This window comes from Lacerta agilis, chromosome Z, assembly GCF_009819535.1.
Source record: "Lacerta agilis isolate rLacAgi1 chromosome Z, rLacAgi1.pri, whole genome shotgun sequence".
Lineage (NCBI taxonomy): Eukaryota > Metazoa > Chordata > Lepidosauria > Squamata > Lacertidae > Lacerta > Lacerta agilis.
In genome coordinates this window covers 17,535,789-17,677,754 of record NC_046331.1, presented here as the reverse complement: position 1 = coordinate 17,677,754, position 141,966 = coordinate 17,535,789, and the positions used below count along the sequence as shown (strand labels likewise).

Genomic DNA, 141,966 nt, shown 5'->3' with positions numbered 1-141,966 from the left:
GAGCGAGCCGGCCGGCCAGGCCCCGTCGGAGCTGAGCGGGGATGGGGGGGAGGGGGAGAAGGAGGAGGGCCGAGCGGTGACGGACGGACGGAGCCGGAGCCGGGGGATGCCGACGCGCCGGGGCCGGCCATGGTGAGGGGCCTCCCGTCGGCGGCGACGCAGCACCATGCCCTGCCCGGCGGCAGCCCTTAGCAGCAGCAGCAGCCCCGCGGCGGCAGCGGCAGGAAGAGGCTGGGGGCGCCCTCGGGGCGGGGATCGGCGGCGGAGGGCGCGGCGGCGGACGGGGGGCGCCGCCGCCGCGCGTCGCCTCGTGGCCGGGGATGCTTCTGCCGCCGCCGCCCGTCGTCGCCGAGCCACCATGCCGCGGAGGAGGAGGAGGAGGAGGCCGGTGACATTACCGGGGAGGGGGTGCGGAGAGGAGCCCCGAGAAGGAAGAGGAGCCGGAGCCCCGCCGCCGCCCCCTCCAAAAATATGACCGGCGGCGCCGCCTCCCAGAACCGCCGCCGTTGCATCCGAACCCCGCCGAATCCCCCCGAGAAACCGTGTGCCGACTCGGAACGGGCCCAGAAATGGCGCCTGTCGCTGGCCTCTCTCCTCTTCTTCACCGTCCTTCTCTCCGACCGCCTCTGGCTTTGCGCCGCCGCCGGGGCCCAGCTTAGAGCCCAGGATAGGAGCGTCACCCGGCCGGAGGCCGCGGTGAGGAGCGGTGGAGGCGCAGCCCCGACTGCGGAGGCGCGGCTCTGCCCCAACCAAGACTTGAGCTCAGCTTGTGGCCAACCGGCCGCGCCTCCCAGACCAGAAGCCGCGGCAGCGAGCAGCCCCGACGGCGCGGCCCCGACGGAGCAGCCCTGCCCGGACTTAAGCTCTGCCTGCAGCCACCGCCGCCTCTTGCAAGGGCCGCCCGGGTCCGCCTTCCCGGCTGCCGCGCCTGGTGAGGCGTCCCCGCCGCAGCTAGCCTTCCTGGAGCGGCACTTCCGCGGCCTGCGGCTCCCGTTCTGCCAAGCCTACACCGTCTGGGACCTGCTGCTGGGCATGGCCGCCGCGGAGAGCCTGGACTGCAGCCTCCGGAGCCTGTTGGCCGACGTGGCAGCGGCGGCAGGAGGGGCGCAGCGCGGGGAGGCCTGCAGCAGCTGTCTCGAGGCCTACCAGAGGCTGGACCAACATGCTCAGGAAAAGTACGAGGAGTTCGAGGAGCTGCTGGAGAAGTACCTGCAGGCCGAGGACTATTCCGTGCGCTCCTGCCTGAGAGACTGCAAGGTAGGGTTGTCGTAGTCATCTTGGCTTCTGTTGTTGTTAATTGCATTTATAGACTGCCCTGTTTTCTCTAAGGAACTAAGTGTGGCACACATACCATATTTCTCCGTTTTATCCTCACAAGAACCCTGCAAGGTAGGCTGAGAGGCAAAGACTGGCTCCCAAGGTCACACTCAATGAGATTCATGGCCAAGTGGGGATTTGAACCCTGGTATCACCCAGCTCATAATTCAGCCCTTTAACCTCTACACCATTATGTGACCCCTGAGTGGAAGTCTTGAATGTTTAACAGACTATTGAATTTTAATATTTTGTTGGGAAGCCGCCCAGAGTGGCGGGGGAAACCCAGCCAGATGGGTGGGGTATAAATAAGAAATTATATTATTATTATTATTATTATTATTATTATTATTATACACCACTTGCTCTCAGTTGTGAGCATTTGTAGAAGGGGGGGGGGTGTCATTCCAGGAGCCGAGACTGCCTTCCAGGCCCCCTGCTCTGGCACAGAAGGAATCTGGGCTTTCTCTTATTTCATTACATTTATTTGTTGCACTTATTTCCACTTTAGGGGTCAGCCCCATCTCATTTAATCCCCACAACCACCCTGCAAAGTAGGTTAGCTTCAGAGAAGACAGTGCTGGACCCCAAGGTTGCACCCAGTGAGCTATAGGGCTGAGCAGCGATTTGAACCCTGGTCCCTCAGGTCCTCACCCTCATTTATCCCAACAACCCTGAGAGGTGGGTTAGGCTGACAGGCAGATACTGTGTCTCCCCCTCCCTGCGAGTTTCCTGGAGTCTGACAGGGGGTTTGACCCTGGGCTCTCACAGGTCCGTATTCCAACCTTCTAACCATTATACCACACTGGCTCTCAGGGAGTAAGTTACTTGTTTTGCTTCTGGGATGGCTAGCAGACCCTATTTTGAGCTCAAGGGTGACTAATATAACCCCATTTGTTTGCCCACACCTGCCTACCTTACTCTTTTGAAGTACCATGTGGGGCTCCTGTGTGGGTCAGAAAAGGAGGGGCTGCTGGTCTTGTATCCCTGCTTGAGGGGTAAGTCCAGGTTGTGGGGGAGGTAACATGGCTCGGATCTAGGTGCAGAATCATGGAATTGTAGTAAAAGCACAGCAGGAAAATGTGGTGTTATAAAGCAGGGAAAACAGAGGGGTCAGTGAATTTGGGGAGGTTTGCCATCAGTGGCTGCTAGCCATGATGGTTATGCTCTGCCTCCCCAGTGAGACAGGAATGCTTCTGAATACCAGTTGCTGGAAACCAACTCTCAGAAGTTCATGTGTCTTCCATAGCACCCAGTTACATCATGGGACTCAGGCAGGAGGCAGTGGTAGGTGGCTGTAAAAGACGACTGAACAAATTTTTGAAGAGGAGAAAGCTATTGATGGCTGCTGGCCAGAATGGCTGTGCTCTGCCTCTTGTATCTGAGACAGCACTGCTTCTGAGTACCAGTTGCTGGAAGCCACCAGAGGGGAGAGTTGCTCTTGTGCTCAGGTCCTCCATGCAAATCTCCCTTTGGGGTATCCAGTTGGTCACTATGAGAATTCTGGACTAGATGGGCCTTTGGCCTGACCTAGCAGGCTTTTCTTATGCTCTTGTGCTCATGTTCTGCATGCTGGTTTCCCGCAGGCATATGTGCCTGTTGCAAGATTCTGCTGGACTCCAACTCCCATCAGCCCCAGTTGTCAGCATGTCTAGAGGTCAGGGAGGAGGATGGGAGTTGTAGTTCAGCAGCAAGTGAACAGCTCTGTCCTGTGGCAACATTACTGTCATAATTATTAGTTAAATATACAAGTCTCAAAGTGACACACACACACTAGATTAAAACTTATCATGTGTGCAAAAAAAAGGTCATAGTTAAAAGCCAAAGACCTGGCAAAAGAGGATTTTATTTATTTATTTTTGCCTGGGAGCTAAAGCTATAGAATCATAGAATTATCATTGATGTAAGGTTACCAGATTTTTTTCAATGAATCCAAGAACACTTTAAATAAATATAAATAAATAAAGTTCAGGACATTGATGCTGCAGCAATGGTGGTGGCAGAGGGGCGGCCGCTGCCTTGACCTCAACTGCCACGTTTCCCCTTCCTCCGAGGTTTCCATCTCCTTTCTCCATGAGCCTGGGCAGCCCCTGAGTTGTTGTATTCTTTGGTGGTGGTGGTGGTGAGGAAGCAGTGTGCAGTGGGTCAGGCATGTAAGGCGGAGGAGGGTGGAGAGCGGCAGCGACCCCAATCCCATTCCTACTTGCATGTAAGCAGGAGGGGGCGGGGATCCCTCAGCTGGGAAGGGAGGCTTCACACTGCCTTTCGGAGCAGCCCCATCCCAACTCCTACTTGCGTGCACCACCATCATAGGAGAACTTCCGAGCAGCTCCTGAAGCCAGCCAGACCCAACTGTTCCGGGCTGCTGAGATTGTCGCTCTTGTGTTTACCGGGGACATTAGATGAAATCCGGGGACATCCCTGGGATGGAATTTGTCTAGGGACTTATTTGCAAATCCAGGGACTGTCCTCAGGAAACGGGGATGTCTGGTAACACTAAACTAAGGTGGCTCAATTGGAGGTTTCCAAACAGAGGTTGGATGGCCACTTGTTAGGGGTGTTTTCACTGAGATTCCTGCATTGCAAGGGTTGCACTAGATGAGCCCAGGAATGCTTCCAACCCTACAATTCTATTATTAATTAAAAGCCACAAAGGTCTGGTAGAAAAGAAATGTTTTTGCCAGGCACTTAAAGATATGCAGTGATGGTGCCAGGAGAGCTCTCATTGGGGAGAGCATTCCACAAGCTAGGAGCTACTACTGAAAAGGCCCCAGTCACACATGGCCTACCTGCAGACCTCCCATGGAGGAGGAGCACAAAAAAAGGCTTCAAATGATGGTTATGGGGTCCGGGGTGGTTCCAATTGGGATGTATTGGGGTCCTAAGGCACATAAGGCTTTTTAGGTCAAAACCAGCACTTTGAATTGGGCTTGAGCTTGAGATATTTTAGCTGCAGAGAAGTACCAAGGACTTGTTGTTGTTAGTCGTTCAGTCGTGTCCGACTCTTCGTGACCCCATGGACCAGAGCACACCAGGCACGCCTATCCTTCACTGCCTCTCACAGTTTGGCCAAACTCATGTTAGTAGCTTCAAGAACACTGTCCAACCATCTCATCCTCTGTCGTCCCCTTCTCCTTGTGCCCTCCATCTTTCCCAACATCAGGGTCTTTTCTAGGGAGTCTTCTCTTCTCATGAGGTGGCCAAAGTACTGGAGCCTCAACTTCAGGATCTGTCCTTCCAGTGACCACTCAGGGCCGATTTCCTTAAGAATGGATAGGTTTGATCTTCTTGCAGTCCATGGGACTCTCAAGAGTCTCCTCCAGCACCATAATTCAAAAGCATCAATTCTTCGGCGATCAGCCTTCTTGATGGTCCAGCTCTCACTTCCGTACATTACTACTGGGAAAACCATAGCTTTAACTATACGGACCTTTGTCGGCAAGGTGATGTCTTTGCTTTTTAAGATCCTGTCTAGGTTTGTCATTTCTTTTCTCCCAAGAAGCAGGCGTCTTCTAATTTCGTGACTGCTGTCACCATCTGCAGTGATCATGGAACCCAAGAAAGTGAAATCTCTCACTGCCTCCATTTCTTCCCCTTCTATTTGCCAGGAGGTGATGGGACCAGTGGCCATGATCTTAGTCTTTTTGATGTTGAGCTTCAGACTATATTTTGCACTTTCCTCTTTCACCCTCATTAAAAGGTTCTTCAATTCCTCCTCACTTTCTGCCAACAAGGTTGTATCATCAGCATATCTGAGGTTGTTGATATTTTTTCCGGCAATCTTAATTCCGGTTTGGGATTCATCCAGTCCAGCCTTTCGCATGATGAATTCTGCATATAAGTTAAATAAGCAGGGAGACAATATACAGCCTTGTCGTACTCCTTTCCCAATTTTGAACCAATCAGTTATTCCATATCCAGTTCCAGAAACCAAGGACTAGGAAGCCCATTTTTGTGGTGGTTGTGGGGCGAATTCTTGCAAATTCTTCATCCAAATGAGGTGGCCTAGTGTTCGGTGGCTGTGAAAAAGGCAAGCTCAATGCTAAGGGTCATAAGCAAAGGAACTGAAAATTGAAAACTGCTGGTATCATAATGCCCCATTATGCAAATCTACAGTCTGCATTTGTGTAGAGTTCTGGCCACCTCACCTCAGGAAGGATATTGTGGAGTTGGGATAGGTTCAGAAAAGGGCAAACAAAGCAGTCAAGGCAATTGGATCGGTTCCCCAAGGAGAAAACGTTGCAACATTTGGGACAATTTGGAGAAGGGGGGGGGGGCGACGATATGACATGATAGAAATTTATAAAATGATGCATGGCATCTAGAAAGTGGATGGGAAAAAGCTCTCCTCTCTCACTCATAACATTAGAACTCGTCAGCACCCAATGTCAGAAGATTTGCAAAAGATGAAAGAAATTCCCACAGAAGGCAGTGATGCCCACTATAGTGGAGAGGGCTTTCAATGGTTACTAGCCACAATGGCTCTGCTCTGCTTCCACAGCTGGAGGTAGCAATGCTTCTGAATACCAGCTGCTGGGAACCACAAGTGGAAATAGTCGCTCTGGTGCTGGGATCCTACTTGTGGGTTTCCCATTGAAGCATCTGTTTGGCTCCTGTGTAAGCAGGATGTTGGACTAGATGGGGCATTGGCTCTTCTTATGTTCTTATGAGTGGGAACCCTAGCCTCATTTTCCTTTTGAAGGAAGGAAGGAGTCGCACCACTCTCCTTGGCTTCCAGCCTCCAGAAGTGCAGATTACCGGTACATCTTACCATGATTTATTTACTCACTTCATTTACACCCCAGCTTTCCTCCAAAGAGCTGGAGGTGGTGCTTTAATTGTCCCCCCCCCCTCATTTAATCCTTGACAACACCACTGTGAGGTGAGTTAGGCTGAGAGAAGGCGGCAACAGGCCCCTGAGATCACACCCAGCAAACTTGGTGGCCAAGTGGTAATTTCAACCCTGGTCTCCAGGTCCTAGGCTTCATTTAATCCCCCCAATAACCCTGTTAGGTAAAGGTAAAGATACCCCTGACCATTAGGTCCAGTCGCGGAAGACTCTGAGGTTGCAGCGCTCATCTCGCTCTATAGGCCGAGGGAGCCGGCGTTTGTCTGCAGACAGCTTCTGGGTCATGTGGCCAGCATGACAAAGCCGCTTCTGGCGAACCAGAGCAGCGCACGGAAATGCCGTTCACCTTCCCGCCGGAGTGGTACCTGGCACTTGATTTGCTTTCGAACTGCCAGGTGGGCAGGAGCAGGGACCAAGCAACGGGACCTCACCCCATTGCGGGGATTTGAACCGTCAACCTTCCGATCAGCAAGCCCTAGGCTCTATGGTTTAGACCACAGCACCACCCCCGGTCATGCCAAAAGGCAGTGGCTGGCTCCCAAGGTCACTCCCAGTGGGCTTCATGGTTGGAAGAAAATTTGAACCCCAGTCTCTCCCTGGTCCTTAGTCTGACACTCTAACCACTACACCTCGCTGATGCCAGGGAGGGGGCATTGACTTAGTCTTGGGGGAAATGTCTTCTTCCTGAACCAGTTCATCCCAAGTATCCATGTTGTGATGTCAGGGCAGCAGCACAAAGCATTCCCCCACAACTTCATCCTTTTCCCAGAGGCAGGTGTTTGCCTTATAAAGTTGGAAGGACCCCAAGGGTCATGTAGCCCCGCAGTGCAGGAATCACAGCTTTCTTGTGTGTTAAAAATGGGTGGGGACCACATCTCTCTCTCTACCCCCATTGTCTGATTCCAGCCTTTGCAAAGATGTGATTCAGAGAGAAGGAAGTCCTTCATGTGGCACATAGTTAATCTGTGGAACTCCCTCCTACAGGATGGTTTTAAAAGAGGATTAGGGAAATCCTCTTATGATTCCTCAGTGCTGCTCTGGCTGCCTGCTCCTCCCTTGAAAAGCAGAGCCGCCTCCTTCATTTCTTCCTCACATATTTGCATTGCAGCATTTCAGTTTATTCGATGCTTGCTCTTCAAATACTCCTGAGTATAGAAACGCAACTATAAAATATACATGGGTTAAAATGGAACAATAAAAACAACAACATAATTCTGAGAAGCAAAGCAACCCTCTCTTCCCCCACCCCCACCCACAAAAAAGAAAATTATACTTTAAAGGCAGCAATTATTGGGAATTGCAATTTTATTGCGGTCAGAGCATCTGGATTGGGTCTGTCTCATAAATCATGAATGCAGGGAAATGAGCACTGCTAATGAGATGTTTGAGCATCTGTTCAAGCTCGGCACACACGGTAGCCCTTCAAGGCAGGCTAGAGAAGAGTTCACTCTCTTAGGCAGGACAACCTGTGGGTGGGGCATGTCCACACCTCACATTTCCATGGGTTTTATAGCATCTTTCAGGGATGCTTTAGTTGTGATTCCTGCATTACAGGGGGTTGGACTGGATGACTGTTGGGGGCCCCTTCCTTACAACTCTACATTGGCTGTTTTCAAGCAGAGTTTGGATGGCAACCTGTCAGGGATCTTTTAGTGGCGATTCCTGCATTTCAAGGGGTTGGTCTCAATTACCCCTCTGGGGGTCCCTTCCAGCTCTACAATTCTATGAATTGCATAGGAAGAATGATTGTCCGTCATTTCCCTTCAAAAGCCACCAGTTTCCTTCTCCTGCTGGGAAATCCTGGTCCAGCCGCAACACTCAGCTCATGGCTGCCATGGCAACCACATCTGCTTCCCAGAGAAATGTGCAGGATGCATGTGGGGGTGGGCACGTCAGGGCAGCGCAACCAAGTTTGGGGGAGTAAGCGAGTTGTAGCCACAAGCAAAGGACGGGAAGGGAGGAAACAGCCCCTCTCAAAACTTCCCCTTCTCTCGCGTCACCAAAGAAGAGGCAAGAAGGATATCCCCACCACCACAAACATTTGGAGCCTGATGCTCCTTATTGATGGTGTCATTGCTAAATGAAGCCCTTTATTGATGATGGTGTTAGCATTATTCTTTACTGCATTTGTTTACATAATGTGGAACCACAGAACTGCCTTGTTGGAAGGGCACAAATTGCAACTAAGGAATCCCTGACAGACAGCCATCCAGCCCCTAGTTAGAAACCTCCAGTGAAGGAGAGTTGGTGTTCTTAGATGATAGAACTGGAAAGGGACAGTGAGGGTCATCTAGTCTAAACCCCTTGCAACGCAGGAATCACAGCTGTGCTGTATTACTGTGCTACTCCATTGTAACATGACTCCATTTCTTGATGAAGACGTTATCTTGCTGTCCACCAACTCTGGTTCTCACAATATATGGAAGCTTAACCATGCATAACTACCGGTACACCCCAGATTTTAGCTATCCATTCTCTCCTGAATGGAGTTATCACACGCAAACACACATTTTGACAGATAATGAAATCAAACATGAAACGAAGCAGGATGATGGTGCAGAAAGGAGTGTAGACGAAGCTAGACAAAGGAGAAGTGGGGAGGGGGAGAGAAAGAGGCTGCCGGTGGTGGGGAGGGTAGCATTTGGAAGCAAATAACTGTAGTAGAGCATCATTATTTGTAAAGCCAGGGGCAATATTTTGAGAGATAAAGGAGCTGCTCTGGTGCCAACTTGAACTGTGTCATGCAGAGGAAAGTTTAAAAGGCAGGTTTTATTTACCCTCTGTGGGATCTGTGCACACTGACTAACTACTAAGAGGAGATACCAAGGAGCTTTTTCTCTTGTTTCTAACATCTATGCTTATACTTTGAACTGGTAGCAAAAATGAGTGAGTTCTGGTTAGGTTTCAACTGCTCAGCCTAGTGTTCAAACATAGGAGCGAGAGGCAGCAGTGCCACCTGCTAGATCCTGGACCCCCACAATCAGCGAAGACTGAAATACTACAGGAAGAAGTCCAGCAGGTAAAGCTCTCGTGACTATGACTTGTAAACAGGGCATTTAGCAGAAGTGTTTGAGATGGATGCCTGGAATGCTGTCTCACAGGGTTCGTGGGACCAAGAGACATGGATGGTGAGGGAGCTGCTGCAGCGATCTGCAGCACCTGTTCTGTGTTTGTCCAGAGGCATTCCTTTATTTCTCAATGGTTAGAGGCATTTGGACACTGTGAGAACAAGATGCTAGGCTGGCTGGGCCATTGGCCTCATCCAGCAGAGCTCCTCTGACATTTATTCCAAATCCAATTGCAGGGGTACTGGGTTTACATTCATTCTGTACAGTGTTTCTCTTTATTCCTACCTTCAGAGCATGCAAGGCTGCTCCCTGTTGAGTCCACACCTGTGTCAACCTTGTGGATCCCATTTTTCTAATGCCCCTTACTCCTTCCTTCCTTCCTGAAGGCTGTCTACAAGGCATGGCTGTGCTCTGAGTACTTCAATGTGACCCAACTGCAGTGCCAACACCGGATCCCATGCAAGCAATACTGCCTGGAGGTGCAAACAAGATGTCCCTTCGTCTTGCCTGACAATGATGAGCTGATCTATGGAGGGTTGCCTGGCTTCATCTGCACAGGTGAGGCTTAGAATCAGAGAACTGTAGAGTGGGGAGGTGCCCCCAGGTGTCATCTAGTCTAACCTCCTTCAAAGTAGGAATCTCAGCTCAGAAATCCCTGACAGACAGCCATCCAACCTCTGCTTATGAACCTCTACTGATGGAGAGCCAACCACTTTCATTAGTCATAGAATCATAGAATTGTAGAGTTGGAACCCAAGAGTCATCTATTCCAGCCCCCTATAATGCAGGAGTTGCAGCTGGATAATCTTTGGCAGACACCATCCAACTTCTGCTTAAGAACTTCCAATGAAAGACAGCACACCACCTTCCGAGGGAGTCTGTCCTACTGTCAAACAGCTAGTATTCCCTGATCATTGGGATTGTTAGATTTGTATATTTGGACAAGATATATTCTGCTTGTCCAAGATACTATCCACAGGGAGTTAGCCTTGGACTTGTCCAAAGCCTGCCTAGTGTTTTGTTTTGGTTTTTTTAAAATAGATATTAACACAATTACCAACCCAAAAGTGAAGTAGCAGGGTATTGCATCATCCCATATCCAAAGCAAGCAAGCAAACAATAAATGAAAAGAAAAAAATGGTGAGACACACCGATAAAAATTGATACATTCCTACTTCCCAAGTTGGCATGGATGGTAAATGTTGAGCATCTTTGTCTAAAGCACTGGAAATGAAAGTCCCACCAGGTGGCATAGAAGCCTCCTGGATCCCCCACCCTGGAAACACACAGCTTATGTGTCATTTTTTCCACAAAAGCCAAAGTCCTTAAGTTCTTATACCACCCAGCCAAATGCATATTTTTCAAGCTTTTCCATTGCTGGCCCATTGAAACCCTAGCATGACAGGGGGTAGCAGCAGATGACCATGGGGTCCCTTCCAACTCTTCAGTTCTATGATTAAGGGCTCAAATTCACCTTGTTGATTCCCCATGCCTTGTGCATTAGTATAGAGACAAAGGAAGCAACAAGCCATTCCCTCCAAATGCTTGCTTCTTGCTTTTTTTACTGCCTATTTGAGGGTTCCTGTAGCGCAACCCTGGTTTCCTGTACGCCAGTGAGCTCTCCTGAAGGTAGCGTTTAGCAGACCTGTGCCATTTCTGATGCCACCTCTTCCTTCTCCTCCTTTGTTTCTGTTCTCATTCTGCCAGGGTTGCTGGAGAAGGAGCTGCCTGACCAGGAAGCCAAGTGCTGTGATGTGCGGTGGGACTCCTGTGACCGGCACCTGGAAGGCAATCGCAATGCATCTGCCAAATCGGAGCCATTCCATGACCAACACCACAACACCCCCCATCACCACCAGCAACGGCAGCAGCAGCACTACAACCTGTACTATCACCACACCCAGTACCACCACCACCACCCGTCCCTGCTGCCAGTGTCTGCAGGGTCCCGCCTCAGCAACAGCAAGATCCGGTTCTGCGTCCTGGTCCTGATGCTCCTCCACACCATGGTGTCCTTCTCGAGTGTGCACAGCAGTGGGGGACTGAGCTTGGGGGCCTTCCCCACCATGGATGAGACCCTCGCAAGGGACGAGTGAAGCTCCTCTGCAAGGCAAGGGAAAAGGAAACCTCCGGCTCTTTTCTCACCTGGAGGAAAGAAGGGGTTTGGGTGGGCACAATGAAGCTCTCCCTACAGTGGCGGGGGCGGCGGCACAGGACTGGGGGTGACACTGACAAAGCCACCCCAACGCAGAGCCCCCTCCCACCCCCCAGAGCAGATCGTCGCAGGGCCCGCACTGCAGCGGGTGAGTCTCTGAAGCATTTGGGGGGCAGTGGGAACAACCTCTGAAGAAGGGATTGTTCAGCAGCAGGCTTCAGACTGGGCCTCTGGGGGGGAAATGGCTCAGTGAGCAGCAGGCCTTAGGCTAGATTTCGGCGGGGGGGGGGGGTGGTTCAGTTAGCAGCAGGCCTTAGGCTGGACCTCTGGAGAATACAGTTATGTCAGCAGGAGGCCTCAGGCCCGGCCTCTGGAGAAAAGGGTTTGATCAGCTGCAGACCTCAGGCCGGGTCTCAGGGGGGGGGATGTTTCTGTCGGCAACAGGCCTCAAGCTGTTGGCCTTCAGCTTCATAGAGGCTCAGAGGCCGAGGGAACGCCCACAGTGGGGCTTGAAAAGAACTGCCTTCTGAGGAAAGGCAACCCCCTCCCCTGGGCCCACCAAGGGCCACTTCTCTGGCCACCGCCACACATAACTTGTCTCGTTTATGGGGCCACAGTGATCTCTTCCCCATACTGGGTAACTTGCCCTAGGGGCAAAAGAAACGGCTTGGCAGAGATCCGTTGTGTTTTTCCTCCCCTCCCCCATCATCCTCTCAGCCCAATCCAAACTATAATTGTGATGGTGCAGACTGCCCTGCTGCCCCCTGCCCCCAGCTGTAGGAGCCTCCATCAGTCACTAATAACTCCCAAGCAACCTTTTCAGTGCTCTCGGTCGAGCCATGTTATGTGATGGGTTGGCCCTTCAGCATTGCAGTGGGTTGGACTAGACGGCGCTTGGGTTTCTTCCAGTTCTACTATGATATGGTTTTTCAAGTTGGATTCTCTTGCTCCTTAAAGAGCTTAAATTTAGGGCATGCCTGCATCACGCTTGTCCTCTGGGAGATGTCCTAGGACATGCCACCAACAGCAGGTCCACTCCTGCTCCTCCCCCCACCCCCAGTGGTGTGGTCCAATTTTTCCATTTTTGGAATTGGTTTGGCAATCACTGGGAGTTCCCTCATATTTGAAATAAGAGTTTTATTGGCACAACTGCAGCTTGGAAGGGAAAGGGTTAAATTCATAGAATGGTATAATTGGAAAGGGTCCCAAGGGTCTTCTAGTAAAATCCCTGCAATGCAGGAATCCAATACAGTAAATCACTCCTGCCTTCCCACTTTCTGTGATCCTGATAATGATAAAAAAAAACCCCACACCCTTTCCATTGCTGCTAGTCAGGCTTTTAAAAGAAACCATTTTTTAAATGAAGCCTTTAAAGTAAGGTCTCGTTTGGCCCAGAACGGTCAAGAGACATATTCCCCTTTTGAACTTAGAGTTTCTCCTTCTAATTTGAACTGTCCCTGCTCTGCTAAAGAGAATTTTCCCCAACGTTCATCCAGTAATCACAGTATCATCATCATCATCATTAAGAATCCCCAACAGACATCCATCTATCTATCTCATGTTTAGAAACCTCCAGTAAAGGAGAGTCCATCCACCACCTTCCAACAGTTCTTACCCATTGAAAGTTCTTCCTGATGTTTAGTTGGAACCTTCTTTCTTGCAATTTGAATCCTTTGGTTCTAGTCCTCACCTCTGGAGCAGCTGAAAACAAGCTGGCTCCATCTTCCCTGTGACAGCCCTTCAGATATTTGAGGGGCTCTTATGTGGCCTCTCAGTCTCCCCTTCTCCAACTCCCTCAGCTGCTTCTCACAAGGTTTGGTTTCAAGACCCTTGATCATCTTGGTCGCTCTCTGCAAACCTTCCAGCTTGCCAATTTCCTTAAACCTGGGTGCCCAGAACCAGACACAGGATTCCAGGTGGGGTCTGATCAAGGAGGCAGAATAGAATGTTACCATTATTTCCCTTGTTCTGGACTCCATAGACTTCTGTTGATGCAGCCTAGAATTGCATTAGCCTTTTTTGCTGCTGCATCACACTGTTGACTCATGTTAAGTTAGTGGTCTGCTAAGACCTCATTTTTTTTTACATGTACAGTCGTACCTCAGTTTAAGAACACTCCGGTTTAAGAATGATTCAGTTCACAAACTCCGCAAAACTGAAAGTAGTGTCCCAGTTTGCGAACTTTACCTTGGTCTAAGAACGGAATCCAAACGGTGGAAGGGCACCGGCGGTGGGAGGCCTCATTAGGGAAAGCGCACATCGGTTTAAGAACGGTTTTGGTTTAAGAACAGGCTTCCGGAACGGATTAAGTTCATAAACCGAGGAACCACTGTATATGCACAGTTTTGTGTTTCTTTTAAGGAACTCACCTGACTTCACGGTGTATCCCTCAACCCCTTCCCTTTCCCCCAGGCCAGTAGTCAAGGCAGCTCACACAGATGAGATACAAAAAGCTAAAAACATATTAACAATAATTGCTAAAAAGTAATTAAACTCTTAGAAGAATTAAGGCAGTATGAAAAACCCAAATCTATTTTAAAAAGTCAGTCCCCAAAAGCCTACCAGAATAAAACAGTCTTTACCTTATGGCAGAAGGACAGCAAGGAGGGAGCCAGACTATCTTCTCTAGTAAGGGAGTTCCAAAGTTGTTTAAGAGCAGCCACTACTGAGAAAGCTCTCTTTCGTGTCTCCGTCAAGCATACTTGGGAGGGTGGCAGGACCGACAGAAGGGCCTCTCCCAAAGATCTCCAAGCTTGGTCAGGTTTTTATGGGAGGATACAGTTCTTCAGAGATTCTGGTCCTATGCTTGATCCAAGATGCTGGGGATGGACTCCCAGACTCTGGATATAAAAGCAGGTTCACTGTTACCCCTTCCCTAAAGGGGCTTTGGTAAGTGATAGGAGAGAGAGAAAGAAGGCCTTTAAGAACTGCTGATGCAAACAAAGTTCGCCCCGCAAGTAGAAGTTATTTTGGGTATTTTTTGTCTTTCACATCAAGGTGAGAGGTTGGGGTGCAATGGGTCATCTGTCAGGGCTTTAGCTAAGATTCCTGCATTGCAGGGAGTTGGATGAGATGGCCTTTGGAGGATACCTTCCAACTATGATTCTATGAAATCCGACTTTCTCCCATCATTTGTGACGCACAGAAAATGCTTCTGCCTCTATTTTCCAGTTCCTTTGAACTGTTTACTACAGCCTGAATGAGACAAGGCAGGATGCACAGGGCCCCGATTCCAAGGTCTGTGATTCTGTTATCACCACCTCACCTCCTGGCTGATGGTGTTTGCATTTTTGTTTAAAACCTGCCCATTCAGTGCAAAAATGTGTTTAGCGCCCTATCTTTCTCTGCCCCAAGTTGTACCTGTTCATTTGATGGTTGGCAATACAAACACTGTCACCTTCTGAGGAGGACAAGGCTTTGCCATGATACTCTCCAGTCCAAGAATGCAGCAGTACCCACCCACCCACCCCCAATTTTTAGTCACCCTAAAAAGGCATTTCTAACTTTTCCTTCATGTCCAAGAGGACATTTCTGGAGGAAACATTCCCCAGGAAGCATTGCAGTGGGTTGGACTGGATGACCCTTGGGGCACCTTCCAGCTCTACAATTCTATGATTCAAAGTTCTAGTCCTTAAACCAAATAAGCTGGAGGTGGGAGGTGGCCAGGCAGCCAATGGAACTGGCAAGGGCAATCGGGTGGGTGGGGGTGCTCTGATCTAGTATTCAAAATGTGTTGTGTGGGTTCATTTTAAATGTTGCTTTACGATGCTTGTTTTATATATATATATATTTTTAATGATCTCATTTGAAAATACTTCAAGGGCCTTTGTTGTGGACTAGAGCCCCAGCACATTGAAACAATGCCTGCCTTTTCTTGTCACTCCACTGAGTGAGAACTGGTGAGCTAAGAGAGGTTGGGGGGATGTGATTCAGAGACCCGGGGCCTGGTTGCTGCTGAAACCTTCTCAAGTGCTTGTAGGCACCAAGGCCAGGCCTGCCACTGGGGGGGGAGGGACACAAGTCATTTTTTACGGTACATAGTGGTGAGGTTTAAAAGATTAAAGTCATGTTGCTGAAGTTAACATTTTAAAACCTCCTTTCTACTCTCTCCCTGCCTTGTTTCTGTCCTACTTTCTCCTTTCTGGGCTCGTCCACACTTTTGCTTGCCCCATGTTTAGATTGTATCATGTGCCAATTAATTTCCTCCAGGTCCGAGAGCTTTTCTCATTTTTTCCACTGCCGTGCCTTGCAAAAAGTCTGATCTTACCTGCTGAATTGGATCTCACTGGATGTACAGAAGTGTTGCTTAACAGAGGGCTTGTCTACCCTTTTGCTGGCCTCATATTTCAGTCATATTGTGCTGCTATTTGTTCCGATTCTGAGACTTCTTGTTGTTGATCCACCACTGTGCCTTGTGAAAATCTGATCTTACCCACTGAATTGAAGATCATAGAAAAAAAATTATAGAATTGTATAGTTGGAAGGGATCCCAGAGGTCATCTAATCCTATCCCCTGCAATGCAGGAATCACAACTAAAGCATCCCTGACAGGTGGCCATTCAACCTCTGCTTAAAAACCTCCAATGAAGGAGAGTCCACCACCTCCTGAGGGAGTCTGTTCCACTGTCAAACAGCTCTTACCCTCAGAAAGTTATTTGCTTGGTTAAGCAAAATCTCTGGATTTTCTACGTCTGATAAAGCTCTGATTAAGAGGTAAGATTGGATTTATGCAAGGCATGGCCACAGAACAAGAAACTAGGAATTAATTGATACACAATACAATCCAAATATGGGTCAAGTGGAAGTGAGGAGGAGCCCTTAAGCAAAATTTCTCTTTGGACTTTCTGCATAGCTGACAAAATATGATTTGGCAGGTGGTACTGGATTTTCGCAAGGAGCAACCGTGGAAGAATGAGAAAAGCCCTCAGACCCAGAGGAATTAATTGGGGCACAATATAATCCAAATAAGGGTCTAGTGAAAGTGCAGACGAGCCAACTGTCATAATAAAGCGACTGTGTCTTTGGAAGGGGGTGGGACGGTTTTCTTACGCCACTTGACACACTGTGCTTCATCTTTAGAACTTTTTTGCACTAGTTCCTATTACATTTATTTTCCAAAAACAGTTTGGGAGTTGAGGGAGGGGGGAAGGGGGGGAAAACCCAACCCAAACAACAAAACCATGCTATAATTCAGTTGTATTAAAACTATTATCCTACTCTGTGTTTTCAGTAGTCTCTGTACCTGTAACGCTTTCAGTTCCATTGTATTTTGGATCAGGGGTTTTCTCTGCTCCTTGTTTAACCCAGTAAAGAAATAAAATGTTAAGAATTGATGATAACTTTCCCTCCTGGTGCATTATTTCAGCTTTACAGGTTGAGTTTCCACTTCCACATAGTAAAATATCAACCATTAAAACTTTTCCTAGACAAGGCTGCCTTCAGATTCTTCTAAAAGTTGTGTAGTTCTTTATCTCCTTAACATCTGTTGGGAGGGTGCTCCACAGGGAAGGCGCCACCACCAAGAAAGCCCTCTGCCTGGTTTCTGTAACCTCACTTCTTACAATGAGGGAACTGCCAGAAGGCCCTTGGAGCTGGACCTTGGTGTCTGGGCTGAGCATTGGGGTGCAGATGCTCCTTCAGGTATACAGGACTGAAGCCATTTAGGGCTTTAGGTCAGCACCAACACTTTGAATTGCACTCGGAAACATACAATAAAAACAAAGTCATATAATTAAATACATATACCGGTAAAAATGTTAAAAACAGGTATTGATTAACCATTGTGGAAGAATATCTTCTTCCTTGCCTGGCAGAATAGAAAATTTTCAGCAGCAGTTTAGAAGTCAGCACAAAAGGCAAGTGGCAGGGAGTTCTATGTGCAGAGGCTTTGTTTCTTGTTATCAAATGAACCTTACCAATTGGGGAAATGTCCAATAATGCTCCTGCAGATGATCTTGTTGGGGATTATTAAGATGTGAATCCTGCACTGCAGCTGGCTGAGTTAGATGGCCCTTGGAGCTTCCTTGCGATGCTACAAAACTATGATAAAGGCAACCGAGATGGGAAAACCAAGTTGTTCCCCATACCGACCTGGCAGGCTGAGCCAGGTGTATGGTGCTGCATTTCCCCTGAAAGCTGGGCGCCTGCCAATCAGCTGCTTTACTGGAGAGGGGTGGGGCCAGGGTTTGCAGAGGAAGGCCCCAGCATGCCTCCTGGCGGGCTCCTAGCCAACTCCATACACAGACATGCACCCGCCCTCACCTGATCCATATCATCTGTCACCTGCTCGATGTTTTGTCCCCTGGGGGGACGTCCTCCGCTGCTTTGCCGCTGATGCATGCTCACACACACACACCTCCTTCTTTCAAAAGAAGCCAATTTGTCTTAATATCAGCTGTCTGGGTGCATCTCCTTTGCAGAAGCATGAAGAGTCGAGGGGGGGGGGCACATGGAGAAGCAGGCTCTGTTATGCTTTAATTGCCACCTGTTGAAGTTTACGCAAGGCCAGGTTGTCTCGGCAAAACGGGGGCTGTAAGGGCTGATCATAGAAAGGTAGAATTGGAGGGCACCCCAGGGGTCATCTAGCCCATCCCACTCCGCAATGCAGGAATATCAGCTAAGGAGCCCTTGGCATATGTTCATCCAACCTCTGTTAAGACACCTCCAGGAGAGTCCGCCACCTTCCAACCACCGTTCAGCTTTGGTTCATTTATTTATTGTATTTATAATCTGCCTTTTTATCCAAGGACCTCAAGGTGACATGTGATTCTCTCCTTCCTCATATGATAATCTCTACAACAACCCTCTTGAGTGAGTCAGTTCTGATTGGAGATGAGCCACCAGACCAGCAGTTTACTGCGCCTCCGAAATCACATCATAAGCACGTAAAAAAATACTTCGGTTTTGGGGAGCAAGATACCCAAATGACACTTAAAACAACCAGTCCCAATTTGAGAGCCAGTGCGGTGTAGTGGTCAGACCAAGGTTCAAATCCCCACTCAGCCATGAAGCTCACAGTTAATGACCTTGGGAGCCGGTTACTGCCTCTCGGCCTAACCTACCACACAGGGTTGTTGTGGGGATTAAACATGGAGGTAGAGAACCATGCAAGCCACCTTGAGGTTCTTGGAGGAAAAGATTTATTGCTGCAAATGCAATGAATAAATCAATAAAATAAGTTTCCATTGAAAAATGCTATGATGTAGGATTAAAATTTCCCCCCAAAAGAGAGGAGAAAATAAGTTTCTAGACAAGGGCCAGGTAGAATCTGGCCATAATAATAAGTTCTAGTTCCAATTTAGAAATCTTGTTGTGGATTAATTACAAAAGTCTATGACCAGTGCAGAATATCCTAAGAATTGTAGGGTTGGAAGGTCCTCTACTTTAACCCCCTGCAATGCAAGATACATGGCTCAAGAATCCATGGCAATAATGTCCCTTTATAGGAAAGAACAATAAATTAGCAATGTTTTGTTTTGTTCGAGGCTTCTGTTTATGTTTTCCCTCTGAATGAGCCCGGAGGAACATTGTAAAATCCTAATTACTTAATTAATTAGGGAGGATGATGGAAGGAGCTGCGCCCAGTCTGACTGGAGCCTTAATTGTGTAGCCTTTCATGGAGCTTGTTAAGAAAGGAAGAGCACCTGAGCAAGACCAGGCAGGACCTTTTTGGAATTTCACTGGGAACAGGTACATCCTGGTGAGGAGCAGCAGCAGGAGGAGATGGGCGGAAAGAGCCCAGCAAAAGTCTTAACTCTGTGGAAAATTTCTCCACGGAAAGTTGGAGAGCTCTAAATCAACCCTCTTTGGATTTGTATCAAATCCATAAGATTTGCCTGGAGACCAAAAGAAGCCTAGAAATGGACTGAGATATTTTTAGAGGAGGTGGAGAGGACTAGCTATTATAGCTATGCTCTGCCTCTACAGGAAAGCTTCTGAAGAGCAGTCGCTGGAGACCACAGGAGGGCAGAGGGCTCTTGTGCTCAAATCCTGCATGCCGGTTTCACATTGAGGCACCTGGGTGGCCACTGTGAAAAGAGAATGACAGACTAGATCGAGCACCTTCTGATGCTCTTATGAAACCTCCAGGCCCAGAGGCAGTCTATCTAGTTTCCTCGGCTCTTGGGAGCATTTGGCCACTGTGAGAACAGGATGCTGGGCTAGGTGAGCCCCCTTCGGCCTGATCCAGCAGAGTCATGAATTCTGTCTTCTGTTCTAGAGGCCTTCTGTTATGCAGGCAACACCCCATTTACATGGGGGTTGTGTTCCAAGGCATCACACATTTAAGTGAAATTGCATATATTAGGAACACCACTGAAAAAGCTTGCAAACGTTTGGAAACCACGGGAAAAACCCTTTAAAAAACCAAAAATCCACCAAACTCCACCACAATTGCTCCCTCCAAACCTCCTTGCTTAAATCCCAACTCTCCAAAGAACTGAAAGGTCGGTGCAAAGGCTCCTGGGATTACACTAGCAAAGGCTTGTGATGGTATTGCCAGACGGTATTTTTGTACTCTTTTAGGGCCGTTTTTGCCCCTTTGTGCCACATCTGGGTTTGCGGCAATACACGGCCACATGTGCCTTGATAGCGTGTAAATTGGGAGTTGCCGGTACAAATCAAATGTGAAACAAAGTGGAGGTACTTAGCACCACTACTAGACCAGTTTCTTTGCTAAGAGAGAAAGAGAGAGAGAGAGAGGCAGGCCAGATTTCATCAGCATCCTTTTCTCGTATGGCCCACAAGTGAAGTGGGCTTCTGTCAAAGAGAAAACGGTGTGATCTGAGAGCTGCCTCAAAGAGGAAAAAAGAAATTAAAATATGTCCTAGGCTTCCCTTGCTGTCCTTCCAGCTATGAGTCCCAAGTCCCCCCTACACACACCCTTACAGGGACAGGAATGGGGCCCCTTCTGATTCTCTTTGCACCTGCCACTTCTTCTCATGGTAAAGGTGAAATGTTCTGTAGGACTTAATAGAATCACAGAATGGTAGGATTGGAAGGGACCCTAAAGTGCCATGTAACCCAACCCCCTGCAATGCAAGATTCACAGATAAAAGCTATTGTCATCTTGTCAGCTTCTGGGACTGCCACAGGTAGGCAATGGACAGGGCCTGTGGCCTTGATCATGCTAAGGCCCACTTCCTTCATTTGCAGAAAGGGGGCTTGTGCTCACTTCAGGGCAAAGTAAGAAGTCATTGAATCGTATATTTGAAGAGTTGGAAGGGATCCCAAGAGTCATCTAGCCCAACTCCTTGCAATGCAATCAAAAGAGCATCAGCAAAGCCTGCTAGATCAGGCCAATGGCCCATCTAGTCCAACATCCATAGTGACTGCCAAACAGTTGCCTGTGGGAAACCAGCAAGCAGGATTCGGGCACAAGAGCCTTCTCCCCTCCTGCAGTTTTCAACAACTGGTATTCAAAAGCATTGCTACCTCCAACTGTGGTGACAGAGCACAGCCATCCTGGTAAGTAGCCATTGATAGCCCCCTTTTCCATGAAGAGGAGTTCCTGGCTGTCAGGGATCATTGGGACTTTACCTGGATATTATGCCAAGGTGAAACAGAGGCTGGGCCGACACTTGACATTCTAACTTCCTCCATCTGGAAGCCTCCCTAGTTGTTGGTCTCACCACAATCCACTGGGTGGCAATGATGTCTCTCCCATTCTTTTGAGAAACAGACATTTAACCAAGCAAACATTTCACTCTACAGCTGTTAAGAATAACCCTAGTCATGCTGAATATGTGAAACTGTTCTGATCTCCTGCAGTTAAGAAGACTGGGAATCTCATTCTATGATGGGGGGAAATTTCATTTTAAAATTAAACTATGATGTCATCTAATGCACCATAAATCATAAATTATCAGTGTTTAGTAACATATACCGGTATTCTTATCTAGTTGGGGGTGTTTAGCCTTAAGAAAAGAATATGGAGACTATGGAATATCAGACCCATCGTCAAATATCTGCTCATATGGAAGATGCAGCAAGCTCGTTTTCTGCCGCTCCAGAGTGGAGGACTTGAACCATCAGATTCCAGGAAATCGGATTCCAACTAAACATTAGGAAGAACTTTCTGAGGATAAAAGCTGTTTTACAGTGGAACAGAAGACTTCAGAAGGTGGTGACCTCTCCTTCCTTGAAGGTTTTAAAACAGAGGTGGGATAACCATATGTCAGGGATTATTCAGCTGTGACTCTTGCATTGCAGGGGGCTGGACTAGGCGACCCTGTGCTGGAATCACAGCTCAAGAATACCTGCCAGGTGGGCCATTGGTTTGGGTACTCCATTTGGAGTGGCAGAAAACAACCTTCCTCCATGTGACAACCATTTATATGAGGTTGCTCCTGCCACCACCATCACCGCAGTCAGATGCATGGAGTGGTACTGGCTGGTGAAGGAGCACAGTGGCAGCAGCTGGTGCACCTTCCCCTCCCTGTGGGTCTCGCTGTGCCACCATGAGAGGCTGGGCTTCTTCCTCCCCCACTGACCATGCTCTTCCCTGCTCCCTTTCCCCGCTTGCAGAATTCAGGTCTCTGCATACCAGGAACAAACTCAGTTGGTCTCTAAGGTGCTACTAGAAAGAATTTTCGATTTTGTTAGGTCTCTGCATGACATAGTGAGAAGCCGTGACGGCTTAAGGTTTCCATGACACTCCTGACATTTTCAGAGCAGCTGGAGACTATGCCATTGGGGTGTCCAGAACTGGACACAGCACTCCAGGTGCAGTCTGACCAAGGCAGACTTGACTTCCCTTCAGCTCAACACTTGACATCCTTTGATGCACTCTGGAATTGCATTAGCCTTTTTTTGCAGATGCATCACACTTTTACTTCACATTAAGTTTGTGGCCTACAAAGACTCCCAGTTCTTTTTCATATGTACTACTGGCAAGCCAGGTGCCCCCCCCCCATCCTATACTTGTACATCTGGCTATTCCTGTCTAAGTACAGAAACTGAATTTTGTCCCTACTGGATTTCATGTTTTTAGTTTGGGCCCGAATCTCCAATTCATTAAGACCATATTGAATCCTGGTTCTGTTCTAGCCTAGAACTTACTCTGAGCTGTTAATGGCTCAAGCTAGCCAGTTGCACCCCCCCCCCTCTGCCTGCGCCTCCTGAAACTGTATAATAAACTGTTTGGTAACTGAGAAAGAGCCAGGCTGGAATCAGTGTCTCCTTTCCAGTAAAGCTTTTTTTTCAAACCCCCCTCCTAATCAAGGAAAAGTGATGACATTATATTGCACTGACTCACCCTGGCAAGGAAGAGCTTGGGAAGGGAATCTTGTTTGCTTTCACAATACGTTAGCGCCACAGAACTGATTTGATTAAAGACGAAATGTCAAGTTTGTGTCCATGAATAAAAGCAATGAGATCCAAGAGGGTTGTTTTCTTTTGCAAAATGTTCCCAGAGCATTCCTGCCTGGGGCCTGCTTCAGAAGAGTGGCATGCTGGATGAGGCTGACTTGAGCCATTTGTGCTTGAAACTGTCATATGGCTTGGAGGCACACATTGCAAAAAACACTGATGAGCCCTGATCCTATCAGAAATGGCAAATGGTTATCTACAATGAGACTTCCATGATGGCACTTTAAAATTTTCTTTCAGTTTCACTGAAACCTCCTTTTGAATAGCGGTTGGATGACCAGCTGTCAGGGATTCTTTACCTGTGTTCCTGTATTGCAGGGGGTTGGACTATATGATCCTTCGGGTCATTTCCAACCCTACAGTTCTATGATTCGTTCCCCAAGCTTTCACCAGGAGGATGGATATATCTGATGCTTTTGAGAATGGCTGCTATGGGGTTTTGTAATGTTTTAGCGGTTTATAAATATTCCAAATAACCGATTTCGAAACCGGAACTTGCTTCCAAGGAATGTGCCTTGGATCCTGCAATCGACTTGCAAGCCTAGACACAGTTCCTTGGAAGGTAGTTCCAGATAAATAAACAGGAACTGCCTGGTAAATAAGGGTTTGTGGTGTCAGCCAGATTCAGCTTTAAGTAAATGATCTTGTATTCTCCTTCATTCATCCTAGTTTCCAGCTGTACTGGTCCATTTACAGAGGCTAGCAAGACTGAGCATTTGCCAGTGCTCCAGATCAATCAAAGGGGCCCTGTTCTGTTGCCCTCACAGTACTGGCATCTCCACATTACACAGATCCTGTGAAATGCAAAATCTTCACTTTGTACCCAGCTGCCTCGTACTGTGGTTCTGTTCTGCCTTGGTCAGGCCGCACCTGGAGCTCTGCATCCAGGAATCAATAGGACCTTAATAGATTGGAGAACTGGGCCAAAACTAGCCAGAGGAATTTCAACAGGGTCAAATGTCCTGCACAGGCAGGAATAAATCAGATGCACAACTCTGGGATGGGGGATACCTGGCTTGACAGCAGGACATGTGAAAATGGATCTAGGAGGTCTTAGTAGACCACAAGTTTATCAGGAGTCAACAGTGTGATGCAGCAGCAAAAACAGCTAATGCAATTCTAGGCTGCATCAAGAGAAGTGGAACGTCCAGATAAGGGGAAGTCATAGTATCACTCTTATTCTGCATTGGTCAGACCATACCGGGACAGGGAATCCAGCGTCCAGTTCTGGGCACCTCAATTGAAGAAGGATATTAACAAGCTGGAAAGTGGGCAGAGGAGAAAAACCAGGGTGGTGAAGGATCTGGAAACCAAGCCTTGTGTGGAACAGTTGATGGAGTTGGTGATGCTCAGCCTGAAGATGAGGAGACTGAGAGGTGACATGAGAGTAATCTTCAAATATCTAAAGGACTGCCACATGTCACATGGAAGATAGAACAAACCTGTGTTTTGCTGCTCCAGCGGGAACGATCCAAACCAATGGATTCAAATGACAAGGAATGAGATTCCAACTGAACATTAGGAAGAATTTTCTGATAGTAAGACCTGTTCAACAGTGGAATGGACTTTTGTCGGAATACGCTGCGTGGATCCGTTAAAAGATCCGCGGTTGTTTCATTTGCTTTAATGGGTTTTTGAGAACTACTTTTAGTATCTTTACGCGTGAAAGCAAAAGTGAAAGTAAGAATGAACAGTTGGTTTACCAATAAGATTAATCCACCTTTTATTTGTAGTTCCGGCAATATTTGAAGTTATCAATGAACGTTAAACCTGCTTCCCGCCTTTTTGGAGGGCAGCAACAGTGGTTTTATTGGTTGAAGTATCAATCGTGATGTCACATCTGTTCCCTAATAAAAGGCTGAGGCTCCCCGCTTGGGCACGTTTTTGTTTTAGTTGGGTTTCAGTTCAGGTCAAGTTTAGTTTAAGGGATTTTGGGAGCGGGCTGGTTGGGTTGGATGGGTTTTGCTTTTAGTTAGGTTTAGTTCGCGGAAGATATTCGGTTTAGCCTTAGTTAGGTTTCTTAGGTTTAGCCTAGGGCTAGAATTGCGGAAGATATTCGGTTTAGATTTAGATTAATTTAGTATCGCGGAAGAATTGGCGCGCAGGGACTTAGAGCTCAGGGAAACCTAGCTTAGGGCCACAAGACGAGCCTACGCGGGTTTTGCCAAAGCCATGAAAGAAAGATCTGGTGTCTGTCGTCATTTGGGGTAAAGGGGGTAAAGGTTTTAAGAATTTTAATTTCAATGCAATGTCCTTGGTTTGGTCTACATGGTTCAGATTCAGGGCGTCCTTTGGTTTTCGAGGCATCCTTTAGTTTCCGAGGCGTTATTTTAGTTAGATGGCATTCAAGAACTCACACACCTTCGGAGTCATTTTCCGTCTTACTCAGCTTCCTTCAGATTATGAGACTTGGCCGGCGCCCATGCTCATAAGCACGTGGAACGCTGGCCGCTTTTCCCCGCTACTGGTACCTCGTGCATGGGCAGCCTAAGTTTGTGCACGAGGAGCTCCAGCACCCGAACCCCAACAGACTTTATCTGTAGTGGTGGACTAGCCTTCGTTTTTAGGTGGCTACCTGTCAGGGATTCTTTAGCTGTGATTCCTGCACTGCAGGGGTTTCGACTAGATGACCCTTGGGGATCCTTTCCAACTCTACAGTTCTATGATCACAGGCTTGGAAGGGATCCAGGGGTATCAACCAAACTGAGGCCCTCAAACTCATCACAATCTTCTTAAGCTGAGCCAGAAGAAACTCAACCAGACCATTGCCCAGGTAATAAACCTCATGCTTGAAAGGCCAGTGGAAGAAAGATGGGTTTTCAGGGCCTTCCAAAAGCCTTTATCAGTGGAAAACTGGCATAGGTCCAGTGGAGAAGAATGTGATATTTATTCATTATTCATTATCCACAGTGAGATATGAAAATGAAATTATGAGATGATATGTTTTCTGCCTGTAGGGTATTGCTTTTTCAAACCACACTGGTGCTCTTTAAAGGTGAAGGAAGCCCTTTGCCACATGGTAGTGACATCTCAAAGTCCTGAGTGGCTCATGGCCCTCAACCTGAATTAGCTCCCGAATCGGAGGATTGCTCTTTTTGCAGGGGGTTGAGGTCCCTTCCAACCCTACAATTCTGTGATTCTATTGTTATTTCACAGCACAAATACATTATCTGAGGTGCCCTGTTTAATGCTCCCTCAGCTGTATAGGTAAAATTCACAAGGGCACATATCATTTGTTGTGGCAATGTACCGGTAAATTGATTTAAGGTTCTTGGGATTAAATTTTGTCAGAAATGACAAACACTACTAAACTCTTTTTGTTGTCCAAGATTAACGTTGCTGAATATTTTTGATGATACCAGTAAATATATATGTTAAAAAGAATTGGTCTTATATAATCCTGGTGACTCAGTATGGAAAACAGCTCAAAATCTTACATGGATGGTATCACTCACTCTGGAACAGAGCTATAATGAAGGAAATTTGCACATATTTTGATATTTCAAAAAGGACTAGAACTTCCAGATGTTTTTTATATGATTTGGCGTTCCCTTATTACAACGGAACCATCATTTTCAAGACAAGCCTGATCACAATCCTGGCAAATCTGGAACTAAATTTGATAGATAATGCTGATGTTCTTTACTCAGACTTTGTTATTTTAACCCCTGTGCAACTGTACTCATTCTATGTGCCTCTTTTATAGGTTTTTCATCTTTTGATTTTCATCTGCTGTTAGAACTGTTTCCTCTGTTTTACACGCATTGTAAAATGAATTTAAAACAACAAAAACTACAAAAATAAATCTACAAGGGCATAACCAAGGACATATTCCCAGAAACTGTGGGGTCCCCAGGATGATGTCCCCTTTGATGATGTCTCTTTATAGTTTTACGGAGGGCAGTAAATTCCAAACAATTCCACAAGACATTTGCCAACAGTTCATTGGTCCTCGGGCAGGTGCTGCTTTCTTTTCAATTGCTGTTTTATGTTTTTATGTTTTAAAAGCAGAAGTGGGGGGGGGGCATACTTAAAATAAATAAAGGCTGGGTTCCCAGACTTGTGAATAATGCTGGTACCATAAGAACAGAGGAAGAGGCCTGCAGCAACAGGATCAGACCAAAGGGCTTTCTAAGAACATAAGACTAGGCCAATGGCCCATCTAGTCCAGCATCCTTGAGATCAGTAGCAGGAAACTAACAGAACACCTGCATGTACTCAGCCCCTGATTCCAGGATACCTCTCCCAGCAGTTTCATGCACATGTTGAAAAGAATGGGAGGCCAATAAAACCGTGAGGTAACAGCCAAACGAATTGGCTGTCCATACACAACAAATTCCTGCACTGCAGAGGTTTGGACCAGTTGACATTTGGCAGTCCCTTCCAACTCCACAGGTCTATGAATCTACTTTTCACAGCCTGAACACAGTACTGCTGTTGATGCAACCTAGAACCACATTTGTCTTTTTAGCGTTGCTGATTCATGTTTTGCTCGCAATCTAGTAAACCCCCTAGAATCTTCTTTAAAAAAACAACACATACCACTGGCTCAATTACTAGTTTTCTGTGAGGTGCTCTCAAATGCATACTTCCCCACAGCATTTTGCATGCTTTCTTTGGGGGGGGGGGGGGAATTGGCAGGCCTTGTTAGGAAGGGTCTGCAGAGTTTGACTTTTTGTAGAGGAGTGATTTAATTCTGAACTAACTGATTTATTATTATTTTTATTTGCCCAAAAGCAAGGGTTAGAAAGCCTGTGGGTTTCCATTGCAACATCTGGGCTATTTATGTAACTGGGGGCTTGGGGCGCAGAAGCAGCTACCAGACAGGATGCCTCCAGGCTGCCTAACCCCAGGAACATGTGTCAATACAAGTCACAGGTGGGGCAAGTCAAAACAGGTGTACGAGACTGAGTAAGGGCAGGGTGTGAGCAAAGGAGGGGCAAGCAGAATGGGATCTATTGGAAGCAATTTATTCTACTCCTGTGCTCTTAAAAAAAAAAAGAGAGGCAATGACACTAGATCTAGAAGGTTCTGAGCTGATTCAAAAATTAAAAGGGAAGGTGGATGCATGGAATAGCTGAATGCTAAATAGCCTGCAATCCTATACATATTTACCCACAGACTCAATAAGACTTACCAAGTGGCTAGTAGCCATTGAAGCCTTCCCTCCTCCATTAATTTGTTGAATCTTCATTCAAGTTAGTGGCCATCACTGCCTTCTGCAGCAGCGAGTTCCATAGCTGCACTATGCACTATGGGGGAACAAGTGAATCATGAGAACTGGCATTTCTAAAAAGAGACATATCATCTATCATATAAATTTAAAAAAAAAATCCTGAAGCAAGAAAAAACCACACAGTTTCTCACCTTGTTTTGCTATTTATTAACTTTTTCATTTACACTTCCTACTTTTAAAACAAAATAAGAGCACTTTCCCTTCCTGCAGTTTCCAGCAATTGGTATTAAGCAGCATTGCTGCCTTGCAAAACCACATGCAACATAAATGTTAAAACAGCTGAACAAACATGTGTATAAGCAGCCAAAGATTTAAAACAGGGCCACAAAAAGATGAATAAGATGAACAGAAAAAGATGAATAAAAAGTGAAGAAGGAATAAAGGCTAGAAATAAAGAAGGCTAGAGGAATAAGTAAGTCCCCATGTAAAAGCCAGAAGAGAAGCATGAAGGGTGGTTGTCAGGGAACGGAATTCCACAACTGTGGAGCCATTCCTTAAAAGGCCCTGTCCCCCCAGTCTGATTGGCCTCAGTGGTGGGCCAGAGAACAGATTTCCTAGGAGCCTATACAGGTTTACAGGGTTGTAGGTAGTCCCAATCCATGCGACACTTTAAGTGTCAGTACCAACACATTAAGTTGAGCCCAGACAAGAACGGGTAACCAGTTCAACTGACGTAAAGCCAGTGCGGTATGTATCAAAGCACCTACCCCACGCCACTGCATTCAGGAAGCTGAATGTTGCAGCAGCTGAAATTTCTGGTCTGCCGTTAAAGGCAACCTGATATAGACAGACACAAGTGCTATCTAGTATTGACAGAATCATGGATTTGTAGCATTGGAAGGATCATCTAGTCCAACCCCTTGCAATGTAAGAATCGCAGCTCAATAATCCTTGACAGATGACCATCTGACCTCTACTTAAAAACCTCCAGTGAAGAAGAGCCCACCACCTTCCAAGGGGGTTGTTCCACAGTCAAACAGCTCTTACCAACAGAAAGCCAGTGTGGTGTAGTGGTTAAGAGCAGTGAACTCGTAATCTGGTGAACCAGGTTCGTGTCCCCACTCCTCCACATGCAGCTGGTGGGTGACCTTGAGCTGGTCACACTTCTTTGAAGTCTCTCAGCCCCACTCACCTCACAGAGTGTTTGTTGTGGGGGAGGAAGGGAAAGGAGAATGTTAGCCGCTTTGAGACTCCTTCGGGTAGTGATAAAGCGGGATATCAAATCCAAACTCCTCTTCTTCTAATGCTTCATTGGAATCTCCTTGTTATTTGAACCCATTGGTTTGCATTCTCCCCTTCAGAGCAGGAGAGAACAAGTTCGCTCCATCTTCCATTGACAGTCCTTTAGATATTTGAAGATGGCTATCCTATCACCTCTCAGTCTCCTCCTTTCCAGGCTAAACCTACCCTAAACATGATAGTAAATGAGTGCAGGTCTGCTTTCTCCTTTTTGGGTTGCAGTTGGGGAAGCTGTCACAGCTGCTAAATTTACCCTTACCTCCAAATGATAATGTTAATCACAGGTGGACTCCCCAAACGGTGCATCTGATGTGTTAGGTTGCAAATCTCTATGTAAGTTAGAGCTCTGGCCAAACAACAGGTCTTCACCCTGATCCATTTTAGAACTCCTTCAGGGTGCCTCTTTAAGGCTTCCACTGCCTCCCTGAGTAGCAGAAAATGAGAGGAAGACCTGTGTGTACTGGTGACAACTCAGCCCAAGGACCCAGATGACCTCTCTCAGCAGTTTCATGCAGACAATGAAAAGAATGGGAGGCAACTGCCAAACAAATTGGTTGTCCATACATCTAAAGTCCTGCATTTCAGGTGGTTAGACTAGATGGACCTTGGTGTTCTCTTCCAACCCTACAGATCTAAAAAACCTTTGGCTGCATGTGCCCAGTGTAATACCAATGAAGACCTTGTTTGGGTTGGTGTTGGCACCAGTCCGATTCAGGGGTCTCTGCAGAACAGATCTCAATTTCCAGGATATTTAACTTTCCCTGCATTTTTAAAGGTAGGGGGAGGTTTAGGTGTGTGGGTTATTTGTTAAATGATCCAGATTTTCTTCAAGTGGCTGGGAAGGTGGTGGACCTTCCTTTATTGGAGCTTTTAAGCAGAGGTTGGGTCTCCATCCACCAGGGATTCTTTAGCCACAATTCCTGCATTGCAGGGGATAGAACTAGATGACTATTTGGGTCCCTTCCAACACCACAATTATATGGTTCTATTCTTCTGCAGTATTCTTCCTTTTCACCTACAACTGTTTGCCTCAGTGCAATACTGTATTGTCAAAGCCTTTCCACTTTGATTATGCGACATCCTTAGCCTGGAACCAGGTAGAAGGGCCTCCCCCAAAAGGCCTAAGCCTGAGCTACTCCAGATTAGAAATGTAAGCAATGGTGGCCAGCAAGAAACAGAACTAGGCAAGCTGTTGGGACAACCCAGCAATTGGCAGTGGATGAATGATGACAATCTCTATCAGAGAAGCCTTCAAATAATGTAGAGACCATCTTAAACTGATTTTCTCGTTGAAGAAGCCAGCAGCGCAAGAGAATGCAAGAAGTGGAATCATGTGGCAAGCAGGCGGCTGGAATTTCAGGCGTATGACTCAACAGGTGTTGACATGGAGTTTCTTGGCTTCGGAGAAGGACAGAGCTGCAATCCCTCAAATGTGGGAGTTGGCAAGCCCAGCTGTGGCAGGTGCCAAATTGCATTTTAATTAGGTGCTGAAAGTCGGCTGAGTAATTGTAATATTTATGAAACCTTCTTCCCTCGAGTTTAATTTTTTTTTGCTTCAAATCCCTGTACCGAATTTGACTCTGGGATTATGTTGGAGGTGAATCCTCTCATTCTCCTACCACGTGCATGGATATGCATTTGAATGAGTGATCAGATTTTTTGATATCTGGATTATGACAGTCTTAGTGCTCTTCTGAGGCTACACTACTATCAAAGAAAAAAGAGAGAGGGAAAAGGAAAATTCCATACTAGGGATCATTAGGAAAGGGATTGAAAATAAAAGTATCATAATGTTGTTATACAAACATATGGTGTGACTGTGTTTGGAATTCTGTGGACAGTTCTGGTCATCTCACCTCAAAAAGCACATTACAGGGTTGGAAATGATTCAGAAAGGCTGCAGCATTTGGGACTTTTTAGTTTGGAGAAAAAGCAAGTAATAGATGATATGATAGAAGTGTGGAAAATTATGCATGGCATAGAGAAGGCAGAGACAGAAAAGCTCTTTCTCTCCCCCCCCCCCCATCTCATAACAGAAGAACCTATGCCTATGGGCATCCCATGAAGTCGTATGTTGGGAGATTCGGGGCACAAAAAAGGAAGTCCTTCTTGATACAGTGCAAAGTTAACCTATGGAACTCCCTACCACAGGAGGCAGTGATGGTGTTGTAAGAATTTTAAGGTATTTTATTTATATATAATTGTTATTAATATACCAAAACAAATAAGGCCACATGTCTGAAAAACAGCACAGGAAGACAGGCCTCACTCCATTTTGACTCCCAAAGTATTTCTTTGTCTCAGGAACAAAGGGGGGGGTTGCCCCTCCAGCTACCCAGCAGCCCTCTGCCTGAGTGATAATCTCTGGCATCCTGATATCTGAGTGTCAGACAAAAGGGTGTGATTAACTTGGCTGGGATATAGGGAAATGTAAATATCTTTTGTTTCACTTGATGGGTTTTTGGTGAAGGGCAAGAGGAGACATGGGGGCAGGGTCCAAGATGCTCAGATCACTGCTACCAGACCCTCCCAATTTGTGATGTAATTCTAATGTATGGAGGGGTGGTCTTGAGCTGGAGGGGGGCAATTTCAAAAGTCTATATAGGAGCTTGCGCGCCTTTGTTGGAGGTCTTTTGCTTGCAAAACACCCTGCTGCAGCAGTAACAAATAAAGGGCTATCACCTTGCTTTGGGAGATTTTGTATTGTCTCTATTTATTCATAAGTGCTCCTGAGAGGAGGGGAGCCCTACTAAGGCTCTCCCCTGGGTTCGTGGACTCCCTTCTGGGGTTGAACCTAATTTTTATAACAATGGCAACCAACTTAGATGACTGAGGATGAGACCAGTTTGTGGAAGAGGAGGCTATCAATGGCTGCTCCCCACAATCACTATTGTTACAAAAGTTGGATGCCTCCCCCCGCCTCTCTGCCAAGTGGTGGCAAAAACCTGTGGTGTTCTAGGCACCCACCCATGGTCTGTGGTCCTTTGGAGAATTGAGGCACAGTGGAGACTGTCATCGGTGTAAGAAATATGTTGTATTCACCTATTTACAGTTTCATTCTGCAGGGAGAGAGTCCAGATCTTAGGGCATGGTCGTTTCAGGAGGGGCTTGTCCCCCACACAGTAGTGAAGCTATGGAGCCCAAGGCATCTCTCCCAGTCAGTTCTGCAGCCAGGCTGCCCAAAGATGGATCCCAGTCTCTCTTCCTCCTTCTCTTTCCCAGAACCCCTTGCTTCCAGACTCCCTTTTCCTGTCACCTCAAAGACACAGTTACCCTGGCAATCTTCCAAACCCCTGTCTCTGTTCACACCTCAGGGCAGGGGGAAGGACAATTCTCTAGCATTGCCAATGGCCCTCTATTGTTTCTTAATGGCTCTAGCTTGGCCAAGTCATTTTGTAGGCTAGCCCAGGAATTCCTCCACGTCCCAAATCATAAAAATCCTACCATTTATTATTAGACCCAAATCTATAACGCTATGCTTTGCCTACATGGTCAGATGCAACAATGCTCTGAATCCCAATTGCTGGAAACTGCAGGAGGAGGGGAAAGTGCTCACGTGCCCGAATTATGCTTGCTAGTTTTCCATAAAGGGCACTGGGAGGACAAGGATGCTGGACTAGCCGGTCCCCTTTGGCCTGATCCAGCAGGCTCTACTTATGTTCCTAAGCCGGAAAAACGGGAGAGGCTGCACCTCCGCTCTTATTCTGCCCGAGGAGATGATTCTATTCTGCTCTCCCATTGTTGGAAGAGTTCGTCTCTGTCTCACTCCTGAAGAGGGCATCGGATCAGAGGGAGGAGGGGATGAGCCCCAAGGAGGCGCTGCCATCCCTCAAAAGGCGCCTGGGTTCACCCCGTCATCGCAACTTCCCGCACGCCTGGCAGCAAGAGGTGCGGGAGCGAAGGGGGTCGCGGGCCCCCGCATGATGCTGGCGCAGGCAGACTCCAGCTCGGGGGCGGTCTGGCGGCAGCCCTCCAACCGCTGAGGGGGCGGCCCTTGAGGCTGAGCAGCCGCCTCGTAAGGAGGTTTCATTAGGGCTCAGTACGCGAAGGCAGCTGCAGGCAAGGGCTAGAGGAGTCCTCTCGCCTGGAAACCCGGAGCGCCGCTGCCGCCAGCCCGTGTAGGCAGCAGTAGGCAGGGCCATCTGGCTGCATCGCCTCCAGCAGACTGCCCGCTCAGAAGGCTCCGGCGAAGGGGAGCCCAGCGGGAGCTGCGGCCCCTGGGCCCCTCACAAAGCGGCCCCTCGGGCCCCCCTCCGGCGCAGAGGAGGCTCCACCTACCGGCTCCGCCCCCGCCCCCGCCTCTGGAGCCCGGACGCCCCGAGCGGCCGTCGAGGGAGGCGGAGACAGCCGCGCTCAGCCCCTGCCGGCCGCTCAGCCAGGCACCCAGCCACGGAGGAGCAGGAGGGCCGCAGCCGAGATGGGCAGGCCGCAGTAGCGCCCCCAGGGGCCGGCGCCATGGGCTCGGAGCCGCAAGCCGGAGGAGGAGGAGGAGGCCGAGGTGGCGGCGGGAGCGGCTGCGGCTCCTGCGGCGGGGCCCGGAGGGGCGTGGGACGGGCGCTGTCGGGCTTCTTCGCGCTCTCGCTGGCGCTGCACCTCCTCACGCTCGGCTGCTATCTTGAGCTGCGCTCCGAGCTGCGCCGCCGGGAGGCGGAGGCCGCCTGGCCGCCAAGGCAGAGCAGCGCTGCGCGGACCGCAGACGACGAGGAGGGGGCGGCGGGCGAGGTCTCCGGTCCCGGCCGGCCCAAGCAGCGCTTCGCCCAAGAGTCCGGCAGGCAGCGGCAGCAGCAGCAGCAGGTGGGTCCGGCGGTTGGTTGGTGGGGCGCAGGTGGCGCTGGAGGGGTTGCACAGGGGCCCTGCGGCGCGCTCTCGCCCGCTGCAAAGGGGCTGCCGGACTCCAGCTCCCAGCGTCCCTGGTCCCTGGCCGCCACGGCGGGGACTGACGGGAGTTGGAGTCCGAGGGCGGGAGGGTCGCAGGTCCAGAGCTGAAGAGGGATGGGGAAGCGGGAGGCCCCTGTTGGCCCCAACAACCCTCAGGGAGATCGTGGTTTGGCAGCCCGCCTTGTGGCGGCGGCGATGGCGGGGCTGCGGCTTCGTAGAGCAGGCAGTAACTTTTGTGGAGTTGCAGGGAGCCCCTCGGGATCATCTAGTCCAGCACCCTTGCAATGCAGGAATCACAACTAAAAGATCCCGGACAGACGCTGTCCGATCTCTGTTTAAAAGCTTCCAGTGAAGGAGGAGACGATGCCACCTTCTCCCGAGGAGAGCGCTCGTTTACTGAGTTTAGCACAGGGGTCAGCAAACTTTTTCAGCAGGGGGCCGGTCCACTGTCCCTCACACCTTGTGGGGGGTAGGACTATATTTTGAAAAAAAAATATGAACGAATTCCTATGCCCCACAAATAACCCAGAGATGCATTTTAAATAAAAGCACACATTCTACTCATGTAAAAACACCAGGCAGGCCCCACAAATAACCCAGAGATGCATTTTAAATAAAAGGACACATTCTACTCATGTAAAAACACGCTGATTCCCGGACCGTCCGCGGGCCGGATTGAGAAGGCGATTGGGCCGCATCCGACCCCCCGGGCTTAGTTTGGGGACCCCTGGTTTAGCACATAAGCAAGTGAGAGTCTGTGATTCATTACATTGAGATTACAAGAAAGGAAATTCCAACTAAACACTACTTTCTGACAAAGGAGCCAACTCCTAGGGGCCAGGGTCAATTTGCTCCCCCCATAAAATATTTGAGGGGTCTAGACTTCTCCCCACAAGCTGTAGGGCATTGCCATTCAAATGATGTGATGGATTATGTGGGACGGGGCTTACCTGTCCCCCAGATTTTATTCAAATTAGCACCCTTGCCATCTGATGGTAACAACCATCAATAGTGGAACTATTCCCCCTCTGAAGAAGTTGGCAGACTCTCTTTTGCTGGAGGTTTTTAAGCAGAGGTCAGATGGTCATAGGACATAGGTCATGGATGCTTCAGTTGAGATTCCTGCACTGTAGGGGATTGGATTAGATTAGTTCACTTCCAGCTCTACAATTCTATGGTTCTACAAGTAATAGTGTCACCCATATGAATGAACCATTGTGGTGTTGGTGGTGGTGAGGCATTCTCTCCACACCACCCCCAATAATTATACCAATATGAGACATTGCAATTTATGGTTTCCAGTTGCAAAACACCACCAACTTCCAGGCTGTGCTAATTAATTGTGTGCTTGGCAAACACTGGCCATGAAATAGATGCCTATTTTCAGCTTTTGAGGAGGACCCTGTTCTCTATGCCCAAATGAACTAACCGGGTCAGTTTCTTTCTTCTATACTCCATGAACTTTTTGTTGTTCTTTAAAAATGCCTTAAGTCTGCCCAAATGTGAGCAGTAACTTTGGGTTCCTGGTAAAGACCAAATGAATAATTATGGGCAGCTGCTGTTCTTTCAGGCTGTTGCTCTGATTTCTTCTGATCTGATCTGGAGAAGTTGTTGCATTTCAGGACAAGCAGCCCCATCTAACACTTATTTTTAAAATTATTGTTCTTGTGCTGGAATCCTGCTTGTGGATTTCCCATTGAGGTGTCTGTTTGGACACTATGAAAACAGGATGCTGGACCAGATGGGACCCCTTTGGCCTCATCCAGGAGGGCTCTGCTAATGCTTTTATGGAAACTTCAGGCTCAGAGGCAGTTTATTTAGATCCCTAGGTTCTTATGACATTTTGCCACTGTGAGAACAGGATGCTGGATTAGATGGGCCACTGGCCTGATCAAACAGCCAGATTCTTTGAATGTTCTTATATTATCTATCTAATCTCTCCCCCCCCCATTTAAAGTAACATGTTTTAGCCTAGATCTGAAGGGGGCTCCTTTGTTTGTTGTAATAAACTGTAACTGTAGGTATGCTTTGATACTTAAAAAGAGCTACCCATCTTTTAAAAATGGGTGAACGAATTTACTGTACCACTATGGTCAGCAGAGTTTTATACAGTCATTTGGCAGTATCTTCAACCTTTTCAAAACCAGGGCCCACTTTTAATCCAAACATGCATTTGGGGATCGATTTCTAGACCTCCTTTTTTACTCTATGTCCGCAAGGTGGTAGGGCTCCTGTTGCGAACCACCTTGCATCAGGCCACAAACTGCAAGTGTCTCCTAACCTCCCAGCTGAAGATTGATGCTTTGAAACAAAAGTTTTCAACCTTTTTGAGTTCGTGGCTCCCTTGACCAACTGCATTGTTTCTGTGGCTCCCCTATGGGGCTCAGAAGCCCATTTATTTCACCCCTTGCCTGCAGAGCTGGCAGCCTCTCACCCTTTTTCGAACACCCTCCCTTGTGGCGTGTTCCCTCAGCCCCCTCTCCTTGGGAGTCCTCGCTGCCCCCTGATCTCTGAGCTGCCCCCCTGCCCCAAAGAGAGGTCTCACGGTGTCCCCCAGGGGCTGGGAAGAGGATGCCTCCAGCCTTAGCAGCCCAACAGAGACTGGCCAAAGGTGAACATGAGGCCTGCACCTCACCTTGGGTGCCACCAGGCCTGGATGGTGGAAGGTCCTCCCCCCTTGGGTGCCGGGCGCCCCTTGCCTGTAGAGCGGGCAGCCCCACACCCTTTAAAACACCCTCCCTTGTGGAGCATTCCCTCAGCCTCCTCTCCTCTCTCATTGGGAGTCCTCTGGGTAGCACCCCCACCCCGCAAAAAAGATGTGCATCCTTATGTCGCCCCATAGGGGCCTGGAAAGAGGATGCCCCCAGACTTAGCGGCCTGACAGAGACTGGCCAAAGGTGAGCGTGAGACTTGCACCTTAGTCACCTTGGGAGGCAACAGTGGGCGCTGTCGGGCCTGCATGTTGGAAGGACTCCCCTTCAATGCTGGACACTCAGCTCTTAGGCAGGCATTGCATACAGCCAGCACAAGAAAAGCCAGTGTGCTGCTTGCTTGCCTGCCTGCCCAGCCTCCCACTTGTCCGCCCATTCCCAATAGCCAGGGCTGACAGACTGGTTGGCTGGGCTCCCTCACCCACCCACCCACTCACTTGTTTACTCCGAGGCAGCCTCAACTCCTGGCAGCCAGCACCACTTGGCCAGCCCCAGAGGCACCATTCACCTGTGGAGCTTATAGCCAGGGCTGCGGCAGCAAACCGCCACACAAGCCTTTGGGAGGCAGAGGTGCAAGAGGGCATCAGAGGAGGGAGGGGAGGAAAGAGGGACAGAGGCCAGTGTTGCCCATGGCACCCCTGAGCATTATTCAAGGAACCCAAGGGTGCTATGACACACTGGTTGAAAACCACTGCTCTGGAATATCAAGAAGCTATGTTTTTTAATGGCATGATTTATTTGTTGCATTTATATCCTGACTTTTTCTCCAAGAGGCTCAAGGTGGCAAATATGGTTATCCCCCATCTCATTTAATCTCCACAACAACTTTGTGAGGTAGGTCACGCTGAGAGAGTCATTGACTGGCCCCCAAGGTTACTCCCAGTGAGTTTCATGGTTGGGTGCAGATCTGAACTCTGGTCTTTCCCAGGTTCTTGTCCAACACTCTAACCACCACGCCACACTAGCTCTAACCCAGTGGTTCCCAACTTTTTTTGACCATGCCCCACGTAAGCATCACTAAAATCCTGATGTCTTCCCCCTGTGACATATAATTATTATTCAAAAAATGAACTCCTATTCACGTGGAGGAAGCCTAAAAGGTCATTCACTGTTAATAACTCATTCTTGAATTGCCCCCCTTAAAAATCAGATTGCCCCCTGTGGGGCATGTTGGGAACCACAGCTCTTTCCCCTTGTTCATGATTTGACATAAGCACAGCAATTCCTGTAGAAGCTGAAATGACAAGGAGTCTCATGGCAAGGCTGACCGGCCCTTGACAAATTCTCCTGGGCCTGCCCTGATCCATGAAATAAGTTTGCATTCTGCATATCACTCTGCAAGTAGACAGTGGATATATAAGCACTGCTTTATTTTGGAAACTGAAGCTCCCTGTGTCTGTGTTCCCCTGGCTTCCACTCATAATCCATTATCTTTATTTTATTTATTTGCATTTACATGCCATCTTTTTTCCTCAAAGGAGCTCAAGGTAGGGAGCATTATTCTCCCCTCCCCATCCAATCCTCAAAACAACCCTGTGAGGTAGGTTAGGCTCAACTATGAAGCCTACTAAGGTGAGCTTGGGGGTAGTCACTGCCTCTAAGCCTAACCTGCCTCACAGCCAGTGTTTGAAATTCGCCAGGCGCATTTTGCACCTGGCTTTCAACCATTTGCGACCACACGAAGTTGCCTGGGTGCCAGGATGGCGCCTGACATCTTCACCCTCTGGGAATCATTGGATCTTCACTGTTTTCACACACTAATACCCCATCCTGTAGAACGCTTATCAGTTATATTTCATCTGCACAATCAGAATGAATTTCTGGAACCAAATGGCTTTTTCTGTGCAGCCTGAACAGGAGCAGTCACCATTAAGAAAAAAAGAGTCCAGAATAGGCCAAAGTATATGTGGACTATCCCTGTTTCAGAAGACTTTTCTTGTTTAAGTTTTCAAAGCTCTTCACCTAGCTCTTCTGAACTAGCCAGATATTTAACTGAGAATCAATCACAGTCATTATTCGGGGGGGGGGGGGGATAAGACCGTAGAGCTGTAATGCCTACAAATGGCAACTAAAAAACACACACACACCAAGAACTCTGGCCAGAAATTTCAATACTAGGAATAAATCCTACTCATGAGTTGCAGTCAAATAAAGGTATATATTCTGGTAAGAGTTACAGGCTTGTAAATTCTAACAGAAAAACAGCTTTAAAGTCACATACGTATAATTCGTTACAATGTAGAACATAAGAGGTTTGACTCAACAACAAATGATGTATAAGTCCGTATCCAAAAGTATTCAAAAAGTCGTTTTGTATGTGGAGCCGAAGTCGAGAGTAGATTCAAAGAAAGAACCCAGGACAGAGCCCTGTTTCAGTATGAACGCCTTCGTCAGCTGGGAATATCAATAATGCATACAAATATATCAACATTCTATAGCAATGCATCAAAATTCTAAATTATCAGAATTATGTGGTGTTTGGTTCCTTATCTAATGTGTGAGTTCATGTTAGTTAGTAAAGAACCAAGTGGTTCTATGTTTTTCAAATGTAGCGTCTGGAAATAATAAGTGCCAGCAATGATTATATGTTTTAAGTCAAAGTAAACATTATTAATTATGAATTGTAAAACATCATATAATTGTGTGTTTCCTCACCTACGTATGAAGCGATCAACTAGACCAGGCATGTCCAACAAGTAGATCGTGATCTACTGGTAGATCGTGGGGTGTTCCTGGTAGATCCTGGTTGACCTCTGGCCCCTCAGCGATCTCCTTACAAAGAAGCACAAAAACAAAAACCAACTTTGGCTTCCTAAAGAAAGCTCAAGCTCCACAACTTTGGCTTCCTAACAAAAGCTCCACAACATTGGGTAGTTGACTGCCAGTCTTTTTATGATAATGGGTAGATCACTGCCAGTTTTCTTATACTGTGAGTAGATCACAGTCTATTGGGAGTTGGATGTCCCTGAACTAGACATTCCGTTTTGGCGACTGCAACCATGGTTTAACGAGCCATTTAGCACCTACAGGTAGCTTCTATATCTGAGTTTCTAACACCCCTCACAGCATGGTTGTTGTGGGGATCAAATGAGGAGGAAGAGAGAACCCTGGATGCCACCTTGAGCTCTTTGGAGAGGAAAGGATGGGATAGAAATGCAAATAAATAAATAAACGCCAAGCAAATTTCAAGCTAATAAGAACTTGTGGGTTTATCATGCAGGGATATAATGTTCTTAAGCACCTTCATAAGCAAAAGGATAAAACCCATCCAATTTGCCACTTAAGAGCTTCCCCTGGTGTATTCCTCTGTTTGCTTATAGTATATGGACCATTGCCAAGTTTTGTAAGAAATACCCACAGGCTAAGTTGCATATATCATGTCTATTAAAACTGACAGTAAATCTGTAAACAGTTCTTCCAGAGCACTTCTTGCATCTTTTCAGAGAGCAGAGCACCCCGTGCATCTTTTCAGAATTTGTACACTACCTAATTGTAAAAAGCTCTAAGCAGTTTATGCAAAACATACATTAAAATAATCAATAAAAAAGAAGTTAAACACAAGTAGTCCTAAAAAAAATCAAAATGTGAATAAAACCAGCAGTTTAAAATATACATTATTTTAAAATTTATATTAACGTGCATGTCTGCTTTACATAACTGGGTGTGTCAGGAGTGGCTCAGGACTTCATGTCTGCCATGGCAACCATGGGTCTGTCCCAAATAATTTCTGGCCCGGTCCATGCTGCAGGGCACAGTCTGGATTTGGTCTTCTGTCCTGGATTGGTTGATGGTGACCTTAAGAGTGGAGGAACTTTCTATAGTTCCATTGTCATGGTCAAATCACTACCTGGTGGGGTTTAGACTCACTGGAACTCAGAACCTCTGCAGTGGTCAGGGACCGACTACGATAGTGGCTCTTGGGGAGTTTCCTATTTCCTTGGCAGGCAATTTTTTTTTAAGTAGGGTTGCCATATTTTGACAAGCAAAAAAAGAGGACACATTTGCCTTATGACCACACGCTCTGGCACACATCACGATGGCCTGTTGCGCCAGAAGCAGTTTAGTCATGCTGGCCACATGACCTGGAAAGCTGTCTGTGGACACACACTGGCTCCCTTGGCCTAAAGTGAGATGAGCACCGCACTCCTTGGTCACTTTAGCTTTACCTTTTACTGGGGAATTAGCTCTCAACATATTAATAACCCCTGCCAGGCCAATCAGCCTGCAGAACAAGCACCGCCTCAGTGCAGTGGTTAAGAATCACTAATATAGCCCACTCAGTTCAGTGGCAGCCATTAATATGTTAAGTCTGCCTATAAAAAAATAATGTTCAGGCAGGTTTTAATCAGTTCCCAGAAACAGAAAAAAGCATTACAAACAAATTACATGACAAATATTTTTAAAGCCGAAAGCTCATTAAGGGGGATGTGCACATTAAATGTGCCTTAAAACGGTAAACATTTTGCTCATAAAACTCAAGCTTAACCATTCTTCCGATGAGATTGAGACCTCTTCCCCCTCCGGCTAGCAGGTAGCAAAAGAAATACATGAGCGTGTGCTTGTGGGGTGAGGGGTAGGGGGCTGGCGAACAGAAGAGAAGGGCAGGCAGGGCAGAGGGGGCAAGCTGACATTGGTGGGACACAGTTTCCGATCCCCATGTTTACAGGCGGTTGTCAGGTTGCAAGTGCAGATGGGGGGGGGAACAGGGGTGTGCCTGCCATTAAGCCACTGTGCAAGGAGAGAGGCACTTGAGGCGAACAGAGCCAAGGAGATCCAGAGCCGCTGCAGGAGAGGGCGAGTGGCAGACTTGTCTCACATGCCACATTTGGCTGGGTTGGGGGGGGGAGAAAAAGTGATTTTTTTCGGAAATGAAAGCAAAATTTGGCAAGAGTCGTGATTAAAAACAAAGGCACATTTGCACTGGGGCCTAGAGCGGGGCAAGGACTCTTCTGAAACGCACCACCTCCCTCCCCTCTCACCGCACTGCTGCATGATGCACCACCTGGGCACGGCAGGCATTTGGGGCCTTACCTTTCCGCCTATTTGCATACACCATGCTCTCCTCAGGCCCCCCACTGTCTCCCGGCTGCCTTCCATTCTCGCCCCCCCCCCAAGACAAATAAACATTAGACAGGTTTAACCAACAACAGCCAACCTACATTTTTAATCCTCTTCAGCCGATTTGAAAGGTATAGCTTTGTTTTGGTACACACACCCTGCCACACACTCCAAATATGTCGGGCTTTCCTGCCGACTTTCGACTAAGCCTCTCCACCTTAGTCTTCCAGCCAACCACCACACCATTTTAAAGGCAAGAATATTTGGGGAAAGGAAGCAGCGTGGGGAAATTGCTGATTAAACGTTCACAATCCGATCACTGTTGTAACTGCAGGGGTGCTTTTCGCACCCGTGTGCCGCATTAGGTGCAGCGAGGTTAGTATAAGACTTACTCACTTCAGCTTACTCACTTGGGTGTCTCACGCTCGATTTTGAAAGCCCCATCCCACCATGCTTGCTTGCTTGCTCTCTACTCTGCTGCTGCTTGCAAGCCGCTGCCTCGGCTGCCAGAGTTTCCCCTGCAACTTCAGCACCTGCCTATGATAAAGCTGCAGAGCTCTCCAAAGCAGCAGCAGCACTGCCAATGGACGCTGCATGCCCCTTCTTAGTCCCAGAGCAATCACCGCCGTCAGCGGCCTCATGGAGAGCATAGATCAGATGTACTTAGGCAGCAGGGAAAAAATCTGGGCATTTTGCATTATTTTTAAAATCCACCTGGGCAGAAATTTTAAAACTTAAAAAGAGGACGTATCTGGGGGAAATCCGGACATATGCTCACCCTATTTCAAGCTCTGGTAGACCTTTAGGATGGAGAAATGACCTGGGTGGCAACCGGGTCCATGGTTCTCTAGGGAGCTGGTGATCATGTAGTATGTGAGATGGGGACTAGTGATTTTGGCGGGAACTCTGAATGAGTCCGAACAAACACATGTGATTTGAAGGCCCATTTTGTATGGCATTGTGGCAGCAAATAAATCTTTTTCTCTGCCACCATTGCATCAGTGAGGAGCCATCCAGTAAAACTGTTTTGGATGGTCAGGGGTATTTTATACTCTGGTCTACATGAGGAGAATTTAGACCACTCGATGGCTCGCTGTGAACAATTTGCTCTGCAGTTCACTGAGAAGATTGTTCTGACTTGGATGCTAGAGTAGATATGCATGTAACCTTTGCCCCTGCTTGACGAGTGTTAATAGATACTTTTCGATTTGTGGATGTGGGCAGGATCCTGGAAGTGTGAGAGCAAACACACCTGGGTCAGCACCTTGCCTTTCTTGGCTCATCAAAAGTGGGTGAGGGGAGTGGTCACAGCCTCCTTACAACTAGGCAAGGTTGCAGTTTTCCTAAAGCAGGCAGCTATAAGACATCTATTGAAAAAGCCCTCCCTGAATCCCACTGCATTGGATACATACTGGCCAGTCTCTGATATCCCACTTGTGGGCAACTTACTGGAGCATATCATCCCAACTCGGGGGGTTTCTGGAGGAGACGGATTATCTAGAATAGATCCATTTCAATTTGGTTTCAGACCTGGTTATGGGACAGAGATGGTTTTGGTCATCTTGAGAACTGTACATGGGAAGTGTGTCCCTGTTGGTTCTGCTGGACCTCTTGGTAACTTTCAATACCAACAACCATGGTATCCTACTGGGCCACCTTTCTGGGATGGGACTTGGAAGCACTATAAATTGTATGAAATCATCATCATCATCATCATCATCACAGCCAGTCAGGCCTCAGCGCAGAGGGTATGCTCTGTTGACAGTATCAGTCTGCAGCATTCCAGGCAAAGCGGAAGGGAATAATTCCCGGCTTCATAGTCTCCAGTAGCTGGACCACTGCATCCACACTCTCCTGATCCAGGTGTGGCTGGCACTGTCTTGCCAGCCACCACAGGTGAAAGGCACTTATCCAATGATGGGACTGGAGGAGTATATAACATAAGATGTGCCTGCTGGATCAGGCCAATGGACCGTCTACACCATCCTGTTCTCACAGTGGCCAACCAGATGCCTCAGATGGAAACCCACAGGCAGGATTTGAGCACAAGAGCAGCTCTTTGCCCTCCTGTGGTTCTCTGTAACTGGTACAGTATTCAGAAGCACTGCTACCTCCAACTGTAAAAGCTGGTAGCCATGGATAGCCTGCCATGAATTTGTCTATTTCTCTTTTAAAGCCATCTTGGTTGGCTGCCATCACTGCCTCCTTTGATCACGAGTTCCATAGAAGAGTTGAAGTAGCCCTGAGGGTTGTCTAGTCCAACCCTCTGCAATGCAGAAATCTCCGCTAGATCATATGTGGCAGGTAGCCATCCAACCTATGCTTAAAAACCTTCAAGGAGGGATAGTGTACCATCTTCTGAGTTTGTTCCACAGTTCTTACCATCAGAAAGCTCTTCCTGACGTTTAGTCAGAATCTCCTTTCTTGTAACTGGAAGCCATTGTTTCAGGTCCTACCTTCTGGAGCAGGACAAAACAAGCTTGCTCTGTCTTCAATTTGAAAGCCCTTTAGGAATAATATCTTCTCTCAGAGTCCTCTTATCCAGGCTAAGCATACCCAAATCCCTCCACTGTTCCTCCTAAGGCTTGAAAAAGAAGAATCTGTATTATGGTCATAGGCTGGCATAAGGTAAAAGCACCTCCATACATAAGTAGAGCATGCTAAATAGGCAATAGGGCAACTCTAGAAGTAAGGGGTACACATCCTCATTCTCTGTTACGACAGACCAGCATAAGATAAAAACAGGCTTTGTTTCCTTTATCATTTTGGTTACCCTAGTCTGCACACATCATAAAGACGATGTTGAACAACAACGGGCCCAGGACAGAACCCTGCAACTCCCTACTTGGGACTTTTCTCCAGAATGAGGAACCATTAGTAAGCACTCTTTGGGTTTGGTCAGTTAACCAGTTACAAATCCACCTAACAGTTACCAGCTTCTCTGCAAGAATGTCACGGGGAACTTTGTCAAAAGCTGTGCTGAAATCAGGATACGCTATGTCCTCAGCTTTCCCCTAAGTCTCTGGAGGTTCTAGTTCTTGTCAAAATATCAAATTATATGTAATTTTCTCCACTACACTTTATTTCAGAGTGAGTGGTACCAAGCATCCAGCGTAAGGTTTTGCAATGTTTTCCATTGAGTTGCAATGACTACTTGTGCTCTCAAGATTAAATATACAACCGATTCTTTTGACATAAAACATATTCAGTAGCATTGATTTTGGACCCAGAAACAATGGTTTCTATAGTATTATTTATCATTTCTGTCAAAATTAAATCCCATCCAAATCTTACACCTACTTACATTCCCACCATAAATGATAATCACAGGGAATATTGGTAGTTTATTAATTATGGCAAATGTGCTTGAGATACCCGAAAACTGTTTCTAAGAATTGAATGAACCAGACCTGGGCAACGGTCCCTCTTCTCCCTGGACCTTTGCTTTGACAGCCCCTCGAGACATAACCCAAAGGGCACAATAATGACCCACCTTGCAAGATTGGTGCAGTCCTAGTTTGTGTGCAAAATGCAACACAATTCTTCCAACAGAAAGTGCTGTAGAGGCAACACATACTGAGTTACTAAACATATAAAAGTTATTCTGATTTTTGGCAAACTCTCCTGCCTTTGGGCTTCATGGATCTAATCCAGGAGATGAATTCTGGAATCAACAGTGTCTCCAACTCAAGGGGCTCTGCTGAGAGCTTGCCAGCTATTAGTATTTCCAAGGAGAGTCTAAACTATTCTTTCAGGAAAAAAATATCTGAGCTAAACCTGTCAAACACCAGTGCATGTTTTTCCATAACAAGTGACTCAAGGAGCCTTGTTTCATCCCCATTACAAAAGAGTATTTATCTGGTGCCGATGGCAACTTGCTCAGAACTGACATAATGCTCATACAGGCATAGAATTGTAGGGTTGGTTGGAAAGGACCCACAAGGTTCATCTAGTCCAACCCCCTGCAATGCAGGAATCACAGCCTAAGATTCCCTGACAGGTAGTCATCCAACCTAAGTTTAAAAACTTCCAATAAATCATAGAATTGTAGAGCTAGAAGGGACCTCAAGGGCCACCCTGTCCAATCCCCTGTCATGCAGGAATTGCAAACTAAACTTTTAGTGAGGCACATTTGTGCAGGACTTGACAGAGTAGAATTCCCCCCTCCCCATTCAGTAGTTTTGGGTCACATCTCAGTTCCAGGGTTTTGCTGCCTCTGTCCTGTGGTCCATTCAGGTTATGAGAAGGAGATGGGCTTGGCCACCCTGATGGATGACCTAACACCACAAACTAGGTGGAGGGGAAAGTGTGTTTCTGATGGTTATGGTGAACCTCTTTCTGTATTTCTTCATTACATTACTAATTGGCTGTCATGAGCCATAGTCAAGAGTAGGTCAGTAATAAAATACCTGGTGTCAGTGAAGTTAACTCTTACTCTTAATTCAAATAAATTAGTGCAGGCCTAGTGATCGCAGCAACTCTTCCCAGTAGGTCTTGCCTCGATGAGGCAGTTGAGGACTGAAGGTCCCCAGAGGTCTAAGGCTCCTCCCACAACAACCCAAGACTTTGTCTTCTTGCCTCTTGTTGCTCCACCCTCTTCATTTATCTGCATGTTCTGGGAGAACAGCAGGGAGGGGACCAGGTTGCAGCAGGAGGGGGAGACTCCCTGGCTTCTCCAGCAGCCTGCTTCATCTCTGTCTCCTGTCTCCCCTTCTCTCCTTCCTCTGCCTCTGGACTGCTTTCTGCCACAGCCTCTTCCTGCTCACTAAACCCTGTTACTTCTTCAGCTTCCGACACCTTCTCCTCCCAGTCTACCCCCTCTTTTCCCTCCCAGCTGCCCACCAGGTCAGAGGGCACCATACACCAGGAGCGCATGCTAATTCTTATCCAGGAGCCCATCCTTACAGTTGCCTGCTGTAGTCCCATCTGCTTACTCCAGCAACTGTCTCGTGTACAATTTAATGCCCACCTCCTTCCCTTGCAGCAAGATGGCTCCTTGCTCCTCCCTAGTCCACCGTGTGCTTTTAAAGGGACCAGTGTACCTGCCAGATCGCCTTATACCATATAGGCCCACTCAACCACTTCAACCAGCAGCAATTACATTGTTATAGGTGCCACATAATACCTGTTCTGCATTTGTAAGGACTCAGTCATTTAGTGTGGCAGCATCTGCACTTTGGAGCTTCCTGCCTTTGACATCAAGCAAGGAGCCTTCACTCTATTCTTTTTGGTGCCTGCTAAAAACATGATTCTATGAAAAACCTGTGAGTCCTGCATTGCAATGGGGTTGGGCTAGATGAACCTCTGGGGGTCCCTTCCAGCTCTACAATTCTATGAATGTTCTCCAGAACTGAACGCTACTTGCCAGCCGCACCTATCAGCCTTTGCAATCTGACTGCTTGCATCAATCGAGAGGCGAAACCTCAGCTGTAATTTGAAGCAGTGTTCCATTGGGGCTCATTATGAGTGGCAGGCACGGTGCAAAGTTTGCTGAGCTCAGGCCCCTTTGAGGTTTAGGCTGCAAAAAACTCCAGTGAAACCACAAGAAAGGCCGAGGGTGCATAATTGAGCAGGTGGAACAAATTTGTTAAATCTGTTATTAAGGGGGGGGAGCAACTAGCTTTCAAGCAGTAAATCAATCCGTGGCTCGTTGTTCCTTCAGTTGCAGGAGGACTGCGAGGAGTCTAAAAATATCAAAACATGGCAAGCAAAAATCCCTAAAGAACTGCTTCAAATTAGCGCCCCAAGGTTGCCAGGGCTGGTGACGCGGCACAGTTCAAAGCATATTGAGACATCTCTCACGACACAGATGTTGATGGTGAGAGTCGATGTGCAGAATTAACTTGGGCTTAAGATAAATGAAATGTAACTGCGGCTTGTGGACCCAGCCAGGAGTCATAGGTCTCATTTATGCTGTATCTGCACCAGAAACCGATAACGTTTTCAGTAACTGTTTCATTACCATCAGCACTTAGTTAAACTATGGAACTTTCTCCTGCAGGAGGCAGTGCTGGATGGCTTTAAAAGAGGACTGGACAAATTCATGGAGGGCTAGGTTATTGATGGCTATTAGCCATGGTGGCTATGCTCCTCCATGGTCAGAAGCAGCAATGCTTCTGAATACCAATTGCTGGAAACCACAGGAGGAGAGAGTTGCCCTTGTCCTTGAATCCTGCTTGTGGGTTTTCCCTAATAGGCATCTGGTCAGTCACTGTGAGAAGAGGATACTGGATTGGATAGTTCCCCATACCTGATCTTGCAGGCTGTTCTTCTGATATTATGAAATACCGGTACTTGCTATCCTGCTGGAAAAACACCCTACATTATGTTAGTGACTTCTGCAGGATGAGCTACACCTCCCTCACTGCAAGAAGTGAAGTTACAGGGAGCCAGGTGGAAGGCCTTCTTGGTGGTCATGCCTTCTCCATGGAATGCCCTCCCATCAGATGTCAAACAACAATATGACTTTTAGAAGATATCTGAAGATAGCCCTGTACAGGGAAGGCTTTAATATTTGAGATTTTGTTGTGTTTTTAATATTCTGTTGGGAGCCTGCCCAGAGTGACTGAGACAACCCAGTCAGATGAATGGCATATAAATAATAAAGTAATCATTATCATCACCATCACCCTCATCATCATCATCAAGAACAAGACGTTTAGCCACAACAGGCCCAGGACAGAACCTTAAGGCACCCCACTTGTCATTTTTCCCCAGGATGATAAGGAACCCGCTTCTCATGGGAACTTTTATCAAAAACCTTACTGGAATAAAGATACACTATGTCCACAGCATTCTCCTGATCCACCAACGCTGTCAAAAAAGGGAAACATGTCTGGCATGACTTGCTTTTCGGAAACCCATTCTGTGTCATAGTAATCACAGCATCCTTTTCTAAGAGCTCACAGACCAACTGCTTAATTACCTGTTCTAGGGCCTTTTCTGAAATCAATGTCAACCTCACCAGTCGGCAGTTACCTGGGTTTTCTTTCCCCCTCTTTCTGAAGATGGAGACAACATTTGCCTGCCTCCAGTCTGCAGGGACCTCACCTATTCTCCACGAATTATCAAAGATTATAGACAGAGGCTCTGATATTATATCCGCAAACTCCTTTAGTACCATTGGGTGCAACTCATCAGGGCCTGGAGATTTGAATTCATTTAAAGTAGCTAGGTGTTTCCTTTTCACCTCTTTTCCTATCTTTGGCTACAGCTCCCTCCTTACATCATTTATTCTGTTATCACTAGGTTGGGTACTACTTTCCTTTTGGGTGAAGACAGAAGCAAAGTAAGGGTTGAGCAGTTCCACCTTCTCTGTGTCATCCAATAGCATTTCTCTTTCTTCTCCATGCACAGGAGGACCTGTTACTTGCTTGTTGTTCCTCTTGCTTGAACGTTGCCAAATAACCTCTCTTGCAAGAAGCCTGAGCTCATTCTGAGCTTTAGCCCGCCTAATATTCACCCTACAACTTTTGGCTCCTTGTGTATACTCCTTCTTGGTGATTTCTGCCTTCTTACATTTCTTATACATGCCCTTCTTAAATCTCAGCTCATCTTTAATCTCCTTATGCAGCTATATTGGTTTCTTTAGATGCCTTCCACTTTTCTTGTTGAAATTGCCTGCATTTGGGCATTCAGCATTTCAGCTTTAAGAAACTACCATGCATCTTGGACTGTCCTTCATTGGCACTTTTTAAACAGGGGTAGGAATGTACGTATGTCATGCATTCTTAAGCTGTGATACCTGCATTGCAAGGGGTTGGACTAGATGATCCTTGGTGTCCCTTCCAACACTAAAATCCTAGGATTCTATTCTATGAGGTGTTTACAACTGCTATAGAATGTGAAAAATTGGGCTTCTTTTCTGGAAGGGGGAATAGAATGTACTTTATACATTTCATCTTAGCTGGGTTGCTTGAGCATCCGAGGGGCAAAATATTAGAAGCTGTTGCTTAAATGAATTCCATTCACATCAACTTGTTCTTTGGCTGTGAAGTTGCTTTTCTTTTTGGTTTGCTGTTTTTCATCTCTGAATCGTTTTCTTCTTCTTCATTCCTCTAATCCCTTAAATTGTTTATCTAAGATTTTTCTCAGATTTGCAAATACCATCCTCTTTAGTAAGCGGTACAAGGAATGGCTAATGTAGATAATATCATGTTTCTGGCTTCACCGTCTTCCTATGATGGAAAGCCTAGAAACTAAAAAATAAAAGTTGTGGAGCCTGCTCCGGTCTCATGTTTGCTAGAATCCCTGGGAGGAGAGGAATGAGGTTGTTGTGGACTACAGATTCTGTTTGCTCTGTCCACAACAGGCCACTTCAATCCTCATTAGGAAAGGAATTAAAAATAAAGCTGCCAGTATCATAATGCCCCATTATACAAATCTATGACACAACTGCACTTGAAATATACTGTGGGCAGTTCTGGTCGCCTCAGATCCAAAAGCATATTGGAAAAGGTTCAGAAAAAGGCTCTCACCTTTTCTCAAAACTAAAAAGTCCTATATGGTGCAACCTTTATTCATAGGGGTGTTGTTCCATTGAAAAACACCCCTATGAAGAAAGGTTGCACCCTATAGAACTTTTTAATTTTGAGAAAACGTGGGAAAGAAGCAATGTGATATAAAATTAGGCATGGCATGGTGAAAGTGGATAGTGAAAGAATGTAGTTGGTCAAGGGAGCTGTGGACTCAAAAAGGTTGAAAACCTCTGGATTAGATAAATCTATAGAGAAAGAGGGTTATCAATGGCTTCTAGCCACAATGGTTATGCTCTACCCAGAAAATGGTCATTAATGGTTCCTCAACATCCTGGAAAAAAGAAACACGTGGCGTACTGTCCGCACCTGTCATTGTTCAACATTATAAACAACTTGGATGTAGAAATTGAGGAGATGCTCATCAAAATTGCAGATAACACCAAACTAAGAGGGGTAGCTAATGCCTCAGAAAACAGAATAGGGATTCTATATGACTTTAACAAATTGGAGAACTGGGTCCAAACTAACAAAATGAATTTCAATAGCGACAAATGTCAGGTTCTACATTTAGTCAGGAAATGCCAGCTGCACAAAGATAAGTTGGGGGACACCTGGCTTGCCAGTAGTACATGAGAAAAGGATCTGGGTTCTTAGTAGACCACAAACTTAACATGAGCCAACAGTGTGATGCAGCAGAAAAAGTGAATGCTATTCTTGGCTGCATCAACAGAAGTAATGGGTTGTTGCATCAAGGGAAGTAAAATTCCCACTCTGTTCTGCCTTGGTCAGATAATGCCTGGAGTCCTGTGTCCAGTTCTGGGTGCTAAAGTTTAAGAATGGTATTGACAAGCTGAAGTGTATACAGAAGAGGGCAATCAAGATGATCAAGGGTCTGAAAATCAATCCTTACGAGGAACGGTTGAGGGTTAGCCTGGGAAAGAGGAATCTGGGAGGAGATATGATAGTCATTTTCAAATGTGTAAAGGGCTTTCACTTGCAAGATGGAGCAGCTTGTTTTCTCTTGCTCCAGATTTTAGGACCCAAACCAATGGCTTCAAGTTACAAGAAAGAAGATTCCAACTAAACATCAAGAATAACTTTCTGATGGTTATAAGCTGCTCAACAGTGGAACAGGCTCTCCACCATTGGAGGTTTTTAAGCCAAGGTTGGAAAGCCATTTGTCATGGATGCTTTAGCTGTGATTCCTGCATTGCAGGGGGTTGACTAGATGGCCTTCTGTCTCCCTTCCAATTCTACAATTCTATGATTCTACCTCCACAGTCTGAGGCAGCATTGCTTCTGCATGCCTGTGGCTGGAAGGCACTGGAGGGTAGAGTTCTCTTGTGCTGGGATCCTGCTTGCAAGCTTCCCATTGGGGCATCTGGTTGGCCACTGTGAGGGCAGGACACTGGGACTAGATGGGCCATTGGCCTGATCTAGCAGGGCTCTTCTGGTGTGCTTATGGAATCTCCAAGCCCAGCAGCAGCCTATTTCATTTCCTAGTCTCTTAGGGTTATTTGGCCACTGTGTGAACAGGAGGCTGGACTGGATGAAACATTGGCCTCATCCAGCAAGGTCCTTCTTACTTATGTTCTCTGTGTCTTGGTTTGTTAAGAGAAAAACCTCATGCAAGCATCCAGAGGAATCACTCCTAAGATAAGCTGCTCCACATCTTTATTTTGGGTTTTCTTGGGCCATGGGATTTCAAAAGGGAATCATTTTATAGCCCCACAACTGAACTCAATTGCGGAGTCAGAGACCTTTAATGGGATTTTCCTTTTATCACTAGCAAAGTTTTTACGGGAAATTAATTTTTCTCCAGCGACTTATTATGCAGAGTTGCTCTTTAATGCAGACAGCTGTCACCCAGCTGTGAGCCATCTGGAGTGCAGAGTGAGGAAACATCTGGATGCTTTAAGTCTGTTCGATGCTGTAGTGCTTAACTGGCTCATACTCCGTGTCTTATGGCACAAAAGCTTGTCCAACACTCTGCTTGCTTGTCTGACACGAAGGAAGTAGAGCTTTTAACATAGAATCATGGAATTGTAGAGTTGGAACCATCTCCCAAGGGCCATCTGATCTAATCACCTGCTAGGCAGGAATCACAGTCAAAGAATCAGATTCATCATTCAATTATAGACCTGGAAGGTCTATAATTGGTCATCCAGTCCAACCCCCTGCAATGCCAGAGCTCAGTGGACTAGCTTTAGGGAAGGAACGTCAATGACAGCTTGCAAAGTGAGGAGTGGGGACCCCCCCCTTGCATCAGTTGAAGAGAACTGCAGCTTAATTGAGTTCTCCATATGTAGTTGATTGAAACTGTGGTCTGTGTTTGGGTTTCAGTTACTGAGTCATCCAGGTCCAACTTGCATGGCATTAGAATAGGAGGTTAGATACATTTGTGGTCAATAAGACTATCCATGACTGCTTCTCATGCTTATCACAGAATCATAGAATTTTAGAGTTGAAAAGGGACATCAAGGGTCGTCTACACCAACTACCTGCAATGCAGGACTCACAGCCAAAGAATCGCTGAGGAGTGGCCATTCAACCTCTGCTTTAAAACCTCTAATGAAGGAGAGTCCATTATTTTCTACCGGAGACAACGATACTCTGAATATCAGATGCTGGCAATTGCAGACAGGGAAAGTCACTGTGGCTCTCAGCTCTTGCTTAGGGCCTCCCTTTGTGGCACCCATCTGGCCACTGTAAGAACAGGATGCTGAACCTAGGCAGGCCTCTGGTCTGCTGCAACTTGCTTGTTTATTACATTTTTAAAAACTTTTTTCATTCAAGAAACTCAGAAGTGGTGGACATGCTTCTCCAACTCCCCCTATTATCCTCACAACAACACTGAAATGGATTGCAGGGGCATTGATTGCCCCATGGTCACACAGAAACACTAACCACTACACACTGGTTTGTTTCCTCCCTTCTCATTTAAACAGTGCTTTCAGTTTTCCCACAATAGTATGGTTCGTCTCTGTGACAACAGAATGCTGGACTAGATTGACCATTGTTGGCCTAAACCAACTGACAGGTTCTTCCTATGGAACCTCCAAGGTCCAGAAGCAATTTTAGATCTGGAAGCTGCTGGGGGACCCCGAGGGCAACTAGACCTTTTCAAATGGGACCTTGAGTCAATCATTGGGCCCCACTCATAAGCCTTGTTTTTGCTGTTCCAGACACTAGCAGGCTGAGACTCTGTGCCACAACAGGGTGAATTCAATGAGAGATCTGAAACAAGCTCAGACTTGGCATGTGGGACTGGATCTGGATTGCAGCCCTTAGATTTGCCGGAAAGAGTCTTAGACGTAGCTGCGGGCAAATGGGCTTAACAAACAACACTCCTGTATCCCGAGCGAAGAGCTCAACTAAACATTGAGGTTCACGCATCTAAGAACATAAGAACAGTGCTCTTGGATCAGGCCAGTGGCCCACCTAGTCCAACATCATCATCTCTCAGTGGCCTAAGAATTGAGACAGACTGCCCCTGCACTTGGAGGTTCCATACAAACACAGGAAGACCCTGGTTGCTGGATCAGGCTAATGGTTCATCCAGTTCAGCATCCTGTTCTCTTAGTGGACAACCAGAGGCCTGTCATGGGGACCCACAAGCAGGACCTGAGCACAAGAGCAGCACTCTCCTTTCCTGTGGTTTCCAGCAATGGGGATTCAGAAGCATTGCTGCTTCTGACCATGGAAGCAAAGCAGACCTATCATGGCTGTTGTTGTTGTTCAGTCGTTCAGTCGTGTCCGACTCTTCGTGACCCCATGGACCAGAGCACGCCAGGCACGCCTATCATTCACTGCCTCCCGCAGTTTGGCCAAACTCATGTTAGTAGCTTCGAGAATACTGTCCAACCATCTCATCCTTTGTCGTCCCCTTCTCCTTGTGCCCTCCATCTTTCCCAACATCAGGGTCTTTTCCAGGGAGTCTTCTCTTCTCATGAGGTGGCCAAAGTACTGGAGCCTCAACTTCAGGATCTGTCCTTCTAGTGAGCACTCAGGGCCGATTTCCTTGAGAATGGATAGGTTTGATCTTCTTGCAGTCCATGGGACTCTCAAGAGTCTCCTCCAGCACCATAATTCAAAAGCATCAATTCTTCGGCGATCAGCCTTCTTTATGGTCCAGCTCTCACTTCCGTACATTACTACTGGGAAAACCATAGCTTTAACTATACGGACCTTTGTTGGCAAGGTGATGTCTTTGCTTTTTAAGATGCTGTCTAGGTTTGTCATTGCTTTTCTCCCAAGAAGCAGGCGTCTTCTAATTTCGTGACTGCTGTCACCATCTGCAGTGATCATGGAACCCAAGAAAGTGAAATCTCTCACTGCCTCCATTTCTTCCCCTTCTATTTGCCAGGAGGTGATGGGACCAGTGGCCATGATCTTAGTTTTTTTGATGTTGAGCTTCAGACCATATTTTGCGCTTTCCTCTTTCACCCTCATTAAAAGGTTCTTCAATTCCTCCTCACTTTCTGCCATCAAGGTTGTATCATCAGCATATCTGAGGTTGTTGATATTTTTTCCGGCAATCTTAATTCCGGTTTGGGATTCATCCAGCCCAGCCTTTCGCATGATGAATTCTGCATATAAGTTAAATAAGCAGGGAGACAATATACAGCCTTGTCGTACTCCTTTCCCAATTTTGAACCAATCAGTTATTCCATATCCTGTTCTAACTGTAGCTTCTTGTCCCAAATAGAGATTTCTCAGGAGACAGATGAGGTGATCCGGCACTCCCATTTCTTTAAGAACTTTCAATAGTTTGCTGTGGTCGACACAGTCAAATGCTTTTGCGTAGTCAATGAAGCAGAAGTAGATGTTTTTCCGGAACTCTCTAGCTTTCTCCATAATCCAGCGCATGTTTGCAATTTGGTCTCTGGTTCCTCTGCCCCTTCGAAATCCAGCTTGCACTTCTGGGAGTTCTCGGTCCACGTACTGCTTAAGCCTGCCTTGTAGAATTTTAAGCATAACCTTGCTAGCGTGTGAAATGAGTGCAATTGTGCGGTAGTTAGAGCATTCTTTGGCACTGCCCTTCTTTGGGATTGGGATGTAAACTGATCTTCTCCAATCCTCTGGCCACTGCTGAGTTTTCCAAACTTGTTGGCATATTGAGTGTAGCACCTTAACAGCATCATCTTTTAGGATTTTAAATAGTTCAGCTGGAATATCATCACTTCCACTGGCCTTGTTGTTAGCAAGGCTTTCTAAGGCCCATTTGACTTCACTCTCCAGGATGTCTGGCTCAAGGTCAGCAACCACACTACCTGGGGTGTATGAGACCTCTATATCTTTCTGGTATAGTTCCTCTGTGTATTCTTGCCACCTCTTCTTGATGTCTTCTGCTTCTGTTAGGTCCTTTCCACTTTTGTCCTTAATTGTGGTAATCTTTGTACGAAATGTTCCTTTCATATCTCCAATTTTCTTGAACAGATCTCTGGTTTTTCCCATTCTGTTATTTTCCTCTATTTCTTTGCATTGCTCGTTTAGAAAGGCCCTCTTGTCTCTCCTTGCTATTCTTTGGAAATCTGCATTCAATTTCCTGTATCTTTCACTATCTCCCTCGCATTTTGCTTGCCTTCTCTCCCCCGCTATTTTTAAGGCCTCATTGGACAGCCACTTTGCTTTCTTGCATTTCTTTTTCATTGGGATGGTTTTCGTTGCTGCCTCCTGTATAATGTTACGAGCCTCCATCCACAGTTCTTCAGGCACTCTATCCACCAAATCTAAGTCCTTAAACCTGTTTTTCACTTCAACTGTGTATTCATAAGGAATTTGATTTAGATTGTATCTTACTGGCCCAGTGGTTTTTCCTACTTTCTTCAGTTTAAGCTGGAATTTTGCTATAAGAAGCTGATGATCAGAGCCACAGTCAGCTCCAGGTCTTGTTTTTGCTGAGTGTATAGAGCTTCTCCATCTTTGGCTGCAGAGAATATAATCAATCTGATTTCGATGTCGCCCATCTGGTGATGTCCATGTGTAGAGTCGTCTCTTGTGTTGTTGGAAAAGAGTGTTTGTGATGACCAGCTTGTTCTCCTGACAGAACTCTATTAGCCTTTGCCCTGCTTCATTTTGAACTCCAAGGCCAAACTTGCCAGTTGTTCCTTTTATCTCTTGACTCCCTACTTTAGCATTCCAATCCCCTATAATGAGAAGAACATCCTTCTTTGGTGTCATTTCTATAAGGTGTTGTAAGTCTTCATAGAATTGGTCAATTTCAGTTTCTTCAGCACTGGAAGTTGGTGCATAAACTTGGATTACTGTGATGTTAAAAGGACTGCCTTGGATTTGTATCGAGATCAATCTATCATTTTTGAAATTGCATCCCAGTACAGCTTTCGCCACTCTTTTGTTGACTATGAGGGCCACTCCATTTCTTTTACGGGATTCCTGCCCGCAGTAGTAGATATGATAGTCATCTGAACTGAATTCGCCCATTCCCGTCCATTTTAGTTCACTGATGCCCAGGATGTCAATGTTTATTCTTGCCATCTCATTTTTGACCACATCCAGCTTACCAAGGTTCATGGTTCTTACATTCCAGGTTCCTATGCAATACTTTTCTTTACAGCATTGGACTTTCCTTTCGCTTCCAGGCATATCCGCAACTGAGTGTCCTTTCGGCTTTGGCCCAGCCGCTTCATCAGCTTTGGATCTACTTGTACTTGTCCTCCGCTCTTCCCCAGTAGCATGTTGGACGCCTTCCGACCTGAGGGGCTCATCTTCCAGCGTCATATCTTTTATATGCCTGTTGTCTTTGTCCATGGAGTTTTCTTGGCAGGGATACTGGAGTGGGTTGCCAGTTCCTCCTCCAGGTGGATCACGTTTGGTCCAAACTCTCCACTATGACCTGTCCATCTTGGGTGGCCCTGCACGGCATAGCTCATAGCTTCCCTGAGTAATTCAAGCCCCTTCGCCACGACAAGGCAGTGATCCATGAAGGGGTATCATGGCTAGAAATCATTTATACCCCTGTCCTCTTCCATGAATTTGTCTAATCCTCTTCTAAAGCTGTCTTGGTTTGTGGCCATTACTGCCTCCTGTGGGAATGAGTTCCATAGATTTACTTAGAAGGACTTCCTTTCATCTGCCCTGAAAATATCAACATTTAGCTTCATTGGATGTCCACAAGTTCTGGTGTTATGACAGAGGGAGGAAAGCTTTTATCTCTTCCCTTTTTCCATCCACTTTAAAGGATGGGCTAAGTCTAACAAGTTTATAAAATTATGCATCGTATGGAGAAAGTTGATGGAGAAAAGTTCAGTTGGCCACTGTGAGAACAGGATGCTGGACTAGGTGGGCCACTGGCCTGATTCAGGAGGACTCTTCTGATGCTCTCATGGAACCTCCAGGCCAAGAGGCAGTCTATCTAGATTGCTAAGTTCTTAAGGGCATTTGACCAATGTGAGAACAGGATGCTGGATTAGATGAGACAGCAGTCTGATGCAGCAGGCTGTTTGTATATTCTTACATTCCATGTTAGCAAGTTATTATCTTCAGCTCTCAAAAACCTTTGCTTGTTATGTTAACAGAAATGTGATGTGTGTTTTTTTTTAAAATAACAGGACTATTGAGTCAAGAATGTCATTGGCCACCAGCCTTCCCAGCCATCCTGCCTTTGGGGTAGGCTGGCTGATTGGAGAAGCAAGTGGAGAATGAGAAGGGCTCCCCAGTTAGAGCTTGGATCAAATGGAGCTTGAAACGTTGATCCTAAGTAGGCATGCCAGTTTCTGTAAAATGAATTATCAAACTATAGAGTTGGAAGGAATCCCCAAGGTTCATGAAGCCCAACATCCTGCAATGCAGGAATCACAGCCTAAGAATCCCTGACAGGTGGCCATCCAACCTCTGTTTAAAAATCTCCAATGAATAATATAATCATAGAGTTGGAAGGGACCCAAAGGGATATCTACTCCCAACTCGCTGCAGACGGTTTGGACTGGAGGCCCAGTCTAGTGGTGGGGGTGCTTGGTGGAGGTAATGTTCTACTGAGCTGACATCAGGGCTCGCTTGGGATCAGTTTGCAAGCCTTTTGCTTCCTTGGTTAGCATGGCTCTTCCTCCTTAATGCTCATATACGGTAGTTTGCATCGTTTCTGGAAACCAGGCTGGATAAGGAACGTTTGAGGAAGTTGGGGATATTTAACCTGGAGAAGAGGAGATGATTGAGAGGGGATATGAGAGCCATCTTCAAATATATGAAGGGCTGTGATTCTATGATTCTGTGAATTATTAAAGTTGAAGTAGCTTTGTGGTTGAGTCCCCGTGTTCCTTGGTTGTTGGCATTTGTCTTTCTCAAGAGACAATGGAGTGCACCACTGGGGGTAAAGCCAAACTGTTGCAGAGTGTGCACACGGAAATTAAGGCCTCTCTGTGAAAACGTTCCTTCTGGCAATGAAACAAAGGGGGGTTTGGCGGCCGCCATATATTTCATCTGCATCTGAAAGCAGTCGCTGATATAGATCAGCAGAGCTCTGTTTTCTGCCAAGGCACAGGAAGTGTTATCTGTGTCAAGGAAGTTTACCCACTGAGATCGGTAAAGGAAAAAAGAGTGGGATAGATAAAAAGTTTTTTTTTAAGAGATTAATTGAATGAATCACTGGGTTTGTTGAGCACCCTGACTAAGAGAAAAGGTGAGCAAGAGGCAACATGATAGGCGTTTACAAAATGATCCATGGCCTGGAGAAGGATGATAGAGAACAATTCCTCCCCCCCCCCCACCCCCAATAACACTAGAACTCTTGGACATCCCATGAAGCTGAATGTTGGAAGATTCAGGACAGACAAAAGGAAGGACTTCTTGACACAGTGCATATTTAAAATGTGGAACTCCTTCCCTCAGGAGGCAGTGATGGCTACCAACTTGGATGGCTTTAAAAGAGGATTTGACAAATTCATGTAGGAGAGGGCTGTTGATGGCTACTAGCCACAATGGCTATGCTCTGCCTCCACTGTCAGAGGCAGTAGTGCTTTTGAATAGAATTTGCTGGAAACCATAGGAGGGGAGAGTGCTCTTGTGTTTGAGTCCTACTTACTGGTTTCCCTTTGGGGCATTTGGTTGGCCACTTTGAGAACAGGATACTAGAGCAGATAGGCCATTGTCTTGTGTTCTTGAGAGATCTTAAAGAATTGACATGTGACTGGACATCTCCAGAAGGTTCTGCCTGAGGTTTGGGCAGACGAGTCCCATATCTGTAAGTGTACAGAGGACCACTTGGACAATAGAAGTAAGCACGTCCAAAAAAAAAAACTCCACCACCCTGTCACTCTCCTGTCAGGTTTATCCTGGTGACCAGAAAGTGAACTTCTAAAAATGTCAGAAGAGCCATTCCAGATCCAGCAAAGGGCCAATCTAGTCCAGTCTCCTTTTTTCATAACCAGATGCCCCAACAGGAACCCCTGCTAGCAGGATCTGAACACAAGGTCCCCCTCCCCTTCTCTGGTTTCCAGCAACTGGCATCCAGAAGCATTGCTTCTTCTGACTGTTGAGGCAGAACATAGCCATTGTGGCTAGTAGCCATCAATAGCACTCTCCTTCATGAATCTGATCCTGTTTTAAAGCCATCCAAGTTGGTGGCCATCACAGCCTCCCTTTGGGTCCTTCTGAACCCTACAATTCTACGATTGTATTATTCATTAGAGGTTTTTAAACAGCTTAGGAGGCCACCTATCGGGGATGCTTTAGTTGCGATTCCTGCATTGCAGGGGGTTAGACTAGATGACCCCTGGGGTCACTTCCAACTCTACAGTTCTATGATTCTATGTCTTAATCTCTGCGTTTGGCACAGCTGTACCCTGCACTGAAGGCAACAGCCTGAACAAACAAGCTACTCCTAGTTGAGCCCCGTTCATGTTCGGGCAAATGCCATTCTTCCCTCCTCTGTTTTTACAACACATATTATAATATATATTTGGAGCAGTGATGTGATCTGGCAGCATAAATTCAGTTGATGCCTTAATTACCACCTCTGAAGGATGTAATCTGCGTTTTTTAATGCGCTACAAGGAACGGCCGTGTTTGGGAAGAAAAGGTGTTGTTAAGTCAGTTGTTGTCAACAGCCTCAGGAGTGATTTGGCTACCCGCCACACCACGGGCAGAAGCTTAATGGACACAATCCACTGCCCTTGGGCATGTTTATGTTGCCTCCTGTTGGTGCTGGTGAAGCACACACCCCCACCCCATGGTCCAATGTAGTGGGAAATGAATTAATATATACACGGATAGATAGCTTCAGAAGGCAGTAAAAAGAAAGCATTAAAACAATGTTCGAGGGCGGGCAATATTGTAAAAAAGAGAAAGCCTAGAACAGCTTTAGCAATCAGTCCTGCCAGGCAAAGAGCTCATAAATGAACTCTGATTCCCACTGCTGTAAAGGGCGGAGCTCCCTGCCTGATGATATGGATACCTGGCAGACCCAAAAAAGAAAATAACAGAACACCACTAGTCATCACATACAGCTCCCAAGTTAAAACAGTACAACGCATCATCAGAGATCTACAACCTCTCCTAGACAATGACAGTTCTCTTTCTCAAGCTCTGGGAGGAAGACCCTTCATCGCCCACAAACAGCCACCCAATCTCAAACAGCTCCTCACCCACAATAATACAAAAACAGGACTCAACATGGACACTGGTACCAGAGCCTGCAATAAACCCAGATGCCAACTTTGCTGCCACATAAACCCGGATAACACCATTACTGGTCCCAACAACATCAAACACACCATCTCAGGACTATTTAATTGCTCATCTTCCAACATTGTGTATGCAATCAAATGCCAACAGTGCCCTTCAGCTCTCTATATTGGACAAACAGGCCAAACCCTACGCCAAAGGATAAATGGACATAAATCTGATATCAGGAATCACAAGACAGAGAAACCAGTAGGAGAACACTTCAATCTCCCAGGACATTCTATAAAAGATCTCAAAGTAGCTGTCTTAATACAAAGAAATTTCAGAAATAGACTGGAAAGAGAAGTGGCTGAATTGCAACTAATCACCAAACTTAAAACCATGGAGAAACCTGGTTTGAACAAAGACATTGGATTCTTATCTCATTATACATAACAAAGCTATCTTTAGCCATCTCACCCCTTACCTTCCCCTGCAAGACTAATTGCAGCCGTTTAGAATCGTCAACAGGTTTTCCACACTTATCAGCCTATCACCCATTCCCACTACCCTTCTGAGTAATACCCCTCCCCACTCCCCCACTATATTTAAGGATCTGGTGACTTCTGTTTCAGTGTATCTGAAGAAGTGTGCATGCACACGAAAGCTCATACCAGGAACAAACTCAGTTGGTCTCTAAGGTGCTACTAGAAAGAATTTTCGATTTTATTTGTATTCCACCCTTTATCTGTAGATCTCAGGGTGGTTCACAACATACACACACACACACACACACACACACACACACACACACACACACTGCTCATGGCAGCAACTTCCTTCTGAAGGTTCCTTCCTTGGGCTGGAGGTGGGGCAGCACAGGTAGCAAACAGAGTCTCTCTCCCTTCACAGTTCTTCCTCTGGAATCAGCTCCCTTAAAAAGACTCCTGGGCAATGCAGGTGGAAAGAACCATTACCTGCTTGCCAATTCATTACCTGCCCTCCCGTCACCACTGTGGTGTGGCCAGTGTGATAAAAGGATGCTGAATTATATGGATCACTGGCCTGATCAAGAAGGTTCTTAAGTTCTAAGGCTAGCTTATTTTTATTGTTTTATACAATGTTCTAATGACAGGAGGGGAAGAGGGCTCTTGTGCTCAGATCTTCCTTGCTGACTTCTCACAGACACCTGGTTGGCCACTGTGACAACAGGATTCTGGACTAGATGGGCCACTGGCTGATCCAGCAGGTTCTTCTTATCTTCATGCTGATCTTCCAAAGCAGCATTGTCTGGTCCTGATGTTGACGCTGATGGCACCCATCTCGCTGCAGAGCAGATGCCACAATTTCAGGGGCAGGGAGATTTGCTACTGAGAGGCAAATCTGCGTTTGGGTGACCTCAGGCTATGTTTTCCAGAGAGTTCCTGTTTTGTTTGTCCACCATCTCATAATATTAACAGATCAGGTGCTCCATAGAGGACTGTTGCTTGTCACTGCAGGTCTGTTCCTTTTGTTCTTTTCTGGTAACGAAGACTTGACCCGCTTGCTAGTAGGTGTGAGTCAGCCTTTATGTTACTCCCCTCCACACCCTGAATTGAAAAAGTCCCTAAACTTTGCTAGTTGCAGGACATCTGGGACTTTGGTTGGCCACTGTGAGAAGAGGTTATAGGACTGGCTGGGCCAATGGCCTGATCCAGGAGGCTCTTCTAATGTTATTCTGCTCTTGTACTCAAATACTGCTTGAGTGTTTCCCACTGGGGCATCTGACTGGCCACTTTGAGAACAGGAGGCTGGGCTAGATGGGTCACCAGCCTGATGCAGCAGGTAGTTCTTATCTTCTGATGTTCCTAACATGCGACTGACATGCGACTGGTTGATTTGATTTGATTTGATTTAATATATTTCTATGCCGCTTTTCATTCAAATGAATTCCAAAGCGGCTTACAAACAATAAATAACAATGACATAATAGCCTAAATCAGGGGTCTGCAACCTTTAAGACACAAAGAGCCACTTGGACCCGTTTCCAAAGGAAAAAAAAACACCTGGGAGTCGCAAAACCATTGCGACATTTAAAACAAATATAACGCTGCATATATTGTTTCTTACCTTAATGCAATAATAATAAATAACGTATAGGAGCCAATGCAAAGTATAATTAGTAAAAACAACAAGAATAAGTTCTTACTTTTTTGCATTGACTCAGGGGCGTACCCAGGATCAAAACTGGGGGGGGGGGGGCAAGCCATGGTCCTTCAGGTTGTGACATTTCAGCACGGAAAGGCGAATGAAACCAAAATTTTAGGGAAATTATATATAATTATAGCAGTGCTTTATTACAGTAGTTATTACAATTATTTGCTTGGTTTTTTAAAAATTTTATTCTAGTTACATGTCTTATACCAGGGGTGGCCAACTCCCAAGAAACTGTGATCTACTTTCAGCAGTGATCTACCCCCGTTTTTTGGGGTTCAGCTCAAAGTTGTTTTGGGGGGGTGTGGTGGGTGGGAGAGAGGGCTTCCCCCTCTAAGATAGCTTGGCAAGCGAACTAAGAAAGAAAGAAAAAGGGGGGTGGGAATGGAAAAGTGGGGTGGAAAAATATAAATTGGGGGTGTGGTGGGTGGGAGAGAGGGCTTCCCCCTCTAAGATAGGTTGGCAAGCGAATTAATAAAGAAAGAAAAAGGGGGGTGGGAATGGAAAAGTGGGGTGGAAAAATATAAATTGGGGGTGTGGTGGGTGGGAGAGAGGGCTTCCCCCTCTAAGATAGGTTGGCAAGCGAACTAAGAAAGAAAGAAAAAGGGGGGTGGGAATGGAAAAGTGGGGTGGAAAAATATAAATTGGGGGTGGGGTGGGTGGGAGAGAGGGCTTCCCCCTCTAAGATAGGTTGGCAAGCGAATTAATAAAGAAAGAAAAAGGGGGGTGGGAATGGAAAAGTGGGGTGGAAAAATATAAATTGGGGGTGTGGTGGGTGGGAGAGAGGGCTTCCCCCTCTAAGATAGGTTGGCAAGCGAATTAATAAAGAAAGAAAAAGGGGGGTGGGAATGGAAAAGTGGGGTGGAAAAATATAAATTGGGGGTGGGGTGGGGTGGGGAGAATATCTATTAAAAATATGTAGTAGTTTAAAAAATAAAAATAAAGGGGGGAAATCTTTTTCTTCTTTTTCCTTTTTTTGAAAACAAAAACAAAAGGGGAAGAGAAAAGAAAAAGGGGGGATAGAGGGAGAAAAGGGTAATAATAAAAATTCAAATAGAGTGGCTGCAGCAGCTGTGGGGGGTGTTTGTTTATTTTTCGTTTGTTTGTTTGTTTTAAAAATGGGATTTCTCCCCTTGGATTAAAAAAGGAGGGGAGGAAAAAAAAGAGAGGGGGGGTGGGAGAGCAAGGCAAAAAGCCAAAAAGCAAAAAACAGGTTTTTTTGGGGGGGAATCGCGCCAGGCTCTGCAGCGCGCCGGCCTCGGGGCTCCGGGCCCCCGAGCCGCCCTTGGGGCCATCGTTGAGCATGTACACCGCCCGCAGCGAGCGCTGGCGAAGCACCGGTTGGCGGAGGTTTCAGAAGCAGCCCGGACGTTTTCGCCGCCGCCGCCCGGCCTTCCTGTTGCACAGCGGCGCAGGAAGGCTCCGAGTCCCGGCCGGGCCCCCGGGTGCCCCCCGGATCCCGCTGCCAAAGAGGCGCCGGACGGCGAGGCGGAGCAGCAAAGCCAGGCGGAGGCGGCAGCAGCACCATCCGGCGACCGACGCCGGGAAGGTCCCCCGCCCGCCCGCCTCTCCGGGGAGCGGGGAAGGCACAACGGAGCCAAGCCCCACAAGGACACCCCAGCTGCCCGCCGGGCCCGACACTCCAAGGAGGGAAGCGGGCAGGCGCGGCGGGTCAGGAGGATGGCACGGCGGGCGCAGCCCAGGCGGGCCAGGAGCGCAGCGCAGTGCCCCCACACTCCGCACCACCTCCGCGCCCCAGGCAGCCGCCCCGGAGCCGAAGGAGGAGCGCCTGTTGCGCGCTCACAGTGGCGGGCCACGGCGGGGACGGCCCCGCTCCGCTCCGCCAACTGCGCTGCCGCCGTCGCACCAGGCCCTGCCCCTGCGCCTCCCCCCGGCTGCCCCCTCCCTCCCTCTCTCTCTGCCCCCTGCAAACCGCCCCTCCATCGCGGGCAGGGCTGGCGCGTCTTCCCTCCGGCCGAGGAGTTCTCAGGCGCAGTGCCCCCACCACTCCGCGCCACCTCCGCGCCCCAGGCAGCCGCCCCGGAGCCGAAGGAGGAGCGCCTGTTGCGCGCTCACAGTGGCGGGCCGCGGCGGGGACGGCCCCGCTCCGCTCTGCCAACTGCGCTGCCGCCGTCGCACCAGGCCCTGCCCCCGCGCCTCCCCCCGGCTGCCCCCTCCCTCCCTCTCTCTCTCCCCCCAGCAAACTGCCCCTCCATCGCTGGCAGGGCTGGCGCGTCTTCCCTCCGGCCGAGGAGTTCTCAGGCGCAGTGCCCCCACCACTCCGCGCCACCTCCGCGCCCCAGGCAGCCGCCCCGGAGCCGCGGCAGGGCCGCGAAAGAGCCGCATGCGGCTCCAGAGCCGCAGGTTCCCTACCCCCGGCCTAAATACAGCCTGAACCATAAAGAATAATTAACAAACAATCAGTGGAAACAATTACAGTCTGTAAAACACTGTTAGCAAAGTAACAATTAAAAAATAAGCTAAACATCACAATTGAAGCAAAAGTCATATGACTAACAAATCAATACAGCATTTATAATCTAGAAAACAATATTAACTACATCAGCAAAGTAGCCACCAAAAAATAAACTTGTTAAGTTCATACACACACACTCCACACCCCCTTGACTCATAATCTTTCACTCTGTTCAGCTCCTTAAAATACCCTGGGGTGCATCGACCATACCCCACCTTGTGTCTCGCGGGAAAAGACCTGGGTTCTCTTCTTGCAAATCTTCCGAGAGTCCAGTGAATGTGTTGCCCCTGGCAACTTCTCCATTCCACTGGGATGGTGGAGTTGTGCTTGTTGCCCATTGCAAACAGCTATCACACCACTTACTCGTCGAAGTTTTCTGGGTTTAATTGCTTCCTTGTATATGATTGCTACCCTGTCCTCTGCCACAATAATAATGCTGCAACAACCATCCAATCTGTTCTCTGTTATGTAAAGTGAAAGACAAATTCTGGATCATGGTGACCTTGAAAGCCGCTATTCTTTTGTTACTTATTACAGCATAAGGTTGCACATTACCATTGAACTTCTGATTCAAAACGTTTTTTAAAAATACATTCTTCCCCGTAAACCTGGCTTATATGTATTTTTGTAGGAAATTAGCTTAATCATAGTTACTATTGACCAAGTTTTCTCAATCCATTCAGATACAGTAGGAGATACACCTTTTTCAATCTTTTAGCAATTATAATCTCATCAATAGTTATGAGGATAAACACTGTTTCTTGGTCATTCTCTGGAATAACATATTTTAGGTAACAAAGCAGAAATATTTTACGTTACATTGTTATATGATATCCTAACATATTAGAGGTGTTAGCCTGAACAGATTTCTAGAATATTGACTTTCTTTTAGAGAAAAGCTGCTTCTCCACCTGTAAAGTCCCTTGGGTATTGCAACTCAAGGCAGGTGTAGGATGAGAAGTAAAATCTGGGGTGTAGTGACCTCCCTTAGGGGATCCCACATTCCTCGGCATTGAGGTATCCTCGCCTTTTTGAAACTTTATACCGGCCTCAGCACCTGGATAATGAGTTTACAGCCTACAATGCACTAAATTGTAATCTGTGCTGTTGCAAAGAACGTGTCTGCCAAAGAATCCAGAGTGCTCTGATTGTGTGTGTGTGTGTGTATGTATATATATATATATATATATATATATATATATATATATATATATATATATATATGAGAATGAGAGAGTGATCATGGGATGCTCATCAGATTTGCAGTTGTCATCAAATTCATGGAGGAGAGGGGGTATCAAGGGCTAGTAGCCACAATGGCTATGCTCTGCCTCCACAGTCTGAGGCAGCAATGCTTCTCAGTGCCAGTTACTGGAAAATGCACAAGGGGAGAGGGCTCTTGTGCTCAAATCCCGCTTGCTGGCTTCCCAAAGGCATCTGGTTGGCCCCTGTGGGACCAGGGACTAGACCACATGGGGAAACTTTGGCCTGATTCAGCAGGGTCATGTTCTTACAAGAACACAAGCAACATCTAGAGGCCCACAGGTTCCCCACATTGTCAGACAATGCAGAATACCCCCAGGCCTGTCTTTGGATGGACACATCCATCTTTTGTATTTTGGTTAGCAAACTAGTTAAAGATGTATTAATTTCAATATGGGTAAATATCAGGTTCTCCACTTAGGCAGGAATAACCAGACACACACACATAGGATTGAGGACGCCTGGCTTGACAATGTGAAAAAGATCGGGGGGGGGGGGGGTGTATTAGGAAACACCAAGCTTAATGTGAGCCAACAGTGTGATGCAGCAGCAAAAAAGGCTATTATGCAATTCTAGACTGAATCAGCAGAAGTTGAGTGTCCAGATAAAGGGAAGTGATAGTACTGCTCTATTTAGCCTTGGACAGAGTCTGTCCGACAACCCTGTTTATGGTGGATATCGATAAGCTGGAAGGTGGGCAGAGGAGGGCGGCCAAGATGATGAAGAGCCCAGAAACAGGAGGGAGAGGTGGCCACCAACTAGATAGCTTTAGAAGAGGATTATACATATACGCTGAGAAGATGGCTATTTAGGGCTGCTACCACAATGACTATGCCTCCACAGTCTGAGGCAGCCAAAATTCTTGAATACCACTTGCTAGAAACAGCTGGAGGGGAGAATGCTTTTGTGCTTGAATCCTGCTTATGGATGTTCCATTGGAGCATCAGAACTACCCCTGTGAGGACAGGATACAGGACCTGTTGGTCCATTGGCCTCATCCAGCATGGCTCTTCTAACATTCATATAAAGATGGCCATAGGCAGTGTTAACTGTGTGGCATTGTCCCTTTTGCCAGCTGCTTTTTTATGTGTGTTTCAGCCCCAAAGGTGGAACTTAAGACCCCTTGTCTTCCAGGTGGCATTGCTGAAGTTCTTCTCCCCTGAAGAAAGGCCTTTTTTCGGGGAAGGAAGCCGCCGTGTCCGGAGGAATAAGCGGAGCAAGAACAGCGAAGGATCAGAGGGTGAGAGAGAATCTTTACCTTTTCTGTTTTAATGTTGCATTTCAACACACTTCATAGCCAGCAGTCAGGCATTGCAGGGGGTTGGGTTCCCTTCCAGCTCTATGATTCTTCTGAGCCACTATACGAAGAAATAGGAGCCACAGCTCTTCTCTCTTTCCCTAAACAGGGAGATGTCCTAAGATCATGTGCTCCATCCCACCTGCCTTTGACCCAGCCATCAGCTGAGGCCAGGCACCTCTCTCTGAAAGCTGCTCCGCAGGGAAGGAATGCAAGAGCTCTTGAGGCACAGCCTCTCAGGGATTGTTGCCTTTCAGAATTCACAGCATTCAACTTATTGTGGGCTTCGGCTTAAACTCCCACAGGAAGCTATGATGGCCACCAATCTAGATGGCTTTCAGGTGGCGGTCTCTCCTTTGTTGGAGGTTCTGGCAAGAAACTCAAGACAGCTCTGTGAGATCCTCCCAGAGTCTACCAAGCAAGGTGGAGAGCTTCTAAGCTCTTTCCACGCCTGGAGAACCCTGCGCAAAAAGAGCTCCTGAGCTTTCTGCACGCTTAATTTGTGCTATTTCAACTGGCTGTCCATCAAACACGTAAAGTTGAAATCATGCAAACTAAAAGGCGCTCAAGTTGCAAGCATTGTAGCTCATAGTTCATAGGCAGGGTGAAGCATGCTTAACGGGATCCTTCTTTTCGGCTTGCGTTAAAGGCTGCACCACAGCTATCTATCGCGCACGGTTCTGCCTTCCCCTGCAGGCGTTGAGGTGGGAATCCAAACAGAGCTCTGTCTGTTACACAGCTGACAGATTTTGCCACAGTTCTAACATATGCAGACTCATGTGTTTCAACAAAATACCCAGAGGGCTCTTGGCTAGAATTAAGAGTTTATTTTTATATACCACAGCACTCTTTTTAAAAAAACAAAAAAACAACTCAATGCCACGCTATTAAAATTCAACAATTCAAGCTGCAGTTCAACAGCTGTGTTTCTGTTCCATTTTCTAACACTTAATGCAGAACACTCAAGAACATAAGAATAGTCTGCTGGATCAGGCCAGTGGTTCATCTAGTCCAGCAACCTGTTCTCACAGTAGCCAGCCAGATTCCTGTTGTGAGAAACCAGCAAGCAGAATTCAAGCCCAAAAGCACTTTCTCCGCTCCTGTGATTTCCATAAGAACATGAGAAGAGCCTCGTGGATCAGGCCAATGCCCCTCATAGCTGGTAGCACTCTCTTCCATGAATTTGTCTAATCCTCTTTTCAAGCCATCCAATTTAGTGCCATCACTTCCTCCTGCAGGAGGATGTTCCATAGTTTAACTAAAGAAGTCCCTCATTTTTATCTGTCCTGAATCTCCCAACATTCAGTTTCATTGCATGTCCACAAGTTCTAGTGTTATGAGAGAGGGGGAAGCTGGACGGATATGGGAAGATCCCTCCCTGCAGATATATTCTAAGAAGGGAAAGCAATCTGCATCAAAAAGGTCAAATTTAGCCTCTTCCCCAGACCACCCTGTATCTGTGTCTGGTCAAGCCTTCTGACGAAGCGATGTCCCAGACGTTATCAGAACGTGCTTCACGGGGTAAAGCACCATGAGATTTCCAATAAAGGGCAATAACTAACCTGGCATCCACTAGTAGCGTTGAGACTAGATTTATATTTGTGATGGAGGGCTTGGCATCATTCTCTAAAGAAAGAAGAGCCCAAAAAGGGCAGAATTAGTGCTGTTACAGGCACCACATAGCCCATCCCACATTTGTTTAGTGTGCCAGCACCTACACTTTGGAACTCCCTGCCTATTGACACCAGGCAGGTACATTCACTGTATTCTTTTTGGTGCCTGCTAAAAACATTCTTGTTTAGACAAGCCTGTCCAAATGTTTATGAAGTTAAGGTGTATTCTAATCTTGCTTTTAGCAGGGAAAGAGAAATGCTGTTGGGTGACAGAGAAGGCGGAAATGTTCTGCTCCCCTACTTTGCCTTTGTCTTCACCCAAACGAAAGCAGTGCCCAACCAGGTGATAACAGAGTAAATGATGTAGGGAGAAACAACAGTGACCTTACTGTGAGTGTCTGCTGTAGAGGGAGTGGATGGGCCATTGACCTGATCCATCGGGCTCTACTTAGGTTTTCATGTTCTTTGTCCAGAGGCTATCCCAGAGTGATTCATAGGTGTGGTTTTGAAATTTGTTAAAACCAGTGCCGTTTCGAAAGGCTAAGCCCACCATCTTGATTCAAACAGGGGCGCCCAGCCATCTCCAGACATAGATGGTAATCTGCGCCAAGGGACTGCGCCAAGCAGAGCAACAATTCTCTGCAAGATACTGTGGAAGAGTGAACACGTAATTAAGGAAGAAAATATGTGACATTAATTCAACATTGCAGGGAAAACAGATTTATAGGAAGGGAAGATTTTTCTTCATGTCTCATACTTTTAAAAAAAAGAGACTTCTGGCTACTTCTAGCATAGTTGAACACTGGCTGGGATGACTAATCCTTCTGTCAGCAGGTTTTTTTGCTTCATATTTTGTTTGTGGCTCACAGGTGAAGAGAGAGCTGGAGAAATAAACCTCTATCCTTGCAAGCTGCAACCTGCTGCAAAAGGGCAGGAGATTTTCAGCGTTTGCAGTCGTGCTGAGAGTCAGTAGAGAGAGCCTGGTGCTGGAACTGAGGTGCAGGAATGGTTCCCTGGGACAATCCCAGTAGGGTTGGCAACATGGCCAGTGGACAGTATCATAAATACTATTATACAAATCTGTGGTGTGACTGCCTTTGGAATATACTGTCATCCGTACTGGTCACTGATCCTCAAAAGGGATACTGTAGAGTTGTAAAAGAAAAGGGCAGATCAAATCAGCAAGGGAATGGAATGATTCCCCCACGAAGAAAGTTTGCAGCATTTGGGAATTTTTAGTTAAGAAAAGGCAATCAGGAGTTGATGGAAGTTTATAAAATTATGCATGGCATGGAGAAAGTGGAGAGGAAATCTTTCCTCCCTCCTAACAATAGAACTCAGGGATACCCAGTGAAGGTTGTAAGATTCAGGATAGATAAAAGAAAGGACTTATATTTGATAAACAGTTGTTAAACTGTGGAACTTGATCCCATAGGAGGCAGTGATGGCCACCAACTTGGATGGCTTTAAAAGAGGATTGGACAAATTCATGAAGGAGGAGAGAGATATTGATAGCTACTAACCACTATGACTATGCCCTGCCTTATAAAGGTCAGAGGCAACAATTCTACTGAATACCAGTTGCTGGAAACCACAGGAGGGGTTAGGGCTGTTGTGCTCAATCCTGCTTGCTGACTTCCCACAGACATCTGACTGGCTACTGTGAGAATAGGATGCTATATTAGATGGACCATTAACCTGATCCAGCAGATTCTTCTTATGTGTAGGGAAATGCATGTGTGCCAGTGAGAAGGGTGTTTAGAAAGGAAAAGACAGAGAGACTGAGCTCTTTGACCAGCAAAGGCTCTGGGCGAGAGAGAGAGAGAGAGAGAGAGAGAGAGAGAGAAAGTGTAGCCCCCTCCTCCACTCGACCCAGGCCCTTTTATTAAACATGGGGGGAACGTTACAGAATTCAAATCAGCAAATCAGATTCCTCCAACACACCTCAAGGAGTCTTCAGGTGGTAGGCATCAGGTAACAAAGACTTACATGAGAGACCCAGAAAACTTACACATTCCTACACATCAAAGGATAGGGTAGATGGCCAGGAACAGGAAAGTCATAAAGATAGCAGGAGGGTAGCGGGAAAGTGGCAGGGAAGTGAGATTTAAACATCCTGGCACCAAAACTCTTGCTGTTTACCTCTCCCCTCTAAAGATTAGGGATCAAAGAGCCTAGGATTAACACAGGAATGCAAAGGTACCATTTGGTTTAGCAGAGACTCTTGCTCTTATGGCAACGTGACTGCCAGCTTAGAGGAAATGGAGAATAGAAAAAACCAGATGGATGCTACACTTATGTTCTTACAGGAGTTGTCATTCAGCAATGTCCAGAGGCCCAGAGGTTTCCCACACTGACCTCAGACACTTCCATCTTTTGCATTTTGATTAGCAAACTGGTTTCAATATGGGTAAATATCAGGTTCTCCACTTAGGCAGAAATAACCAGATGCACACATATAGGATGGGAGACACCTGGCTTGACAACATCTGACGGCCCTGGTCCACTAGGCGCTGAGGTGGATTGCACCCTGTGCCTTGCAGAGTCAGGCCCAGGTTGTCATTGGGCCCAACATTGGCGGTAGCAACAAGCAGCTCTAGCTCTCCCATTGCCACCCTACCACCGCACTTACCTGACCTGGGGTTCTGGATCATGAGCTCTACCGGTCAAAATGGGAGCCTCACCCTCTCCTGCTGGAAACAAACCAGGACTGCTCCAAGAAAATGCACATGGCAAAAAGGAGTGCTAGGCCCTGGTGGGCCGTCCCCTTACCCACTTGTGATTGGCCAAGCGGATAGCCAGCCAATCAGGATTTTAAAAAAATGATCCCCCACTGCTCACCTCCCCCTGTGGCACCTTAGCCTCGTGCTGTGGCCTCCCCTTTGTGCAATTTTCACAAATCCTGGGTTCCTCCAGGGGGCCATATGGCCCTCGGTTGGGAAACACTGGGCTAGACGACCCTAGAGTTCCTTCCAACTCAACAATTCTATGAATCTATAGTCCTCATTCACACCACTCCTTATTCACTGCAGGGTCTTGTGCACTCGTGTTATTTCCTGAGCAAATCTAATAAGCGCTTAATCTGCAGAATATGAAAACGTAAGGACAAGTACATAAGCTGGATCAGGCCAATAGTCCATGTAGTCCAGCATCCTGTCCTTACAGTGGCCAACCAAATGCCCCAAAAGGAAAGCTGAAAGCAGGATCCAAGCACAACACAACTCTCTCCTCTTGTGGTTTCCAGCAACTGGGATTCAGAAGCATTGCATGCAATGGGTTTTTCATCATCTAAGAACACTGACACATATTTCCTGGTCTATATTCCTCTGTGCCACTCCTTTGTGATCCTCAAGACCATGAAGTTTTTTCTTATTTTGCTGGTGGATGAATGAAGATCAGCTTCGTGTTCAGCCGTCTGATTTTGCAGCTCCTTTTTCCGTTATGAGCCTGATCTTGATGTCTTAACTCCCCATCCCTGAGCTCAAGCGGTTGCAATTGCACAATTGCCTTTCTCCTGCCAAGACACTTTTGCTGACAAGTTTGGGCTGAATTGGACAAGTATTTGAGTAATTTTGTAATTAGCTGCATGTCTGAGGTTTTCCTAACCTTTTTTATTTTTTAAGTTGACATTTCTTCATGTTTTGGAGAACCGATGAGGTTGTCTCAGTCTATATGCATTAAAGGATGAGGCTGACTCTTTCCAACAAATCTCAGCTGCTTGTCCAAAATTCGGACCTTCTGCTGTCCTGCTTGCACCTTGTACAGGTTTATTTTTTAAAATTCGTTTTATAAAAACTTGACACCTCTTAATTGTAAAACAACCTCATGGTAGTTTACAAAAAAATATATTCAGGAAAGGAGTTACAAGACTTTAAAACATACAAAAGTTAAAATATTAAAACACATCAACTTTCGAAGCACCTGGGCAGGCTTAACGAAACAAGAATGTTTTTTGTAGGAACCAAAAAGGGAACAGCGAAGGCACCTACTTGATATCAGTATCAGTAGCCACTGGCGAAGGAAGAGGAGTGTGTGGGGAGCGCACCGCCCCCCGGCAGTGTGAACCCAGTGGGGTGCCATCGCTGTTGTCCCCCCCACCCGTGCTGGGCGCCGCGCCACGCCCCCAGGACGTGCGCCAGCCCTGCCCCCACCTGCTCTCCGTCACTGTCAGTAGGTAGGGAGTGCCAAAGCGTAAGTGTTGCAACACTAAATGATTTGAGTTCTTGCAAATTTGGGACAGGGATTTTGTGGCACCTGTAACAGTGCTTCTTCCGGTGATTGAAGTGGTTGTATGGGTAAGGCAAAATCTCACAGGTAAACTGGTCCCAGGCTGGAAAGTGCCTCCTGTTCAGTGCCACAACTTGGCTTTTTCCTGAAACCGTTTGTGCAAATCTTGGGGGAGAGTTTATCCTCTAAAATTCATTATTGTTATACATAGAATTGTAGAGTTGGAAGGGGCCCCCAGGGGTCATGTAGTCCAGCTGCATACAATGCAGGAATAGCAGCGAAAGAATCCCAGTTAATACTGAGCTAGATGAACCCCGAATAAAGAGTGGGTTGAATTCTACATGAAGCAACTTCCTATCTTCCTTGTGGCTCTTCCCACTGTATTCTATAGCCTCTCCTTATTGTGAGCGGTGCAGTAAGACAAAATATGCTCAGAGTTAGACCGAGTTTGCTTCTTTAGTTCATTTATGTGCCCCCACCCTACCTACAGTGGTGTCTTTAAAGATATGTGGTTTCATCTGCACATATAGACAACCTGAACATAGATTGAAAGATCCCACACCCAACACCAGTGTTGCAGCTACCACAGTTTCCCAAGTGATAAGAGACTCAGGGCTGGGGTTCCCAGGCTTACCCAGGTTTGGTTTATTTGTAAGGAAGGTCAGTGGAGACTTCAAGACACTGTATATGTTTTTATTTACACATATATCCAAGGTGATCATAGGATGGCAGGGCCAAAAGCTTGCAAAGGTATTATTCTCTCCATCTTGCGTTATCAGCTGTTTCCCCCCCCCTCCTCTCTGCCCTGGGAATGTTTCCAAGAGAGATGAGGCCTTCATGAGCTGGAGGCTACAGCTAATTCTCTGAAGTATGAGAAGAGGTTTGACTTATGTCTTCTGTGCCACAGGTTCTCTTATTACACAACACAACACACACACAAAAAACGTATCTGTGGGACACACATTATCAGCTGTCTCTTTCTGCTGCTCCTGAATTAGAATTGTAGAGAGTTGGAAGGGACTCCAAGGGTCATCTACATCCTACATTGGAAGTTTTTGAGCAGCGGTTGGATGGCCATCTGTAGGAGATTCTTTGCTTCTGATTCCTGCATGGGAGCGGGGCTAGATGACCCTTGGGGTACCTCCAGACCTTACAATTTTATGATTCTATGACTTCTTGGAACTGGAGAAGAGTCTCTTCTCAGTTTTTTTTGTCTGTTAGGGAGTTGAGGAGAGAGAGTTGGTCTTACCCCCACTCTAAATTGAATGTGATCATAATGCTTGGCCACCTTCCTAAGGAAACTCAGGCAGATGATTTTAACATTGCAACGAATTTGTTCCCAGCTAAGAAGGGTGCCAATTCTTGCAATAAAGTCATAGAATGAAGGGGAAAGGGGGAGAAACGTGAGTTTGGCATTAGGAACTTAAATTCTTCTTTTTAATTGCTCTGATTATAACTTGGTTCTTTGTGAGGGTGTGGCCCATTGAAGAGCATAAGAGTCTGGTTGCTGGATCAGGCCAGTGGCCCATCTAGTCCAGCATCCTGTTCTCATAGTGACTGACCAGGTGCTCTCATGAGAAAACCTCAAGCAGGATTTGAACACAAAAGCAGCCTTCTCCCCTCCTGGGGATTCCAGCAACTGGTATTCAGAAGCATTGGCATTGCAGCTAATAATCATTTGTAGCCCTCTGCTCCTCCAAGAATATGTGCACACCCCGTTTAAAGCCATCCCAAGTAGATGACCATCACTGACTCCTAGGGGAATGAGTTCCACAGTTTAACCCTGCACTGTGTGAAGAAGGACTTTCTTTTCTCTGTCCTGAATCTGCCTCTCCTTCCATTTTGTTCCCCTTTTATGTTAAGGGGTTTAAAATAATATCCCAGGACATTAATGTAGCCGATGAAATATGATTTCATTATTTGGGATGTTATGGAATTGGCTTCCAATGGGGTAGTGTAGAGGTGCAACAGGGGCCTTTCTTTGGAAAGTGTTCAATTTCGTCAAACATGGGCAGGATGTTTCTGCTCTCACTCTCTCTCATCATGGTGCATTCCTGATTGTAGGTCACCTAGAATCTATTCACCTCTTCAAAATCCCCCCTCAAAGGCTCGCTCTGTAATTATTAGTTTCTAGTTCTACCAAGCATTGTGGGGAGTTGGACTGGGTGACCCTTGGGGTCCCCTAATTCTATGATTCTGTGTAGGATTGGTGCAGCACATGTTTTTAGAGCTCCCTTCACATTGATCTTGAAACCCTTCATTAAGTAACTGGTGGGATGCTCACATGTGGCCAGCAGCACCCTTTGAAATGGGCCCCTGCTAGGGCAGACTTAAGTCAGTTGCTTCTCTATTACAGGTTGAAGTGCCCCTGTCTGAGAGGAGATTTAAGTGGGATTCCTGCATTTCAGGGGGTTGGACTGGATGGCCCTTGGGCATCTCTTCTAACTCTACAATTCCGTGATTCTTTAGCTATGGTTCCTACATTGCAGGGGGTTGGACTAGATGACTTGTGTTCTACAATTCCACAATTCTGTGGATTTCCACAAGCTCTTGCGGGCATCCAAGGTTGTCACAGGCATGCTCCCTGCATCTTCTGGGGTGTAAAAAATGTGTTTGTGGGAAGAATCTCCTGCCCCGTCCAAGAGTTTCCTCAACCGCACTTGGCACAGATGTACATCTTGTAATAGACGTCGTTCCCCCCCCCCCCATATGGTTCTCATTCCTCCCCAGCTTGCCTTTGAAGCGAATTGGCTCCGTCCGTTTCAGATGCATTTGCCTCACAGTTATTTCTACTTTCCTTCTGTTTATAATTCTTGCGGTGTGATGTGATCTATGCACATAAACACACACATATATAATTTCATAACACTGACAGGCTGAACAGACAGGTTTGCAGCACTCTGTTTCCATGCTGGGTTATTGGGTTGGGGAAACCCCTGCCACCTTCAAGTTCATAAGAACATCCAAAGAACATCCTACAGGATCAGGCCCAAAGGGGACCTGTCTGGACCAATTCATGGTGATGGGCATCCAGTGAAGTTGAATGTTGAAGGAGTGAGCGATGGCTTTAAATGAGCACTGGGCAAATTCATGTAGGAGGAGAGGACTAATTTTATTTATTTATTTATTTATTTATTTATTTATTTTTGGAGGAGAGGACTATTTATGGCCATTAGCCATGATAGTTGTGCTCTTGTCTCCAGTGCTTCTGAATCACATTTGCTGGAAATCGCAGGAGGGGAAGAGTTGTTGTGCTTGAACCCTGTTTGCAGGTTTCCTGTAATGGGCATCTGTGAGAACAGGATGCTGGACTAGATAGGTGCCCATTCGCCTGGACATTGACTGTGAAAGCAGAAACTTTATGCCAGGGGCAGTCTAGCTCAATGCCAGGACTGGTTCAGCTGCATGTCAGCACAGAGACTCAAGAGACAAGCAGTAAAGTTGATTCTTCATTCAAGGAAACAGAATACAAACAGAAACATATGGCGAGACTGGCCCAAGTAAAGCAGTTGCCAGAACTGACAATCTGGTCCTCCCTCTTTCCTCTTAAGTCTCTTCCACGTCCAGCTGTTTTCCCTGCAGTCTTAAATTCCACCAAGGAGCCCCACCACCACCACCACCACCTCATTGTTCTGCTATATGTAAAGGTCCTTAGCTACAAGGGCAGTGTTTGAAATTTGCCAGGTGCATTTTTCACCTGGCTATCAGCTACTTGAGACCAAGTGAAGATGCCTGGGTACTAGGATGGCACCTGATCATCTCCACCATCTGGAGATGCATGCCTGGGGATCCTTGGATCTTGACTGTTTTCACACACTAGCAACACGTCCTGTAGAAGTATATCCGATATATTTTACCTGCGCAATCAGAATGAATTTCAGGTACCAAAAAGTCGTATTGAAAAATACGACTTTTGAGCCGTCTGGCCCTAGAATGGCAACTAGGCATTCTGTTTTGGCGACTGTAACCCTAGTTAAAGTAGCCATTTGATGCCTAGCTTATATATCTGAGTTTCTAGCACTGAGCAAGTGGGGTGGGGAGTTGAATACAATAGAACCAGCAGGCTCATATGAATCTGTTGCAACCTCAACTCCCACCTCCCCTTTAGCTGTCTGTCCTATAACTGTAGTGTTTTCTTCCTCTTCTTCTTCTCACTCAAGCCTGTTGCTTGTTCAACATCCAACCATTCTGCCCCGACTTCATCCTCTGACCTGTCTTCCGTGTCCCACCACCCCTCCCCTGGCTCTGAGCCCTCTTCTTCTGAGACTTCCCTAAGGGATTCTCCAGCTGGAGCCTCCCACCATTCCTTATGGTCCTGCCAGTTCCTGATACTCAGTGTACCAGATGGTGGGGCACACAATTGCAGAGTGCATTTGTGCTCAGGTTCTGATTGTGGGATTTCCATTTGGGGCATCTTATCGGCCAGTGTGAGAACTAGGCAAGCCCCCTTTTGCTTGATCCAGCAGTTCTTCTTCTTACGTTCTTATGCAATCAGGTGGTATAATTGGAGGCTGATACAAATTGCTGAAATGTTACCTGGAGGTGCCTGGAGAAGGGAAGACAGAGAGGAGATATATTATCCACCTTCAAAAATCTGAAGGGCTATCACAGAGAAGATGGAACAAGCTTGTTTTCTATTGTTCTGGATTCAATGGATTCAAATGGCAAGAACTAAACATTAGGAAGAACCTCCTGATAGTAAGAGCCATTTATCAGTGGAATGGACTCCCTCAGAAGGTTTGTGGGCTCTCCTTCCTTGGAGGTTTTTAAACAGGTCAGATGGCTGACTGTCAGGGATTCTTGAGTGTGATTCCTGCATTGCAGGTGATTAGACGAGAGGGCCCTGTTAATCCCTTCAAACCCTGCAATTCTGTGATTCCTGTATTGCATGGGATTGGGCTAGATGACCCTTGGGGTCTCTTCAAACAATGCAATTCTATGTTTCTATGAGATCTTGCCCAATGGCTCTTCCCAAGTGGATTTTCCTTATGCATGGCCATCCAGACCTACCAGTGCCAGCTTGTTCATGTGAATGAGGGGTCCACCAGAAGAGAAATTCCTTTCTAAGTAGGACACACACCCCTGTTGACTTGAGGACCTGCATTGGGAATTCACTGACCATGATATTGGTGTTGGGGTGGGTGAGCAGGGTATCTTAAAGGACTCTTGCACCCAAATTTGACTGCTTTTATTTTTGTGGACTTGGCCCTACCATCAATTTCCTATGAGGCTGAATATCCTTGGCCATGCCACGGCAAAACATGTGAGAGGAAATAGCCTGTGGGTCTTTGAAGAGGGGTGCCCTTCCTTCACTGGAAGTTAGGAAAACAAAGCTTGTGGGCCAAAAAAGGGGGTTGTGGGGTTTTGTTTTGTTTTTTGCTTGTTTTTGTCCCCCAGAATCTCCGTCTGAAAGGTTTTTGCTGAGTGCTAGACCAGAAAACAGCAGTGAAAGATAAAGGACTGATAGCTGTGTCTTAATGTAGCCTTTGAAATATGAGAAAGTGCCTAAATGCAGAATATTGTGCAGCTGGCTGAATTACATACATACATAGATTCATTCATTTATTTGTATGCCATCTTTCCACTGTTCAAACCATGTTCAAGGCAACTTACAACTTGAAAAAATACATATATGGTTGCCATCCATCTGTCTCGGGAGACAATGGAGTGCACCTCCAGCGGTGAAGCCAAATTGCTGTGTTAGCAGTACCCAAGTAACCTCTCTGGGGCACAAGCCTGGGCAATGTGTATGAAGGTCCCGAGCTGTCCTTCCGGCTGCACTGATGTGGCCAAAAGAAAGCAGAGCAATATGTCTGCCACCAACTCGGCTGTAGGAGTAGCCTGAAGGAGGCTAACAAGGCAACGGTTGTCTTAGGGACTCCACACTGGATTTGTGTAGGGCTTACTCCTTAGCATTTTATTCCTCCAAAGATATGCTGCAAGGCAGCAAAGGTTTAGAATCTGAGTTTTCCTTCTCCTAGATGGGCTACCTTCCCAGGTTGACGAGCCCCATCTGGCCCTTGCTTCCTTTTACAGCACATGCAGATACTGCCTTCTTGACCTTTGGACAAATTATTGATCTCATCCGTTCAATCCTCCAAAGTCCATCTTCGCACACAGCAGAAATCCCTAACTTACTGAGGGTTTGAGACCCATCGGCTACCCTCACCTGGTTTAGCTAGCCAGTTGGAGCTGCTTCTCAGTGTGTGGCCACTGTCATATACTGACATCTCTTAGGGGCCACAGGTGAGAGCTGAGTGCAGGGTGGGGCCCCAAGGTGGACAAACTACCCCAGAAGGAGCATGACATGCCCTCCGCCAGTGGTATTACCCCTCCCTAACACACCATACATAAATACAACATAGCAAAAGTAGTCATAAACAATAAATAGAACATTTAAAAATACACAACAAAATGTACAATGTCCACACAAATCACAACAAGCTCTAAAATAAAGATACAGAAAGAAAGAAAGAAACCAGAAACAAGCCCCCCTGCTGCCGCCCAAAACAAATCCCTCTAAACAACACCCCAGCCCAAGATTCTGTTCAGCAGCCTCAGCTTTTGTAGCTGGAGTGAGTCAAAGCTCCATCTTCCCTGGCCAGGTGGGAAAGGCCTTCAAAAAAGTGAGTGGGTCTCCCAGGACTCATAGCCAATATGGTCTTGGGGAACTGCCAGTTCTGTGGAATCATATGATTGTAAAGGGACACCAAGGGTCATCTACTCCGACCCTTTGAAATGCAGGAATCACATTTTTTTAAAAAAAGCCCTGGCAGATGGCCATCCAACCTCTGTTGAAAACCCTCAAGGAAGGAGAGTCCACCACCTTATGAGGGAGAACATTCCACTGTCAAAACGGTTCTTGCCACCAGAAAGTCCTTCCTAACATTTAGCAGGAATCTGCTTTCATAGAATCACAGAGTTCGAATGAACCCCAGTGGTCATCTAGTCCAATCTAAACGAGAAGCAACATGCCAGGTTTTCGCCCAGCGACTTACTTACAATAGGAAGAGCTTCTCCCCTGGCGCCGGGTGTCTGGAAAGATTGGAAAACTATCCTCGTTTTGCGAAGGAGGTCAGAGGGGCTCCTTTAATGCCAGGTAATTAAAGCCACCTTTTCCTGGAAGGCGATGTCAAACCGTTTCACAAGACGCTTCACTAAAAGCTTCGTTTACTAGAATGACTTTTGCCAAAGGGGAAACCAGAGCCAGCTCTTAACTGATGGGGGTGAGGGGAGATGGGGATGGTGCCCCCTTTCACTTTCACACAACAGAAGGCATCAGCCACCCTCAGAGGTCTTTATTTGGCTTGAAAACAAGGAACCTTCCAGAGTGTGATCCTTAATAGATGATACACAGAATATGACTACAGGATGGCTGCATGCGTGCACCAAAATCTCATCATTCATTCCTACTTGGGCTGGAGAAGAGACTGAGAGGTGACGTGACAGCCATCTTCAAATACCTGAAGGGCTGTCACAGGGACGATGTTACAACAGTAGATGAAAATTAAGAGATGAAAAGCAGAACTATAAAACTGGGTCCTATTGCAAGTGGGTGAAAATAACACAGTGCAAGTAAAGAATATCAGTGTTGCCTGATTATTCTAGATTTGCCAGGCTGGTGAGGAGGCTTATCTTCAAAACTATGCTTCCACTGGGTAATAAAGTAATGCCAAATCCTATAAAAAGCACCTGGAGGTTCTCTAGCCCTTGTCAAAATCTCAAGTTAAGTGTCATTTTCTCAATTCTAGCTCTGTTCCAGAGTGAGTGGTACCAAGTGCCCAGTGCAAGATTTGGGGCTGTATTCCATTGAGTTCCAATGAGCTGTTAGATGATTTATAAGACCAGTTCTTTTGACAATACATCTACATTGGTATCAGCAAAAGGACTTAGTCACATTAATAGCATTCTAGGATTCATTGGTGGTTTTTAAGGCAGAGTTTGATGGCCATCTGTCAGGGACTTTTCAGCTGTGATTCCTACATTGTAGGGATTGGACTTGATTACCTTTGGGGATCCCTTCCAACTCCAGCATTCTGTCATTCTGTATCCCCATGGTTCTTTTAGGTGGGCATTGATGTCAGTAGATGTGATGCGTAATTTCAAGTGACTAAAATATCTCTTCTTGTTCTTTTGCAGGTGCAAGCCCAACAAAAAAGAAAAAAGGTAAGCAGAAATTCAGACCTCTTCTGTCCTGTGTCAATGCTTTGGGCCAGTCACTGCCTCTCAGGCTAACCTACTTTACAGGGATTAAATGAGGACTAGGAGCTGCGAGACCAGGGTTTGAATCCCCAACTCAGCTTTGAAGCTCCATGGGTGACCTTGGGCTGGTTGCTGCCTTTCAGCCTGGCCTACCTCACAGTCTTATGGGGATTAAATGGGAAGGGGGAGAACAAGCCACTGTGTTGCATTTATAGAGTGTTGGACAAGGACCTAGGAGAGACCAGGGTTCAAATCATCTCACTCAGTCATGAAGCTCACAGGGTGTCGCTGAGGGCCAGTCACTGCCTCTCAGTCTAACCCACCTCACAGGGTTGTTGTGGGGAATTAAATAAGGAAGGGGAGAGAATCCCCAGAGCTCACTGGAGGAAAAGAAAGGTGATCCAGCAGGAAGAAAAAGCTGCTAAACAACTAGAATTGGAGGCTTGGAAGGAACCCCCAAGGGCCACCTAGTCCACGGTTTTTGGGTGTTTGTTAGGTGGATTTGTAGCTGATTGGCTGACGGAACCCAAAGAGGGCTCACTAATGGTTCCCTGTCATCCTAGGGGGAAAGGGCAAATGGGGTGTCACAGGATTCTGTCCTGGGCCAGTTGTTATTATTCAACATCTTTATAAATAACTTGGATGAAGGTATTGAGGGGATGCTCACCCAATTTGCAGATGACACAAAACTGGAAGAGCTAGCTAATGCCGCAGTAGACCTTAACAGATGGGAAAACTGGGCCCAAACCAACAAAATGAATTTCAATAGGGACAAATGTCAGGTTGTACACTTAGGCAGGAATAACCAGCTGCTCAAATATGAGATATGGGCCATCTGGTTTGCCAGTTGTGCATGTGAAAGGGATCTAGGGGTCTTTGTGGACCACAAGATTAACATGAGTCAACAGTGTGATGCAGCAGCAGCAAAAACAAAAACAAAAAGTTTTTCTTGGCTGCATCAACAGAACTATCGTGTCCAGATCAAGGGCCCAAAGCAATGGATTCCATTTACAGGAAATGAGATTATGACTATAAACATCAGGAAGAACTTCCTGACAGTAAGAGCTGTTCAGCAGTAGAATAAACTCCCACAAGAGGTAGTGGACTCTCCTTCATTGGAGGTTTTGAAGCAAAGGTTGGATGGCCATCTTGTCATGTATGATCTAGATGTGACTCCTGCATTGCAAGGGGTTGGACTAGATGGCCCTCAGGGTCCTTCCAACTCTATAATTCTAAGATTCAAAGATTTTAAGAGCTGTGTGAAAAAAATTAGAGGAGGCTGATTGTACTACTTAGTGCACTAAACTGATGGATATTGCCCTGCTGGAAAAACTAACTAATAAGCTGAGAGTCCTCAGAGGCCAAAGAAAACAGACGATTTTGTACTTGTTTTGTCAGTCTTCATCTTATTTGTAAGCAAGGAGGAACGTAGCAAAAGACTCTGCTTGGCCCACAAATGAATATGGCTGAAACAGTGGCTCAGGGCATTCGAATTCTTGAATTCCTTTCCCTTAGCAAGATAGCACCCATGTTTTGTAACTGCCTTGTTTAACCATTATGTCTAAGCTGTAAATAGTTCCAATCGCTACATTCCATGCATTCATGTACTTGTGGTTTATTTATTTTGGTTTTATTTTATGTCTATTTTTATTCAGCAGTGCTCTATAATTGTATATGGACTATGTATATTGTCATTAGATGCTGGTTGATTACATAGTATTTTGCAGAATCTCATATAACCATTTTTTTTAAAAAAGGAAAAAAGGAAAAAAAACCTATGTTGACCAGAGTCTGCGGCAGGGGAGAGTAGTGGCCCATCAGTTCCAGTTTGTGTGTTGGAAGAAAAGTGGGTGCCCTGTTCAGAAGCGAAAATTAACACACACTGTTTCCACAGGCAAAAAACATGGCCCCCCAGGACCGCCTGGCCCACATGGGCCTCCTGGCCCCCCCGGAATCCCTGGGATCCCTGGTATTCCTGGCACCGCCGTGATGGGACCTCCCGGCCCTCCAGGACCTCCTGGCCCCCAAGGCCCCCCTGGCCTGCAAGGCCCCACTGGTAAGTGCTGCTTCAGCAAAGGGCAACCATAAGAGCAAAACAGGCCTGTGTAGCCAGGGCAGCATTAACCCCATCCTTCCATCCATCAGCTGATACCATAAATGGGGAAAGATGGCCTCACAGGCAAAACTGGAGCTTCTGGTGGGTCAATACTGGACATTTGGGCAAAGGGGAAATGCCAGTCATGGTGGTTCAAATGCTGAAAGTGTGGGGGGTATTACATGGTGTATGTGCATTTCATAGCATTGTAGAACTGGGACCACCAAGGGTCAGCTGTCCAATCCAACCCCCAGCAATGCAGGAACCACAGCTCAAGAATTCCTAGCAGATGGCCACCTAAATTCTGTTGAAAAACCTCCAATGAGTCATTGAAGACTTTGAAGGGGAGACCCAGGGTCATCCCTGGCAATAATATAATATAATATAATATAATATAATATAATATAATATAATATAATATAATATATATAATTTTATATTAATACACCTTCTGTTTTGCAGGTGCCATGGATAAAGCAGGGCCTAGAGATGTACAGGTGAGATATCTATCCTGAGGGAAGAACTGCAATGAATCGTCATCCAAAAAAACTCTCTCCCTTCTTAACATGAAAAGCTAGCCTTTATTGAACAACAACAAAAAAGCCCTTCTTAGTTAAGCACAGGAGGCAATGATGGCCACCAACCTAGATAGCTGTAAAAGAGGATCAGACAAATTAGCAGAGGAGGAGAGAGTTATTGATGGACACTAGCCATGATGGCTGTGTTCTCTCTCCACAGTTGGAGGCAGCAGTACTTCTGAATGCTAGTTGTTGAAAACCACAGGAGGGGAGGGAGCTTTTATGCTTGAGTTCTGTTTGCTGATTTCCCTTTAGGGCATCTTGTCAGCCACTATGAGAACAGGATGCTGGACTAGGTGGGCTGGGAGCCTGATCTAGCTAGGCTCTTCCAATGCTCTTATGGAACTTCCAAGTCCAGAGGCAGTCTATCTCAATTCTTGGGCTCCTAAGGGTATTTGGCTGCTACAAGAACAACATACTGGACTAGGTGGGGCCCCACTGGTCTGAAACAGCAGCCTCTCCTGAAGGTTAAAAGCACACACTCTTCCTGTAACTAAAAATTGTTGAAGAGCAACTATGGTGATAATCTCTGCCTATCTGAATCCCAAAGAACATTTCCCTTGGTCATTCAGAACCTCTAATATATTCCTAGAATTGCAGAGATGGTAGGGAACAAAAGAGTCATCTAGTCCAACAAATTCTCAAGTGCAGGAATCGCAAGTAATGCAGGAATCTTTGGCACAGCTGATTTATGTGTGCCTAGCAGAGTAATTTCAAGTGGTTCTCTTTTAATTTACAGCCAGCTGTTGTTCACCTTCAAGGGCAAGGATCGGCGATTCAAGTCAAGAATGGTAAGAATCCTGAGGAACTGGACTTTGGAAACTGCACCCCTTCTTCCTTCTTTGGTTCCATATCTTCTAACAAGGTGGGTGTGGGGAGAAAAGGCCCATCCCACGTGGCCATAGAATGCGAGTATTGTAGAGTTGGAAGGGATCCCAGGGGTCATCTAGTCTCACCCCCTGCAAGGCAGGCCTCGCAGCTCAAAAATCCCTTAAAAACGTCATGTGAATTATGGAATCATAGGGTTGGAAGGAACCACCAAGGGTCATCCAGTCCAACCCACTGCAAACATAGGTATCCCAGCTAGAGAATCTCCGGACAGGTCATTAACCACCCTCTGCTTAAAAGCCTCCAATGAATCAGAATTGTAGAGTTGGAAGGGACCCACAGGGTCATCTAGTCCAACTCTCTGCAAGTTCAGGAGTTACAGCTCAAGAAAACCTGACAGATGGCCATCCAACCTATTTAAAAACCTCCAGCAAAGCATAGAATGGTGATGTTGGAAGGGGCCCCGAGGGTCTTCCAGTCCAACCCCCTGCAATGCATCTAAAGAATTCCTAACAGGTGGCCACCCGACCCCTGGTTAAAAAACTCTTCCTTCCAAGCCCCCATCCGCTTGCCTGCCAAGCGGTTGTTGCCTGTGTTCACGTTGCTCTGGTGTTTTGTCTCTCCTCATCCCAACGGGTACTGAGTGACTGCCATTTTCTCATACTGAGATCTTTCAGGGGGAGTCCTCAACGACTGGTCCCGCCTCGCCCTGAACCCCCGTGTCTTCAAGCTGCATGCCCGTAGCGGGGAGCTGGAGGTGCTGGTGGACGGCACCTACTTCGTCTATAGTCAGGTAGAAGTGAGTACGGTCTGAGTATGGTACCTCTGAAATGCAAAACCGCCTGGGTCGTCCGGGGCGGGGGCGGCTTTGGAGCAAGCAGAATGTGTCTAATTTACTTACTTTTAAAATCTATTTCTATTCTACCTTTCCTCCAGGGACCTCAAGGTGGCATGCATATATTTCCCCATTTTATCCTCACAACAACCCTGCAAAGGTAGATTGGGCTGAGAGTGACTGGCGCCCAAGGTCGTACCTAGTGAACTTAATAGGCAAGTGGAGGATGTGAACCCTTGTCTCTCCTGGGTCCTAGTGCACTTTACTCATGCAGCCAAAGAAGCTCACTCAGTGGTGACCTTGCGGGGCCAGTCTCAGCCTCACCTACCTCTCAGGGTTGTTGTGGGGAATTAAATGAAGAATATACCATGTACACCACTTTGATCTCCATGGAGCAAAAGATGGGATATAAATTTGATAGATAAAGAAATGTTAACATCCTTTTTTAATTTTAAAAATAATACTTTGTTGGCTTGTTAACAAACAAAAAAAAGGTACAAACGTAACAAAAGGAATTAAAACAAGAATGGAACATTTTTGTTTTCTTAAAACAAGAATGGAACATTTTAAAGCATCACAGCCTGGAAGGACAGAAGTATCCAGCAAAGCTCTGAAGGGATAGTAAAGTATCACTCATGCAAAGATCCAATTTACAAGTAATAAAGATTTCTAAAACATAAAAAGTATTCTCCATCTCTGAGTTCTATCACTGGTAAGAATAAAGTCTTGGACAAGCCAGACATTTGCATAGACACTATGCAGAACGTTAGCTGTTGTTTCCTCATTACAGGGGGTGAATTAGATGACCCTTGGGAGTACAGTTCTTTTGATGGTCATTCAAGCTCTGCCCTTTAGATGCTTTTAGATTGCAATACACTTTTCAAAAAGGTTTTTGGCCAATTAACCAAATCCTTTTCCTCCCAGTCTGGGACATTTTGCTTCCATGCTGCTACCCCGCTGGAAAAGGTGTTCTGTTCCTATTCCCAAAATAGGGAGGCAGAGAGAGAACACCGTGACAGAAGAAGGTGCTTTGTTTTCAGTCCAGTTGCTTGCGTACGAAGACAGGTGTCATAGTATTGTAGGGTTGGAAGGAACCCCCAGAGGACATCTAGTCCAACCCCCAATGGCAATCCAACCTTTGTTTAAAAACCTCCCATGAGGGGAGAGTCCAGCACCTTCCAAGGCCCATTTATTCCACTCTTGAACAGCTCTTACCCTCAGAAAGTTCTTCATAAGGTTTTGTCATTTGACTCCATTGGTTTGGGCCTTCTCTGGAGCAGCAGGAAGAAAGCTGGCTCCACCAGCACATCAGATGTTGGAAGACTGCTATCAGGCATTACCCTCCAACATCTGCTAGGTTCTGTCTGTCATGTTCTTGCATTCTTCCTAGAGTTTTAAAACAGTTGCTTCCCTTCTGCAAGCGGAAGTCAGATAAGACCCTCTTGCCTTTTCTGAAAGGGGAGAGGTAGCAATGCTTGCTGAAGCATTTTTTAATGGCTGGCTTTCTAAACGTTTTCGTGCTTTATCAAAACGGTGCAAGACTCCCAGCCATTCTTGCTCCTCTTGGCACGATGTAGGGCAATACAAAGGAAATGATCAAGAGGGTGGAGCAACTCCCTTGTGAGGAAAAGTTGCCGTGTTTGCGGCTTATTAGTTTGGATAAACAGTGAGTAAGAGGCAACCATTATAGGAGTTTATAAATGATGCCTTGGCATGAAGAAGGTCCAGGGAGAAAAGCTTTCCTCTCTCTCTCTCTCTCTCTCTCAACACTGGAAACTCATGGACATCCAATGAATCTTAATGTTGGAAGGTTTAGAACAGGTTTTTAAAAGTACTTTTTGGCACAGTTTATAGTTAAACTGTGACATTCACACTCCACAAGAGGCAGTTGATGGCCACCAACTTGCCTTTAAAAGGGGGTTAGGCAAATTCATGGAAGAGGGGAGGACTATTGATGCCTACAAGCCACAATTGCTGGGCTATGCTGTTGCAGTGCTTCTGAACACAAGTTGCTGGAAACCACAGAAGGGGAGAGTATTGCTCTTGTGCTCTTGTCCTGCTTCCCACAAGGAACTGTTCAGCCTATATGAGAACAGGATGTTGGGCTAGATGAGCCATGGACCTGATTCAGCAGGCTATTCTTAAGTTCTTATGAAATACTCTAGGGCTCCTCATTTGTTTGAACAAGGAATGTGCTGATTGAAGGTCACTTGGGCATTTCAGTTGCCCTTAGAAACAGAGGTAGAATTGTAGAGTTGGAAGGCACACCAAGGGTCATCTAGCCTGGCCCCCTTGCCTTCTTAAAATAATGCCCTTTCCCCCCTGTCTAGGTATATTATATCAACTTCACGGACTTCGCCAGCTACGAGGTGGTGGTGGACGAGAGGCCCTTCCTGCAGTGCACACGGAGCCTCGAGACGGGCAAGACCAACTTCAACACCTGCTACACAGCCGGGGTTTGCCTCCTGAAAGCCCGGCAGAAAATCGCCGTGAAGATGGTCCACGCAGACATCTCCATCAACATGAGCAAGCACACCACCTTCTTTGGGGCCATACGGCTGGGAGATGCTCCAGCGTCCTAGAGGGACTTGGACAGGGAGAACGGACAAGGGATATTTATTCATTGGTGCAGCAGCAGGAAGGAAGGGCATAAAAAGGGGGTCCCCTCTGGGTTTTGCATTAGGGAAAAGGAGATCCCCTAGCATACACCAGGGGAAACTGAGGCTGAGGCAGGATCATATCAGTCAGTTCTCTTTGGCAAGCAAACGTTGGATCTTAGAATGAGACTCCTGGATATAGAGCCATGTGATCCATGGCCTGTCTGTGCCAATTGTTGTGGAATATTCAGGCACCCTGTGCCCAGTAACCTGTCCCTGAGTCAGTTCACTGCCCCCCTGAGTTGAGTTTAAGAGGAAATGCAGACCTTTGCAGGCTAAGCAGGCAGACTTGTGTCAGCATCACCAACCCTAAGCTGGGGGAACAAACAGAGGTGCCAGTACTTCAATAGGAGGTTGCTGAACACATTTTTCATGTTCAGATGTAGTCAGATATTGAACAGGCTGCAATTGGTAAGGATCCCACAAAACATTTGGTGCTCGAGGACACTGCACATGGGTTTGATGCATACCTTTTACCCACTTTGTGGGAAAATATTTTTAATTCTAACTCTGGTACTCAAAAGTTGTCACCCACTCAATCCCCCAATATCAAGGACCTCCACCACCCCAGCAAGTGACTTTAAGAAACACTGCTGCCTCCAGATGTGGAGGTAGAACATAACCACAGTTGTTAGTAGCCGTTGATAGCCCTCTCCTGCTCTACAAATTTGTCCAACCCTCTTGTAATGCCATCCAAGTTGTTGGCCATCACTGCCTCCTGCGGGAGGGAATGCCATAGATGAAATGAAAAATTGTTCCTCCCCTGCAAACTCCTCGGGTTTTGACTATGCTGGTAGGGTGGTGGTTCAGCTCCCCGCTGCAGCTTAGGGTGGCCAAAAGGGTCCACGGACACAGAGCAAACGGCCAGGCGGGTATGGTGGGGGCCTGAAGCTGCTCTCTGGGTCAGCACAATGTTCTCCACTGTATGGTCTGTATATAGAATATACATAATGTACATAGACAGGGATGTAAGTTTACGTGAATTGTCAATATTTTCCATTGCAAATAAAACTTTTTCCAACCTGATTTTGGATGCTGTGTTTGGAATGGTCAGGGCTTCAGTCGGAGTTTGGGGAAATTGTAGAAACGTAGAGTTGGAAGGTATCTCATCCAGCCTACTACAATGCAGGAACCATTAGATTGTACCAGTGGAAGCAACAGGTGACCATCCAATGAAGGAGAGTCCACTTCATTTCAATGGAGTCTGTTCCACTGTCAAGCAGCTCTTACCATCAGAAAGTTCTCCTTTGTTGTCACTTGAAGCCATTGGTTTATCTTCCATGTGACAGCCCTTTAGATCAGGTGTCCCCAAACTAAGTCCCAGGGGCCAGATGCGCCCAATCGCCTTCTAAATGTGGCCCGCGGATGGTCCGGGAATCAGTGTGTTTTTACATGAATAGAATGTGTCTTTTTATTTTAAATGCATCTCTGGGTTATTCGTGGGGCCTGACTGGTGTTTTTAGTTGAGTAGAATGTGTGCTTTTATTTAAAATGCATCTCTGGGTTTTAGTCCACCCCCCCCACAAGGTCTGAGGCACAGTGGACCGGCCCATGGCTGAAAAAGTTTGCTGACCCCTGCTTTAGATGTTTGAACTCCCAGCAAGGCAAGAACCACAGTTCAATATTCTTTGACAGGTGGCCACACATCATCTGTTGACAAACCTCCAGTGAGTCAAAGATCAGAATTGTAGGGTTGGATGTAACCCCCAAAATCCATTTATTCAACCCCACTGAGATGCAGAAATCCCAGCTAGAGAATCTGCCCATCACTTGTATGGAGTTAACGCTTCTATCATCCTAAAACCTTGAAACAGACGGCAGACCAGTGGGATCCATGCTGACTTGCCTTCACTGATCCCGCAGAGAAATAGAGTTGAAAGGGCCTGTCCCCAAGATTTATATAGTCCAACACCCTGCAATGCAGGAACCACAGCTGAAGAAGCCCTGACAGATGGCCATCTGAACTATCTTTAAATGCAGTTTTGAATCAATTAGTTTGCAGCCCACCCTCCGGAGCTGCGGTGTAGATATCCTGCTTTCCAAGCATGACATAAACCTGTGTCCCTTTCATGCACCACCTTGGCGTAAGACTCTTAATCTATGTTACAATTTGCAAATTGGTTGTCTGTGGCGGAAGTCTCATCAGTCCATCCTCACACCATTATTTAGAGACATTGGATTCTTATCTCATTATACATGATATAGCTATATTTAGCCATCGCACCCCTTGCTTTTTCCTGTAGACCAATTGCAGTCGTTAACAGTTTACCACACCTATCAGCCAATCACCCATTCCCACCACCCTTCTGAGTAATACCCCTCCCCACCCTCTCACTATGTATAAGGGTCTGGTGACTTCTGTTTCAGTGTATCTAAAGAAGTGTGCATGCACACGAAAGCTCATACCAAGAACAAACTTAGTTGGTCTCTAAGGTGCTACTGGAAGGATTTATTTTACTTTGTTTCAACTACAGCAGGCCAACACGGCTACCTACCTGTAACCATTATTTCCATTCCTCTTCATGAAATGAGTTTCAGGAAGCACCAGACCCTTCATGACAACTGCTACAAATAATTTTATCCTTAACTGCCTGGTGGAAGAATCATTTTTCAAGGTAAAACTTCAGTCAGCTCATCAGGTTTGTAGAGCCATTGGATTCATTAGAATCATAGAACTGTGGATTTGGAAGGGAGCCCCAAGGAACACTTAGTCTGCAATGCAGAAATTGCAACAAAAACCATCCCTTTATTATTTTTATTTTCTATACTGCTTTATGAGTTTAAGCAAAATAATCTCATAGTGGTTTGCAAACTACATTCAAACATCCGGAAAAAAATCCAAAATAAAGCATCACAGAAAAAGATAAAATATATATTCAAAACTAAGAGGAAAATATAATTTTAGGTTAAAGGTTTCCACATAGGACATAACACAGGAAGGTCAAGTATAGAATGCACATTTAACACCGCAAAACTAACAAAATAAACATTTCAAAATAAAGCCTTTCTAAAGGGGGTCAAGTGTAGAATATGTATTTAGAAGCATAATAAGGAAGCAGGAAAATATTGTCTTAGACATGGAACATATCTGCTGTTGTTGCTTAAGCTGCCAATTACGATTATTATTAGATTTATTTATATCTTGCCTTTTTCCCAGACTGGGACTCATGGTGGCATAGAGAAAATGGCTTAGTTAAAATATAGAAAACTAAAAACACCTAAAAGATAATAAAAAGTAATTCAACTCAGAATGGGTGCAGCTTTCCCCACCACCACCACAACCTTCAGCTCTAGAAGAACATCTTTGGATGCCTGCCAAGCAGACAGATCTTCCATCAGTGGCTACCTGCGTTCTAGGATGGCACAGCTGTTGAATGCATTTGTATCCCAGCTTTTTCCTCCCAAGAATCCTTTGTTCTCTCCCTCCTCACTGAGAGCCAGGGTGGTGTAACGGTTAAAGAGTGTTGGACTATGACCTTGAAGAGACCAGGGTTCGAATCCCCACTCAGCCATAAAGCTCACCAGGTGACCTTTGGGATCAGTCACTGACTCGCCTAATGTACTTGACAGGGTTGCTGTGTGGATTAAATGAGAAGTAGGGCCTTGGGTTCCCGGGTTTCAAGTCCTTGCTCAGCCATGAAACTCACTGGGGGTCAGTCAGTGCATCTCAACCTAACCTTCCTCACAGCATGTAAGCCAGCTTGAGCTCCTTGAAAGAAAAGGTGGGATATACATGTGATAAATACAGTAAATCCCCACAATAGCAACAATCCTGTGAGATAAGATTATGCTGAGAGGCAGTGACTGGCCCTCAGCGACCTCAGGGGGCTTGGATCATTTAGATGGGAGCCCACTGTATGTTCCAGGGGTCAGGACTGGCCCAGACCATCCCATTGGGCCACCCACAGTTTTGTTGCCCAAGGGCTACCAACGTGGCTTCAGAGAGGAAACAATGGTCTGCTCAATCTGGGTGGGCTGGGGGATGCCAGAGGCCTAAAGAGCATGAGGAGAGCCTTGCTTGATCATGCCAATGGCCCATCCGAGTCCAGCACCCTGTCCTCACAGTGGCCAGCTGGATGCTGAAATGGGAAATCCGCAAGCAGGCCCTGAGCACAAGAGCACACACACCCCACCCACAGTTTACAGAAACTGGTATTCAGAAGCATGAATACCTTCAACTGTGGAGGCAGAACACAGCCATCATGGCTAGTAGCCATCAATAACTGTCATCTCCTCCATGAATGTGTCCAATCCTGTTTTAAAGCCGTCCAAATTGGTGGCTCTCACTACCTCCTGTGGGAGGGATTTCCATAGATTTGCTAAAAAGGGCTTTATTTTACCTGCCTTGGATCTTCCTATGGTTAGCTCCTCCCAGGGAGTAAGTGTACATTTCTTTACTTGCCTCGAAACAGAATAAAACAGGGTGGTGGCATGACTTGGGCCAAGCCTGACTGGGTGGCCACCTGGCCTCCTCCCCTTCCCCCCTTCTTCTTCTTCTTCTTCTTCCTTGGGTCCAGTGGTGGGCAAAGATAGGATGTCAAGTCCAGGAAGGACCACCCCCTCCCCTCGCCCTGAAGTCCTTTCTAAACAGGGCTCCATTGGACTTCCCTGAGCATTGTTCCCTTTCCCCCTTCTTCATTGGAGCACCCAGGATTCTGCTTCTCTTTGCAGTGCAGGAAACACCCTCTGAGAACCTGCACCACAAACTTCCTCTCTAGCTCCTATCTAGAAGCTACATAAACAGTGCTATAAATAGTGGCAGCCAGCAGCTTTTCCCTGGAGTTGCGGGAGTAGAGGAAAGATTTGAGATCCCCACCGCCATGTGTGTGTGTTTGTGTTCATTCTCACCATGCCACAACAGAATTGGAAACTCAGGGATGTTTGCAGAAGGCTATTGCTGATGGATAATGCTTAAATTATAGGAATTGTAGAGTTGTAAGGAACCCACAAGAGTCATTTAGTCAAATCCCCTGTAATGCAGGAGTTGCAAATAAGGAGAGGGAGGAGATTGTCCCAATGTGCATCACTTTACACTTACCTGCCTCAATTCAGATTTGCCTTTCCCCTCCTTTTCTTTTATCTCCTCTTAGCAGAAACCTTCTCTACCTCACAGCTCATTTCCTCTCACCCAGGTATTTTATGGCTGAGATGTACCATCCTTGGCTACTTTGAAATTATGGCCTATATGAGTATATTTGATATTCTGTAAATGTTTTCAGAAGCATGAGGTATTTTTAATTGTTTTGCTGCTTGCAAAGATGTAAAGTTGGTTGTGTAATAAACAGCAACTGCTCACTCCAGAGGGAGAAGCAGAGGCAGAAATCCTACAGGCCGTTTACAAGAGCAGGGTGGATATTTAAAGATTATAAAATTGTAGAGTTGGCTTCCTTGCTTGGAGATGGAGCAGGCTCCACTTTGTTTCTTAGGGAGCCCAGACAGAGTGACATGCAGGTCTTAGCCCTTTTCAGGAACCAGCCCACACTGGCGCAGAGGAGGCCCACAGTGCACACCAAAAATGCAGTTACAGCCAGATAGACCTTGTGCGCATTACGAGGGCAAAGCTGCCCAGCCTGTGCATCACTGATTTGAGTTGTGAAGCTTTCATCCCCATTGCGGTAATAACACAGCGTCTCACCCAAGTCCAGCACGGAACTGCTCAGGGTTTGCAGCCACTTTAGCTCGCAGCAGCTGAAGGGGTTTCCAGCCACAGACAAAGCCCGGAGGCTCCTTCTTAACTGCTTTGCTGCAGCTTCTTCTATGCTCTCCAGCTGGTTTCCTTGGATGTCCAGCTTCTCCAGTGGGGAGCAAAGCAAGCTGGGAGGGATGGCACTCAGGTCATTCCCTGACATGTCCAGCATCCTCAGGGACACCAGGCAAGGGAAATCCAGGCTGGCGGTCTTCATTCGGTTCCCTCTCAAAAAGAGCTCCTGCAAAGATGCTTCCAGACCCTCCAAAGCATAACTGGGCAGGACCAGGCCCTGGTTCTCTGATAGATCTAGGGAGGCCAAGGGTGTTCGGTGGAACAGGCATCCGTGCACCAGCCCGAGGTTGTTCCCACGTAAGCTGAGGTGCCTGAGCTGTGGAAGGCAGTGGAAGGTAGTGCAGTCCTCTGTTTTGGCGTGGAGGCACTCTCCCTTGGAGGAGTTCCGTGCTCGACAGAGATGGATGCGGTTGAGGCCAAGGTCCATCAGCTCCAGGTCAGGAAGCAGGTGGAAAAAACGTGGCGGCAAGTGGCTGATGGAGTTCCCTTGGAGGTCCAGCATCCGTACGGACAGTGAGGTTTGTTTTTGCCATGCCCTGTCGGCAATGGGACCTGGTGAACTGTGATTCGTGGGCAGCTCCATGGCAACGTCGCTGAGGCAATTCCTCGCCAGGCTTAGAGTCCGGAGGGAAGCCAAGCCACGAAGAAGCGCAACTGGGAATGATCCCAGGCGGTTGCTGCTGAGATTCAGGTCCATCAGTTTTGCAAAGCTCTGAGAGACATTCTGAGGTGTGACGTTATGGCTCTCGTTAGCCCCTGTGGTGATGGCGTTGTGGGAGAGATTGAGGTACCGAAGCCGGTTCCTCCTGGGGAGCAGCGGGAGGGCATTCAGCCGGTTGTGGCTCAAGTCCAAGGCATGGAGGCGGCAGGGGGCCTCTTCTCCTGCCCCGTCGAAGGACTCCAGTGCATTGTAGCTAAGGTTCAGGACCCGCAGCTGGGCTAGGCCGAAGCCTGCGATGCAGTGGAGGGAATTCATGGACAAGTCGAGGACCTCCAGGGCCCTGAGCTGGGACAAGGCCCCTTCCTCGATCTCAACAAGGGAGTTGCGCCTCAAGTGAAGTTCCCTCAGCCGGGGCACCCCCTGGAAGATGCCATTTGCCAGACAGGTCAAGTGGTTCCCCGACAGGTCTAGCCACTCCAGAGCTGGGAGGCGGTGGAGGTATGAGGCCACCATCTGGTTGTCTAAGCCGTTGGCTGAGACATCAAGGGCTGCCAGGCTCACCAGTGACAGGAAGGCATTTCCATTGGAGACATGGTCTCGGTGGAGTTGGTTCCCGGCCAGAATCAGGGAGTTAAGGCGGGCAAGGTGCCCCAGGGCTCCCCTGGACAGTGAGTGCAGGTGGTTGTATGACAGATCCAGCTGCTGCAGCTGTTCCAGACCAGATGTGTCGTGGTCTGTCAGGTTTGAGATGGCGTTGTGGGAGAGGTCAATCCGCTTGATTTCGTAGCCGAGTCCTTGTGGAAATGTGGTCAAGCCTCTGCCTCTGCAAGAGACAGAAATCCAGGTCTGGAGAGAGAAGGAGGAAGAAGGAGGAAGTCAGACAAACATGAGAACATAAGAATAGCCCTGCTGGATCAGGCCAGTGATCCATCTAGTCCAGCATCCTGTTCTCACAGTGGTGAAATACCTCTGGACCTGGAAGTTCCATAAGAGCGTCAGAAGAGTCTGCTGAATCAGGCCAATGGTCCAACTAGTACACCATCCTGTAGTTACAAGGGCCAATCAGATGCCACAAAGGCAAACCAGTAAGCAGAACCCAAGTACAAGAGCTCTCTCATTCATTTCATTTCATTTTTATGCCCCTTTTCCACCCCCAAAAAAATCAAACTCAAAGGGACTTATAACAAAGCTAACAGGATAGTGCTTCAAAATCAAACAGTGCGAAAAGCATTTTCATAATAACATAGCAAAACCACACAATAACAAATATAATAAATAACACATAGAAAGCAACATTTCAGTCTTCTCCCTTCCTCTGGTTTCCATCAACTGGTGTTCAGAAGCATTGATGCCTCTGACTGTAGAAGCAGAGCAGAGCCATCAGGGCTAGTTGCCATTGTTATAAGAATTCTAAGGTCTTGAATATAGAATAAATGTCCATAAATGCACAAGGTAAACACACATACGTAAGTATATAAACCACATGTCTGAAATAGTACAGGAGAGCAATCCTGAAGCCATTTGGACTCCCAAAGAAAGGGACCTCAAATATTTCTCTGCAGTAGGAGGATGGGGAAAACTTTCCAATTGTCTTTTCACTTGCAAATCCCATTAACAAAACTGCCTGGAATCTATGGGGCTTACCCCCTTCCTGCAAATCCAGTCTGGCAAGTTTCTTTTAAACTGAGCAAACTGTCAGTAGGTGTAAATTTGTAAATAAGAGATTCAGGAACTAATGTATTTACCATTTCAAAGGAATGGCCCTGCTACTAGGACAATGTAATTCCCACTGCAGATAAATATTTGAGGTCCCTTTGGGAGAGTCAAAATGGCTTCTTTTAATCAAATGCATAGTTTTATTACAAAACAACATAAAAACGCAAACTCTGAGACCCTTAACACAATTTATAAATTTATTAAACACAATGGGTGGGGGAAGATTAGTTTCTAAATTGTATTCCATATTGCTTAATTTAACTTACAGATCTATGGAACCCCATAAAAAGATACGGGAGCTGGGTATCAGCACAAAAATTATTCCCTGAGGATTGGAATAAAATTTGGGAATTGCTCAAAATCTGTTTCCAGCTTTCTTAGGGAAAGCTCAATGAAATTAATTCACAGATGGCATCATACCCCTTCGTAAATGTAAAAAATAATAATGGTGGGTTTAAAATAAAATAAAATATTGAGTTCCATTATTTATACAGTTAATAAAAAAAAATTCAAAAAACGTTTTCTTCCATATCAGCTAATTGTCAGACAGGTTGCAATAAACTCAGTACACATTATCATTGATGGCAAAATCTAATTTGGTACAATATTTTTGAGTTTTAATTTTGACAGAGGTGAAAGCTCACCCTTGAGAGGGTTGTGTGTCCAATAGGTTAGAGCAAGCCTAGGGAAACCATGACTACAAATCCCATCAGTCTTGACCATTGGCCATGATGGCTGGAGTCCAAGGACATATGGAGGGCCATAGATGTCCCCAGCCCTGGATTATAATCTTTTGACAGATGACCACCCAACCTCTGAATAAAAAAAAACTCCAATGAGTGGTTGGACTGGATGACTGTCTCCTTCCAACACTACATTTCTGTGATTCTAGGTGCCTTACCTTCCAGCAGGGCAGAAGTTTGGGGGTCTCCTTTTGGCGAGGCCATGCTCTCAGAAAAAGAGGCAGCAGCACCCAGAACAGGAGGTGTCCCTGAAGGAAGCCCATTGCAGCCTCTAAAAGCCACCCTGCATTGCCTCTTTCCACTGTCCCAAAGGAAGGAGGTTTGGTGTATAAATAGACCTGGGAGTCTGCAGGGAGATGATAAGGGTTGTGCATTTCTCAGCACCACAAAAGCCACAGACTAGGCACTGGGAGGCTTAATGGGGGAAGGGGGGAAGAGTCCAGAAGGGAAAGCAAAGCCAAGGAGGAACCTCAGAGGAACTGGGAGAGCCTCTTAGCCCCAAAGGGAAATCAGCTATTTGAGGGAAGGAAGCCCAAGGGATTTCTCAGGTAATCCCCCAGCTGGAAAATCCACTGGCCTCCAGGGGGGATTTTGCATCACTGGTAGAGCACCTAGAAGCACACAAAGGGATGGGAGTTCCTACCGATCCCAAAATCCAGCTTTTCTTTACATGTTGAAGCTCAGATGATTCCCTCAGGGCTGAATGTCCATCTGTGAAAATCATAGGATTTTAGGGTTGGAAGGAAGTTCTGAGGGCACCTAGCACAACCCCCTGCAATGCAGGAACCACTACTAAACTATCCCTGACTGATGAGCCATCAACCTCTGTTGAAAAACCTCCAGTCAGAATTGTAGGGTTGGGATGTTACCCATGTCACCTTAGGCTATATGCGGCTCTGCTATACTTCATCCTTCCTTTAACTTAATGGACCAGATCCTGACTGTTTTCGGGCTGGGGAGCAGAACCAGAGCCCATTTTGATGCATTTCAATAGCTATTTGTTTTTTTTAAAAAAACAAAAAAACAAAAAAAAACCCTGGAATGTGTAAATATCCAGTGTAGTCTTACAACTTTCCAATCATTGCATGCTGAAGGCACAATGGAAGAACCAGGGAAGGTGATAAATGTCCTGTGTGAGTGTCTAGAGGCGGTTGGGTGGTGGTGGTGGCAGTCAACAGATTGAACCCTGACAATACAGAAGTACTGTGTCTGGGGACAGGTGGGGGTCAGATTCCCTGGTTCTGAATGGGGTAACTGTGCCCCTGAAGGACCAGGTGTGATACCTGGGGGTCATTTTGGACTCACAGCTGTCCATGGAGGCGCTAGCCAATTCTCCGACCAGGGCAGCTGACCCTACCTGCCCACAGACTGTCTCACCAGAGTGGTGCATCTGCTAGTTATCTCCCTCTTGGACTACTGCAATGTGCTCTACGTGGGGCTACCTTTGAAGGTGACCCGGAAACTACAACTATTCCAAAATGCAGCTGCCAGACTGGGAGTGGCTGCTGGGACCATATAACACTGGTCTTCATTGGCTCTCAGTACATTTCCAAGCACAATTCAAAGTGTTGGTGCTGACCTTTAAAGCCTTAAATGGCCTCGGCCCAGTATACCTGAAGCAGTGTCTCCACCCCCATCGCTCAGCCTGGACATTGAGGTCCTCCTCCGAGGGTCTGCTGGTGGTTCCCTCACTGCAAGAAGTTACAGGGAACCAGGCAGAGGGCCTTCTCGGTAGTCACAATCCATACACACTGCCCAGGGTTGCTCCCTGGAGAGCAGTTTGACTTCACCCCTAGACGGACACCAACAACCTTAGGCTCCTTGGGGGGGAATGGGTGGAGTACAAATGCAGATCTTCATTTTCCAAGAGGGTTCCCCCCCACCCCGTTTCACTCCTCTCCCAGGTCACTTCAATCCACACCCTGCCTGGGCTGCGTTCCAATCCTTCGTACACTTTTCCCGGGAGCGACACGCTCGCGGGAGGAAGCGGAGACGCACCCCCTCTAGTGGACCAAGGAGGAACTGCAGTAGTGGCCCCAAAGTGGCCCGACGGCAAAAGTTGCCTACGGCAAGACGGGCGACCCTCCCAGTCGCCACCTGGGCCTGGTGTCCGCCCATTGCGTCGGGGAGCAGCCCTTTTAAGAGGCCTCTGCGCCCTTCCCTGGCCTCTCTTTCCGCCAGCCATGCGCTGCTCCTGGATGGGGCTTGCCCTGCTGCTTCCCAACCTTGGCCTCTGCGCCGCCATCCAGTGGTTGTGAGTCCCGTTGGGTGGGTAGGTGGGTTGGGGTGAGGGGGGGTCCTGGCAGGGCTGAGTCTCCTCTGTCCCCAAGCCCAGCGTGGGAGGAAGGAATGTCCCACCAGCCCGCTCTGCAGGGTTCAGGGAAGCCCCGACGACAACGCCAGCTCCCAGGGATTTCCTTCCGCACCAGCCCGCCTTGCAAACACAGCTCAGGACCCAATGGGTCGTCCAGTCCAACCCCCCCCCCCCACCGCCCTCCAGCAAGGCGAGAATCACAGCTGAAATCGCCCTGGCAGATGGCCGTCCAACCTCTGCTTCAAAACCTCCAAGGAAGGAGAGAGTCCGCTGCATTCCGAGGCCATAGAAGCGCAGAATTGCAGAGATGGAAGGAACTAGCCCGATCCAGCACAAGGCAGCAACCAGAGTTAAAAGAATCCCTGGCAGATGGCACAGCCCCTCCAATGCCAGCCGGCCTTGCAGGATCAACACAAAGCTTCTCTGATGCCTCCTTTATGCCCCCCCCCATCTAGTCTCTAAAGGCGGCAGCGCCATCTGCAGGGAGCTTCCCTCACCATCCTACCCCCCCAAGGGCTGGGGAGGTTCCCTGACGCCACCCACAGATGGGCAGAGTGTCCACTTGTGGGCAGTGGAAACTAGGTGTCTTCTGCAGGTGTCATGACAGCTCTCATTCTTCTTCTCTCCCACCCCCGCTTCAGGAGCCTGGCGGCCAATGGGACACAAGTTGCCTGGGATAACCCCCAGGACTGCCGCCTTCTAGCATCAGACGCCTTCGCCCGGTTATGCCGGAGGCACCTGGAGGCGATGCCCAGCCTGGTGGAAGCGGCACGCCAGACCAAGGCTGTCTGCCAACAGACCTTTGCCAACTCACGGTGGAACTGCTCGTCTGTCGAGGGGGCACCTCACTTGGCCCCAGACCTACAGAGGGGTAAGGATCACCCTTTGTTCCTTCTTCCTCAGGGGTGTCCCTTTCTCTGAGGAAAGCCCCTCTGGCTGGATCCAGCCTCCTTTGCCCAGGTGGGAACGTGGGCCACTTAGACAGTTCCCCCCTCCCCAGTTAGAACCATAGAATTGGTTGGAAGGGACCCTAGGGGTCATCTAGTTCAACCCCCTTCAAGGTTCCATAAGAGCCCTACTGGATCAGGTCAAGGGCCACCTAGTCCCACATTCTGTTCTCATAGTGGCCGACCTGATGCCCATTATAGGAAGCCTACAACAAGGATCTGAGCACAAGCGAAACTCTTCCCCTCCAGAAACAAGGGTTCAGAAGCATTTCTGTGGTGTCAGAACATAGCCATTGTGGCTAGCTGCCACTTCTCCCTGAATTTGACCAATCCTCTTTTAGAACCACCCAGTTTAGTGGTCATTACTGCTTCCTGCAGGAGTGAGTTCCATAGTTTTAACTAATATGTCCTTCCTTTTATCTGTCCTGAATCGTCCACCACTTCAGCTTCATTGGAGGTCCACAAGTTTGAGAGAGGGAGGAAAACATTCCTCTGCCCACTTCCTCCATGCCATGCCTATTTTTTTAATAAAAAAAATCTACTACATCTCCTCTTTGAAAGTCATCAGAGTTGGTAGCTATTGCTGCCTCCTAGCAATTTAATTAAGATAATAAATAATACTTGCCTCTTTCCACTTTCTCCGTGCTGTGCATCGCTTTACAAAACAAATTTCATGGACTCTTTTTCTTGCAGGCACCAGGGAGTCTGCCTTCGTTTATTCCCTGGCATCTTCTGCCGCCAGCCACTCCATTGCCCGGGCCTGCGCTTCTGGGCAGGTTCCTTTCTGCTCCTGTGGCTCCACTCCCTCTGAGGCACCCCACCCCAGCTTTCAGTGGGGTGGCTGTGGGGACAATCTCCCCTTCGGACTCCAGCTGGGCTCTGCCTTTGTTGACGGCCCGATGAAGTTCAGCAAGGCGGGGACGCAGATCTCCAGGGTCCTAAATCTCCATAACAATGCAGTGGGCCGGCAGGTGAGTAGGGTCATTCCTGCACTGCAGGGGGTTGGGCTAGATGACCCCCGGGTCCCTGACTTTATTATCTGGTCCTGGAGAATCCAGGTGAGAGAATTGTGGGTGCGAGAGGTTTAATTCTCCCTGCTCGGGTGCTTGACAGCCCTTCTCTAATCTTTCCTCCTCCTCCCCTCCCAGGTCCTGTCAGACTCCCTGGAGACTAAGTGCAAGTGCCATGGGGTGTCTGGATCTTGCACTGTCAAGACCTGCTGGAAAGGCTTGCGGGATTTAGCCACCATTGGCTCAGAGCTCAAATCCAAGTACCTGGAGGCCACACAGGTGATGCCTTGGCTTGTGGGCAGCAGGAGGCAGCTGGCACCTAGAGGAGGCAGCCTCCGGCCCCTGAAGGCAGATGAACTGGCCTACCTTGTACATTCCCCCACTTATTGTCTGAAGAACCCCAAGCTGGGCTCCTTGGGGACTCAGGATAGGTGAGTAAACCCTTGCATGATATATACAGAAGCCTTGATTCCCGAACCCAGAACCCCTGTCATCCCACTGCCAGTGCAGGGGGTTGGACTAGTTGGGTATCCTCTTCTCAGATTCTTATGTTCTCTCACCCCCCAACAGGCCTTGCAACAAGACTTCAGCGGGCAGTGGCGGGTGCCGCCTACTCTGCTGCGGCCGCGGCTACAATACTTATGCAGAGAGGGTGGAGGAGAAGTGCCGCTGCAGGTACCATTGGTGCTGCTACGTGACCTGCAAGAAGTGTCAACAGGTGGTTGAAAAACATGTCTGCAAGTGACCAGAGGCTGGGCCCTCCGAGTTAAGCTATACCCCTTTCCAACGAGAGGGTTCATATACAGAGAGATAAACAGATATATATTTATATATATAATTTTATATATAATTATATATATTTTAAAAATAGTAATTTAATTTTTATTTTTTCAAATTTCTTTTAGATCTAAAATCACAGTCAACTTTTTATAAACTACAGTATTTCATTTACTTTTTTTCAGCAATAGCATCTAATTTTATTTCTTTTCATAATGGTTTTTTTAAAATTCATTTTCATCTTTCAACTGTTTAACATGGTGGCATTGAGATATATCTTATTACAGCATATGACATGTGACAATTACATAAAAATAAAAGTAGATAAATGTTTCTGATTATATTATTAAAGTTGTGTCAAAGTATATATACCAAAATTATTACAGTTGTTACAGAAATAATATATAATTTTAAGAATGTTGTGGCTCATCACTCTTTTAAGTAATGAAGTATCAGCGTTTATCAAACAACGAGATTCTGCTAAGGTTAAAAAAAAAAACACAACGGACTTTAGGTCAAGCTTGTGACCCCCAATATAACAGCTTTGATGCTGCAAAAATATTTTCACTATGTGTTCATCTTGTCTTGTGAGCTCACAATATTAACAATACTAGCTCGACCAATCTTCTGTCCATTTAAGCCCGTTTCAAAATCTTTATTTGCTCTTCCGGAGTAATGCAGGAGAACTCCAGATGAACAAATATCTAGCCATTTATTACCATGTTTAACAACCCTAAAGTGCAGTAGGAAGCAAAGCAAACAATAAATAATACTTTATCTTTTTTTAAAAAAATGGCCTTGATTACCACTGTTAACAGCCCTCTTTGCGTTGCAGGGGGTTGGACTAGATGGCCCTTGGAGTCCCTTCCCACCCTACAATGCAACTTTTTCAGAGGCTTTTCAACAGAGGTCAGGTGTCTGTCAGTCAGGGATTCCTTTTGCTGCAATTCCTGCATTTCAGGGGGAGGGTTGGACTAGGTGACCCTTCCAATTCTACAGTTCTCTGAATCTGGGCAGTCAAGAGGAGGTTCTTGATCAGATCCGACTCATTTATCATCTGCAAGCTTCTTACAAACAATTAGCGGAAGCAGACTGGATTTGCAAAGGCTAAAATCTCACCAGACTGACCTCTCTTGTCAATCAGGTTACTGCTTTAGGAGATTTCGCTGGTGCGATTTGTCAAATGTATCTTTCAATCAGCAAACTGATTTTAAAAAAAACAGCATAGAGCTTTCCCACATCTTTCAGAATTCCAGACGTGTAGAGTTGGAAGGGACCCCCAAGCATAGCTGTCAACTTTTCCCTTTTTAAAAAAGGGAAATTCCCTTATTCTGAATAGGATTCCTCACAAGAAAAGGGAAAAGTTGACAGCTATGCCCACAAGGGTCATCAAGTCCAACTCCCTTTGATCAGTGGCATGGATGAAGGTGCAAAGGGGATCCCCATCAACTGGCAGAGGGCACAGCTGGCACCTGGAAACAATGCATCATTTTCAAGAAAGAATGCCTTTTAACTTCTGCTGTTTTCTCCAAGTTTGATATGTTAATTTTTGGCCAGTTTTAATATCTTTTTCTTAAAAAACAACAACAACAACAACAACAACACAACTTTTCAAGAGAATTAAAATTGGCTTGATTTGTTTTAGATTTGGGGGTATATTAACGCTTAAATACCATGTGGGCAAATTGACCTCAAATTCCCACTTGGCCATGGAGCCTACTGGGTGGCCTTTGGCCAGTTGCTGCCTCTCAACATGTCCTACATCACAGGGTTGCTAGACTCCTAAAATCCAATAAAATATAAAAATAATAAAAAATGATTAATACCAATAACAACAGCAACAATGAATAATAAAAATGAACAACAGCACTGTGAAAAAGCACAGTGATTAATACCGTAATAATGTCCATCATTATTGTTATGGAAAAATTAATGAAATATCACTTGTAATAGTAAAACATGAGCTGAAAAAGAACAGAGAGGAATACTGGAGCAATGCTTAACCCCTAGCCAACCTCAAGACTCCTCCAGACACATAGCAGGAAATTCTTCCTGAGCCTCCCCTCTCTGAAACTGGTTTAACAAGTATTGATAACTGCCCAAGCAGACTTGTCAAAGGAGCAGATATCTATGCATGAACGAAACAGGTCATTGATAACGGATTCTGGAGTCAAGGTATTCCCCATTTCAAAAGGATCTCTCAGAGACTCAGACAGACCAGGAAGGGCAATTTATCAGGTATTGTTGGGCATCCTGATTGGCAGACTTGCAAATATGTTGGAGAAACATGAACTCTGAGCATGATCGGATTTACATGGACAACCCGTTTTGCGATGCATCTGTGGCGTTTCTGGGGTGGTCTTTCTATGACAGAAAGGTACCACCCAAGGGTTAAAAATTTGTAACATGCTTTTGTTCTGGATTCCCTCATCTCCTTGCAAGGGCTGCAGGAGGGAGGGGGGGCGATGTCTCTATTGCAACAGGTCGGTAAAGATCAACCGCTGGCCTTGCTTTCTTTTGTTGACACATTGTGTTATCATTTCCTTGATGGGGGGCGGGGCAGTAAAAGCCGAACCCCAATTTCTCCCTATAACATTGTCATTAATAATAATAATGATGATGATGATGATGATGATGATAAGCAATGTAATGATGATGAACCAGGAGAGGAACAGGTGCCAGGACCCAGCCCCCAATTCTCTGCCTCCAGCGCATGGGGAACCCGCCTATCAGCTGACACAACAGCCCTGCAGGGTTGTCCCTACCCTCTCCCAACCCGCCATTGGCTCCTCCGCTTGCTGAGGAGAAGGCGGGGCCCGCAAAGCGAGGAGGCGGCGCCGCTCCGGGGGGCGGGGAAATAGCCCCAAACCAAGATGGCGCCGACTGTCACTTCTGCTGCCCTCGTTCAGCATGGCACCGCCGCCTTCAGGCGGTACGATGTCGCCGCTTCCGCCCGAACCCTCTCTTCCTGCTTCCCCACGTGGAACCCGGGGCGTCACGGCGCCGACTCCGCAGTCCCTCGTTAAAGATGGCGGCACCTCCTTCAGCCGCAAGACGGTACCACTTCCGTCCGCTCCTTTTCCTCCACATCCGCCTCTCCCAAGATGGCAGCTAGCACGACGACGGAGGAGCCCCTTCGACTGTCGGAGCTACTGGAGTCCGGCTGGCGACTGCTGGAGGAGGTGGAGGATGGCAGCGCCGCGGAACCTTCGTCGGGGGCGCCCGCTGTGCAGCGGAAGGTGCAGCGCGGGATCGGCCTCCTGGAACGCGCCGCCCACGCCGTCGCCGAGCTCCAGCTCTTCAGGTGCCGTAGAGCATGTGCAGAGGGCGCCACATGTACACCCCATGGGGGGGGACTGCCCATGGCTCACAGACTACCTCGGGATGGCAGCGCCTACCTGATGACCTTTGGAAACCGGCAGTGCTGCTGTCCAATCTTCAGCTTGGGGCTCCAGAGGCACTCTGCATCTGCCCAGAGGCACCTTCAGCTCCTCGCCGCCACAAGCTTCTGCTTGGGCTGGATCGCATCCATTCACGATAGAAGAGGGAGGTGTGCCCACGCCCACCATGCATTCCCTGCTCAGATCCTGACACTTCGCAGGCAGTTTCCCCCACATAGTTGAATTTGAAATTCCCACTGGACCAAATTCCCAATTTATGGAATAAAAGCAGTTTGATATGGTTCTATTGCTTTCCCCTGTTTTTAAGACCTTCTCATAGCTCAGCAAATATGGCATGGGACTCGGCATTGGGCAAAAGATTCCTGCATTGCCCTGGGTTGGACAAGTTGACCCTCCTGGTCCCTTCCAACTCATTGTTGTTCAGTCATTAAGTCGTGCCCGACTCTTCGTGACCTCATGGACCAGAGCATGCCAGGCACGCCTATCTTTCACTGCCTCTCACAGTTTGGCCAAACTCTACAGTTCTATAATTCTAAGAAGAGCCTGGCTGCTGGATCAGGCCAATCACCCATCTAGTCCTGCATCTTGTTCTCATGGTGGCTCACAGGGGCAAAAGTAGGCTTTATTTCGCCCGGGTCAAAGACCCAGTTTGGCATCCCCACGTGCTGGGAGCCTCAATGGTGCCTCTCTGTAGGCTTCACCGAGGGCAAAAAACTTAGCTAAGCCATTGTGACTAGTAGCCATTCATAGCCCTCTCCTCTTCCATGAACTTGTCCTCTTTCAAAGCCATCTAGGTAGGTGGCCATCGCTGCCCCCTGTGGTAGGGAACTCTATGAATTAGCTATGTGCTGTGTGAAGAAGGACTTTGAAAAAATTGTCCATGCATTCTAGTGTTCTGAGAGAGGGTGGGAAACTGGTGGTGGACTCCCCTCCATTGGAGGTTTTTTTTTTTTTTTTTGCAGAGCTTGGCTGGATTCTCTAGCTTTAATTCCAGCATTGCAGTGGGGCTGGACTAGATGATCCTTGGTGTATCCCTTCCAACTCTATGATTTTTACTCTGCTCTCTCCTTTCAGCCACAATGAAGAGCTGGAGGAGATCTCCTCAGCCGACCTGAAGTTCATGCTGGTCCCTGCTCTGTTGGCGGCCTTCGTCTTGAAGCAGGTCAACCCCAGCAAGCGCCTGGAGCATGTTCAGAGGGCCCGTGCTGGCTTCATGGACTTCCTCAAGATCTGCAAAGACTATGGGATTGGGCACTTCGAACTCCCACGGGAGATGGAGGTGGAGAGCAGGGATGAAAGTGAGTCCTCCAGTAGCTCCTTCAACTCCGTTCCTGGGTCTGATCAACAGGCGGTTATCCTTGCCATGGCGTCCCACAGGCAGGCAAAGATCCAAAGGTGAGTGGGGAGCCCTTCCTGGATAATGGGTGGCAAATGTCAGTTTCAAGTCAATTTGATTTTAAATATATTCAGTTACTGTGATATCTTTTTGGTAATATTTAAATTCTGGTATGTTTCAGAATAAACAATAAATTAAGCAAACAAAACAATAATTTCATAGGAAAAACGATAATTATAAAATAATGCAGTGGTTGAATACCTAAACTTAAGACAGCAGTTTAGAAAACAGGTTTAAAGCAGCTGTTTTGTATAACAGGGAAAGCAAAGTGCTCAAATTTAAATCAGACAGGAACATAAATGTTTTTCAAAGCCATATCCCTTGAATCCTGGAAGACACCTCAGGGTTCATCTGGTTCCAGCCCCCAGCAAAGCAGGAATCCTTGACAAATGCCTATCCAACCTATCTTTAAAAACCTCCAGTGAAAGAGTTGTTGTTATTACTGTTAGTATTCATAGAGTTAGAACGGACCCCTGAGAGTCATCTAGGCCAACCCCTCCATGTCCTTTCCCCAAACAGATATAAGCAGAAGAAGGAGCTTGAGAACCAGCTGGCCACCCTGAAGCCCTTCATTGACGGTGGCCAGGCGGAGGATGAGCAGATCCGGGAGTTCTACTTGCTTCATATCAAGAAGTGGATTAGCACAAGCCTGGAGGAAATTGAGAGCATTGATCAGGAAGCCGCCATCCTCATTCGGCGGGATGCCTTGAAGCAGGTGAAGTGGTGGGACATGGGGAGGGGACTGCCCTCTCTGCCTTTGTGGGGTCTGAAAGCACTTCAGGCATTGCAGCGGGTTGGACTAGATGACCCTTGGGATCTGTTCCTGCTCCTCAATTATGTGGTTCTACAAGTGGGAGATAGCATCTGAGTGGTCCCCTGTGGTGGTGGTGGTGGTGGTGGTCGTAGTAGTAGCAGCAGCGATGTGACCCCTTACATGTGAAAAACAGGGGAGCCCTCTGTTAGAATACCACTCCCCACCCCCAGAGGTGCCACAGAGGCCCTGGAGCAGCCTGGGCTCCCCAGATGTCCTTTGACTACACCCATGAAGACATAAGAAGAGCCCTGCTGGATCAGGCCAGGGGCCCATCTTGCCCAGCATCCTTTCTTCGCAGTGGCCACCCAGATGTCTGCTATGGGAAGCCTGCAAGCACAAGCACAAGAGAAGATAAGAAGAACCTTCTGGATCAGGCCAATGGCCCATCTAGTCCAGCCTCCTCTTCTCACAGGGGCCAACAAGGTGCCCCAAAGGGAACCCATGCAAACAGTCTCAGAGCACAAGAGTAGCATTGCAGTCTCTGAATGTTGAGGCAGGGCAGAGCCACTGTGGCTCTTGCCATCAACAGCCCTCTCCTCTATGAGTTTCCCTAAAGGTTGGTGGCCATCGCTGCCTCCTATGGAAGCAAGTTCCACAGTTTAACTTTGTGCTGAATACCAGTTGTTGGAAGCTGCAGGAGGGGAGAGTGCTTTTCTGCTTGCATCCTGCTTGCAGGCTTCCCTTTGGCACCTGGTTGGCTGGGTGAGATGGCCAGCTCCTCTAACAGGGCCCTGTGTACAGAACAGCCCCCTCTTCCAGATCCGGCCCGGGGCAGGGCAGGGTAAATAGTGGAATGTTGCAACTTTGGTAAATTGTATATAGGAACATAGGAAGCTGCCTTATACTGAGTTAGACCCTTGCTCCTTTCAGCTCAGTACCTCCAACACTGACTGGCAGCAATGGCTCCCAGTCCTGCCTGCAGATGGTGATGGGATTAAACCCAGGACCTTTTGCTTGCAAAGCAGATACTGCACCACTGACCTATGGTCCTTGCCCACTTGGGAGAATCTGACGGGACCTGTGGGCAGCAGAATCCATCACCTGTCACTGGGTGGGTGTCATGGGGTGGGGCCCTTCAGTTGGCTGCGAAGGGTGGCATGTTTTCTTTTGGATTGTGTGCTGAAATATGTTTTTTATCCTCTCTAGGGTACAGCAAATCAGCCTCCACGCCCGCTTGGGCCTCCGTTGAAGCCCTTCATCCTGACCCGAGATGCTGCCCAGGCAAAGTATGGGTGCTCTGCTCTTTTCAGGGGGGCATTTGGGGGGGGGCTGGCTCCTTCCAGGTGTGTTGTGCTTGTTACGATTCCTGAACTGCAGGGGCTTGGACTAGATGACACTTGCCCCCCCCCCTCCAGCTCTACGATTCTATGATTCTGATTCTGCAGAGGTGGGGAACCTATGAGGATGGTCCACTCTCAGAGGCTGATGGACCCAATGGGTTTCCAGATGGCTCTGGGGGATTTTCCAGCTAACCTCTAGGTTAGATTGATGCAATGCATTCTGTATAGGGCTGCCTCTGAAGACGGTTCAGAAACTTCAGCCAGTGCAGAACTTGGTGGCCAGGTTGCTCACCGGGGCAAGATGGTTTCAGCATAATGCACCGATCCTGGCCTGACTGCACTGGCTGCCTATTAGCTTCCGGGCCCAATTTAAAGTGCTGGTTTTCACCTATAAAGCCTTAAATGCCTTGGAACCACAGTACTTCAAGCACCACCTCTCTCCATAGGAACCTCCTTGCACCCTCCAATCACCATCTGAGGCCCTTCTTTGTGTGCCTCCTCCACAAGAGGTCCAGAGGGTGGCAAATGAAAACAGGCCTTTTCTACAGTGGCTCCCCATTTGTGGAGGTTCACCTGGTTTCTTCATTATACACCTTTAAGTGCTAGGCAAAAACTTTCCTCTTCAACAGGGCTTTGGCTGAGTGACATCCAGTGCCCTTTTAAATGTGTTGTTATGGTGGAGGGATTGGTTTGCTTTTGTTATTGTTTTAATTATGTATTTTGTGTTTGTTTATATTGTAATTTTATGTATGTTTGTGTTGTGAAGCCATCTGCACTCTACAGATGAAGGGCAGTATACAAATTTTAATAATAATAAACAACTGATTCCATGAATAATGGTGATGATGTTGGCAATAACAAAAACAACCACAGTCTTCCTTCACTGAATATTTTTAAGTGAAACTTGGATGACCGCCTTTCATGTATTCTTGAACTGTGATTCATGCATTGACACTTAGGGACACCTTCCAACTCTACAGTTCTGTGATTCTGCAAGTGACAAATATGTATCCAGGAATACTCTGTAGCTCTACACTTTTTCCTTCAGAGGTAGGGCAGTCCCATCATAGACCTGTCTCCTGAACATGGGAACCCCTCAGCCAAAGAGACTCCCATCTAGAGCACACCTCTGCTCCACTATTGTGCTGAATGATTAAATGATAAAAATGTTCGTTCCTTTCTTATAGGGTGTATGGCACTGGCTACCCAAGCCTGGCGACGATGACAGTGGATGACTGGTATGAGCAGCATCTAAAGCAAGGAGCCCTTCCTGATCAGGGCATATCACAAGCGGCCTCAGGTATTTATTTGGGGCAGGGGTGTGGGGGAAGGATGCCTGTTGTAATGGTGAGAGACTAGGGCCCGGGAGAGACAGGGTTCAAATCCCCACTTGGCTGTGAAGCTCCCTGGGTGTGACCGTGGGGACCAGTCACTGCCTCTCACTATCACCTACCTCGCAGGGTTGTTGGGGGGGGGTGAAATGCAGATGGAGAGAGAACTGTGTATGCCACCTTGAGATCCTGGAAGAACAGAGGTGGGACAGAAATGCGATAAGTAAGTTGTGTCTATGAACAGCATAGACTGGAAATCACCCACTCTGAATAGCTTTGTTTTATTTGTTTATTGATTGATTTGATTTGATAAAAAATACAAGATAAAAGCACACATAAAAAGTTAGAACAGAAACAACAAAACAATGCCCCCTTCCCACAAACACATTTAAAAGGCTGAAGAATATTAATTAGCCAAAGCCCTGATTAATGTCTCCCCCCACAATGTCTCCTCCTCAGCAGCAGCAGATAACAATAGGCAGAGGATTTAGAATAGTAGAATTGGAAGGAACTCCATGGGGTCCTCTAGTCCAACCCCCTGCGGTGCAGGAAAGAATCCCTGTGCACCCATCCTCTGTTTAAAATCCTACAGTGTAAGAGAACTGTTGTGGTTGTTCGTGGAATCACAGAACTGTTGGGTTGGAAAGAACCCAGAAGGGTAATCTAGCCCAACACCCTGTAATGCAGGAAACATAGTGCATCCAGAGTGTTCCTCCCTACTGTGCTCTCAGTCTGGCTTTTCCCTTTTTCGGTCCTGCAGCAGCTGCGGAAAAGCAGCAGGAAGAAGAGAAGAAAGGGGAGGAAAAGGATGATGATGAAGCTTTGCGCAAAGCCCGGGAGTGGGATGAGTGGAAGGAACTTCACCCCAGGGGCTACGGCAACCGCAAGAACATGGGCTGACCGAGTGCCTCCTCAAGAGGAGGAGCCTGTGGCCCAAGCGCCCTCCACAAGAACCAGAGGATTGAGCCCCCCACCCTGGTGACCTCTCTCTCTCCAGAGGAGAAGGTTTTCAAAAAGAGATGAGGTTTTTTTTGTTGGGGGGCTTGTGTCAGGTTCCCCTGGCCAGGAATCTGGAAGTAGTGAAAGCATCTTCACCCAGACGGACGATCCCTATGGAGAAGTTGGTTATCCCTGTTTCTTAAAGGAGTCCTCAGCAAGCTGAGTGGATAAGCCTTGTGGGGTTAACTCATAGTTGCTGTAACTTATTCTTTCTTTATTTAAATAAAGTAACATGAAATGCCTTCCTCAGTTTATCACTTAAGGGGGGGAGGTTTTCTTGAAGTGAATCAAACAAACAAACAAACAAACAAACAGATACAATAAAAATAAGAGAAAGGCAAAAGAGCAGAATGGTATACATAGGACAGACTTAATTGCAGGAGGTTGGACTAGATGGCTTTTGGGGATACCTACCAATTGATTCTGTAACCAGTTAAAGAGTGTTGAAGTGCAAACAGTTCTCTTGCCTGGTTGCTGGAAGGAAGATTCAGATTAATTGTTCCTGATCTCCATGAGACCTCATTGAGCTTTGGGCATACAGCTATTGTTTAGTCAGAAAGCTCCAGCCCTCTGGTGTTTGATAAGAACATGAGAATATTAGAAGAACCTGCAGGATCAGGCAAGCTTAAGCTTAAGGAACTACTGGGTGAGATCCCATGGTCAGAAATACTCAAAGAGAAGTGAGTCCATGATGGACAGGAGTTTCCTAAAGGTGAAATATTGGAGGCCCAAAGGCAGACAATTCCAACAAGAAAGAAAAGTGGGAGGCATCTAAGGAAACTAGTGTGGGTGCATAAGGAGATTACAGATGCACTGAGATTTAAGAAGGGCATATATAAGAAATGGAAGAATGGGGAACTCACAAAGAGTAGCCAAGAGTAGTTTCAGGGAGAAAGGCAGGGCAAAGCTCAGGATGAGCTCAGGCTTGCAAAAGAGGTTAAAAATAATAAAAGTTTATTTGGCTATGTTTGAAACAAGAGGAAGAACAAGCAAGTGGTGGGTCATCTGTGTGGAGAAGGTGGAGAAATGCTACTGGATGACAGAGAAGGTGGAACTGCTCAACTGCTTTGCCTCTGCCTTTCTCCAAAAGGAAAACAATGCCCAACCTGGTGATAACGGAATAAATGATGTAAGGAGGGAGCAGCAGTCCAAGATGGGGAAAGAGGTGGTAAGGGAACACCTAACCACTTAAAATGTATTCAAATCTCCAGGGCCTGATGAGTTGGGGGTACTAAAGGAGCTTGCAGATGTAATCGCAGAGCCCCTGTGTATAACCTTTGAGAATTCTTGGAGAACAGGTGAGGTCCCTGCAGACTGGAGGCAGGCAAATATCCCCCTCTTAAAAAAGGGGGCGGGGGGCGGGGAGAAGAAGACCCAAGTAACTACTGATTGGTGAGCTTTACATTGATAACCAGGAAAGGTCCTAGAACAGATAATTAAAACAGTCTGTGAAAAGGATGCTGTGATTCCTAAGACCCAGCATGGGTTTCTCAGAAACAAGTCATGCCATGCAAATCTCATTTCTTGTTTTGATAAGAGTTACAAGCTTGGTGTATCGGGAATGCTGTGGATGTAGTGCATTTTGATTTCAGTACGACTTTTGATATACTTGCAGAGAAGCTGGTAACGTGGGCTGGATGAGGTAACTTTTAGGTGGATTAGTAGCTGGTTGACTGACTGAAGCCAAAGACTGCTCACTAATGGTTCCTCATCACCTGGAAGAAAGGGACAAGTGGGGTGCCACCACAGGGATCTGTCCTGGGCCCATAGTAGTTCAATGTCTTTATAAATGACTTGGATGAAGGAATTGAAGGATGCTCATCCAGTTGTGCAGACACAAGAACCCTCTCCCCTGCAGTTTCTAGCAACTGGTATTCAGAGGCATTGTTGCTTCTGACTGTGGGGGCAGAGCATAACCCTCCCCTGGATTTGTCCAATCCTCTTTAAAAACCATCCAAGTTGGTGGTCATCCCTGCCTCCTTTTCGGTAGGTTGGTTGGCATCTGTCTATCTCGAAAGACAATGGAAAAGTGCATCTTTGAGGATGAAGTCAAACTGTAGGAAGCTTTCTTGTCATCTGGGTAGCCCAGAACCTCCATTCACACTGTCCAGGCTTGTGCCCCAGGCTTTGATGCTGCTAATGCAGCAGTTTAACATCACCCCTGGGAGGCACACTCTGTTGCCTCTTGATGCAAACAGCTTTTCTTTCCTCCCTGCCACTTACTGACAGCATCTTCATGGGAGGAAGCTCTTCCAACTGATGTATGTCCAAATTTCAGTGATTTGCTTTGATTGATTTTATTTTACGAATCCCAAAGCAGCTTTGCAACCAACAAATAATGGGAACATAACAGAACATGACAAGTACAGCATCAATCATATAATCAACAAATCATGAATAAAATAATTCCTATCTATAAAACACCATTAACAGTTCTAGGCTGCCAAAACAACAAGACCTCCCCTCTTGGATGTGCTGATGTAGTCCAAAGAAAAGCAGAACTATATGTTTGGCACCAGCTTGGCTGCATGAGTTGCCGGAAGGAGGCGGACTCCACTCTGGACTTGTGTTGGGTTTACTCCTTAGCCTTTTCTTCACCTGAAGATATCCCACAAGGCAGCGAAGGTTTAGGATTAGCTCTTTCCTTCTCCTAGATGGGCTTCTTTCCCAGGTTGACGAGTGGTGCACAAAGATCAACTGTGGAAATAAGCTGGTGTTGGGAAAACCTTATGTAAGGGCTGGATGGGGCGAGGCCTTTGCAGCCAGCCTGCCCAGGAGATAATTCGAGCTGCATTAGGAAGACTGCAGTCAAGAGAGTTCAATTAATTACAGATGAGCAGTGACCACCATCTGTCACCACAGGAGATTGGGAGGGCAGCCAGGTTGGGACCTACCCGAACAGACTCCACATTAAAACCAAAGCAAATAAACAAAAATCACCCCCTACCTGACAAAACAAAAAGAATATGATTCATTATCTGCAAAGTCTTTTTTTTAAAAAAATACAAATGTTTTACACTAACAATAGGCTTCGAATCATAGAATCATAGAGCTGGAAGGGATTGTTGCCAGTTGGTGTTGGCTGTACTGAGCTAGACAGAGTGAGGCTCTGACTTGGTATAAGGTAGCTTCCTATGTAAAGGTAAAGGTAAAGGGACCCCTGACCATCAGGTCCAGTCGTGTCCGACTCTGGGGTTGCGGCGCTCATCTCGCTCTATAGGCCAAGGGAGCCGGCGTTTGTCCACAGACAGCTTCCGGATCATGTGGCCAGCATGACAAAACTGCTTCTGGCGAACCAGAGCAGCGCACGGAAACGCCGTTTACCTTCCCGCTGGAGCGGTCCCTATTTATCTACTTGCACTTTGACGTGCTTTCGAACTGCTAGGTGGGCAGGAGCTGGGACCGAGCAACGGGAGCTCACCCCGTGGCAGGGATTCGAACCACCGACCTTCTGATCAGCAAGCCCTAGACTCCGTGGTTTAACCCACAGTGCCACCTGGGTCCCTAGCTTCCTATGTACCTGTGCACAATTTACCAAAGTTGCAACATCCCTCTATTTACCCTGCCCTGGCTTCTCCCACCCAGTGGAGGGGGCCATTCTGTACACAGGGCCCTATAATAAGAACCTGTCTGTGGCCCATCTATCCCAGCACCCTCTTCTCACAGTGGTCAACCAGATGCCCCAAAGAGAAGTCCTGCAAACAGCAGGAGATATTAAAAGGATCCAGGGCTCTAAGACGACCCCAAGCTTACACAGGCAACAGTGTGATGCAGCAGCGAATAAAGCAAATAAAGCTAGTGCTATTCTGCTATTCTAGGCTACATCCAAATCAAGTGCCCAGATCAAGGGACAGAATAGTGCCACTACTATTCTGCCTTGGTCAAGCCCCACCTGGAGTGAGACTGAGATGATGTAGGGTCTGGAAACCAAGAGACATTGTTTAGGGAGTCGCTGATGTTCAGCTTTGAGAAGAGGAGACCAAGAGGTGACATGAGAGCCACCTTCAAATTCCTGAATGGCTGTTATAGAGAAGATGGAGACAACTTGTTTTCTGCTGCTGCAGGGGGTGAGAACCCAAATCAATGGATTGAAATGATAAGAAATGGGATTCCAGCTAAACATTAGGAAGAACTTTCTGATGGAAGAACAGCCATTAGACAATGGAGAGGGCGCCCTCAGAAATGGTGGACTCTCCTTTGTTGGGGCGTTTAAAGCAGAAGTTGGATAGCCGTTTGCAAGGGATTCTTTAGTTGTGGTTTCTGCATTGCAGGAATTGGATTAGATGACCCCTGAGAGTCCCTTCCAATTCTACAATTCTATGATTTCTTAGAGAGGAAGACTTTATAGTTGCTGGTGGCTCATTTTTGCAACCACCACTCGTTTTTCTTCTAGTGGACTCTTCTTCGTTTTCTTTCTAGTTTCTGTTTAATCGCTTTAATCAAAGCTCTTTCTTTAGCCGGCTGCAATTGTCATTAATACAACTATATTCCTTTAGCCAGAAAAGACTTTCAGAGCAGTTTGCAGAAAACTGAACAACAAACTTTCTGTTTAAGTAAAGGCTGGTTGGAGTGAGTGTGTTTCTTGAAACAAGCAAGTTTGTTGCATCCCTTAACCTTGACAGAAATAGCTGCGGCTAATCTGCCGACCTTAAGCTGCTCTGGAGTGAACAATTATGGGATCAGGAGTCCTACCACTGGGCAACGTGCTCAAGGGCCCAGCGGTTCAGCTTATGGAGTTCTGCACATCAACGATGGGCTCACACTGGGAGGGCTGGACAAGGAAACTCTCTGAATAATGGTGGCTTAGGCAGAGAGGCTACTCCTGTGTCCCACACCGACCGAGTCCATCCTCTAGAGATCTCCATGTTTCCACAAAACAGCATTATAATTCACTGGGCATCATGTTGCAGGGGGTTGGACATGATGACCTTTGGGTGTGCCTTCCAACTCTGCAGTTCTATGATTCCATATGTTCTTCATATTTCTGCTGGAATGCTAATAATTGGGAAGCAAGGAAAACAATTGTGTTAACTCCCCATTCATTCATTCATTCATTCATTTGGCTGATGAACTGCAGGGCAACAGAAAAGGTGCTGAATGTGATAGATACACAAAGCAATGTCTGTTTACATTTCTACCTTCTGCATTTGTAAGAACTTGATCATTAATGTGGCAGCACCTACACCTCAGAATTCCTTGCCTACTGATATGGATGCATGCTGAAAACACTCTTGTTTAGATGAGCCTACCCAGATTCTACTTATATTGACTTCTAAATCAACCCTGCTGAATTCATTGGTGCTTCCTCCCAAGTAAGTGTCATAGGACTGCAGCCTAATAGCCTGATCCTCTTTATGTCTACTCAGAAGTAAATCCAATTGAGCTTAATGGGACATACCCAGTGCCAGATTTATGTATAAGCTAAACAAGCTATAGCTTAGGGCCCCACTCTCTTGCCTGCCCCCCAACAAACTTTTAAAAACCATTTCACTATTAATATACTTTTTCTTAATTGTATTTCAGTTCAACAATTACTTTGATAAAATACATATTTTGTTATGTGCAAATGGCTTTAGATAGCTATGAGGTCCATAAATTACCATATAGAATATATTCAACAACAAAAAACAACAGGGACAATTTGTTGTTGACAAAGGACAGCTGGACATATAAAGGGCCCCATTACCTTCAATAGCTTAGGGCCTCATCAAACCTAAATCCGGCCCTGGGCATACCACTAAGTACGTTGGCACAAGGCTTCAGCCAAAGTCTTATTATTGTGGTGTAAGGGATTTGTGTGATTCTGCCTGAGAAATCCCTTATTTTAAGGAAATGCATCTTTGCATGGAAAACGCAGTCATTTTGTCTTCTCCCACCAGATGCTACGTCCCATATGATTTTAGTGCATTTTTGTTGTTGTTGTTACTTTCTTGTTTGTATGCACACACAAAAATTCATCCCTTATTAAAATTTATACATTTGAAATACAAATAAAATAAACAGAATGAAGAAACAGATACCACTCCTGCATTTTTTATTCCATTTCTACCCTGCCTTTTTTCTTCAAGGAGCTTGGAGTGGCATAAATAGTTCTCTCCACATTTCATCAAGTATGCAACGTAGGCTGGGCTGAGAGACAGTGACTAGCCTCCAAGGTCACCCAAGGGAGCTTCACAGTTGTGTGGGGATTCTAACACCATGATATCTTGCACGTCCTCGTCTGACACTCTAACTGCAGAATGACACTTGCTGATAGTTCCTGCTTACCATCTTGGTCCACCTAACTCAAAGTACCAAATGCAGAAGGTAAGGGCAAAAATTCTTCAAGAAGACAAACCAGGCTGAAGGACAGACCCCCCCCCCACACACACACAGAAGATGGAGATGCCTGGGATCAGTTTCATAATGGATGGAAGCAGACTGACCCCATTGGCACACTGCACATTGATGTTCAGCTGTGCTGTGGCCTCAGAGATAAAACTGCTCCCGCAGAGGCATGAGGGACACAAAACACAGAGATAAGAGACTTAGCAGGATATATCCTCAGCAGAGTGGGCATTATTACTAGGAGTCAGAGCAGATACTTTTCAAGGTACTCATTTTCACTCTCCCCTCATTTCAGAAACATTGGCAAAACATGAAGGCATCTGAGCAGCTTACGATGCATGAGTAGAAATACACTTTCCCATAAATGTTTTCAATATGTGTTTTTATGGTTTTTTGCTTGTTGTTTGATGCCCTTTGGGAGGAAGAGCAGGATGGAATACAGAATGGTGGAATCAATGGATTGGCAGGGATCCCAAGGGTCATCTTGTCCAATCCCTGCAATGCAGGAATCACAGCTTAGGAGTCCCTGACAGGTGGCCACCCAACCTCTGCTTAAAACACGGATTGTCCGCCTGGTCCCTACCGCCCACTAGTGGGTGTTTCAGGATTCTAGGTGGGCGGTAGGGGGTTCTATGGCACAAACTGAATCCTCCTCCCATCAAACACTGGTTGGTGGTAAGGAAATTTTACCATCAAGAAAGATGCATTTGTGGGCGGTAGGTATAAAAAGGTTGACTGCCCCTGACTTAAAATCTCCAATGAAGGAGAGTCCACCACCTTCTGAGGGAATCTGTTCTACTCTTTAAACACTCTTGCCATCAGAAAGTTCTTCCTAATGTTTTGTCAGAATCTCCTTGCAATTTGAATCCTCCTCTCTGGAGTAGAAGAAAACAAGCTTCTGTGTCACAGGAAAAAAAATCATGGCAGGAAATTCCTGTGGTTGAACACATTGCCCAACACACCTAGACATTTGGGGACATTCCTGCTGGAGTGGGCTCAACGTGGGTCATAGCTTTTAGGATGCCCCCAATCCTTCACCTCAAATCTCTCCAAACACATGCTGCTGGTGTTGCCAGGTACTGCACTTGCTCTCCCACCCTTTACAATGACTTGGGAGATCTGGGGCAGCCCCAGTTGGAGGCAGCGATGTTTCTGAATGCCAGTTGCTGGAAGCCATAGAAGGGGAGGGTGCTCTTGCCCTTGAATCCTGTTTCCCACAAGGGGCATCTGGTTGGCCACTTTGAGAACAAGATGATAGACTGGATGGGCCACTGGTCTGATCCTGCAAGGCTCTTCTTATATTCTTAATGACAAAGAACATTTAATCCACTAGAAAAAAAGTTTCTTCATTGAGTTTCTCAAAACCACAGCAATTTGGAAATCCACACAGAACTCTTTTGAAAAATGTATATAGAACAGAAAGAACCATTATAACTTATTGTTGTTGGCATCCATCTGTCTCAGAAGACAAAGGAGGAATGCACCTTCGGGAGTGAAGTCAAGCTGTTGGAAGGTTACAGCCTTATGTGGCTGTAGAGACCGATATGGGAGAGACATGTTTTGTTGCATCTGGGGCAGATGAAGACTCCCGGTTTCACTGTTAGAGATGCACTATGATGTTTCTTCTCTCTGCACTCCTCCCAGTGGTATTTCCTCCTTTGGTCAGTGCTGTGCATACAGGACCCAACTGTCTGTCTCCAGGACCTGTGGTTGTCTACAAGGAATTCCCACATGGCAGAGTTGGTGTTGCCAGCCTTTTTGTCACATTTGCAGATGATCTTTGTAGCACAGAGTTAATCTGCCAAGAGGCCTAATACCTGAAGCCAGCTCTCCATAGAGCACGCCCTTGGGGATCCTGCCATCTTCCATTCTGTGGACATGACCAAGCCAGTGTAGACGTCACTGAGACAGGAGTGCGAACATGCTGGGAATGTGGGCTTGGAAGGGCAAATAATTATTTCAAACTCTGTCCTGCCATGTGATGCCCAAAATGTTCCTGACGTAGCACATGTGGAAGGAGTTGAGGCATTGCTCCTGACAGTTGTAAATTGCGCATGACTCACTTCCCCTCTGGCAATTAAGTGATATAGAAGAGAACATTTTGGACATTTTCAAAGAAGGGTGATGCCCACATCGATGGCTTGATCTCAGGAACCGTTGTGCCTGGCTAATCTTGGTGCTTGAGCCTGCTTTCTCAATCCCTGTAATCGTCTTCCCAAAGAAAACATATTTATAGCCCACTCTGTTACTCAACCAGAGTCCCCTGAACTAATAGTCTAATAGGATTCTGGCCTCAAAAATAAGCACACACTTTACACCCCCAATGAATGGAGGAGGGACCACAATGGGGCTATAAAAAGCCCCAGTGCAATAGTCAGAAGCCTTCCAGGATTGGTGCAAAGAGGTGTGTGGACCTCGAGAGACTCTCCTGATTTCAGGTAAGGCATCTTGGATGGACCTTCTTTTTCTTTTCTTTTTTACTGCAGTGACCAGCAGAGCTCAGAGGAATTTAGGGGGTGTCTCTCTCTGAGCACTAAAAGCTAAACTAGATAAATATATCTGGCACCAGAAAATTATTATTTTTCAAAGTTTGATTGTTTCATTTTATAATGTCTATAAAACAGAGAGAATAATTATAATGATAGATGACAATTAAAAGATTAAAAGGTAAAAGTTGAGAAAAGTAAAAGACCCCTGGATAGTTAAGTCCAGTCAAAGGCGACCATGGGGTGCGGCACTCATCTCGCTTTTCAGCTGGTGTATAGGCACCAGAAGGTGATTGATTGATTCCTTGAATGATAGATAGATAGATAGATAGATAGATAAATAAATAAATAGATGATAGATAGAGAATAGATGGATACGATAGATAGATACGATAGATAGATAGATAGATAGATAGATAGATAGATAGATAGATAGATAGATAGATGATAGATGATTCATAGCTAGACCAGCCGACCAATAGAACAGACTGATAGAAAGTCAGACAAATAGACAGATAGATGAACAGGTGATAGACTGACTAGATGACAGATAGATACAGTACATAGACTGACTGTTTGGCATGTCTGTTTGTCTATACGTATCTACCAGTCAGGGGAGAGAGAGAGACAGACAGACAGACAGACAGACAGACAGACAGACAGACAGACAGACAGATGATTGATTAGCAGACCGATAGACAGACAGACAGGCAGGCAGACAGACAGGCAGGCAAACAAAAGCTTATGAAAGTTTCCTTGTGAAAAGAAAATGAAAGTTCATTTGCACCTCCAAGTCGCTGACATACTTTGGTCTATTTGCAGTTAGAAATAATTTTTAAAATCATTATTACTTTAGACTTTTAGGGTTGATAGTATCCAAGCCCTTTGTGAGAGGGTAGGACTGCCTTCTATAATACAATGCTCACTATACCATCAATAACCGCACTGTAAGCTATTCGTTTTTTCAGAGTTCGGGATTTCAGCGCAGACTACGTTGAAATGGTCAATGCCAATGCATAGCTGCTTTGCCGGTGTTGAGGGATGTCTTTGTTGTAGCTGAATAAATGGGCCCCTCATTGTGACACCTGCTACCGGTAGTTGGCTCCCGGCTTGTTAAGATTGACCTGCTTACGGAGCTGGGCTCATCCCTGTTAATCTTGCAGAAACTCCACTGATTAAAGATAGATACTTACGCTTTAATTCCCAGGTTAAAGCTGGGCAACTCATATACAGACACAACAGTCCGTGTGAAAAGGATCTCAGGGTCTTAGCAGACTACAAACTTAGCATGAGACAACCATGTGATGTAACCATGCATGCTAATACAGTCCAAGGCTACATCAGCAGAACATTCTACACTTTGGGAGGAATAACCAAATGTGCAGCCATAGGATAAGGGGCACCTCATAGCAAGAGATGAGAAAAGGATCTAGGGGTCTGAGTAGGCCACAAACTTAGCTTGAGGCAACAGTGTATTGCAGCAGCAAAAAAAAAAAAAAAAAAGCTAGTGCCATTCTAGGCAGCATCAAGAAAAGTCAAGTGTCCAAATCAAGGGAAATCATAGCCCTGCTCTGTTTTGCCTTGGTCAGACCTCGAATGAATGAATGAATGAATTTATTTTTACGGTCACAGACCAACTCACTAAATCAACAATACAAAAGTGATACATTAAAATTTGCACAGCAAATACCATACACATATATACACGTATACAGCAGCATTAAAAATATATAGATTAGAATCGGGGCATTTAAAATATTGCCTAAAAATTGCCATTTAGGGTTCTGTTCATAGCGATAACACCGCTTGTTCTCTGAGCTTTATGGCTGCTACACAGTATTTCGCTACTTTCAGGGTAATCTCAGGGTCCCTGTCTTCTACAAGGCATTTAAGGCATAGAAATTCATTTGAAGGATTTTGTATAACTGGGGAAATAAAAACACAGCGTATGTCATTGTAAAAGCGGCAACGTAATAAAACATGAGCAACTGAAGACCTGTGTCCAGTTTTGGGCACTACAATTTAAGAAGGATATTGGCCAGCTAGAGGGTATGCAAAGGAGGGTGACCAAGATGATCAAGGGCCTGGAAACCAAACCTTGTGAGGAACGGTGGAGGGAATTGAGTATGTTTGGCCTGGAGAAGAGAAGATGGAGATGAGATATGATACTCACCTTCAAATATCTGAAGGGCTGTCATATGCAAGATGGAGCAAGCTTGTTTCCTTTTGGTCAAGAGGGGAGGACCCAAACCAATGGCTTCAAAGGACAAGAAAAGTGATTCCGGCTAAAACTTAGGAAGAACTTTCTGATGGTAAGAACTTTTCAACAGTGGAATGAACAACCTCTGAAGGTGGCAGACTCTTCTTCACTGGAGATTTTAAAGCAGAGGTTGGATGGCCATCTCTAAGGGATTATTGAGCTGTGATTCCTGCATTGCAGGGGGTTGAACTAGATGACCCTTGGGGTCCCTTCCAACTCTACATTTCTATGATTCTATAACATAGGACTCTGCGGACAGGGAAGCAGGATGCAAGTGGAGGAGGCAAATCCTTTTTTTTTGTCCTGTGGCACTAAAAAGGCTAAGGGCAATCCTTCCTTTGCCATATAGCTAACTTAGCCTTTCGATTTCTTCCACAGTTCTGCTTCTGCTGCTTCTGCTACACTAATTGGATATGGCTGATGGGTCAAAGTAAGTCAACTTTTGCCTGCTAGATGTGAAAAGACCAAGCTCATTTGGGCTCATTTTCACCCCATCAGACTCACCTTGGACCCAGTAGGATGGTGGAGGGGGTGCCCCAACTTGGATCTCAACTATGTTTAGCTTTTCTCCCAGGAGAAGATCCCAGGCTCAGTCCCTACTGGCATTTCCAGGTGGGGCCAGGAGAGATTACCCCCCCCTGAAGCCCTGAATTGCTCCTGCCAGTCAATGTAGACAACACTGAGGTACATGTAGCGATGGGTCTGACTCACAGAAAGAAGGCAGCTCTTTCAGTCAGGCCTTTTACACAGAGCCACAAGGACTGGAATCTTAAGTCACTTTGAAGGAGTCACTCAGTGGGAAAGAGAATCCCCAGGCAGGCCTAGGAAAATCCTTGGCCCGAAACTTTGGAGGGCCATTGCTGCCAGACAGTGCAGACAATACTGAGCCGGGTGGAGCAATAGTCTGACTCACTATAAGTCAGCTTCCCAGGGGCCCTTGCATGCAGAAGGCCCGAGGTTCAATCCCTGATGGCATCTCTAGGGAGGGTTGGGAGACAGCCCTGCCTGAAACCCTGGAGAGGAGCTGCCGGTCAGTGTAGACAATAGTGAGCTAGACGGACCAATGGTCTGTTTCAGTGTAAGGCAGCTTCCTATGTTCTTTTTCTAAACAAAGAAAAATGATTAATTAATTTATGCTATTCATCTTGAGCAGACATTTCTCGAGAAATCCCATGCAAACATACACACGCATACACGCTCAGAGTATGTATTTCGGCAACCTCCAAACAAAAGCACCCTATTGCACTTGCTCACATTCTTCTGGCCACAGAACCTTAGGGTTGCAAGGACTCCAGAGGGCCGTCTAGTCCAACCTCTGTTTGCTAGGTTTCATTTAAAATCAGGCAGACGAAAATGGTGTTGTTGCAGGGGGTTGAGCTAGATGACCCCTTCCAACTCTATACTTCTAGGACTTCTAGAACTGTTGTTCTACCAAGGAAGTTGGTCTTCTGCTGTCTCCTTTCTGTTCATTAGCCTTAGCCAAAATGTCTTGATGAGAGAAATATATACAGCCCAGTACTTAATGGAATACTATATTTAAAAAAAAAATGGTTTGAGTTCATCCCCTTCCCTATACTTTTGTTGGCAGAGTGTACAAGAAGACCTGCCCCAATGGAAAGGTAAGACTACTGTGTAAATATGTATTATTTTATTCTTGCATTGCAGGCGGTTGGACTAGATGATTGTTTGGGTCTCCTCCAACCAGGGGTGCCAACTTGAATAAAATATTGTGGGGGCCCAGGTGAGCCCAACCCCACCCCGCGTAATCAATCACATGACACAGTGCCCACACACCATTTGAATGGGAATGCCCATCAACTTTGCAGGGGCCTGGCCCTCTCAAATATTTTGTTGTGGCCCCTGGGAGTTGGCTCCTATGCTTCCAACTCACTGATTCTGAAATCGATGTGCCATAAACAAATATTTGAGCTTTGGAAGTCTTGGTAGGGGCCCTCTTGGTAGCGTCTCCACCCTCAGAGGCTGTGGGGGGGGGGCTTCTCTGTGTGGCCCCTGAGTCCCCCCCCCCCCAGGGGTACATCAGGCATCTTCATTGCACAGCTTCTGGAGGATGCTAAAGACACACTTCTTTGCCCTCGGAGTGTATGTTTTTAGGACCTGCCTTATTTTGATGGCTGTAAGATGCCATAAGACTAAATTTACTAGCAGATCAAACACTTTCCCCCCTCCTCCTGCCCATCTAGCTATCCATCTACCTGGGGAAACGAGATTTTGTGGACCATGTGGAATCTGTGGAACCTGTCGGTGAGTGGTTTTCTTTCTATCCCCTTGAGTCATTTGGATTTCATCTGGAAAGGTGGTGGTGGTTGAAGGCATTGCCTGTCTACCTGATGTCTTGGGGTGGGTGGGAATTAAGCTCCAACTTGAGTACCCATGTGTCTGGGCTTTTTTAGCTGTGATTCCTGCATTGCAGGCATGTACATGGCCCTTGGTTCCCTTCCCAATCTACAGTTCTATTGCCTGTAGATCATAGAATTCTTGCCTTGCGTAAGGTTGGTCTAGACAACCCCTGGGGTCCCTTCCACCTCTACAATTCGATGATTCTACGATCTACCACCTCCACCTCCATATTGGCTCTCTCCTTCTTCGTTGACCTGATTCTCTTTTACATGTATTTGCAGATGGGATTGTCTTGGTTGACCCAGAGTACCTGAAAGACCGGAAAGGTAATTTTCTCATTGTCTTGTTTTTCCAATTTTATTTGCTTGGGATGGAGACAACAATTCCGTAACAATTTTCATTGCAAACACATGAATATTTGGGAGAGACTTTATCCCAGAAATCGCTGGCTTAGTTCAAGGCAACTCTGCTCAGCCATGAAACCACCTCTTCCTCCCTCCCACCCTTATTGCCTCTGGTGCTATTGAGAAGTGGGCAAAATGATACAAATATCAGGCTTGCTGTCTGCTGCTCCAGTAGGGAGGGCCCAAATCGACAGCTTCAAGTGCCAGGAAAGGAGATTCCAACTAAACATCAGGAAAAGCTTTCTGACAGTAAGAGCCATTTGACAGTGGAACAGACTCCCTTGGAAGGTGGTGGGCTCTCCCTTCACTGGAGGTTTTAAACTGAGGTTGGATGCCCATTGGATGCCAGGAAATCTTGTAGCTCTGATTCCTGCATTGCAGGAGGTTGGATTAGATGACTCTCGGGGTCCCTTCCAACTCTACAGTTCTGTGGTTCTTCCTCTGTTATATTGGATGGTTAATCTTCAAATGAAAACACACACACACACACACACACACACACACACACACACACACACAGAGAGAGAGAGAGAGAGAGCACATTAGACCTGCTCATGTACGAATCCTGTTCTAGATTTAATTTACACTCTGAATTCAGAAACTTTCTCCAGCTAACCATAATCTCCCTCCCCATCCTTTCTCAACTTCCATCTTCCCATGTCTTCCTTCTCTTTTCCTCTCCCCATCCTGCTGCCCCTTCCACCACAGTGTATGTGACACTGACCTGTGCATTCCGCTATGGCCGTGACGACCTGGATGTTATTGGGCTCACCTTCCGGAAGGACATCTATGTCCTCACTGCCCAGATGTTCCCTCCTGTGCCTGACCAGGCCCCCAAGACGCTCACTCCTTTGCAGGAAAAGCTGATGAAAAAGCTGGGGGAACATGCTTACCCCTTCACCTTTGAGGTACTCAGTTCAGATGACACATCTTCCTCTTCCCTGTGCAAGACCCCCATCTTTTCCCCCCTCAGTGGAATCATTGTTTTTATAGCCTAAAAAAAACCACATGATTATATGTATACATAAAAACATAAGAAGAGCACTGCTGGATCTGGCCCAAAGGGGCCCACCTGGTCTAGCAACCTGTTCTCACAGTGGCCTCTTTTGGGAAACCAGCACTGCCTCTTAGGCTAACAAACCTCACCTCACAGGGTTGTTGTGAGAAAGGTGGAGAGCCATATATGTCAACATGGGTTCCTTGGGAGGAAAGGTGAATGTGGGAAGAGCCCTTCTGGGTCAGGCCAAGTGCCCACCTAGACTCCAGCCTCCTCTTCTCACAGTGACCAACCAGATGCCCCAAAGGGAATACCTCAAGCAGGATTTGAACACAAGAGCCCTCTCCCCTCCTAGGGTTTCGAGCAACTGGCATTCAGAAGCATTGCAGCCTCCAACCACAGAGGCAGAGCAGAGCCATCGTGGCTAATTGCCATCAATAGCCCTCCATGAATTTGTCCAATCCAGGTTGGTGGCCATCGCTGTCACCTGCAGGAGGAAATTCCTTCCTTTAATCTGTCCTGAAACTTCCAACATTCAGCTTCATTGGGTGTCCGTGACTTCTAGCGTTATGAGAGAGGGAGAAGAACTTTTCTCCATCCACTCTCCATGCCATGTAGCATTTTATAAACTTCAATCATGTCCTCTTTTTCTTGCCTTTTCTCCAAACTGAAAGGTCCCAAACGCTGCAACCTTTCCTCATACGGGAGTCCACTCCATCCCCTTGATCAGCTGAGTTACCCTCTTTTGCACCTTTTCCGACTCTACGACCTCCTTTTTGAGGAGAGGCAACCAGGGTTGTACACAGTATATTCCAAATGTGGAATATTCCAAATGTGGACTGTGATCCTCGTACTGCCTCCTATCCTGGCCAGCCCAACAAATCATTTGGGGCAAGCAGCTCCAGAAAAAAACTGCTTTTTAGAAAAAGCATAGACATTAAAAATAAAATAAAATATTATTTATTTTCTCTCTAGATGGCAACCAACCTCCCCTGTTCTGTCACCCTCCAGCCAGGACCAGATGATGCTGGAAAGGTGAGTTGTGTGCGAAAGCATCCAAGAAACCTGGAAAGCAAATGGAAATTAAAGCATATCTTAATTTAGCTGTGATACCTGCATTTCAGGGGGTTGGATTAGATAACCCTCAGGGATCCCTTCCAGCTGTACGATCCCATGGTTCTATGAACCCTGATGGGATGGCTTTCCGTCCTCAAAACCATGAGCCTTTTAAGGCACTTCAGGACTTGGTTGTGCTTGTATCAAGAATTGCAATTAATAGTCCAGAGGCATGACCCACCCTTAATCTCTAATCAACTTTCTTCTGCATTTTCCTCAGTCTTGTGGGGTCGACTTTGAGGTCAAAGGATTCTGTGCTGAAAACCTGGAGGAGAAAATTCACAAGAGGTAACCCCAGCATAAGTTTCAACAGTTACTCATTTATTCAAAGCATTTTTAGTTTGCTCTTCAGCTGAAAATAAATGATCCAAATAATAGAATGATTGGCTGGAGGGACATTTAGCTGGGGGTTCCTGCATTGCAGGGGGTTTGATCAGGGGACCCTTGGTGTCCCTTCCAACACTGCAGTTCTGTGATTCTAGGAAAAGGCTCTGAGCTCCACTTACGTAAAACCAACAAGGAAAATAAGACAGTTTGCAATCTATTATTGTTATCTATTATTATTATTAGCATTTATATCCCAACTTTTTCTCCAAGGAGCTCAAGGTTGCATCCATAGTTCTCCCCCCACCCATTTTTTGCTCACAACAACCCTATGAGGTAGATGAAGCTGAAAGACAGTGGCTGACTCCCAAGGTCACCCAGTGAGCTTCCTGGCCAAGTGGAGGGGGATTTGAACCCGGCTCTCCCAGGTTCTTATCTGACACACTAACCACCAGTGCTGTCAAGTATCCTGTTTCCCCGGGATTCTCCCTTATTTTAAGCAGTTTCCCGCTGCTCTCCCTTATTTTTTATTTCCCTTAAATATCCCGTTTTTAATGGAAGCAGCTCCTCCCCTCCTGGCCAGGGACTGGGTGGGAAGACCTCGCTTACTTGGAGAGAAAAGCCTCAGCCCTCAAAGCAAGTGGGAGCCGTTTACTGTGCTTACAGGGGGGTGTAGGGTGTATTTCTCCCCCTGCATCTGCCCCTATCCGTTGCCGCTGAGCCCCTCAGCCGGCCAATAGGCTTAGCTGGCGGGCGGAGCCTGGCTGCCTTTGAGCAGCTGCTGCTTCCTCAGACAAGAAGACGATGGGGCTCCATTGCGTGGAGCACATGGCTGCCCTCCTCTTTGCTCCGAGGCTGCTTGGAGTTTACATTGCTGCCCTGCCCACTTTTGCTTCTGGCTCCGCCCACCACTGACATGTGACTGTCCCCAGGATAGGTGAGACTGCTGATCCCTTATTTTCAAATCAGAAACTTGACAGCTATGCTAACCACTCCACCACACTGATTCTCTAGCAAGATAGATTATGTATATTTATATGTTTTATACATTTAGTCATATGTTAGGAACCCTTGCTGGAAGCCACAGGAAGGGAGAATTGCTCTTGAGCTTGGATCCCGTTTGGAGGCTTCCCACTGGGGCATCTGGTCAACCCCTGTGATGACAGGATACTGGGCCCCATTTGGCCTGATCTTTGGCCTCTTCTTAATTTCTACTGAACTTGGACGGAGGATTTCTGGAATTGATGAAAGTACCTGCCTCCCACTGGCTTCTTCTTGGAAGAGCTGAATGCAATTTCTGCATTGCAGGGACTTGGCTTAGATGACCCTTGGAGTCTTTTCCAGCTCTGCAGTTCTATGGAAGAGGTAAATGCCTCTCTCAATAACACACATCTTCTCTGTGCAGAAATTCGGTGAGGCTGGTGATTCGGAAGGTCCAGTTTGCACCTGCCCTGACAGGCCCAGCCCCAAAGTCAGAGACAACCAGGCAATTCATGATGTCGGATAAGCCTTTGCACCTGGAGGCCTCTCTGGATAAGGAGGTGGGTGTTGCATGTTGGCCTTTTGAGGCATTCTCTCCCCTCCACCAAGTCTCTCTGCTCCGGGGGGGGGGCGCCCTCCGGCTTGCCCCACACTTAGTGAGACAATATTGACCCTTAAAGTGAGCCAACAATGTGAAGCAGCAGAAAAACCAAAACAGAATGCAGTTCTAAGCTGCATCAACAGAAGTCTAGACCAAGGGAAGTCATAGTACCTTCCACTTCTACAAGTGCATTGCTTAACCACACCTTGATTTGCAGTCAGTTCATTTGGCCAAACCTGTGGCCTTTCTGATCAATTTCGTCATTTATTTATTTATTTCAAAAAATTTAACACACCTCTGAGTTGGGTTTTTTTTAAAAAAACAACAACAACACCCTTCAGAGCAGCTTATGAAAAAGATAAAACAATAACTTTTAATCAGTAAAAGCAACTCTATAAAAGATTCAGAAGATAAAACCAACAATTAAGTAAAAACAGATAAAAGCAGACATCAACATTCTAAACATGTGGACAGGCTTGACTAAGCAAAACATTTTTAGCAGGTGTTGGAAAGGGTACAGTGAAGGTGCTTGCATGATGTCAATAGGCAGGGAGTTCCAGAGTTAAAGTGCTGCAACACTAAAAGACCAATGTCTTACAAATGAAGAACAGGGATTAGGTGGCACCTCTAACGGTGCCAATTATGCAGATAGAAGCAGCTGAGTGGGCATATACATGAGGTAAAGCAGGCATCCCCAACCTTCGGCCCTCCAGATGTTTTGGACTACAATTCCCATCACCCCTGACCACTGGTCCTGTTAGCTAGGGATCATGGGCGTTGTAGGCCAAAACATCTGGAGGACCGCAGGCTGGGGGTGCCAGAGGTAAAGTGACATTGCAGGTAAACTTGTTCCATACTGTTAAGGGCTTTGCACATTAATAGCAACACCTTGAACCTGGCCCCATAGCAAATGAGCAGCCAGCACAGATCTCTGAGCGCAAGGGTTATATTCTGACAAGGCCTTGCTCTCATAAGCAATTGTGTTGCAGCATTCCGCAATGACTTTAGCTTCCAGATCATTGCAGTAATCCAGTCATCGCAAGATGTAGTACGCGAAATGGCGCAAGAGATGGTTGCAGAAATAGTTGTGAGTCCAGGAGAAGACTGGGATTCCCTTCCCTTCTTTTTCTCCATCTTCAGCAACAATCCCCTGCCATTTCAGATTTATTACCATGGAGATCCAATTGGTGTTAATGTCAACATCAACAACACCACCAACAAGATTGTGAAGAAGATCAAAATAACAGGTAAGGGAACCAATAGAACCCTGCTTTGCAGGGGGTTGGACTAGGTGACCACTGGGGTCAACTTCCAACTCTACAATTCTATTATTCTATGTCATCACCTCAATAATTTCTTTCTCTCTCTCTGTTTAGTTGAGCAAGTCACAGATGTGGTTCTATATTCGCTGGACAAATACACCAAGTCTGTCTGTTCAGAGGAGTTCATGTAAGCACACAGATCTCTAACCAGACCAGTGTGTCTTTGCACAGATGTCTTCAACTTGTGCAAGGTCTTGGGTCATCATGAGAAAAATCTGGATCAGTGTGCCCCCCCAAAAAAGAATTGATGATGAGGCACAGAGGCAGGCAGTCTCTTCTTTTGTTTTAATTCTGCCCCAGGACCATTTTCACACCCATTGTGAAAATGCTAACGTCTCTCATAAATGTCTGAGGAGTTCAAGTTTTCCTGTGTTTAATTTGTATAGTTACACATGGACATGAGTCTAACACTTCACTCCACATAATGACATTCCTGTTTGCTGGAGACGGGCGGGGGGGGGGGAGGGAAGACTGATGAACCTACCTTGCAAGAGGGTTGTACTAGAGCTGTGTGCAAAATGAGCTCTTGAAATTCTCCACCCTAATTATTATTATTTTTGTGGGGTGGGTGGGGGGGGGAAGAGAAATTCTTCTACAACTTCTTGGGGATGGGTCTCATTGTTCAGAATGTGGGATGGAAGGACACGCCAATTTCAATTTTCCCCAACTCTCATTTTCCCCCAATCTGAAATCTGACTTTCTGTATTTAAATACAGTGGCACCTCGGTTTAAGCACAGTCCTGTTTACGAACGATTCAGTTTACGAACTCCGCAAAACCGGAAGTAGTATCCCGGTTTGCGAACTTTACCTCGGTCTAAGAACAGAATCCAAATGGCGGAAGGGCACCGGTGGCAGGAGGCCTCATTGGGGAAAGCGCGCCTCGGTTTAAGAACAGATTTGGATTAAGAATGGACCTCTGGAACGGATTAAGTTTGTAAACCGAGGTACCACTGTAATAACAAAAAATCCTTAGGTGTGATTCCTCCATTCCTGCATTTTCAGGGGTTGGACTAGATGAGTCTTAGAGATCCTTTCCAACTCTACAGTTCTATGATTCCATGATTCTAAGATTCTTGAGGTGTGTGGTTTTAAGTTGAGTCAAGGTGGGCTCCTTTAACCTCCTCCATTGCTGTCCTTCTGCAGTGAGAACGTGGCTGCCAATTCCACCTTCTCCAAAAAATACAGCATCACCCCCAGCTTGAGCAACAACCGGGAGAAGCGGGGTCTGGCCCTGGATGGGAAGCTCAAGCATGAGGACACCAACCTGGCCTCCACCACCGTGTAAGTCTGGACCCTCAGGAGCATACTGGAGGCCAGAGAGGGGAAGGGAATTGAGAGAGAAACTGATTCCTTCTATGTGTTGCCCATTCTCTGAAGTGTGAGGTTGTCACCAACCTTTTGAGGCCCAGAGAAACACTTGTGTGGTGGTTAGAGTACCTGACAAGGGCCTGGGAGAGACCAGAGTTCCAATCCTCACTTGGCCATGCAACTCAATGGGCTTCCTTAGGGAGGGGCAGTCACTGCCTCTAAGCCCAGCTTACCTCACAGGGTTGTTGGAGGGGGAATTAAATGAAAATGGGGAGAACTATGGTTGCCACCTTGAGTTCCTTAGAGAAAAAGGCGGAATAGAAATGCAACAGATAAATAAATAAATACAAAATATTGGTCAAAAACGGCTTCTTTCAAGCCACATTTCAGCAGACAGAGGAGCAGGGCCCTGGGAGCACCTTGAAAGGCTTCTGCAGATGTACCCATGGGTGCCACATTGACAAACCATGCTCTTGATGGCCACCAACCTGGACGGCTTCAAAAGAGGAGTGTACAAATTCATGGGGAAAGGGTTACTGATGTTACTAGCCACAATGGCTATGTTCTACCTCTATCGTTGGAAGAAGAAAATTTTCTGGATTCGAGCTGCAGGAGAGTTGCACAGGAGGGGAGAGTTGCTCTTATGCTCAGATCCTGCTTGTGGGTTTCCCATAGTGTGCATCTGTTCCCCACTGTGAGAAGACAGTGCTGGATTAGATGGGCCACAGGCTTGATCCTCCAAGCTCTTCTTATGTTCAGATGTTCTTGTCTATGAGGACTTCTGTTTGAATGTCTCCTGTTTTTTCTCCCTTAGTCTGAGACCTGGGATGGACAAGGAGGTTCTCGGGATCCTGGTTTCCTACACAGTGAAAGTCAACCTGATGGTATCCAGAGGAGGGTGAGGATGTTTTCTGTGGAAGGAACTATCATTTCTGGGTTATGTTGCCTTGTTATTCTGTCCTGCTCAGTCTTGGCCCAGCCTGGCCAGGGTGATTTATTTTTTTTTGGAAATTATTTGATTTCCTCCCTCCCTTTGGGAATGTTGCATTTCTGAAGAGATATGAGGATGCACCCTGTAAAGGACACATTTTATTGGCTCAACCCTATAAGGAAAGGCTGCAGCATTTGGGGCTTACTAGTTTATAGATAATGTGAGTGAGAGGCAATATGATGTAAGTTTATAGAAATATTCCCGGCATGGAGAAAGCAGAAAGAGAAAAGTTTCTGTCCTTCTCTCAATGCACCAGAACTCATGGACATCCGGTGAAGCTAAATGCTGCAAGATTCAGGACAGACAAAATAAAGTTCTTCTTAGTTAAACTCCCACAGGAGGCAGTGCTGGCCACCAACTTGGATTAGACAAATTCATGGTGGAAGAAAAGGGCTATTGATGGCTACAGCTGGAAACAGCAATGCAGTGGTGGATCTTGGGTTCTCAAATTTTAGCAGTGCCCTGTACAACGCCAAAATTCAGTACCTCTCCCCCTTTCGCACTCCATTATAAATAATAGGTGCGGGACCCCTGAGGCTCTGCACCCAGTGCAACCTAACCAGTCACACTCCCTTAAATTTGCCTCTGCAGCAATGCTTCTGAATGTGAGTTGCTGGAAACCACAGGAGGGAAGAAGGCCCTTGTGTTCAGATCCTGTTTTCAGGTTGCTCATTTGGGCATCTGGTTGACCACTGCGAGAAGAGGGTGCTCTTCTGTGTCTCTTGAAGTCTATATAGGTCCAAACGATAGGTCCAGGCTCTGCCTTTGGTCTGTGAGTTGACATGAAGCCCTAAGCGATGGAAAACTGGAAGCCCAAGGGACTCCCAACAGACCCTCTGAATTGTCCTGGGTGCCCTCACGCTGGGACGGGAGGGATAGCCTTCCCAATGAATGTTTCCACCTTTGTACAGTCCTCCACCTTGAATCTCCTCTTCTCTTTGCAGCATCCTGGGAGATCTCACATCAAGGTAAGCCCCAATTTATTGACCATTGCTATCACCTCATCTGTGTGCCACTCTTCCACACTGCAAAGAGTCTCACAGCATACTAAACAAACAACAATAATTATAACGATTCAAGGGAGGGAAATGTATTATGAACAATTAGAAATAATCACAGTGTGAACAAATAGGCGTGATTCCTGCACTGCTGGGCATTGCACTGAATGTCCTTGGAGGCCCCTAGAATTCTCTGATTCTAAGCTTCTGTTTGCTCTCTGAGGTGTCTCCCATTCAGTCCTCTGTCCTCATCTCTTTTTCAGTGATGTTGGTGTGGAGATGCCTGTGGTCCTGATGCATCCCAAACCTGAAGACGGTGAGTAAAAGGCTTTGTGCAGGAGAGTTGTGGGAGATATAAACACCTCCCCATGGCTTTGTCACCTTGGCATTCTCTAAGAGTCCTTCTGGATGGAAGCACTATGGACCTATTCCCTAACCTTCCTCCTCCTCCCTAGAACTCTCTTAGGCAGGCTGTGTACACACAACCATCTTGAAACACAACTGGGTTGTCATTTTTCTTAATCCAGGTGGCTTTGGAGGCAACTGCATTAAAATGCATTATTTTTTAATGAAACCACTGGATGGCTAATGTTGCATGTGTACATTTGGGGTCCCTTCCAACTCTACAGTTCTATGATTCTATGAGTCCCAGGCCAGTGGTGGGAGCATACTGGTTGCTGAGTAAATGGAAGTGTGTACACAGCCACACATTTTGCACACATTTCTATTTCAGGTTCTTTAGGAACAATAATAATTATCAATGTGACTAATAAGTGTACACCTTTTTTATTTTGCCTCCCTCTGATGTGTGAATCGTCAACAGCTACACCAAGGTAATGAAAAATTAAACATTCCAGAGAGTGCCTGTTCAAGAGATACAAAATATCCACGCGTTCTCATATATGTGTGTCTGGAGTTCTTGACTATTTTGGCTGTGATTTCTGCATTGCAGTGGGTTGGAATAGATGATCCTGGGGGGGGGGGCGCTTCCAATGCCCTGATTCTATGATTCTACCACTGGCGTAAATAGCTGCTATCCTCCTTCTACATGCATTGAACCTCAACTGGCTGTACAATCTGCATTTCACTGCCACTGGACTGTTCACTGTAAATTTGATGTCTCTGAAGATGCCCCAAGACACTTTCTTGGGCTTTGCATGTGGAGGATCTGAAAACTGACGGTTTGCCCTTTCCTTCTTTCCCCTCCCTCCTCTTCCACCCTGCAAATGGCTCATCCTGGATATCTGCACTTATGTGTTCTGCTCTTCCAAGGAGGTAACTAGCTATTCTTCTTTACTTCTTTGTGGGGTCACTTATAGATAGATCCACCTGAAATGTCACCTCCTTCCCTAAAGACCCTCTTGGGTGCTGAGATGGACAGAGGGGGCCTTCTTGATAGTCGCCTCCTCCATCATAGATGGGGGAGTGGCCTGGCAGGTGGAGGGCCTTCTCTGTGGCAGCCCCTAAGCGAGGAACTCCCTCCCTACAGAGGTGCATCTGGCACCTTCATTGCGCAGCTTCCAGAGGATGCTAGAGATGCACCTCTTTGCCCTGGCTCTTAACACTCAAGCTGCATATTTTCAGGACACACCTTATATTGTTATTAGAAGTTGTTTTAAACTCTTTTCAACGATGTGTTTTGATTTTAGGATCTTAGGGAAAAGGATGGGCAATAAAATAAAATAAAAATATTAATATCTATCATTATTTATTATCACTATTAATTAACATTAATTAATATTTTTAACAATACTGTTTTATTTATATTACTGAATACAATAATATATTAATAATAATATATAATAAAGTAATATAAACTAATAACAATAGCATCTGGGAAGCTGATTGAGAGAGCCTCTTGGGAACATTAGATGGGGGCTGAGGACCATAGGTGGAATAACAGATCACCACAATTGCAGGGGGTGGACTAGATGGCCCTTGGTATACCTTCCAGCTACAATTTTATGTCCTCAAAGGCAGCTGGGGTGGGGAGAGACAAGGGCACCAACCTCTGCTCCCATTGGAAGCTTCACCTTTTTCTAGAGGTAGCAATGCTTCTGCATCTCAGTTGCTGGAAACCACAGCGGTGGGGTGTGGGGTTTGCTCAGATCCTGCTTGTTGGTTTCCACCAAAGAGGTATCTGGTTGGCTACTTTGAGAACAGGTTGACTGGACCAAGGTGGGTCACTGGCCTGATTCAGGAAGGCTCTTCCTACATTGTTTCATTCTCTCTTTTCTTCCAGTGAGGAAGATATTGTGATCGAGGAATTTGCTCGCCAAAAGCTCAAAGGGGAGAAGGACGACGAGGAAGAGAAGGAAGAAGAAGACAAAGGAGAGAGCTAAGGGCACGACCCACCAGACCAGTGCAAGAAACCTTAGACAGCCTTCCCATGTGTCTTCCCACACCTATCCCCACAGAAACATGTTTTCTCTCTAGAGTATGTATTGCATTAGTGATGTGGTAGTTTTTGCTGAGCTTGCTGCTCTCACCTTTCAAAACAAAAACCCCAAACTGCTGTGGCACTGAGTCCTCAGTCTTGCTGCTCATCCACACTTTCGCTTGACCTGCATTTTGATCATGCCGCGTACTTGAAGTCCTTCTTCATGCAGGGCATAGTTAACCTGTGAAACTCTCTTCCACAGAAGGCAGTAATAGCCACTAACTTGGATGGCTTCAAAAGAGGATTGAACAAATTCATGGAGGAGAATATGGCTGTTGATAGCTACTAGCCATGATGACTATGCTCTGCCTCCACAGATGGAGGCAGATATGGTACTGAATACCAGTTGCCGGAAACCACAGGACTCTTGTGCATTGGATCCTGCTTGCTGCTTTCCCATTGGGGAATCTGGTTGGCCCCTGTGTGGACAGGATACTGGACTAGGTGGGCCATTGGCCTGATCTAGCAGGCTCTTCTTATGATTATATCATGCACCAATTTATTCTCTCAGATCCAAGAGCTTTTTTTTTCATCATTCAGGGCCTTACAAAACCCCATGCTGACCTGCTGAACCAGATCTTCTGTAGACAAGATGAAGAGAGGCTTTGCTTAATTCAGCGACAATTGGGTTTTTGCAAGGCCCAGAATGACTAGAAAAGCTCTCAGACCCAGAATTAACTTCTACACAATTAAAGGATTCCTACATTGCGTGGCTTTGGACTAGATGACTCCTGGAGGTCCCTTTTAGCTCTACAATTCTCTGACCCTATGATTCTACAATCGGAACGCAGGTCAAGTGAAAGTGTGGCCAAGTCCTCAGACTGCCCTTGAAGGATGGAGATTCCAGGTTTACCCATTGCAGCTATTTGTTCTCTTTGTTTTTAAAACAATCAAGCAGTGTATAAATTTTATGACATTAAAAGAAACACATAAATAAATAAGCTATGTGTGTGGACATGTTTCTTTATTGCCTAGAGAGCAGGACTGAAACACATGGGTTGAGATTGCGGCAGCGCTGGATTTTGACCAAGTCAATCCTCCACAAATCACAACCACAAAAACATTTATCACTTTATCCTGGTACCCACACTTTTTTTTTTTAAAGGAAAAAATTCTAAAGCACATGTAAAGTATCAAGACATTTGGGCCTCCCCCCTGACCCTAGTTTTCTGAAAGAAGTTCTTTTCATAATTTAGAATTCATGGGGGAGGGAGAAAAAAAAAGAATTTAGAATTCATAGAATAATAGAAACTGTAGAGTTGGAAGGGCCCCCAAGGGTCATCCAGTCCAACCCCCTGCACTGGAGGAATCACAGTGAAAAAATCTGACCTGGGGCTATCCAACCTCTGCTTAAAAACCTGCAATGAAAGGGAGTCCACAACCTCCCTAGGTCATAGAATCAAAGGACTGTAGGGTTGGAAGTGAGCTCTAAGAATAATCTAGTCCAATGTCCTGCAATTCATGGCTTTAACCAGCCTCTTTTGTTTCAGTCCACAATGGAGTTTTTTTCTCTATTATACCAATAGTTCAGGAACTTTTACCGTTTCATAACTAAGCAACATTTTAACTGCCTGTGCAACTTTTTTTCTGACTACAGTACCGTATGGAAAAGCACCTGAATCTGACCCTTGGCGAAGTAAACCATTTTATGACTTACCAAATGTGTCATCTCTTGTCTGCTAGGGTAGTGGAAAAGGCTGGAAAGAGCTTTTAAAAGGGGGCATCCTGTATTTCCATGTTTTTCCTTGCTGCATGTTTTATAATGTTAGATCTCTGCTGGGGTTCTCTCACCAAAGGTGTCTGCTCCAAACTTGGGTCTTGGCTTCCAGGAATCCAAGAGAATCTTCCTTCTGTCTTCTGCAGTATTAGCTGAAACATTTTGCCCATCACCTGGGATCTTTTAAACTGGAGATGCCATGGGGGTTTGAACCCAGGACCGTTTGCATGACAAGAAGGGATGCCGCCACTGAGCTGCAAGGAAGGGCCCTTCTTTAAAAGGATTTATCCAGCAAATGCTGCCTTGCAATTCTGTATCCCCTCAGCTAATAATAATAATAATAGTAATAATAATAATAATAATAATAATAATTATACCCCACCCATCTGGCTGGGTTTCCTCAGCCATTCTGGGCAGCTTACAGCATATCTAAATACATAATAAAATCATCAAGTATTAAAAACCTCCTGAAACAAGACTGCCTTCAGATGTAATTCTTTATCTCCTTGACATCTGAAGGGAGGGCGTTACACAGGGAGGGCGCCACTACTGAGAAGGCCCTATGCCTGGTTTCCTGTGATTTTGCTTCTCACGTTGAGTGAACCAGCAGGAGACCCCCAGAGGAGGACCTCTGTGTCTGGGCTGAATGATGGAGGTGGAGAGGTTCCTGCGGGTATACTGGGCCAAGGCCATTTAGGACTTTAAAGGCCCTGGGGGGCAGGGTTGCAAATGCTTCCTTGCTCTCCACGACAACAGCTGGACTCCCTGGGTAAATAGAAAGGCCTTCAGCACATCGTGAGCAGAGTCAGCTAAGGATTGCAAAAGCTCTCAAATGTCCACTAGATGGCACCAGTCATCAGTTCTGCAGAGGAGCTGGGTAACCTGCAGAAGCATGATATTTCCCTAGACTACAACAAACAGAGATGGTGATCCAGGCAGGCTTGCTGGCTTTTTTTTTTTTGCCCCTGGAAAGTAACAGGAGACATTGGTGGTGAGTCTTAGTCCGCTTTTCAGCGGGAAGGAAGCATTCTCAAAAGCAGAAGGGAATAAAGTGCTACAAGCCTAGTGTTTGTGTGTGCCAGACCTCTTTAATCCCTGGGTCCATCAAGTGCTAAAATTTAATCATACCAGATCAGCTTCCTGGCAAGGGTGGTGGTTTTCAGCCAGTGTGCCGTGGCACCATTGGGTACCTTGAATGAAGGCCAGGGGTTCCGCAGGCAACTCTGTCCCTCTTTCCTTCCTTCCCTCCTCTGATGCCCTCTCATGTCTCTGCCTCCCAAAGGCTTGCACAGCTATTTTGTTGCAGCAGCCCTGGCTACAAGCTCCCCAGGAGAATGGTGCCTCTGGGGCTGGCCAGGGGTGCTTCCCAGATCCCTGTGAGGAGGCACCTCTTTGGGGCAGGGGTCGCAGCTCAGAGACCAGGGGCGGCAGCTGCGGCTGCCCAGAGCACTCCCAAGGAGAGGAGGCTGAGGGAACACTCCACAAGGGAGGGTGAGGGGCTGCCAGCTCTGCAGGCAAGGGGTGGCATAATGAGCCCCACAGCGTGCTGCAGAAAGAATATAGTTGTCCAAGGGAGCCGTGGACTCAAAAAGGTTGAAAACCTCTGGCCTCTGGTGACGTGTAACAAGAACTAAAGAAAGGGCTCTGTGAGAGATGGCAAATGGGTGGGGTCCCTCCCTCAACTTGCAGATACAATGGTACCTCTAGTTACGTACTTAATTCATCCCGGAGGTCCATTCTTAACCTGAAACTGTTCTTAACTAGAGGCATGCTTTCGCTAATGGGGCCTCTTGCTGCTGCTGCACCGCTGGGCACACAATTTCTGTTCTCATCCTGGGGCAAAATTCTCAATTCGAGGTAACTCTTCCAGGTTAGCACTTTGTAACCTGAAGAGTTTGTAACTCGAGGTACCACTGTAGTGAGAAGGGATAAAGCCGGAGTTTAGATTGTGGACTAGAAGCAGCAGGCTGGAAAAGCAGACAGAGAGAGCCATGCCAGATCTCTGCTTGAATCCAAGGCTGTGGCTATGGGAGAAACAAGTCCCTTTTGGGGGTGCTGGTGCTATGAACCCCTCCATCACAGACTCAGGTGTTGTGTTTGTGTGTGTGTAAATAAACCATATATCATAAGGACACTGTGGTCACCAGATGTGGCTGGACTCATGGGCATTCAGTGAAGCTGGGTGCTGGAAGATTTAGGATAGATTTAAAAAGTCATTCTTAAACTGTGGAACTCACTCCCACAGGAGGCAGTGATGGCCACCAACTTGGGTGGTTTCTAAAGAGGACTAGAGGAGGAGAGTATTATCAATGGGTTCAAGCCAGAATGGCTATGCTCTGCTTCCAAGTTTCCAGAAACTGCAGGTAGAGAGAAAGTGCTCTTGTGCACAAATCCTGCTTTGCAGGCTTCCCAGTGAAAACCCCTGGTCAGCCACTGTGAGAACTAGATGAGCCAATGGCCTGATCTAGCAGACTCTACTTATGTTCCTATGACAGCAACAGCAACAAAACAGGTCTCTCCCATATTGGTTTCTACAGCCATAGCAGGTGCAGTTAAGTTTGACTTCACCCCCAAAGGAAAACTCCATTTCTCCCAAAACAGACGGATGCCAACAGGTCAGGGATGATGGGAGGTCTATGTGCAGTACCACATGCTGCCCACTCCTACTGCCACTGAAGAAATACTCCAGAAACCCTTTGATTGCTTCCTTTAGATATTGCCCAGACCAATTCTCTGTATATAACAGCTTCCCACCCACCCCTTTTGGGACCCTCCGTAGACAACCTTAGTGGCCACCTGGTACTGCCTTACCTATAAGCAAGAACTTTACCTGTTGGATAGCTGCTTGCAATGAAAGAAAATAATACTGCTGACACAGAAATACAGACAGCCTGCCTCCAGACCACAAATGGCAGGGGTGTTTTCTGCATGCGGGGGGTTCTGTGGCAG

The 141,966-nt window shown here is 46.7% G+C and overlaps 6 protein-coding genes across 10 annotated transcripts in view; 5 read left to right on the top strand and 1 right to left on the bottom strand.

The window, feature by feature from the left end:
* The window catches only part of FAM155B (family with sequence similarity 155 member B), an 11,782-nt gene extending 435 nt beyond the window's left edge, over positions 1-11,347 (top strand). Inside the window, exons 2-5 of the mRNA XM_033138239.1 lie at positions 1-132; positions 219-1,257; positions 9,618-9,789; positions 10,939-11,347. The exon at positions 1-132 is cut by the window's left edge and continues 265 nt beyond it. Coding sequence (XP_032994130.1) covers positions 1-132; positions 219-1,257; positions 9,618-9,789; positions 10,939-11,327 — 1,732 coding nt within the window. The 3' untranslated portion in view covers positions 11,328-11,347. The remainder of the gene's footprint in view (positions 133-218; positions 1,258-9,617; positions 9,790-10,938) is intronic.
* Positions 11,348-33,391: 22,044 nt separating this feature from the next.
* Positions 33,392-89,659, top strand: EDA (ectodysplasin A). 5 transcript variants are annotated; one of them, XM_033137442.1, is made up of 8 exons: positions 33,392-34,022; positions 68,039-68,144; positions 82,181-82,207; positions 84,138-84,299; positions 84,801-84,835; positions 85,656-85,707; positions 86,413-86,543; positions 88,910-89,659. In XM_033137442.1, the coding sequence occupies exons 1-8, from the start codon at positions 33,684-33,686 to the stop codon at positions 89,159-89,161; spliced, it is 1,104 nt and encodes a 367-aa protein (XP_032993333.1). In that variant the 5' UTR covers positions 33,392-33,683; the 3' UTR covers positions 89,162-89,659. The 5 variants fall into 5 exon arrangements, with proteins under 5 accessions (XP_032993333.1, XP_032993331.1, XP_032993330.1 ...); XM_033137440.1 differs by having other exon boundaries at positions 33,535-34,022; positions 86,422-86,537; XM_033137439.1 differs by having other exon boundaries at positions 33,536-34,022; positions 86,422-86,543.
* A 4,940-nt stretch (positions 89,660-94,599) lies between these two features.
* Positions 94,600-96,171, bottom strand: LOC117040456 (transforming growth factor beta activator LRRC32-like). Its single transcript, XM_033138238.1, has one exon. It carries the CDS (start codon positions 96,169-96,171, stop codon positions 94,600-94,602), a length of 1,572 nt encoding a protein of 523 aa, XP_032994129.1.
* A 3,992-nt stretch (positions 96,172-100,163) lies between these two features.
* LOC117040095 (protein Wnt-11b-like) lies at positions 100,164-103,271 on the top strand. Its single transcript, XM_033137644.1, has 5 exons — positions 100,164-100,371; positions 101,073-101,302; positions 102,072-102,349; positions 102,527-102,819; positions 102,959-103,271. Exons 1-5 carry the CDS (start codon positions 100,301-100,303, stop codon positions 103,131-103,133), a joined length of 1,047 nt encoding a protein of 348 aa, XP_032993535.1. The 5' UTR covers positions 100,164-100,300; the 3' UTR covers positions 103,134-103,271.
* Positions 103,272-106,254: 2,983 nt separating this feature from the next.
* Positions 106,255-112,628, top strand: IGBP1 (immunoglobulin binding protein 1). The gene is made up of 6 exons (XM_033137861.1): positions 106,255-106,469; positions 107,641-107,961; positions 108,482-108,677; positions 109,923-110,002; positions 111,244-111,356; positions 112,148-112,628. The coding sequence occupies exons 1-6, from the start codon at positions 106,270-106,272 to the stop codon at positions 112,285-112,287; spliced, it is 1,050 nt and encodes a 349-aa protein (XP_032993752.1). The 5' UTR covers positions 106,255-106,269; the 3' UTR covers positions 112,288-112,628.
* Positions 112,629-120,917: 8,289 nt separating this feature from the next.
* On the top strand, positions 120,918-137,585 carry ARR3 (arrestin 3). The gene is made up of 17 exons (XM_033138105.1): positions 120,918-121,151; positions 123,838-123,889; positions 125,048-125,078; positions 125,661-125,721; positions 126,099-126,143; positions 126,930-127,129; positions 128,194-128,253; positions 128,555-128,622; positions 130,064-130,199; positions 131,403-131,487; positions 131,617-131,689; positions 132,707-132,844; positions 133,686-133,769; positions 134,807-134,830; positions 135,124-135,176; positions 135,684-135,694; positions 137,101-137,585. Exons 2-17 carry the CDS (start codon positions 123,873-123,875, stop codon positions 137,200-137,202), a joined length of 1,188 nt encoding a protein of 395 aa, XP_032993996.1. The 5' UTR covers positions 120,918-121,151; positions 123,838-123,872; the 3' UTR covers positions 137,203-137,585.
* Positions 137,586-141,966: the final 4,381 nt, after the last annotated feature.

Coding starts and splice junctions, on each gene's coding strand:
- EDA (XM_033137442.1), top strand. CDS start 33,684: ATGGGCTCGGAGCCGCAAGCCGGAGGAGGAGGAGGAGGCCGAGGTGGC. Junction 82,208..84,137: donor CCCAACAAAAAAGAAAAAAG/GTAAGCAGAAAT, acceptor CTGTTTCCACAG/GCAAAAAACATGGCCCCCCA. Junction 84,300..84,800: donor TGGCCTGCAAGGCCCCACTG/GTAAGTGCTGCT, acceptor TCTGTTTTGCAG/GTGCCATGGATAAAGCAGGG.
- LOC117040456 (XM_033138238.1), bottom strand. CDS start 96,171: ATGGTGGCCTCATACCTCCACCGCCTCCCAGCTCTGGAGTGGCTAGAC.
- LOC117040095 (XM_033137644.1), top strand. CDS start 100,301: ATGCGCTGCTCCTGGATGGGGCTTGCCCTGCTGCTTCCCAACCTTGGC. Junction 100,372..101,072: donor TGCGCCGCCATCCAGTGGTT/GTGAGTCCCGTT, acceptor CCCCCGCTTCAG/GAGCCTGGCGGCCAATGGGA. Junction 102,820..102,958: donor TCCTTGGGGACTCAGGATAG/GTGAGTAAACCC, acceptor ACCCCCCAACAG/GCCTTGCAACAAGACTTCAG.
- IGBP1 (XM_033137861.1), top strand. CDS start 106,270: ATGGCAGCTAGCACGACGACGGAGGAGCCCCTTCGACTGTCGGAGCTA. Junction 107,962..108,481: donor AGGCAGGCAAAGATCCAAAG/GTGAGTGGGGAG, acceptor TTCCCCAAACAG/ATATAAGCAGAAGAAGGAGC. Junction 108,678..109,922: donor GGCGGGATGCCTTGAAGCAG/GTGAAGTGGTGG, acceptor TATCCTCTCTAG/GGTACAGCAAATCAGCCTCC.
- ARR3 (XM_033138105.1), top strand. Junction 126,144..126,929: donor GTACCTGAAAGACCGGAAAG/GTAATTTTCTCA, acceptor CTTCCACCACAG/TGTATGTGACACTGACCTGT. Junction 132,845..133,685: donor AACCTGGCCTCCACCACCGT/GTAAGTCTGGAC, acceptor TTTCTCCCTTAG/TCTGAGACCTGGGATGGACA.